Below are 144,179 nucleotides of genomic sequence, written 5' to 3'. Positions count from 1 at the left end.
ATATTACTGCTTATGGGAGTGTATCATTTTATATCATTTGCATGATGTAATATTTCCTTATTTTTCATTCATAGGAGGAAAAAAGACCAATGTCAAACAAGTATAATACCATCACAATACAAGTGCCAGCCCTTTTGTACATCCATTATGAGTTGCAGGTACAAACAAAAAGGGAATTGTGCTGTCACAACACTAGTTTTGTCATATATACTGTATGTGTATGTGTATATATATATATGGATATGGGTGGGTGGGTGGGTAGGTAGGTAGGTAGGTAGGTACCGTATTTTTCCGAGTATAAGATGCACCGGAGTATAAGACGCACCAAGGTTTTGAAGAGGCAATTTTTAAAAAAAAGTAGGTAGGTAGATAGAGGGAGAGAAAGAGAGAGAAATACAGTAGGTAGGTAGAGAGAGAGAGTAGTTAGGTAGGTAGGTAGATAAAGGGAAAGAGAGAGAGAGAGAGAGAGAGAGAGAGAGAGAAGTACAGTAGGAGGGAGGGGGAAGGAGAGGGAGGGTAGGTAGGTAGGCAGGTAGAGGGATAGAGAGAGAGAGAAATAGAGAGGGAGAGAGAGATAGAGGGTAGGTAGATAGGTAGAGGGATAGAGAGAAAGAGAGAGAGAGAGAGAGAGAGAGAGAGATACAGTAGGTAGGTAGGGAGAGAGAGTGAGTAGGTAGGTAGCAGTGGTGGGTTTCTACCGGATCGCACCGGATCGCGCGATCCGGTTGAAGAATGAACCCGGAAGTAATTTCCTGCCCCGCCCCCTTGGCGTTTTTTGCATCGGGGCTGACTCCCCGCCGCCACTGCTGTTCCTTGTCTTCTGGCCGCGGCCCCACGCCGTGGAAAACATAGGCGCAATTACAGCCCGGAGCAGGAGCAAAGCCCCTTTCCCAACTGGCCTTTCCTCGCTTGGAGGGCTTTGGAGGGAAGCTTCTGCAGAAGCCCGGGTGAGTGACAACAAGTTCCCACCATTACGAAGTCTCGGAGGCTGTAATTTTCTGAGCTGTGCGTGCGCGCCTGTTTTCCACGGCGTGGAGCAGCGGCAAGGCTCTGCGCAGCCAGCGATGATTCCAGGGGCCATCCGGGAAGATGAGGAACATGAGGGGGGACCCTGCCCCCCACTGATGGCCTCCGGAATCATCGCTGGCCGCGCAGAGCCTTGCTGCTGCTCCACGCCGTGGAAAACATAGGTGCAATTACAGCCCGGAGCAGGAGCAAAGCCCCTTTCCCAACTGGCCCTTCCTCCCTCAGAACGCTTCAGAGGGAAGCGTCTGCAGAAGCCCGGGTGAGTGACAACAAGTTCCCACCGTTACGAAGTCTCGGAGGCTGTAATTTTCTGAGCTGTGCACGCGCGCCTGTTTTCCATGGCGTGGAGCAGCGGCGAGATTCTGCGTGGCCGGCAATGACTCAGGATGCCATCCGGGAAGACGAGGAACGCGAGGGGGGACCGTTGACGGCCTCCGCAATCATCGCTCGCCTCGCAGAGCCTCGCTGCTGCTCCACGCCGTGGAAAACAGGCGCGCGCGCACAGCTCAGAAAATTACAGCCTCCGAGGCTCAGAACGCTTCGGAGGGAAGCTTCTGCATAAGCCTGGCCGAGTGACAACAAGTTCCCGCCGTTACAAAGTAATTTTCTGAGCTGTGCGCGCGCGCCTGTTTTCCACGGCGTGGAGCAGCGGCGAGATTCTGCATGGCCGGCAATGACTCAGGATGCCATCCGGGAAGAGGAGGAACGCGAGGGGGGACCGTTGACGGCCTCCGCAATCATCGCTCGCCTCGCAGAGCCTCGCTGCTGCTCCACACCGTGGAAAACAGGTGCGCGCGCACAGCTCAGAAAATTACAGCCTCCGAGGCTCAGAACGCTTCGGAGGGAAGCTTCTGCATAAGCCCGGCCGAGTGACAACAAGTTCCCGCCGCTACGAAGTCTCGGAGGTTGTAATTTTCTGAGCTGTGCGCGCGCGCCTGTTTTCCACGCCGTGGAGCAGCAGCGAGGCTCTGCGAGGCGAGCGATGATTGCGGAGGCCGTCAACGGTCCCCCCTCACGTTCCTCGTCTTCCCGGATGGCATTTGGAGTGATTGCCGGCCACACAAACCTCGCTGCTGCTCCACGCCGTGGAAAACAGGCGCGCGCGCACAGCTCAGAAAATTACAGCCTCCGAGGCTTCGTAATGGTGGGAACTTGTTGTCACTCGCCCGGCCTTCTGCAGAAGCTTCCCTCCGAAGCTCTCCAAGCGAGGAAAGGCCAGTTGGAAAAGGGGATGTAAGCTTCCCTCCGAAGTCTTGGGATGTTCTGAGGAGCCCCCCAAGGAAAAACGCCGCTGCCAGGTAGTTAAAAGTACCTCTCTGATTCTGTCAGACTCTGTCAGTCTCTCTCTGATTCCCTCCCTCACTCCCTATCTCTGTTCCTCTGTCTGTCTGTCTGTCTCACTCACACACACACACACTGTGGTCACCTTGTTGAGTGTTCCAATCACATTTGAAACACTCAACAACTGCCCTGCATTTATGGTATTTTGCAGCATTCTGCAGTCATAGGACCAAAATATATGGTTAAAAGCATATATTTTGGTCCTATGACTGCAGAATGCTGCAAAATACCATAAATGCAAGCCAGTTGTTGAGTGTTTCAAATGTGATTGGAACACTCAACAAGGTGACCACAGTGTGTGTGTGTGAGTGAGACAGACAGAGAGACAGACAGAGAGAGGAACAGAGAGAGGGAGTGAGGGAGGGAATCAGAGAGACTGACAGACACACACACACACACACAGACAGAGAGGGGGAGGGAGGGAGAGAAAGAGAGACACACACAGAGTGAGTGATTAAGTGAATGAGTGAGAGACAGACACACCCACATACACAGAGTGACAGAGAGAGAGGAAGGGAGGGGAGAGAGACAGAGGGAGAGACAGAGACAGACACACACACACACACACACAGAGTGAGTGAGAGACAGACAGACACACACACAGAGTGACAGAGATGGGGGAAGGAGGAGAGAGAGAGAGAGAGACAGACAGATAGACACCCAGAGAAAATGACAGAGGGAGACAGAGAGGGAGAGAGGGAGAGAGAGACAAAGAGCCAGAGAGAGAGAGAAAAAGAAAAAGAAAAAAAAGAAACTGGGAGAGAGAGATGAAAGAAAGAAAGAAAAAGAACTTATGACCACAATTGAGCCCAAAATTTTGGTTGCTAAGCAAGAGCATCGTTAAGTGAGTTTCACCACATTTTCCAAGTTAGCCATGCCCACCTGGTCACATGACTGCCAAGCCACTCCCACCAGGTCACATGGCCGGCAAGCCACTCCCACAAAGGAGGCCACACCCACAGAGTAGGTTCCAAAAAATTTTGAAACCCACCACTGGTAGGTAGGTAGATGTTTCCAGGTGTATTCTGGCTGAATACATCCAGAAAGAGAAACAACAGGTGGGGTGGGAACTTGATTTGGTTTATAGAGTGAACTCAGCATATGCTAGAACACACAACGTACCCAGGGAGGTACACATTAAATTTCTCAGAAAAACCACAAGAGATGAAATTCTGAGTGCACAAAGGGGGCAAGCCGTGAAATACCAAGATAGGGAAATAACCATTCTGAAACAGATCCCCAAGAAAGTGAGGGAGAAAAGAAAAAACTATTCGCAATTAGCGCACAGCACAGCACTTGATCAATGTAATTTCTCATCAATCAGTTAAAGAGCTTTCCAAAAGGAAAAAAAAAGGTTTTGCACTCTGCAAACCTCCCCAAAACAGCCCGTTTTTCGTGAAAACGCTCCCCTTTTTTTCAAAAATAAAGGCATGAATAGCCTTTGGGGGGCTTGCAGAGTGTTCCGTGGGGGGCAGAAATGAGCAGAAACCCCCCATTTTTCTCAAAAATGGGCCCGTTTTTTGTCAAAAAACTTGCATGCATAGCCTTATGGAGGTTTACAGAGTGCTGCTGGGGGCTGGAGGGACAAAAAACTGTCCGTTTTTTACTCATTTCTGTCCTCCCCAGCCCCCAGGAGCTCTCTGAAAGCCTCCATAAGGGTATGCACGGCCATTTTGGTGAAGGGGTGGGGCTTTTGGGGGCAAAAAATGCTGTATTCGATGTATAAGACGCACCCAGATTTTCAGGCTCTTTTTTGAGGAAAAAAAGTGCGTCTTATACTCCGAAAAAGTATATACGGTATGTATGTATGTGTGTCTGTTTAAATATATACAGGATGTGTGTGTGTGTGTGTACATATACATACACACATACACACATATACATACATACATATCCTCCGTGTGATGGGGAAAGTATAAAAAGTAGCTCATGCAATAGAACATTGGTGCTACAGGGATTTCACTGTGAAATCACTCATAAAAGCATTTGCCAGGGATAAACAACAGATTCAAGTGTTGATAATATATTAATGGTTGAGATAAACTATTGTAAAATAAAGCATTTTCATATTTTGATTAACGCATTCAGTCTTAACATAATGTATGCCACAATTCAAATCTAGTTAATATCCTAAATCAAAGCACAATATGGTTTACCATGTTGCATGAGAGCTCCAGCCATTGAACTATGTCATATTTGTTTCTGCTTCAGTGGGTTCATATTTCATACTGAACCAAAAATAAATTTCATAAAATATTTACCTGGGGATGAGCCATAGTTTGTGATTTTGGTTACTGCATGTATTATTTTACTGTTCGCAATCACTGTTCCAAAATTTATCTCAGGTTCAATTTCTAAGAAACAACATGGATGTAATCTGCAAAAAAAGTGCATTTTATTGGTTTTATATCATTGTATTGATTTGATTTTTAAATACATTTCAAGGGAAATAAAGTATTTTAAACTTTTTCAACAGATGCACTACCTTTCTTAACTTAGTACTTATGTTGTTACATTTTTTAAGTAATAAGCACGATGAAAACATATTAATTTGCAACTGTATTTCATTTAGTTTGAAATTCTTTTCATGTCAAAATATTTTAATACTTATTGCCTATTTCTATATAATATAGAACCAAACTCGATGCACTTCAATGCCATTGGTACTCAATGCATTTTGATGTGAAAATTTTGCGCCAGAGTTCATAGTACCACTCTATATGACTTTAGTATTACATAAACTTACAATACTTGGTATAAGAAATACTGCCATATTTCACACCTAACAAAGCAAATTAAATAAAACACATTAAACTAAGAACTTCTGGAACTGTGTTAGGAGTCATAAGCACTTATAAGTAGGGTTAATGTTTTTTTCTGATTGGCCTTGCACAGACACAATGAAGAAATAATCAAAATTTGTTCCAGGTTTTGCTCCACATTAGTGCAAGACAAATGGGCTGCTTCATTATAACAAAGATTAAGACCCCCTGAAGTACATAGGTTAAAATTGTAATTATTAAATGTGGCATATTGTTTACTTACCCAATGCTACTCTAATTAAATAATTAGGTTTAGTTGGAGGTCATATAAAAATTATTTTAGGGGTTTGCAGAGCCACAAATTTTATTTTACAACTTCCTGTTTTAAAATAAACTAATCATCACAACCATTTGTTGGGGTTTAGTGTTGTGCAAATGCTTGCCAAATATTTAACCAATAGTAGAGTTTTATATTGAGATGTCATACCCAATCAGAGGAATTTCAATTACTTTTTTCTCTACATGAAGGAGGAGCCTATCATGAAGGTCTTCCTCACTGTCCGGACGATATTCCACAGTAGCTGTTATGTAAAGGCCAGAAGCAACAGGTTTCTTTGGATTTTCCATAATTAGTTTGAACTACAAAATTAAGAAATCATTCAATTTTAGAAAAGTTATCTGAACTTGAGAATCTTCATCACCATACAGTTTCACCAGAGAAAATTATAATGCAAATAAAAATTGATGGGGGGGGGGCAATAATGTAAGAGGAAGTACTGAGGTAGTGTGAAAATGTATCATAAACATAGGAAATATACAAACAAATATGAAAGAGAAAGTACCAATTAGGAAAGTCACCTGCTTTTTAAAGGGACTGTAATCTCATTCATGCCTCCTTATTCACCTTGAACTATTTACCCTGTAATATCTTGTAAGCTTCTTTCCCAAATTTACAGTCACTGAGTTTTTATGCCTGTTAATAATCTGATGACATAGTAACAGATCTAGCAACAGATTCAAAAATGGTACAATAAATCTGAATTACTAGACAATATTGTGCTGATTCAAAATTATGTATTTCCTGTTAAATTGTAACTTTTTATTGACTGAATTCTTATTTCATCTTACTATTGAACTATCTTTGTTCAAGATTGCAGACACGTATGTTTTTAACCTATAAATAACTGGAGGAATCAAAACTATCCCCCCTCCATATGCTAATCATAGAGCAAGAAATAATAAACGGCTCTTCAAAAATAATTAGTGAATCCCAGTAACCCACTTAGTATCCTTTTTTTTCTTTAGGTATGCCTCCCTGCCAAAGATGGACATCCAAATTAAAGGTCTCTTGGTAAAGAGGTTTCTCATTAGAACTCATTGAGTTTGATGCTGCTGAAACAAAACGAATTCCTCCCATATGATTCGCACACCAGCTAAAAAAACAGTTTGTTCGGAGCCTTCAAAAATAACGACTGCCTTGTTCCCGCCCCACCTGAGGCCGTTCCGGAGGTAATAAATGAAGCGAACAGCTGCGTTTATGCAGGTTTTGGACGCTGAGCTGCGCTCTGTAACATCTGCCTGGCATCGCATCCACGAAGCGCAGTTCGTGGGGCATAATCCGCACTCCGGCTACATCCATGGACCCGCTAGTTTCCTGCTTGCCTCCGCGGGAGCTCATGGCGGCCTTCGAGCTAGTCAACTTCGTGAGCCGAGAGTTCCTGTCTCCAAGGAAACGCAAGCTTCTTTTGCAATCAGCGGCTGGACAGCTGTTGCCCCGCAACTGGAATCCGTATTCTGATTGGCGACTAGGCTTTAGCCTGAAATTCTGCCCTTGAACGAGGAGCCTACCTTCCCCAACCATAAAAGGGAGTCCCTGTCCTGCAAAGGGAAAGACGAGGCCGTTTAATATCAAACTAACAAAAAACACTTTGCGGGGGGTGTTAGTTGGTGCTTGTTGCTCCTGCCGTTTTATGTTCTAGAGACAAAGGCATTTCATCTATTATAAAGTAAAGACAAGAATCTGACCAGGTGGAATTTCTTTTTTTAAGAAGTTTTTTTTTTTCAATTTTAAAAATATAAACATTCCATAAGCAGTGAACCATCTGGGTACAAATATTTCTGTGCAGCATTCTTCCAAAGGTTATAATACATTGAATATTTAAAACATTGTAAAGCTCTACATTTCCTTCTTAACATATATTCTAATAAAAATACAATTGTAAGGTTTGAGAATACATTGAGACCCATAGAAGTTTGAGAACACATCCAAGTCACAATGAGCCAAACATGAGGCTTGAATAACAATCAGCGTTTAATCTTTGATCAAAGTTTAAAAACATGATGGTCAGTTGTTCTCAACATACCCCAAGGATATGCAGGGAAGAACTACCCTTCAGAGAAGGTGTAGCTCCTTTTTATACAGTTAGAAACATTATCACTAGCTTTATCAGTCTTATCTCTTTGCTGTTCCCACGATTGGCCATTTAGCCCCCTGTTGTGAAGGGCACAGATCAAAGGTGAAGGGGGACAGATCAAATGTGTCAGTTTTACAGCTTTTTACAGCCCTATTCCCAGATAGGTTCTATGCCCATAGATTGCAGATTGATAAGAATTCAAATGGCAAGGATTTGACAGTACTTCTTGCTTCTCCACATGTCCACCACATATGATAGTAAGATCCAGGTGTCTGGTGGCACTTCCAACATTTAGCTCATTTGTCTTTAAACATCTTTGCCAAACTCGCCCGCAGAAGATGTTATCTATAAAACATCTTATATAAATTCTCTTTATATGCAGTTGACATTGTTAATTTATAATTTCTGTCCCACAATTTTTGCCATTTATCTAATTTTATCATCTAACCAAAAAAATTTGCCCATGCTGTCATGTCTCCTTTACTTGTTCCTCTTCTAATTTTATACCCAATAAGTGTTCTGTCCCAAGCCTCTACAATATATACGGACACAGACTTGGCTGTCTGCCATAACTAAGGAGGGAGATAAACAACCCCTTGGCTGGGAGCCAAGAAAGCTATCTCTATGAAACAAGGCTTGAACTCATGAAATTCTCCCAATCTTTCCCTACAGCTGGATCAGTAAATTGTTGTTTCCTGCAAAATTTCCCTCCTGTTGCCCCACCAATAAGCTGTCTGGGAGGGGCCAATCAGTAGCCACCTGTTCCTATTTCCTTCTGTGACCCTTTTTCCAAAGCTGCTCCCTCCTCCTTGCAGCCCTACGTATACGTACGTCAGGAACAGCCTCCCTCTGTTCTTCCACACTGCTCCCTGACTCAGACGCCACCTGGTGGCCAACAGGCCTCTCTAGTCTTTGCTCTGACTCCGAACACCCCCCAGAGTCTTCCTCAGCCTCCAGGGCAGCCCCATAGTGTTCATTGCTGTCAGATTCCACCAACAGCTCAGCCGGCCACTGTTGGGCCACAATAGGTAACTATAGAATTTCTTTGTTAGTCTTTCTTCTGCTCCTGTTAAGATTTTATCTAGTTGTTAGTTATTTGTAAAAACCCTGTAATTTAGCATCTTTCTCATATCTAGAATGTATCTGCACTTGTGAGTACCATGTTATATCAATTCCTTGCTCACTCACTTCTTCTTTTAAGTTCCCCCTTTTCATTCAAAATATCTTTGTATTGGTATCATCAAATAATGTTGTTCTTTAGTTTTCTCCCATACCAACATTAATACATTCCTTACATAAGGTCTCTGAAAATATCCATGTATCTTATTTTTCCCATACCACAGGAAAGCATACCACTACAACTGTAAATCATGTCCTTCCAAAGTCAATAATCTTATATTATTCAGTACAATCCACTCTTTCATCCATGTTAATATAGCAGCCTGATAATACAGTTCCCAGTTCGGTAGCCTAAAACCTCCTCTGCTTCATACATTTTGCATCATTTTCAAGCAAATTCTTGCTTTTTTCCCTTGCCAAATATATTTATGCATTATATATTGAGTTCAACAGGTGAAATTTCTGTTATAGTTTACAGACAGTTTGCTTTCAGTTATTCTGATGGTTTTCTCTTTATCGCAGAAACATTGAATACATGATTCAATGATAGATGTCAGATCCTAAATGTGATACTGCCATTCAGTTGGGAGGAGGGAGGCCTTGGAGTAGATTTATTATCAGTGCCTGTGACAACTGATATTTTACAACTGGTTTCCTGGTGCCAAAGCACCTTGAGATCCCCTCACCTTTTAGTGAATGTTTATGATGGCCATGTGAGATGGTTCACTTCAATGTCTAACAGAAGATAGCCATGGGAATGTATGTTTGTTCGGTTCTCAGAGCAGTTGGAAAAAGAAACATGTTCACACTTGTGTATTGGCTAAAATCTGCATTCTAACTAATGGGAGGGGTCTCTACTGCTTTAATTCTACTTGCATTGCCTTAGGGGATTCAGGCGTTGCTTTGAACTTAATGGTTTCTTTTCTACTTAAGAAAAGCTTTCTTTTGAAATACTCTGATCAAGAGTCTTCACTTTCTTAAGCTAGGAGAGGCAATTCTTACATAAAGTAACCTCTCTGCAAAACGGTCAGCCCAGAGAAGTGATTTCGCTCTACTTAGGGGACCCTGCAAACCTGTACCCTGTTGGAGAGGATGAGGTGACCCTGGAGGACCCCAAAAAGCCCTGCTCATCGATCGGCATTGGGGCAAAAAACAGCTGGGATGGGACAAGCAGAGGAGTCACCCTCACCTGTGGTAACTGAAAACCGGGGTGGAAATTGGAGCTAGAAGCCACCTCTAACCAGGAGGAGCTAAATGAAGCCTTGCTGAGAGAGGATCGTCTGAAGAGACATGTAACCCAGTTGGTGATGGAGATCACCTCCCCTTGGGGTGAAGTTTGATGGAATCCATGAAAATTGGGATTCTTTGTGGCACATATGCTCACCTACATGCAAGAGTATGGGCGTGATTTTCAAACCCAAGGATCCCAAGTGCGAGTTGTTACCCTAGCCCTAGAAGGAGCCACTGCCAGATTGATGGTGACCCTACATAATGGCAATGTGCCAGAACTGCGGGACCATTTCATGATGGCCCTGCGATAACGTTTCGAGGACCCCCTCACAGACCGCAAAGCACGTGACCGCATTAAAGTTGTGAAGCAGGGATGGCGGCCAGTTTCAGAGTATACTGAAGAATTCCAAGACCTGGCATGTCATGTGAACTGGCCAGAGGATATCCTGGTAAGCTGTTTCAAAGATGGACTGATTGATGACCTCTATAATGCCTATGTGGCCCGAGGTGGCCCGAGGTGCACCGAACCACCTACATGAGAGGTATCTCACAATCGAAGAGGCTGAGATCAACATGGCCAGGAACCAGTACTGAGTGGGGTGAGTGTGGAAGAAATCCCCACCCCAATGGAAGAAAGAACTTTTCAATCCTCAAATGGCATCTCCTCCGAAACCCTCAGCCTGTTTCAAGCTGCACAATGCCATTCTCAAACACCTGCCAAGAAACCAGAGCACCCATCGGGGGTGGGTGGGAACCTACAAAACCTGGCCAGCGCAGGAAGGAGACAGCCCTGAGGAACAGGGAGATTGTAGAATCTCCACCCCTCCCCTCTTTGAGGAGGAAACCCCAGCTTCTCAGCAGGAGGAACCATACTCATTCGGAAGCGATCCAGAGGGTGAACCACTAGTAAGCAAATCAATTAAATCACTTACCCTCCCCCTAAGACTGTTTACCCCTAACAGGAGAGGGGGATAAAAATCTCCGCTTTAGTGGACTCAGGGTGCACCCGCTGTTTGATCAGCCCAAACCTGTTAAGAAAGTTGAGTATTAATGTAAGGAAGCTGAAAAGCCCCATTGCTTTTTGCCAACTAGATGAGTCAAAAGCAGGGGGGAGCCAGCTTCTTTTGCCACTGAATATTTACAGATAGGCATTGGGAGCCATGAAGAAATACTTACATTTATAGTGGCACCTGGCATAGAATGGCTGCTAGTCTTGGGCCTTGCATGGCTGAAAAAATGGAACCCCAAAATTAATTGGAAGCAAGACATCATAAAAGTTCACATGCATGTGACTTTTGCTGAGAAACCACACAAAGAAACTGAGGGGACAGAACACCAAGAAACAGTAATGGCTTCTTACACTATGCAAACCCAGGGCATACCAAAGAATACAAAGATTTTGCTGAGGTTTTTAGTGAAAAAGCCTCTGACTAGCTCCCCCACCCATTGTTCCCCAGACTGTGCAATAAAAATCCTACCCGGTGCAAAACTCCCTAAACCCAAGACGTATAGCATGTCCCTGAGGGAGCTGGAAGAACTGAGGGCATTCATTGAGAAAAACCTAGCAAGGGGTTTCATCGAGCCAGGCCAACCAAAAATTGCAGCCCCAGTGTTATTTACAGAGAAAAAAGATGGGTCTAAATGTCTCTGTGTGGATTTTAAAAATTTGAATACAATCAGTGTGGAGAACATGTACCCTCTCCCCTCATGAAAGACATGCTAGCACACCTCGCTAAAGGAAAAAAAAATTCAAAGGTGGATTTAAGGGAGGCTTACTACCACATCAGAATTAAAGAGGGCGAGGAATGGAAAATGACATTTAACACCCCTCTTGGATGCTACCAATTCAAAGTGCTCCCATTTGGCTACAAGGGACCCCTGCAGTGTTTATGCAATTAATAAACAAAGTGCTACGTGAGCATTTGTACAAGGTGCCATGACTCCAAATTAGCTGGACACTTTGGTTTTCTGAAAACTTTACACCTAATTAAAAGGCAATTTTGATGGTCATAACTAAAAAAGGACATAGAGAGCTATGTAGCTAGCTGCCCTATTTGTGCAGCAGCTAAACGACATCAAGGGAAAATCCAGGACTCTTACAAAAGGTAGCTGAACCTTCAGCACTCTGGAGAGAGGTTGCTATGGACTTTATTGTAGATTTGCCAGAAAGTGCAGGGAATGCTGTCATTCTTGCCTTTATACCTTGCCAAATGATTCAAACTGCCAAAAGTCTAGCCAAGTTATTCCTGATACACATTTATTGTCTTCATGGAGCCCTGCAGAGAATCATTTCCGACAGAGGGGTCCAATTCACCTCAAAGTTTTGGAGGGCATTTTTAAATTTACTTGGCACTGCTCAGGGGTTGAGCTCTTCACACTATGCTGAGACTAATGGGAATTGTGAATGGTCTAACTCAGTATTAGAACAATATCCAAGATGTTTTATTAATTTTCAACAGGATAACTGGACTTAATTTTTTCCTTTTGTGGAAGTGGCCTTCAATAACTCTGTACACTCAAGCACTGGTCTTACCCCATTTAGAGTAGCAACAGGCCAGGATTTCAGCCCCATGCCTGAACTACCCACAGAAGAACCCACTATCCCCTCACTTAATGAGTGGATAGACACTTTATGAAACACATGGCCAGTAGGTAGATTAGCTTTAGAGGAAGCTAGAGCGGCTTTTAAAATTCAAGCTGACAAGAAAAGAATAGAACCCAAACCTTTCCATGTTGGAGATAGAGTATACTTATCTACAAAATTCCTGAAGTCATTACAGCCAAATTTCATTGGACCTTTCCCTATCACTAGGGTCATGAATCCAGTAATAGTAGAACTACTCCTTCCCAAGACACTCAGACAAGTCCACCCAGTATTTCACATTTGTTTACTCAAATGAGAGGTCAATTCAGACCACCTGCACCTACACATCATGATAGAAGGTGAACAACACTTTGAAATCAAGGAAATCCTTGACTCTAGGATCCACAGGAGGAAAACCCAATACTTAGTTGCTTGAAAGCATCTATCCTCATCCCAAAATGAATGGGTCTCTAAACACCATGTTAGGGCCTCTATCTTACTGAAAAAAATTCACTCCCAATACCCTGACAAACCTTTTTAAAATACTATGATGGAATTTTTGTTTCTATCTTTTCACAGGTGGATCTCTCCTTTTTCTAAGGAAGGCAGAATGTCAGATCCCTAAAAGTGATACTGCCAACCGGATTCCTTTTTGCTACCAGTTTCCCATTTCAAAGTCGGATCTCAGGTGGATTCCTCTTATCCCCTGGGACATCTCCTGTCCAGTCTTTGCCTTTGTTTGCCTTTTACTTAGGGCTAGATCTCAGGTGGATACCCCTTATCCCTGGGACATCTCCTGTCCAGTCCTTATCTTTTCTTCACATTTTGCCTCTTCCTTTTCCTCCACCAGAGCTAGTTCCTGCTCCTCGCTTTCTTCAGGGCTTCAGCTTTTGAGTTCAATTAAGAAGTCACCAAGGATCTTACCAAGGCTGAATATTCATTTAGACAGTGACTCATAAAATTCACTCAATCCACTCTATGCATCAGTGCGACCCATCTCTGGTAGTCTTTGGTGTTTTCCAATTGAATCCAGGTATGGAATCCCAGACGAGCCCCCAGATTGTTGTCCCCAATTCAGGTCTGAGCCTGGTGCCACAGCCAAAGATGGACGTCAGACACAAGGTGCAGATTTTTTGATTGCTTTTTATTGGATGCTCCAAGAAAAAATGGGTCCCTGGTCCAAAGACCAAGAACCAAGAACAAAGGTTTAAGTAAGCTTTATACATTTTCACTAAAGGAGAAGGCGGGACAAGGTGAGATAACAAGAAATATCATCTAATAAATATTTTAGTAATAATTCTACAATTTGTTCCATTGATCTCTAGCTGTCCTTATTCCTAAGCTTTGGCTAATGAATGCCCCAGAAGTTACCTAATACACATTTCATTTGCTGCAGGCCATCCCTAATTTTTAGCTGAGATCTGCAAGTTGTCTAACTACCCATAATTGCTACAAGCTTTACATATGTATATTTCCTGGTGATAAGCATACTTTATTCTTGCCAGACATACCCCACAATTAGAGTCTTCCTGATTTACTTTCAAGTGTGTGCCATGACCTTGCTTTAGCAGCCAGCCCATCACAAATAAATCTTTCAAAATGAATTTCTATGTTGTTACATTTCATTGCTATTGTTGAATCTAAACTATTTCCAGGTTTTAAAAATGTAGAATGTTCTATATAATTTCAGTACCAGAAATGACAAGTTTTTTAAAGTAAGATATTCTTTTACTTTGGAATCTGTATTTTTAAACTAGGACAAACTTGTGAAGAACAGTTCAGGTAACTGAAAATAGTAATACTTCAACTATAAATGAAGAAAGATCTGTCTATTCTTTATCTAAATTGTAGCATTACTTTCATCACTATTCAGTGTCTATACGACTACACTACTTGTGTCAAAGTGTACAAATTAATAGCAGCAGATACAGCTACTAGCAATTTAATATTAAAATAAAGTCTTTATCAATGCAGACATGTCTGGGGAAAGTTTGCTATAAGTAATGATATAGCCAAGGCAGTCTTATATGCATATAAATAGCAGTGATGTGCGGTGAGGTTTATGGCTGGTGAGGCACTGACACAGTGATGGGTTTCAAATATTTTTAGATTTGTGGACTTCAACTTTAACCCTTGCTTAACTCTGCTCAAGTGATCATAAAACGCCTAAAGTCAGACTAGATGAGGCATGCAGTTCTCCTGCCTCATAGTAGAGGGCGCTTTTTTAGAAGCTTTTTTAAACAGTTAAGCAGAGTCATCCACGGTGAGGCAGCAACTAGCTCAGCTTTTCCTTTTACATTTTTTTTCTTTCATGATGAGAGCGGTGAGGCTCTGCCTCACTTGCCTCACCTGACTACGGTTCTTCACATACAAAATAACTTTTTAAGTCTAATAGAACCTTTCATTAATATTTGCCAATCTTTTTTCTGGCAAAGAAACTAGGAATTAAATGCATGGTTGTGTTTTCTGTGAGAAGCCAACCACTTATATTTTTAAAAAATATAAAATTTAACTGCAATCTCCCAAGCACCATTTCTAAAAAGATTTAGAATAACAGAGTTGGAAGGGACCATGGAGGTCTTCTAGTCCAACCCCCTGCTTACACAGGAAGCCCTACACCAGTTCAGGCAAATGGTTATCCAACATCTTCTTAAAGACTTCCAGTGTTGGGCCTTTCACAACTTCTGGAGGCATGTTTTTTCCACTGATTAATTGTTCTAACTGTCAGGAAATGTCTCCTCAGTTCTAAGGTGCTTCTCTTCTTGATTAGTTTCCACCCATTGCTTCTTGTTCTACTCTCAGGTGCTTTGGAGAATAGCTTGACTCCCTCTTCTTTGTGGCAACTCCTGAGATATTGGAAGATTGCTACCATGTCTCGCATAGTCCTTCTTTTCATTAAACTAGACATACCCAGTTCCTGCAACTGTTCTTCATTTTTATCCTCCAGTCCCCTAATCATCTTTGTTGCTCTTCTCTGCACTATTTCTAGAGTCTCCACATCTTTTTTACATTGTGGCGACCAAAACTGAATGCAATATTACCAAGGCATTATAAAGTGGTATTAACAGTTCATGTGATCTTGATTCTATTCCTGTTTATGCAGCCTAGAACTGTGTTGGCTTTTTTGGCAGCTGCTGCACACTGCTGGCTCATATTTAAATGGTTGTCCACTAGGATTTCAAGATCCCTCTCACAGTTACTACTATTGAGCAAGGTACCACATATACTATGCCTGTGCATTTTGTTTTTCTTGCCTAAATAGAGAACCTTACTTTTTTCACATTGAATTTCATTTTGTTAGATAGTGCCCAATGTTCAAGTTTGTCAAGATCCTTCTGTATCTTAATCATGACAGCAAAAGCAATAAACATTTGCTAAAAGTACAAATTTATTACTAAAACAATAGCTTGAATAATGATAATATACAATTATTTTTATACTTTATTCTACAATTATATATCTGCCTCACTTAGATGGTACCTCATCAGTCACTGTGACATCTTTACATGAAAACTAATATCTTCCACACTAATTTATAAGCCACATCTATCACAAGTAGGTATACAATGTATAGAAAAATAGGAAACCCTAGTAATTATTCAGAAAGGTGTTGGATAAAATTTTAGGTAGGTATAAAGTAACATGTAAAGCAGGGTTGGGTTCCTGTACCGGTAGGTACCAGTTCACTTCCCACATGTGCCCGCCGTTTTAAAATGTTTATGAGCAGAGGGTTTTTTTTATACTGCTCTTTGTCATAATAATCTGTACAATATATGATTAGTATTAGATCTCTAGGGTACTTCTGATGAGGCAATATGCTTTGAAATCAAAAGATGAATTCATGGATAAGATTATACTTTTATAGGAATTGTCTAAATACATGATTGGCATTCTAATCACCAGGATCTGCCATAGGAAATGTGAAGTTAAACTGTGTCTTTGACAAATTAAACTGTATATTTGCTTTGAAGATTATTTTAATTTCTTTAGATACATATTGCAACGTTCACATATATTCCCTATGAAGTGGGAATTCTTCACTGAGAAATGGAACATAGCTGCCACAATTATTATTTCAAATACTATAGTTTAATATTCTGATACTCTGTGAATTTTAATAGGAAAACAATTTGAATTTGGGGGAAAGGACTTCAAGGTTTCCTATACAAAATTGAAGGAAGTTAGCACCTACCCCTCGCCTAGAAGAATGAAATATTTTAGGAAATATAAAAAGGCAGAATATTATATTTCCCTGGATGAGAAAAGGAGAAACATTTTTTTAAAGACAAAGCAGCTCCCTGCAGCTTCGTCAATGGCCCTTCATTGCACCAGCCACCATGTTTCAACCAAACCTAGCACACAGACAACCTACAATACTAGCTATGACCTCTGACAGCAACCAATCAGGATACTCTTCCTGTGCCCCAAAAACCTCAAAGCCCAGAGAGGGCATAAAACCCAGGGACTCTCAGCATCTCTTCCTTTTTTACCCAGGAGCCTCTAAGGCATGTTATCCTTTGTCCATCTTTCCAAACAGAACAGGGTATCCACCTGAGATCTAGCCCTTTCCAGAACAGCACTTCCAGATCTGGACACATATGAAGGAGCACAATCACATTTTCAATTTTTAAGAGGCCCACGATGCAACTAAAGCGGGACATCTACTGAAAAAAGCCTGGTTTTCCAACAATAACTCCATCAATAGGCACATCGACCTGTTACCGGCTTACCAAGCATTGAGGCACCGGGAAAGATCCTGCAGGATTAGCAGAGACCAATTTCTATCTGGAGTAGAGATTGAATCCACTCCTTCTCCCTTTGGGCATGCAGATCTGCTCTACAGAGACATAGCCAGCCCGGGTCGAATGCCAAGGAGACTGGCAGAATTGCCTCAAGCCATAATAGATATGAACAATGAGGAACAAGCCGGGTCAGTTACAAGATCATGGGCAAAACAACGAACTAATCTGGTTGATATATCAGATGTGCCTGTGAGACAGAGAAGGGAGGATGTGTGGGAGCGAGCCAGAGAGAATGCCATTAAAGCAACATCGGACAACTCAGCGTTATTCCCTGGGGATGATCAGCCCAAACTTTGCTTGATAGGGGAGGAAGGAACAGGAGCTAAGCCTCCATCGATTAACATGTCTGAAGTAAAAACGACAGAGCTAATTACAGGTGGGAGGCAGGTGGATGGGCCTATCATGCGCACAATGGCGAAATTGATCAATGATTTCTAAAGGCAAATATCTCTTCAATGATAGTTTTTACACAACGATGTTAACAGAAGCTAATGAAAGCTAAGTGGATAATATATTTTAAGTTCTGGAGATCACAATGTCTGTCTCTTCTTTTATAATTACATCTGGAACTCGTATTTTTAGGTTAGACATATCTCCTGTCTTGGACTTTGAATTTGAGCTTCCCTGTGGCAGGCTATTGCCTGCTGTAGGGGTCATAGCTAATCTTGTAGGTTTTCTGAGTGAAGCTTGGTTGAACGGTGCTGGGTGATATAATGAAGAGGCATGTATTCTGTAAGGGTGTTGGGCAATTCCATTCCTTAATGGCTTTGTCCTGGTTTGGATCTTGAGTAAAGGCTAATCCTATCACTCTGGAATTGAAGGACTTTTGTTCTGTAGATAAGATGACCCAGTCTTCCTGAGGCTATTAACAAAGGTGGGGACTGCTATCCAAGAGCATGTTTCTCCTTTTCTCATGTTGAAAGAAATGTCCTTCTGGGTTCGGCTCCAAGTGGGGAAAAAGACACTGGAGACATGGAGGCTGCTTGGAAAGATGGTTTAATCGTGGACAGGACCATATGGCTTGAGTGCTGAACAGAAAAGGTGATCACATGCTTCAATGTTGGGTGGAGAAGAAGACAGCGAAGAAGGGGCTTGCAGGGATTTTTATAATCTGTTCGCCCCCACCTATCTGTTTCCTGTTCCTGTGTAAGTAATGTATTCTGATTGGTTGTCAGACTCCCAGGGAGCCATGCAGGGGCAACTCTCTAGGCTGTTTTGAATCCAGGTTTGGTTGAGTTCTCAGATGCCATGTGGTGAGTGGGTAAAGGCTAATCATGCCTTAATCCCATCACCCTGGAGCTGAAGGGGAGAACTCTTTATTATGTAAAGGGACTGGCATGGGCATCTTAATGGCCCATTGACAAAGGGCGTGGGCAGGAAGCTGCAGGGAGCTACTTTGTCTTTAAAACATGTTTCTCTCTTTTCACATCCAGGGAAATATAATATTCTGCCTTTTCAATATTTCCTAGGATATTTCATTTTTCTAGGAGAGGGATGGGTTTTAACTTCCTACAATCCCTCCTTTTTTTCAAAACATGTTGACTGGAACACACATGTTTTTGACAAAAGATTAAAATTGGTCAGATCAGGGAGACTTTTTTTTCCTGATGGAAAGTCATTAAGAGAGACAGCAGAAGGATTCCTTCACTGGCTCCCAGAGAGCTTTCAACCATGAAGGCCTAGCAGTCAGGGCACAAGTTCTGGAAAGAAATTTCAGTATCCAATTTTCCATGCCAATTAATATCAGATATCACTTTCTGTGAGCTTCCAGACAGGTTTTAAGCAAGCAGATACCCCAAAATTCTTTGCAGCTATGGTTTTGCCTTTTAAATAACTACAGGCTGCCCATTTCTAAGGGATGGTTCTTGAATCTGTCCTAGCTCTCATTTTAGTGAGGCGAAGTTGAGTTTAGCCAGTGTGCACTCTAAGCTATTTAATATTTTTAAAATTACACACAATGAGCCCTGGGACTCCTACTGATGAGACTACCAGTGCAACATATCCTGCTTTACTGGGCAACATCATTTGTGAGTCATTTAGGGCTTGGGTTTTGAAGATCCTTTCTGCTAGCTCTTCGAGTGGGGGAATTGCCTGAGGGGGAATGCCCCTCCCCCATGTAATTAACAGGGAGGTATCCCTGCTTGGGCTTTAGTACCAAGGCAAAAATCAGCCTAGGATAAGCTTTGTGTTGAGATAAGTCTAGGAGATACTTTCAATCTAAGTCTGAATGGAGTATCTCCCTCTCTCTCTCTCTCTCTCTCTCTCTCTCTCTCTCTCTCTCTCTCTCTCTCCCTCCCTCCCTCCCTCCCTCTCTCTCTCTCTCTCTCTCTCTCTCTCTCTGTATGTGTGTATGGGGGGATAGCTGCTTCTACAATACAGACATTTTTGGACAAATTTCCCTCTCACTAGACAGAAATCTAAGGTGTTCAGAACTAGCCGTGCTAGCCATTCTCAAATACAATTCTTACATGAGTACAATAAACTGATTACAATATAAATGAGACAAGAAAGAAAACTTTACAATGAATTTCTGTGAAGGAAGCAAAGAAAGAAAACTTTACAATCAATTTCCACCTTCCCCCATAGTCTTTACAGCTGTCTTCTGGGGATTGAAAAGAGTCTTTTGGTCTTTACTTGTCCATATCAGGGTCCTTTCTTTCATGTCTGCTGGACGGCATTAGGCTCGGCTTGCTGGTAAGGGTGGTCAATCAGGCTTGGGAATATCTGCTCTAGGCCTAGCTAAGTTTTTTTCTCATGTCAGGTTTTATCAGGACCCAATCACCCACAGCAAATTCGAGAGTTATGGTTTGAGCTAGCAGTCCTTTGTTTCTGAGGTGAAGAAGAGGAGAGGTGACGTATACAGTTCTTTACAGACATATCTTTAGTCTCATGTTGTGGAATTTTCCCCATTCTGTCCAAGTGTGGAAATCCAAATATTATTTCAGAAGGCAGACAATGTAAATTTAATGGAACATGACATTCCCACTGCCTCTATGATTGATACACTTTTGCAGTAAGATGAGTAAATTTCCAAAAAGGACAACAACTTGTGTTGCAAACAAACAAACAATCATAGGGTAGAGCATCTTGACTCATAAGCATTCAGAAATGCACTCAGGCGTAAAATAAGGAGGGAAGAAGAACAGCTTCAAAAAATAAAACTAGCAATAAAAAAAAGAGGTACTTTGAGTCAACACTCCAAAATATCAGATTCCATTCAGATGGAAGCAAATTATCATTAAGTATGTTAAAACATTTACAAATGTAAGCAAAATATCTCAAAATCATTTCTTTTTATAGGTTTAATTAAGCATTTTAAACCTCAAAAATTTCCAGAAGAAAAAATCAAAATTGTATTCAGAGCAGAAAAGGAAATGTAACTGTATAGCTTTTATATGCAGATGAAAAAGATCACAACAGTGAAAGGTAAAGGTGCAGGAGCAGGTCACTCATTTACTCCAAATTTCTCAGAAGAGAGAGAGAGAAAAAAATGGTTACAGTGAGCAGAAAAACTGCAGCCCCATTTAATGACCCAGAAGGAAAGAGGGAAAGAAGGGGGGATACACACAAGGCAATCACAGGTCACTTATCACTCCCTCAGGGTATCGGGAACATACACTCACATTCATACTGCAATTAGACATTCATGCTTGCTCATGCCAACCAATCATTATAGGTATTTCAGGAAGCTCTTTCACAAGCCAATGAGCTATTTTTTGTATTATTAAAGGATCTCACACTCCCTTCAGGTTTGGAAATGATAACACACATACATACACACACATATCATTAAACAACCTTGCAACTTACTGTTTCTTTATATGAAAGGGAATCAAAGTACATTCACACCAACTTTTACCATCAACATACTCACATTTGCACTGCAATCAGACTGCTTGTGTAAATTAATTTCACATACAAAAATCCCATTTCATTATTTCTTCATGCAAAGCAATTATTACAATTGTTTCAGGGAGTTCCATTTTCTATTATTAAAGGATCTCAACTTCCCTCCAGGTCTGGAAATGATTACACGCATACACATACATGCGCAAATGCCATGGAACCTTTCAGACCTGGGGGATGTTCTGTCCCTTTAAATCTTCAATTTTCTTTCCTTGGGGAACTTGTGGCTCATTCTTGAAGCAGTGGGAAAACTCAGAGAGCAGTTTAAATCTTAAGTATTCTCCCGTTCCCCATAGCTTCAAGCCCAAACTGCGAAGCTTACTTATTTTGCCAGCTGGTCAAACATATCACAATCAATTCAATGCCTTTCAATTCTAAATGCTATTAGTATAGATAGACTTTTGCTCAAAGTTACACCCATTGTCCTATCTCCTTAAGCACTAGATTGTTAATACCTGTCTCTGCCCTGGGGTGTTCAGTGTCTTCTCTTTCTAGTTTGGATCTACCTGCAGGTGCTGGCTGATTTTTTAAAGATCCAAACTTTTCTATATCTATCTTAGATCTCCCAGCAAGTGCTGGCATATTTTTAAAGATCAAGATGTATAGAGACACATATAGATACATTTGTTCACACATTGTTTGCATTCGGCCAGGTTTCTAGCTTAGATCTCCCAGCAGGCGCTGACTGATTTTTAAAGATCCAAACTTTTATCTTAGATCTCCCAGCAATAGCTGCAAAATTTTAAAGATTAAGATGTATGGAGACCTTCATTAACACATCGTTTGCATCTGGGTGGGGCTCTTGAGCTCTACTTTTCTTTTTAAAGACAACTATTACTGCTGCAACAGCTTTTTAACGTATCCCTGTGGACTCCTCAGTCATCTTGGGGAAGAAACTCAGGTAGAGCTCCTCTTCAGTTCGTCTGATTGTGGCCAGAAAATCAGCAGATTTGTTGACAAAATCTAAATCAAAACTGCCTTCTGGAGGCCAGGTTCCTACCTTAGGGCCAATAGAGTAGGTTGGCCGGATAGATGTGCAGAGGTTTTTACTCAGGTCAAAGGCAAACCTCTAGTAGGAATTTCCTTCATCTCATACATGCACACACAAGGCAACACTCCCCCTCCTCTCCCCAAAAGAAAAAAAATCTTCTACTCACCTCACAGAGTACAATCTTCCCCACTACCTAACTCAAGCCTCTTTGGCATTCAGGACCAGATGGATTCAGGATCTGCTGGCATCCGGCCAAGCCCATGTTACTGGTCCAAACTTAGTGGGAGTGCTCTTTGACATCATCTGTGGCCCATGCCAGTTTCTCCAGTCCATCATGTTGAAGGCCTGCCGAACTTCAAAGGGGTTCAGCTCTATGGGAAGCCAGATGTGGCTACCTTGAAGGAAAATGGGGCCTCCAAGTTCCATTCACAATGGGTGCCAAAAGGTTTGAGAGTACATTGAGACCCATAGAAGTTTGAGAACACATCCGTCACAATGAGCCAAACTTGAGACTTAAACGGAGGCTTATGGAAGTCTCCTCTGGAGGCATCTGGATCCATGTGCTCTGCTCATCTGTGGAGGGCTGAAAGACATGAGAACAAGGTCCACTTCCCCACAGAAAAGGCATTGTTAGAGGGTTAGAGATAAGGAAGGGCATGGGCGGGGGTAGATAGCTTACAGGCAGAGTTTGAAAAAAACCCATCAGCATTGCAGTTAAACTGGTAACATTATGTGGATACTGGTTCACATGCTTCAGGAAAGAGATGAACAGGTAAAATCATTTAAACACACAATAAATGCAAGGATGAAACTTTTCTTGTAAATGAACTGAAAACATTCCCTGGGTTGTTACTTTAAGATACAGAGAGGGAAGGAAGAAAGAATACTTCTCTTTACTCTGTTTTTGTTGGCCAAACAAACACAAAGTAAAGGCTCCCCTCCCCCTTCACTCAGTTTTCTGGGCCTGACAAAAGGAGTGAAGGCAATTTCTGCCAGTTTACTCTTTTCTTTCTTTGAACAATTTAAAATTCTTGTCTTTTTGGATTTGAGACATTTTATAGTTACAACTACTTCGAGGGTGCACAAAGATTTAGACACACATATACACGAGGACAAGGAGAAAATAAGAGGGGGGGGAGAGAACCTCATGTTTACACATCCTAGTCATTCCCAGTACAAATCTGTTAAATTAGGGAAGGCACAAATCTTAACAAATAAACCACATGGTTGCATAGAAGACAGAGAAAGAGACAAACAGACAAGGGGGAAAAAGCCAGAAACCTCAACATTTTCCCTTTTCTTTTAATTAATTAATTTATTTATTTAATTAGATTTCTAGACTGCCCCCTCTCCCCGAAGGGACTCGGGGCGGTGTACAGGTATAAATTTAAAAAACCATACAAACAATAGTATACATAGCTAAAATTAGATTAAATAGCCCCTGTACGAATTTATAAAAATTAAAAACTTAAGACCATAAAACCAATCATAAAAATTTAAAAATAAAACTGAGGTGGGAAAGCTGGAATTAGGCCAGGCTGGCTAGCTGAAACAGGTGGGTTTTGAGTTTCTGACGGAAGGAGCGGAGGTCCGTAGTCATTCTAATGTCAGGGGGAAGGTCATTCCAGAGGGTCGGGCCCATCACAGAGAAGGCCCTTCCCCTAGGCGTCGCCCGCTGGCACAGCCTAGTGGACGGCACCCGGAGGAGTCCCTCTCTGTGTGAGCGAATCGGCCGAAGGGATGTATGGGGCATAGTACCTTTATGTAGCCAAATTAGTTTTCCTGCATCATCTTTTGAATTTCTCACCCTTCGTTCGCAGGGACTTTTCATGCCCTTCACTCGCAGGGACTTTTCATGCCCTTCGCAGGGACTTTTCGCGCCCCTCACTCGCAGGGACTTTTCGTGCCCTAACTCGCAGGGACCTTTTTCTCTCATTCACTTTTCCACACAAACTCTCCTTTCCCTAACAGAAGGTCCTGTGCTCTGGCCTGACCCTAATACTTTCCAGGCTCTCTCGGTAAAGCACACAGAGGAACCAAGATCCAGCTGTGATTGGGAGAAGGATCCCATCAGTCACACACTTGCAGGCATACACACACTTCCCACGCTTTGCCATGCTTTAAAATTAAATTTTAGAGAATTAAAATTTAGAGATACTCACCTTCTTTCCAGGCAGCCTTTGAGCTCAAACTCAAAACCCCTTTAAAATCTAGTTCCAAATGGCTAAGGTCCAGGAAAATCCACCCACAGACTCAATGGGGTCTGTGCCGGCATGGGAGGCTTACCTGGGCCATATCCATTGGTTAGGCTAGCTTGGAGTCCCATCTCTGGGGTGCCAATTGTTGAAAGAAATGCCCTTCTGGGTTCAGTTCCAAGTGGGGAAAAAGACACTGGAGACATGGAGGCTGCTTGGAAAGAGAGTTTAATGGTGGACAGGACCACATGGCTTGAGTCCTGAACAGAAAAGGTGATCACATGCTTCAATGTTGGGTGGAGAAGAAGAGAGCGAAGAAGGGGCTTGCAAGGTTTTTTATAATCTATTCAGACCCACCTATCTGTTTCCTGTTCTTGTGTAAGAAATGTATTATAATTGGTTGTCAGACTCCCATGGGGCCATGCAGAGGGAACTCTCTAGGCTGTGTTTTGAATCCAGGTTTGGTTGAGTTCTCAGATGCCATGTGGTGAGTGGGTAATGGCCTTAATCCCATGCCTTAATCCCATCACCCTGGAGCTGAAGGGGAGAACTTTATTATATAAAGGAACTGCTTGGGCATCTTAATGGCCCATTGACAAAGGGTGTGGGTAGGAAGCTGCAGGGAGCTACTTTGTCTTTAAAACATGTTTCACTCATCCAGGGAGGTATAATATTCTGCCTTTTTAATATTTCCTAGAATATTTCATTCTTCTAGGAGAGAGGTGGGTGCTAACTTTCTACATAAATTATGCTAACTTCTGTCAGGATTTATTGTGTTTGGTGTGCAATAGCATAGGGCAATGATGGCTAACCTTTTTGGTGCTGACTGCTGAATGTATGCATGTGCAAAACCCCAAAATGCAATTTGAGCACCCCCCACATATGTGCACCACCCCCTTGCATGCCCCCTGCCCCCACATGCATGCACCCACCAGCTGCCTATTTTTGGCTTCCAGGTTGGTGCAGGAGACTTTCCAGGCCCAAAATGGGGCACAGGGGGGCTCGCATGGTGTGCCCTCACCCCATTTTGGCTTCCAGGTTGGTACAGGAGGCCTTCCAGGCCCAAAATAGGGTGCAGGGGTGCACACACATGTGTGAACCCCTAAAATGCAATATGATTAACTCCTGTACATGCGCCCCCTTGTGCATGTGCATCCCCCATATGCGCCCCACCCCCACCCATGCACAGCAGAGACCCAAAGACCAGCTAGCTGCTGGGAGGCACGCACACATGCGGGGTGGAGCTGGGCTGGGGTGACAGCTGGCACCAGGAAACCAGTTGTAAAATATCAGTTGTCACAGGCACTGCTAATAAACCGACTCCAAGCCCACCCCTCCTCCCAACTGAATGGCAGTATCACTTTTAGGGATCTGACACTGGTAGCAAAAAGGCATCCAGTTGAGAAGTGACAGAGTTGCCAAAAGGAAAGCTGCCCAGATTTGTTAGTGGGTTGTATTTTGCCTAATTCTGAGATATTAGGGGGAGTAGATATAGGGATTAAAGGCAGCCTTTTCTCGTTATTGTATGTCTGTCTGGCCTCAACTTCCCTTGGACAATGCAGGTGATTTTTGGTCGTTTCAGGAACCTCATAATATGGGAACAACTAAAAGCAATATTGCAGAAACAAAAGAGTCAGACAGATACAATATTTGAGTTTATTTGTGAAACTTGTTAATAGTCCAGTTCTGTTAGAGAGATGTGTTTCTGTGTTGTGTCATTTCCAAGACATGGGAGAGGAGCAAGACCTTCTAATAACAATAAACAAAAAGGCATTATTATTTATTTTACTTTTTTAAAAAAAGGATTTGGAAAAATTGAGCTTATTGGCTTGTGAAAGCTCCCTAAAATAATGAGAATAATGATTGGTTTGCCTGGAGAAAGTATGAAAGGAAATATTTGTTTGTGGATTTTTTATGCAAACAGTTTTAATGGAGGATAAAAGTGTAAGTATGCTGATGTGTAAATGCTTGTGTGTGTTGGCTCCCTATCCCCAGAATGTGAAAGGGGTAATTATTTTGATTCCCTTTGTTATAAAGAAACCCAGAAAGTTGTCCAATTATTATCACTAGCTGATTGGGGTGTGTATGTGTGAAGGCTAAGATATTAAGACAAATAGACTTAACAACTGTCAGGATGAGACCATATTATTTGTTATGCAGCTGTGTTCTTCCCATCCACCTATATTATACCTACTTTATCTGAAAGAAAGATTAGAAACCATAAGGTACTCCAAGAAAACCTGCACTTCATGTCTGGCGTCCATCATTGGCTTCGGCACCAGGCTCAGACCCGAATCGGGGACAACAATCGCTTCAAAAATATTTTATAATGTAGTAATATTCCTAAGTATTATATCTAACAATATATTATAGACCTCAATTGTTATATATAATAACTGTATATAACAATTGGGAAGATCTTAAAATTAGCTTAATGTAAAGGAGAAGCATTAAAAATAATTATTTTTTAATTCTGTATTGTTAGAGAGCACACATATTACATTTACATTATCACTAAAATATTTATTCACTGATGTATTATAAAAAATAATGGACCAGAATTCACTTGCTTTTTTAGCACTGTGGAATCTTAAATTCTCATTATCACCTACAATCCTAAAATGTGCTAAGCTATGCTTTATTTAATCTAGTGTCATAAAAAAACACCGTTTTGTCTTATACACTGAGCCATAAAGTATAATTTACATTTGACATTTTCATATTTTGCAGAACACAAAATTCCCTGACTGAACAATGTGTCTTAGCATGGTACATGAATTCTGTTTTCAGCTCTGGATAGAATACTGTTAATATATCACTGCTACTCTCATTTGGTATTTGACTGAAATGGATTTGGAATAGGCCTAAGGTAACTGTAGATCATGGAATTATTTGTGACATTAATAAATTAGTATTTTTGTAAAGCTCCAATTGGATGGAAATATATATTACATTATTCTAAAATTAATTTCATATTTGAAAATCAGCCAAGAAAGAAACAATTTATGTTGCTGTTATTTATCCACTATTGCTAATCTCTGCCTATTTGTGTGCTATGAACATCACATAAATTACAAACTGTTCCTATATTTGATATCTACTTCTTGCCATTATTGAAATTAGGATGAATGTTCTCTGGTAGAATTGTATCTTAATGTTAAATAAAAAAATATTGCCAGTATAGTAGTTTCAACACTTTATTTCAAAATGTATTACTTTCCATTGTAAACTAGAGAAGTATATAAGAGAAGAATGGTTTTTAAAAGCTTTTTAAAATGGTAATCAAAATAGTGGTTTAGAATAACAAAATTCCTCCACCAATTGATGTTATTTATATAAAATACATATACTTGTTTTCCTTGAGGCCTGTGTGCCTGCTTTTACCAAACTCCCATGGTGTCTTCTTTAATTTTAGTCTATCTAAGCTGTACACCTTTTTTCTATCATTCTGGTGACTACTGGAAATTTTTCACACCCCTATCCCACACTGTGAAGTTATTCCACTTATTTATTTAATTATTCCATTATATTCATGTTATCCTATATACAGATTTGAAAGAGTTTTCAATTACTGAAAAGTTATATTTAGCTACTTATTTTGAAGTGTTTTTCATCTTTGCAATTTTTGCCATAGATATGATCTAGCACAGCGTTTCTCAACCTTTTCAACTTTAAGATATGTAGATTTCAACTCCTAGAATTTCCCATCCACTTTTAAAAGAGCACTTAAATCCATCTTCAAAAGTAGCCTGAAGGAAAGCTCTTGAAATGGAGCACCATTCTAAGCATGCATTTTCACCCACTCCTGATCCCTTCCATGTTACGAAGAGTACTTGTTTTCTGTAGGCATCAACTTTTCTCAGACTGATAAAGGCAACTTTTCTACTAGATCTAGGACTGGAAAATAGCACATGGACTTGGCTACCCAATTCTGCAGAGTAATATCAGAGGTATATATTCCCTGGTTTCACATGTCAAGGGGAATTGCCACTTTTTCTTAACACAATTCATATGAATGCTGAGTGGCCATCCCAATCTCAGTACAAAGTTGTAGACTTTTACCACCATGAAACTGGGGCCAATTGTCACTGGGTGAATTTTGTCCATTGAGCATCTACATCACAGCCTTTCTAAAAGCATCCTCTCCTGATATCTGGGGATACAATGGGTATCCTAATTTGTAATAGATACCTAGACATTTTGGAATATGTGGTTGGATGAGGCTTTATTAGTGACTGCTGTTTGAGAAGGAGAGTAACATTCAGGGTAAAATCAAAAGGCTTCACCATTCAAGCCACCTCTTCCTTTGCCTGTACAAATCAACATGGAGTATATCTGGACTTGATTTGAGGTAGGGGCAAACTCCAGCATGTGGCAAAATACAGGATACCTGCATCTTTGTATCCAATGTAGACAGATTTCACTGTTTCCAAATTCTGGGAATTAAGAGACGAGTCGAGCTGTAATCAGAGGGGCTCTTTTGTTCATCTCCTAGGCCAGAAAGCCGAACTCAGATGCCCGTCGCTCTCGGCGAGTGCTGCGGCCAGCTCAGTCCTGACTTCTAGTGGCCATGCATTGCAAGCGCCCGTCGCTACTCTCTTCGCCCAAGAAACTGAAGCGCCGCTGCAGAAGACGGAGATGGGCGTCAGGAGGCCTCCGCTGTGGGTCTCTCTGCCATGGCATCCACCTTCCCTTGCAGCCCTCTGAGCCGCCGATTGGCCTGCCGGTGGGCAGGCCACAAAAAAGGAACGATGAAATTCCCGGGCTCCGTACTCGTCTCGCTGTTCCTCTTCGTGGCCGAAACGGCGATCGCCTTGTACCTAAGCAGCACCTACCGCTCAGCGGGAGACCGCATTTGGCAGTCGCTGACGCTCCTCTTCGCTCTCTTGCCTTGCATCCTGGTCCAGTTCAGCCTCGTTTTCATCCACCGCGACCTCAGCCGGGACAGGCCGCTCGTATTGCTGCTTCACATTCTGCAGCTGGGACCCATTGTCAGGTGGGTGGGACGGTGGCTCCAACGGAGGAGGAATGCCAAAGCTGGGCTCTTCTCCTGAGGGCTCTTTAAGATGAATGCGGTGCCCTTGTTCCCGAATGTCAGTAACCCGTGGCAATAAGCCGTCACTCACTGCACAGAAGGGTACAACCGGTTAGGGGGTCCTGGCTGTATGATTCGGGATGAATCCATTGCTATAGGGAAGTAGGTGATCCGACTCCTACAGTAAATAAAGCGCTTGGTCTTTCATACACCTGAAAAGCCTATTCTACTTTTAGTTATCTGAGAATCTTTCAAAAATCGTTAAAATCAGCTTCATATGGTGTGTTAATAAATCTTTCCTTTGAATGAACTAAAAGTCGATATTAGTGTTTTTCGTGTTGGCAGTTTCAAGTCTCTCTGGCAATGGGATTAATAAAGAGAAAAAATGATTTAACTTTTAGCTAATCATTGTTTCTTGTATGCAATGCTTGGTCCTGAATGGTACCAGCCATGACAACACTTCGTGGAATGGCATGATTGGCTAGGGAGCTCTGGGCCTTTAACTCACAATGCAAAATATTAAAATTCAAAATTATATTCTGTGTATCAGGATATTATGATTTTTAAAAGAATCAAGAATTTAAAGCCTCTCTGGCACCAATATGGTCTGTAGTATATAAATATACTCTGCATATATAAAATATAAATATAGAAATAGAATAGAGTGGAAGGGACCTTGGGGTCTTCTAGTCCTGCCCCCTGCTCAAGCATGAGAACCTATACAATTGCAGACAAGTGACTGTCCAGTCTCTCTTAAAAGTCTCCAGTGATGGAGCCCCCATGATTTCTGAAAGCAAGCTGTTCCACTGGTTAATTGTTCTTATTGTTAGGAAGTTTCTCTTTAATTCTAAGTTGCTTCTCTCTTTAATCAGGTTCCAACCATTATTTCTTATCCTGCCCTCTGGTGCTTTGGAGAATAATTTGCCCCCCTCTTCTTTGTGGCAGCCCCTCAAATACTGAAATACTGCTATCATGTCAACCCTAATTCTTCTCTTCTTTAGACTAACCAGACCCAAAATCTGCAGCCATTCTTCATAAGCTTTAGTCTCCAAACCTTTGATCATCTTAGTTGCTTTTTTCTGAACTTTTTCCAGAGTCTCAACATCTTTTTCCTAGTATGGTTATCAAAATTGGTTGCAGTATTCCAGGTGTGGTCTTACTAGGGTTTTGTAAAGCAGCACTAATACTTTACCTGATCTTGATTCTATGCCTCTGTTTATACAACCCAGGATTGTATTATCTTTTTTGGCTGCTGCTGCACATTATTGGCTCATATTCAAATGATCATTCACTAGGACTGCAAGGTCCCTCTCACCATTACTGTTTTTGAGCCAGGTCTCTCCTCATCTGTATTATACCTTTGATTTTTTCCTACCTAAATGTAAAGCTTTGCTTTTTTCCACATTAAAATTCACTTTGTTGGATAGGGCCCATTGTTCAAGTTTGTCAAGATCTTTTTGGATCCTGAGTTTGTTTTCTGGGGTGTTGACTATTCCTGCCAATTTAGTATCATCTGCAAATTTGATGATTTTCTCTTCTATTCCCTCATCTAAGTCATTTATAAAGATTTGAAGAGTATTGGACCTAAGATGGAGCCTTTTTTTAAAAACAAAGTTTTATTGGTTTTTTAATATTTTACAAAGGGAAAAGGTAAGGGAAAGGTTACAAATTTTGGCAGTTGCGAAATGCGGTAGGTGCACCCTCCCTCCAAACTCATAGTATACATTTGCATAAAATTCAATATTAAGTAGTAACATATGGTCAGTGTAGTAAATTCAATTGGTAATTTCGATCAGTTTATATCAGGTGACTTTTCTTACTCATTTTTGTGATCTGAGCTTTCTTGGTCGCCCCATCTCCCCCCGCTGGCAGAGCTCCGGCCCCTCCCGTGTCTTGTATGTCTGTTAGGGAGTCTTCTGGTTTTTCTAGAAGTACTTTGTTTTTCTCCATAAAGGCCTGCGCCTCTATGGGTGTATTAATTCTAACTCTTGTCTCCTCCCAGAATATTAACATACCTTCAGGCATCAACCATCTAAACCACACCCCCTTCTGGTATAATTTATTCGCCAATTGCGAATAATTTTTTCTTTTTTCCCTCACTTTCTTGGGGATCTGTTTCAGAATGGTTATCTCCTTATCTTTGTATGTCAAGGCTTGCCCCCTTTGTGCACTCAGAATTTCATCTCTTGTGCTTTTCCTAAGGAATTTAATGTGTACCTCCCTGGGAACATTGTGTGTTCTAGCGTAAGCTGAGTTCACTCTATAAGCCAGGTCTATTTCCCACCCCATCTGTTGTTTCTCCTTCTGGATATACTCAGCCAAAATGCTTGTCATAATGTCCCTTATATTTTCATCATCTGTCTCCATCACATTTTGAAATCTAAGATAAAAAGACATTCTCTCAAACTCTATTTTCATTTGTTGGGTATCAAGTTCTTTGTTTCCCTTCTGCACCCCCTCTATCCCCTCCCTCATCTCAGCCGCCCCACCCTCCAAAAGATCCAGTCTCTGTGAGTTCTTATTAATTTTGTCCTGGTTCTCTTTAATTTCTTCTTTCATCTCCTTCAATTGTCTCTTTATTTCCTCTTGTCCCTGTAGAAGTTGCTGGAACATTTGATGAAACTCCAGCTCCGTAGATTTAGGTTGCATTAAGGCTGTTATTGTCAATTGTGTACTAGGACTGGAGGTTGCAGATGTCGGGGCAGAGGCAGCAAAGCCTGGCTTTCCAGGAGGTGGTTTTTTGGGTGGCATTCTTTGTAGGATAAAAAGTTCAGTCAATATAGAGAATGGTCAGTCAGAAAGGCAGGACAGCCAGGAGAGTCCAGGAGACAGAAGGTCCAGGCAGAAGAGAGTTTTTTCTAATCACCCTGGCAGAAGACCAAAAGTTTTTCACTCCAGGGAGTTCAAAAGCAATCAATCAACAAGAGATTTGTCTGAGTAGCACGGAGACAAAGACCGGAAGCCTGAAGTTTTGAAGGTGGAGTCAAGTTTCACATTTCATGAAGACAACGGAAGTGTGCCATCTTGCCCTGCCAGCTTCAGGTTTAGAGGCAACAAATAAAGTTTTCAAAGTTCAAAATTCCCAAAGTTTCCAGATCATCATTATATTATAAGTTTGAGTCCAAAAGTCCACTTAGTAGGGGCGTGACATCATTGGTTGGCTCTCCCCCTCCTCCTTCCCTTGGGGCTAAGAGCACAATTGTTTCCAGCTGCCTGTCCAAGGGGGGGGGAATCCCCCTCCCTCCAGCCGCGCCTCTCCAAGCCAAGCCAAAAAGTAAAGTTTACACAGCTGACAAGTTTTCAAGTTTGTAATGGGAATGGGGGAAGTTTACGCCTCACCGCACCGCCGCTGCATCCTTCAGCTTTCTTATCTCTGATCAGCCTCACAGCGAAGACGCCGGAGCGTCTCCCCTTTGTGCTCCTTGGTGCCTGGAGCAAAGCGAGGGCCCCCCGCCGGCCGCCGCCGATCCAGGGGTCCCCCCGCCGCGCCGCTCCTCTGGCAGAATGCCTCTGCGGGGCGTCCTGTGCCCCCCAAGGAGTGGGGAGCCCACCGGAGATGCGCGGTGCAAGCAGGACCTGCCCGTCGCCGTCAGCCGCCGGAACCGGAAGTCCAAGATGGAGCCTTGTGGTATCCCACTGCTTACTTCTTTCCATGTAGATGTAGTACCATCAAGGACTACTTGTTGAGTACAATTTGCCAGCCGGCTACAAATCCATCTGGTGGTGATGTTGTCTATTCCACATTTTTCTAGCTTACCAAGAAGTAGATTTGTCAAATGCCTTACTGAAATCTAAGTATACTATGTTCACAGCATTTTGTTGGTCTACTAATTTGGTGACTTTATCAAAAAATGAAATAGGATTGGTTTAGCATGATCTGTTTTTAACAAATCCATGCTGGCTACTAGTTATAACTTTATTTGCTTCGTTGTTCACAGATCTGGTTTTTTATTACTTTTTCCAGGATCTTCCCAGGTATTGATGTTAGAATGATTGGTCTGTAGTTTTCCTGGTACTGTTTCCCCCCCTTTTCTTGAAGATAGGAATCACATCATCCCTTTTCCAATCCTCAGATACTTCCTGTGCCCCCAGGATTTTTGAAAGATTTGGTACAGTGGTTCTGAGATAACATCTGCCAGCTCCTTCAGAATTCTGGAATGTATAAACTGTCAGGTCCTGGTGATTTATATACATCGTCAAATAGTTGTTATCTTACCATTTTCTTGCTTATTTTAGTTTTTATTTCTAGTTTGTCTTTTACAGTAGCTTTTTAGTTCATTGGGCTACAATTTCTTTTTGCGTGAAGATTGATGCAAATAATGAGTTAACCAGCTCTGCTTTCTCCCTGCTGCCTGTTACTTCCTTGCCATCTTCTCTCTTTAGTGAACCTACTGTTTCCTTGAATTTTTTCTTGTTATTAATATGTTGGAAGAAACTTTTTTTTATAATAAGTTTTTTATTTTTCCATTTTCATAGCATATAATCACATGTATACTATTACATAGCCAACATCATATTGTATTATTAAATGTTTACATCAATTCATCTTACCATCAACTCCCAAAAACAATTATTGGCTCTTCTGCTCTCCATACAACATATTTGTACCTCATCCATCACTTTCTTCTCCCTCTCTCCTCCCCCTCCCTACCTCCTTTCTTCCCTCTGTCATCCTTCTCTTCTCTACTTCCCTTCCTCTCTCCTTCTCCTCGCTCCCCTTTCCACTCCTCCTTTCTCTCCTCCTCTTCCCCCCTGCCTTCTCACCTATCACTCTCTTCTTCTCTTACCTCTCTCCTCTACTTCACATTCTTCATCTCATTTACTTGGTGCATTTCAGCTTCTGAGCAAGCTCCATTTTACGTTGATGGTATTTATAATTCCTTTTCAGTATACATATTTAATTTGACATATATCTTCCTCCTTTTTAAAAAAAAGTGAACAAAAAGAACTTTTTTGGGGACACATCCCCCTTTGCCATTTTCCTTATACCACTGCCAAGTCCAATGGAGTTTTTTGTCTGCTTTTTATTTCCCACCATTTCCACCCTTCGTTATCTTTCTCCCATTCTTCTTTCTCTTCTTCTTTAAATCCCTGATTCTCTGGGTTCAGAATTCTATTTAGGCTTAATTTTAATGTTTTTAATGGTTTATGCATATTTTTTATGATTTCACGTAGTTCTTCAAATTCTCAGCTTTCCATAATGTCCAGTTCCAAAGTTACAGTTAGTTATACAGCTCTTCTTTCAGAATTCTGGTCCACCTTAAATTTAGCTACTTTAGCTGCTATGGGGAAGAGTGACGGGAGCCATCTTGGTCTTTTGTTCTTCCTTAAATGTCCAGTTCCAAAATTGCAGTTAGTTATGCAGATCTTATTTCGAGGTTCTGGTCCACCTTAAATTTAGCTATTTCAATTTATGTAAAAAACAGAAGAGAAGCTGAAGCCATCTTGATCACTTTGCCTCCTGCTTTTCCAAATTCTGATTTATGGCAATTGGTTAATTAAAACTTTCAGCACAATCAAGATTAGGTTATCAGTTATCAGTGAGAAGGTAGTGCTTTTTTCTTGATTTTTCTCCCTAATTGGAATTGCTTAAGATATATTAGTTGTAAGAAGTTCAGACGAAATCCCTTGGAATGTTTGGTTTCTATTTCAAATTCAAAACCAAATTTAGGATTTATATTTGAGTGGGTTTGTCACTTCTCTGCTTTCTCCCTTTCTGTCTGAATTATTTCAAACAAATAGCTTTTGGGGGGAGGGGGCTGGTGTTTCAACCCTCCATTTTCCCTTTCTTTCTTTCCTCTTGCCAAAATCCAGATCTGTCTATTAATATTATTTGTACTCTCACGATTCTTTGTCTTTTCTTTTGATTTATGACTTTGGGTTAAATGAATCTTCTTACCGGTCTTTCCTCCCTTCTCCTGTACACTTCTGTTCAGTGCTTTGACTGGAATTCAAAGGGCAAATCTTTGACCTGCAAGAGACCTGTTACCTCCCTCTGGGTCTGATGAGATGCTGCCCCTTTTTCGCTCCCCCTCCAGATCCAAAAAGGATCTTGGAACAGGTTTGTCAGACAGGGTTCATGTGAAGCTCTTAAGAGCTCACCCCCACACACACACGTCTGTCCAGCTGGAGAGCTTCCGGTCGAATCTCAAGAAACTTTTTAAAAATTATCTTTGACTTTTGTAGCAAGCCTTAGTTCATTTTGAGCCTTTGTTGTCCTGACTTTGTCTTTGCATGTTCTGGTTATCTGCTGGTAATCAGCCTTAGTTATGTGTCCCTCTTTCTGTTTTCTATGCTTGTTCTTTCTGTCTTTAAGTTTGTGAGAGATATCTTTCTGCAGCCATGATAGTTTCTTCTTGAATTTCTTGTTTTTGAGTGGTATTGTGCTGGACTGGGCTTTTATGATAGTATTTTTTAGTTTCCCCATTCTTCTTGAATTGTTTTTCCCTTTAGGATTTTCATCCATGGAATCTTTCATAGGATCTCTCTGAATTTGTTAAAATCTGCTCTTTTAAAGTTTAAGGCACTGGTTGGATTATTTTCTATTGCTTGTGTTTGTATTATATTAGTTTAAAATATAGTAGTTGCGTGGTTTTGTCCAAGTCTTGATTAATACACATCACCTTTCTTGTGGAAACTAGTTGATTTACTTCTGGGTTCAATAAAAGTTGATTTACTTGTTGGTTGTTGATTTACTTCTGGGTCCAATTCAAGGTACTGGTTATCACATTTAAAGCCCTACATAGCTTGGGGCCAGCTTATTTGAAAGACCATGTTTCCCAATTATATCTATCCAGACCACCAAATCAGTGACCTTCCATTGGCAGAGTATGATACAGGTCCCTTAAATCAAGAAGGTTCACTTAGGCCTTTTCTATGATGGCTCCCTATCTGTGGAACATCATCCCAACAGTGATAACACTAGCACCCATCTTCATATTCTTTCAAAGGGCCTAAAATCATAGTTGTGCCAGTGAGTCTGATGATCCAGGCTAATGTGGAGCCCATTGGGTGGTGGGCTGTTTGAATGTTGGCACCAGGGGCGAGGGGGTTATTGGGTTTTATTGGGGGGGGGGTTATTCCTTTAACCTGCCTAGCATCACCATCAGTGAGTTGGATGGCAATATTCAATTATTTAGTAAATAAATCATACATAGTACATTGAGATACATGTAGTATGGGTTTAAGGTTTTTTGCTGTCTTTGAGTCAGTGTTGACCCTGCCTCAACCAGTCTCACCTGATCATTGGAGCTACTGATTTCCCCAAATCGGTCCGAACCAGCTGAATCCCACCTCTGGCATTGGGCTATGTAAATTCAATAATGCTAAATGGATCATATTAGCATGTAACCAAATAGTAACATATCAAGAGAAGGAAGCTTTTCTCTAAATAATCTGTTTCCATGGGGGTGTTTGGAATATTCTGGATATTCATATAAAATACTTTGTGCTATTACTTGCTTTGTTATATGATTCATAATTTTAATAATCCTAAATGTGAGTTAGCTGATTTGTGTGTATACAGATTATCTTAGGTAGTGACAGTGGGGTATAAATGTACATGCAATCCATTAGACTTTTAAAATATGTGGATAGAAATAGATAGCTGTGATGGTTTCTCTGGTTTGTTCCTTCCAGGTGCGTGGAAGTTTTTTATATTTACTTTCATGCAGGTAGAGTGGAAGAGCCTTATGTCAGTATTACTAAGAAAAGACAGATGCCAAAAGATGGACATTCAGAAGAAGTTGAGAAAGAAGTAGGCCAGGCAGAGGGGAAGCTGTTTACACACAGATCTGCATTTAGCCGAGCATCAGTGATTCAAGCTTTCCTAGGATCGGCACCTCAGCTAACACTTCAGCTTTACATCTGTGTCCTGCAACAAGAGATCACAGCAGCTAGAAGTATGTACAACTGTGTTTTTTTCCTCTATTTATATTTCAGTAAATGCTTTGAGAAGGGAAATTATAGGCAAATAATGTCTAAACCTTCTATTTTTCTCTTTTTAGAAAAATTCAGAAAAATGGTTAAAAGCGGTTATTGTGGTGGCATGACTAACTTGACATATGTTGTCAGCAACATTTTCAGGCAGTTGGTGTCATAATATTTACCGATGTTGTAGGTGCCAATGCTTTTAAAATAAATATTACATACTAAAATAAAGTGCGGCGGCAATTTATCGGAAGCTTTTTCACTGAAAACGTCCTTAAGGTCCTAGTATTCTTTAGGGATTTTCTCTTTCCCCTCAATTTTCTCCTGCATTGCAGCCACTAGGTTAGGTTCAGCATTGGCTATGTGGGAGACCCTCCCCTTGCCCTCCAGGGTTTTAGCGGAACGGATGTGCAACCACCCTTTCCTCCAGTTCACGTATGGGTTCCATTTCCATAGCCAGGGTAATCCTAGTATGAGGGGCCAACCTATCCCAGGTGCAACGATGAAACTTAAGATTTCTTGGTGATCCCCCATCCACATATCCACATATCTAGTAGTTCAGTCACAAAAGGGACAGGAGCCCCCCCAGCTACTGACCCATCCAACTGGCAAAAGGCAATGGGCACTTTCAAAGTTCTCAGTCTTAAGCCCATTTTCTCCACCACTTCTGGGCTAATTATACAACGTGTGCATCCTGAGTCTAAAAGGGCCAGCTTGGGCTCCAGTAGAGAGCACTTTAAGTTCTACTGGAATGGTCATGGGGCCTGATCGGGGACTTACCAGATGGTCGTCATCGGAGTCGGTTTCACTTTCCCCCAAGAGAAAGGAGGGTTCTTCTTCCCCTTGGATGGGAGGGAAATCTTCAACAGGATCCACCCCTTTCATGGCAGTGTCCTTTTGTTTCCCAGGTTGTTTGTCTGGCTTCCTCTCTCCAGGGGCAGGGGGCTTTGGACCAATTTTTGAGTGACAGTTCACTGCTCGGTGCCCCTCCTTCCTGCAGCGGAAACAAGCAGTAGACCGGGGCTTGCTTGCAGATCAACTTTTTCCTCCCTTCGGAGCTCCTCGGGGGGGGGGGATTTTTACCATTTCACTTCCCAGTATTTATCCCTGGCTAGGTTGATCTCCACTTCTGCTGCCAATTTGTACCAGCGTTGCAGGTTGCAGCCCCCCCCCCCCGCATTAACACAGTTCTGGTATATATCTTGGTTCAGGCCATCCATAAAACTGTCCATCAAAGCCGCCTCCGGCCATCTCCACATATACACCGACAGTTCACGAAATTCTTGGATGTATTCAACCACTGGATTTTTCCCCTGAGTAAGGGTTTTCATCTTGGTTCTGGCCTTTCGCTCAGTGAGTGGGTCATCAAAACGTTTTCTCAGGGCAACCATAAACCTATTATAGTTCCTCAGCAGGGGGGAGTCATTGTTATGCAGAGCAACCATCCAGGCTGCTGCTTTGTTCTCTAACGCCATGGTAACAGCTCTTACCTTGGCTTCCTCATTGGGGAGATCCTCTCCAAACTGTTGCATAAAATTCCAAACCTGCACCAGTAAAAATCCTAGCTCCTTTGGGTCACCTCCAAATTTCACGCCAAGAGGAGGAACTTTTGCCATCCGGGGTCTGCAGGGGGCCCTCCCTGCCTTGGAAGGGCTCTTGCAGCTGCTGCTACTGCTGCTGGGGCTCTCCCATCTTGATCAGCTCTGCAGTCTGCCCCCAGCCCCCCCCCCTGTGTGAAACAGGTCCTCTCCAGGTCTTTCTTCTTGATCAGGGAAATCAACTTCTCTTCCAGACCTGCTCTTGCAAAAATGACGTTTCTCCCAAGCCTCCTGGAAGAGTTTCATAGCGTGGGACATAATGAGATTCTCTTCTTCGGCTTCCTGCCAGGCAGCTGCCAGTCGCCAACATCAGTTGTTGTAATTCCAGCTGGAATTTCCTCAAGATCCTACTTCTGTCCCACTCCCAATGACCACCTGGGGTGGATGGATGTTTCCTTCAAATTCAGTTCTGCCATCCACTCCGTCCCCAAGGGACATGAGGATCTGAAAAAACCATGTCATCCTCCTGGTTGCTGCCCGGGTTGGACATTTCTTTGAAGGTTTTGTTTTTATTATACTCTCCTCAGAAGGTGTTAGCTCCGGGATGAGTGTGAACTGAGACCTTGCTTATTATCAGGCGTGCCTCCTTCAGCAACAAAGAAAGAAACCACTTAACTCCATTTGTAGAATTAAGAGTACTTTTACTGGTTATGAAAAGATAGCAGCAAAGTAAAGCAAGGTCTGAGGCAGAAACGCACAAAATCATACATATCAAACATTTGCCCAACCCCCTCCCCCCAACAACCCCCATCCCATTGCCCAATCTGCAAATCCCTTAGATGTCATGTGGGTGCATTTCCAAGAAGCATCATCAGGTTGGTATGCGCCATCAGCATGCGCAGAAGATGGTGAGAACAAAACTCCCTTTTTAACTATCACTCCTGTACCAATTATTCCCATCCCAAATACCATGCCCCCCTCCCTGTTTCTATGGCAGCCGAAAGCAAGTAGCAAAGCAGAGGCTGACAAAATGGCTGCAATCTCATATATTAGATTAGGCTACAATTTTAAATTCTTTTCAAAGTAATTTTTTTTAAACCTGAGATTACCAACTGAGCGCATTGTACCAATCAAAGGTACCTCCATCAAAAAGATTTGCAAGTAGTATGACCCATAGGGGCTACATTGTCTATATTTGCATCAAGTGATCATTTACTTGAACATGGTTTACTGGGGGGAAAAACATTTGGTTAGATTTATTTCACACAAGAAACAATAAACTGTTCTTTATAATCATAATGTCTGTATTCCCAGAACTCACTAAACTGAAGCCAAATAAATCACATTATTTAGAGTTATCCTGTGGTGGGTGATCTTATAACATAGTGATATACTGTATCTGAACAGTATCTATATAAATATAACAGAAGAAGTAGAAGAAAGTGGACAGCCATTTGTCTAAAATGGTATGACAAAAGAGGTCCCCTGCTCGAGGAGGGGGGTGGACTAGAAGACCCCCAAGGTCCCTTCCAACTTTGTTATTCTATGTTCTGTTTTATAACAGCTCCAAAAAAAAAGGCTGTACGTAAAGGACCCATGAATAATCCTCCTACCAGCCAGCTGTTATATGGCTATTTTCAAACACTATGCAAGCCTCTTGGAAAGGAGTACAAAATCCATCTTCAAAAAGAGCCTAAGTAACAGTTGATGGGCAGTGGGAATAGGCAGCCACTTTACCCTGCAGACATGCTCAATCCAGTGGTGGGTTCCTGCTGGATCGCACCGGATCGCGCGCTCCCTTTCGGCGCTAAACCTGGAGGTACGGTCTTGCCCCGCCCCTGGCGACACGACGACGCTTGCCTGCGCTCCACCAGCTCGGCTGGGAACGGAGACGTTTCCTCAGCGGAGCGGAGCGCCTGAAAGGGACGCAGGCTCAGCCTGCCAGGCTGCCACCATTCCACTGAAGACATTGCTGAGCAGAGAAACGTCTCCGTTCCCAGCCGAGCTGGTGGAGCGCAGGCAAGCGTCGTCGCGTCGCCAGGGGCGGGGCAACACCGTACTTCCGGGTTTAGCGCCGAAAGTGAGCGTGCAATCCGGTGCGATCCGGCAGGAGCCCACCACTGGCTCAATCCCACTGCTGGCAGATAATAATCATGGTTGTATTAAGGAGCCCAAAGAACAGCTGACTGATGGGAGAAAGATTCACAATTAAGTGACAGAACAGCTTTGCACACTTTGAGATCTGAAGCTCAAATGCATGGGCGCTTGTAAAGAGGTTTGGAGGATTGCTGAGGTGTGAGTATGATGTTTTTCTCAAGCCATAAAGAGCTAAAATGTGAAGTGCTTGATCGATCTTTTCAACCTCCCTTTGTGTACATTATAACTGGGTTTACATATTATGGTATGTCATAAAGCAGTGTGTTTTGTTTTGGCTTAGCATAATAGTACAGGTTGTTCTTATTTAACAACCATAATTAGGACCAGCAACTCAGTTGTTAAGCAAAGTGGTTGCTAAATGGAACTGTCACTGTCTTTATGATCTTACCCAGTTTTTCTTTATTTTAAAGATCTGGGAACTGTACCAGTGAGGATTGGTCACAAAGATCCTTTTTTCATCACTGTTGTAACTCAGGGAACACTGTATAGCTGATAGTTGCAGCCTAAAAGCAACAGTGTACTATATTCTTTCTGTTCAGTTAATAAATATGTTGATAATTAAGAAAGTTGTGCTTATGTATAGTGCATTAGTGAGTCATTCAGTGAAATAGTGTATGGTTGCTAGTATTAAGGTAAGTTTTTGTGCTTATTTTTATAGCTTTTCTGGAAAAATATTTCCCAGCACTAGGAATAAGTATAAGAGGACTGGGAAAGTGCTTTGCATAAGAAAGAAACCATACAGAGCACTAAAAATATTTTAGTGTTCTGAATGGTTTTTAATTTCCAAATATAGTCTCATTCCTGTTGTTCGGACAGTTTTGTTTTTTTAAAAAACCTATTGTTTGTCATATTTACTTTTCCAAGGTATCTTCATGATCCTTTCCCTCCTGTCAATTGTGTATGGAGCACTGCGATGCAATATTCTGGCCATTAAGATCAAGTATGACGATTATGACATCAGTGTGAAACCTGCTGCCTACCTTTGCATTTTCCTCTGGAGAAGCTTTGAGATTGCAACAAGGGTGATAGTCCTTGTACTCTTCAGTTCAGTTCTTCAGATCTGGATCCTGCCTGTGGTGCTGGTGAATTTTTGTGGTTTTTTCTTTTATCCTTGGATTCAGTTCTGGCAAAGCAAGTGTACTCTGCCAGAAAACATAGAAAAGGCCTTGAGAAAAGTAGGCACCACCATTGTCTTATGTCTTCTCACTTTCCTGTATGCCGGTATCAATATGTTTTGCTGGTCAGCGGTGCAGCTGAAGCTTAATGATTCTGATTTAATTGACAAATCCCCAAACTGGGGTAAGCTGGCTTTGTACTATTTGCTGAGGTTCTTTGAGAATGCTTTTCTCTTAATAATGTGGTACACGTACAAGACAGATGTCTACACATATGTATGTGCTCCAGTGCTGTTCTTGCAACTACTGATTGGCTATTGCATAGCTGTCCTTTTTATGCTTGTGTTCTATCAGTTCTGTCATCCATGCAAGAAGCTTTTTTCTTCCAATATTTATGAAGGGTTGGTAATTTGCTTCAGGTTTTTTTGTTATGTCTGCAAACCTCTGACACCTGGAAACTCTGTAGAAAAGGAGAATTTAAAACCTCCAGAGAATACTGAAAATTATGCCCTACCTAGTTATAAGGCAAATGAATCCCAAAATGGAAGCACTCAGCAGAGTGTGTCTTCTAATGCATAGAGTGGGTATCTGAGTCTCAGAAGACCCTGCAAAAATAGCACTTCAGGCCTTCTTTTGGTCATAAAACAGGTATATAATAAATGGGATGTGTCAACATTATACCTTAGGCAATGTTTGTAAGTTTATCGTACGCAATGAGTTTGTACAAAAGTATTTTCCTTAAAAGCTCTTGTGCTTATTAAGATAGAAATCATGTTTTCCTAGCAAGTTGTTGCAACTTTGGTATGGTTATGCAGAAAGTGTGTGGATAATGATATGCCAACCACTCTTAGTTACAGACTGTGACTATTGGGATTATGTAGTTCACTGAGCAATGTCCAGATGCCAAAGGATCAAAACTTTGCCCCAGTGGGCTTCTCCTAGATTATGTCATATGATAATGCATAGACCAAGTAATTTACTCCAGAAACATTCTAGGATTAAAAAGTGTGATAGAAAAGGAAGGAGCAGAACATCATGGACCTATTTGTTATATCAGGGACATTCCAAACAAATCTTATTTCATTCTTTGAAAAGTGGCTAAATTAGTAGAACAGAGAAATACTGTGGACATAGTATACTTGGACTTTTTGATCACTTAAAAAATGTGGGAACTATGGTGAAGCTCCAAGAAAACATATCAAAAAATCATGGAGAGATAAAAGCAGAAATGGGAGAAGTGAAAAGTGATATCCAGAAGCTGGATGACAGAATGGGATCAATACAGGAAGCGAAAAACGATCAAAGAATAAAAGTAATTGAAACAAGAACAGAACAAACAGGGGGAAAAAAGATTTGATAGACCAGAGAATGATAGGGCTGAATAAGAATTTAGAAGATTCATTGATACACTTAGAGATGGACTGGGCCTCATTTTACCTAAGGTTCCAAAATGTAACAAAGATTAAGGAAGAAGACATGGTAATGGTAATGGCAGAGTGGATAGCTGAAGCCCTACAATGGGATAAACAAGAGATTTTAAATGAGTTGAATGAAGTTATAGAGTGTACATGAACTACGCCAGATTTCATAGGTTGCCGAGGGAAGTCCACCTACGATTTGCCTGAAAGAAAGTTAGAGATATTATCTACAAAATTACTAGAGAGGAACCAATGTGATATAAGGATAAAGAAATCATAACATTGGAACAAATCCCTAGAAGAGTCCGAGAACAATGAACAAAATATCTTTCTGGAAACTCTGCTGAATAAATGAAATATACTATTCTGATGGATAACTCCAGAAAGAATGTTGGTATCCTGGCAGGATTAAAAAAAAATAAAGTAGATACCTTAGATTATGACCAACTCGTTGGATCAGAGGAAGAGCATAGCAGCAGGGAGGAATTAGAACAGATGAGCCAAGAAGACCGACAGATTGTGAACTGAAAAGACCAGGAGGAAAGAAGTAAGGAAGAGAAAGAACACCAAGAAGAAGAAGGAGTAAGAACAAGGACACAAAGATATACAAGGACTAATAGAAGACTGTGACTGTCATAACAGTAAGAGAATGAAAAATGAACTAAAAGTGTTTTCACTAAATGTTAATGGACTTAACTCTCCAGTTAAAAGGAAACAAATATTCATAAAAGTAGTGAAACAGGAAATGGATATTGTGTGCCACCAAGAGGTACACATTAAGAAGCAAGATGAGGGGGGAGGAGCCGAAGTCGCGACGAGACGACATGCGATCTCAATGCTCTGAGATCGCAGTCGATACTTTTGCCACTGGGTGGTCCAAACAGGCCTAAACCGTCCCCCAGAGACGGTGAACAGAAAGAATATGTCATTGCAAAGTCCCTGATTGATCCAAGAGAAGTTCTTCAAACCGGTGACAAAAAATCCAGCCATTTGGCTGATGAAGTCGGGGAGGCTCCAAAATGGAAGGATATGTAAAGAGAAAGCGTTTCTAGCTGGTGAGGAATTTTTACTGTTTTAAAAGTGACAGCCTATAAAAAACATAAAATTAATTTAAATTGGAGAACAGAAGAAATAAGCGGCGGAATTTGGACAGTGGGTTATCTTACTTTTAAACACTATCTTCATGGATGGAATTTATGCAAGCCTTTTAAAACGAATGGATTAAGTTTCTTCTCCTCCTTTTTTTCTTTTACTATTCTTTGTAACCTATGGACTAAGATTCTCCTTTTTCATTACTGTGGGTGTTTTTCTAACACATTTAAGAATCGGACTTTTTTTTAACTTGAAATACAAAAAAGATACAAAAAGAAACAAAGAAAATTGCAACATTGCAACAATAACACTGCTACTCGGAGGCTGGAGGTTTGTGTATTGGAAACGAAAGACTTTTATTTTTTTTCACTGATTATCCTGGCTTGGCACTTCAAGGTCTCACTGCTTCTTTATAGAGAGTGATAAGAAGAAAAGCACACAGATGTTCCTTTGAAGTATATTTTTAACCAGAGAAAGGTGAAAATGAAATGTTATTGTGAATCTATGCTTAATCCTGTTAAAACCTTCTAAGCTAGAGCAGCAGTGTTTGTTAGCTGGAGATAATGGCACAATCTCAACAGCAGAAAGAAGTTTTAAGTCTGCAAAAGATATTCTCAGAAATACAGAAACTATCAGATATATGTGAGAGAATAGAGAAGAAGTTGGAAGACTTAGTGCATCTAACAGCAAAATATGATGAAGAAGTTGAAGAGGTTTATCAAATGGAAAAAGTGGCAGTTAAAATCCTAAAAATCAAAGAGGAAAATGAATATAAAGAAATTAAAATTGCTGATATTTATGGTGATTAGTTCGTCTCTGAAAAGGGAAAGAGTGGAATACTGAAAGAGGAATTAAATGGAGGGGAAATCTACCCCAGATGGCAAGATACAGAAGAAGAGAAAACAAAAGAATTTATGGATTTAAAGAGAGAAATTTTATTAGCAATATCATTGATACCACTACCGACAATCAAAGATAAGCTGATTAAGGAAACAGAAGAAGGGCATCGAAATTACATGAGAGATTTTATAAGCAAAGAGTTGCTAAGAGGAGTCCATGCAAAGTTGATTAAGGAGGTGACTAGAGTACTGATACCACAAATGGCAGAAGATATGAGACTGTTTTGCTACTGGAAAGATACAGGTTGACAGATGGAAGAGTATAATTTAAAACTAGTTAAACTTAGTGAAATTTAGTGACAATAGATATAGATAAATAAATAATTGATAATGATAATAATGTATACAATGTGTAGAGTTATGATAAGTAATAATTGGATATGAATATTGAATGGTACCCAGGAAAGGAAGATTATAAATCCTTTTGGATCATATGTAAAGATTAATAAAAAAGAATTAAGTTAGATTCAGTTAAGTCTTGATTATTAGGGGGGGAAATGATATGATACAGGATATAGTCAAATAAAGGAGGGATAATGATAACAACGTATATATGTATGGGTACAACATAAGGAAATGGGATGTAAATAGTAAACAGTGATTTGGAAAGAAGGATTAGAAAACGTTGTTATTAAATATTATGGATGTTTAGCTAGAATAGGACATAAGGATTCATTGTTACTGGAGGATTTTAGAAATACTAAATGAAATGCCAGTATGTGGTTATTTATTAAATCTCGGTATATTTTATGATGAAGGACGTTTAAACAATTATAGTCAAATGAAAATGGTGGTATGATGATGATAACATGTATAAATATCTGAGTTAAAATACTTGAGTTAATATGAATTATGTTTGTTGACTGTGGAAGAGATGCATGTAAGCCTTTTTGTAACCAACTGCTACACTTACTACAGTATGTAAAGAAGAATGTGTTGTGTTTGTTTTGAAAATAAAACAAAAAAACTTTTATTAAAAAATAGAAGCAAGACGAAAAATATTTACAATGTAACAAATTGGGGAAAATTTATGTAGCTTTGGTGGAAGGGAAAAAAGGGGGGGTGGCAGTATACATCAGGAAAGGGATAAAACAAATATATGTAGATACAAAGGGAAGAGTGCTGATAATTGAAATAATTTTAGATCAAAAAAATCTGTTGCCAGCAGTTATATATGCACCTAATAACAATCAAAAGGAATTCTATAGAAAAATTCATGAAAAGATTATAGAGATTGGAAAAGAGAATATATATTTTATTGGTGATTATAATGCAATTGTAGATATAAAGAAGATTATGCCAGCAACCAGAAAAGAAAGAAAAAAAGAATACTCTTCCAAAACCTTTTTTGAAATGGAAGAGGAATTGAATTTAATAGATATTTGGAGAATCCTTAACCCAGAAGAAAGTAAATTTACGTTCTACTCTAACCCTCATAGATCCTGGTCAAGGATCGATATGATTTGGATAAATGTAGAATTACGTAAAGAAATAGAGGCAGTAGAGATTCGGCCAAATACCTGGGCAGATCATAATCCCCTTGTAATAATATGGAAAGGGGAAAAAAAGAAGAGAGGAAGATGGACATTGAACCCACAAATTTTAAAACAAAAGGAATATATTAAATGGATTACAAAAGAATTAGAATTATTCTTTCAGGTCAATGAGAAACAACATACCGCACTAGAAAACGTATGGAAAACAATGAAGGCGTATGTAAGAGGACTAAAATAGCCTATACTGCTAAGAAAAATAAGAAGAAAGAGAAAGATTACAATACATTACAGGAGGAAATCAAACAATTAGAAGCACAACTACAAAAGAAGCCAGGGGATGAGCTAATTAAAAGTAAAAAGGCCCTAGCCAAGCACAAATTGAATATACCAGATCAGGAGAAAAATGCAAGAAACCTAAAATTTGTAAAACAAAACCACTTTGAACACACGAACAAACCAGGGAGATGGTTAACATATAAATTTAAAAAAGAAAGAGAGAAGAGAATAATCCAGCAACTACAAGATAAGAACGGAAACTTGCAAAGCAATATGGATAAGAAAAAGAAGATTGCACAAGACTTTTTTCAGGAGCTCTACAAACAAGAAGGAGTTGCACTCGAGAAAATAAATGGTTATCTGAAAGGAGAAAACATGCCCCTGCTAACAGAAGAGAAAAGAGAAATATTAAATAGGGAGATAACATTAAAAGAACTTAAGGAAGCAATTCAAAGGCAAAAAACAAACAAGATCCCAGGGACGGATGGGTTACAAGCGGAAGTTTATAAGAATTTAAGTGAACCAATTGAATTGTTATTACTGGAAGTCTGTAATGATGTTTTGACAGAAGCAAAGTTACAAGAATCATGGAGAAAAGCATATATGTGTTTGATTTTGAAAGAAGGTACAGATGGCACACAAATTAAGAACTGTAAGCCAATCTCTCTTTTAAATGCTGATTATAAAATATTTATGAACATTATTGCAGAAAGAATTAAGAAATTATTAAATGAAAATATACATTCAGACCAAAATGGGTTCTTACCAATGAGACAAATAAATAATATAAGAATAGTAATTAATATATTGGAGTATTATGAGGCCCACCCAGAAAACAGGTGGCCCTGATCTTTTTAGATGCTCAAAAGGCCTTTGACAAGGTAAATTGGCAATACATGACCCAACAAATAAGAGAAATGAAGTTTAGAGATAAATTTGGAAATATGATAGAGTCAATTTACTCTATCCAGAAAGCAAGCGTAATAATAAACAGGGAGATTAAAAAAAACATTTGAAATATTGAAGGGGAATGTCAGCGTTCCAAATATCATCCAGAATTAAATCAGAATTCAAGGCATAGCTTTCATCAAAATTCTAATTTAATAAGAGAGACATGTTGGTACAAACTGGGGAAACCCGAATCTGAAAGCTTCCTGGGTTTCTATCCAGTTGAAAGTTCAAACCCTTGCCCCCACACCCACAAGTCCATCACATAGTCCAATGTTCCTCTGCCACACTGGCATTTCCACCCATCTAGTTCTGGTCTGGTGCAGAGGTGCGGAGACAAAAGATGACTTTGGGCTTCTGGAAAGGAATGTTTTATTATGACAACAACACATTCTGCTCCTTACTATTCCCCCTCCCTATTCCCCACTAATGAAACAGCATAGAAAAAATAATAGAAAGTGTGGCAGGCCAAAGATCCTAAAAGGAATATGACTTCTTGTTAAAAACAAGAAAAAGGTTAAGGAAACAATTGGTCCATTGCTAGGAGAAAGTGGCAAGAAGGTGACAAGCAACAGGGAGAAAGCAGAACTATTTAACTCATGTTTTGCATCTGTCTTTACACAAAGGGATAAAACAGTCCAACCTATCAAAAGCAGCACCACAAAAATCAGATTAGGACCATTAAGATGAATATTCTACTTAAATTACTTCATTTATTCCAAACAATTCCCATGAAACTGGATAAAAAATTCTTCACAGATTTAAATAAAAGAACTTTAAAAAACTATAAACTATATTAAAAAGCATGAATAAAATTAACTGCATTGCAGGACAGCAGGAGTAGAGGTGGCTTTGGACTCCTAGTTTGGGAAACTTATTACAAAGCAGCAAGTTTAGTATGGATTACAGAATGGGTAAATTTAAAAAACAGGAGAATTTTAACTTTGGAAGGGGTGGCATGTCTTCATGTGGAATACCAGAAGCAAGTTACATGCATATTTTTACAGACACATATTGAGTGATTCATTGATACGAACTTGGAAGGAGATTAAAGTAAACAGTATATGAAAATCCTGGGCTGGTTATCAACTATGGAGGCAATGACCTACCGCAATACACTAGACGTAGATAGAATGGCCAAATACTATGAAATTTTAGATACCCAAGGAATACTAAAAACTAATCAGGAATTAAGGGACCAGGGAGTAATTATAGACTGGTGGCCATATCTCCAACTACAATCTAGATTTTAAAAAGATTGAGAGGAATTTGGAATTGATATAGAACCAAAGCAATTAGACAAAATGATGTTAGGTACAGAAGATAAATTAATATCGAGGATATACAACTATTTACTAAATTTTGACATCGCAGAGGAAATAGTAAAAGAATCAATGAAAGCCTGGGCTAAAAAATTTGGTCATAATATTCAGCTGGAAGATTGGGAAAACAAAAACAAAATCATCATTAGCATTTAGCCCCCACGAGATTGGCAAAAATGTATCTGAACTTAAATCCAAACTGTTGGAAATGTAAACAGACACAGGGTACCTTCTTTCATGAATGGTGGTTGTGCCTGAAAGGTAAAAAATATTGGACTAAAATACAAAAATGATTACAGGAAATTACAAACACCCAAATAACGTTCAAAGCAGAATTGTTCCTCCTGGGAATTATTAAGGGAAAGTATATGAAAGAGATAAAATATTTAATTTTGCACATAATTACAACAGCGAGAATAGTACTCGCACAATGTTGGAAAAGTGATATCATGCCAACAGACTGTTTAATAATCCAAAAGATTCTTGATTGCACAGAGATGGATACACCCACATTGGACTTAAGGAACAAGGAAGACTCAGAATATTATACAGTTTAGGAAAACTGGTATCAATGGATAAATAATAGGAACATGAAATGTACAGCTTAGAAACATAGATGTATAGATATATGAATAATTAGGAATGTATAAAAATGTATTTGCATAGCAAATGGTTATGTTAGTACTGTCAAAAAGATTGTAACTTATACAAAATTATTTTTAAAGGTATTTGTACATTAATGTTTTAAATTTTTAATAAAGGTTTTTTTTTCAAAATTCAAAAACAATGTGGGATAAACAGGATCACCGACAGACAGACTGGCTGACAAATGGCACTCAGCATGTAGTCCATAATTGAACTACATCTATGTGGAGGGAAATATGCAGTACAGTGATTTGGGGTTCTGTCTTAGGCCCAGTAACCTTTAAAATTTTCATAAATAATTTAGATGAGGGAATAGAAGGGGAACTAATCAAATTTGCCAAACTGGTAGAGTAGCCAACACACCAGAAGATAGGCTCAAGATCCAGAAGGATCTCAATAGACTTGAACATTGGGCTTTATCTAACAAAATGAAATTCGGTAGTGAGAAAAGTAACAATGTACACTTAGGCAAGAAAAACCAAATACCCAGGTATATAATAGGTGGTACCTGGCTCAGTAGAACTACTGTGAGAGGGATCTGGGAGTCCCAATGGACAACCATTTAAATATGAGTCAGCAGTGTGCTGCAGCTGCCAAAAAAAGCCAATGCAGTCCTAGGCTGCATTAACAGAGGGGTAAAATTAACATCACATGAAGTATTAGTACTGCTTTATAATGCCTTGATAAGACCACACTTGAAATACTGCATATAGTTTTGGTTGCCAAAATATAAAAGAGATGTTGAGACTTTAGAAAGAGTGTAGAGAAGAGCAACTAAGATGATTTGGGGTTGGAGACTAAACATATGAAGAACAATTGCAGGAATTGGGTATGTCTAGAAAAGAATAACTGGAATGACATGATAGCAGTGTTCCGATATTTGCAGGATTGCCACAAGAAGAGGAGAGTCAATCTGTTCTCCAAAACACCTAAAGACAAGACAAGAAGCAATGGATGGAAACTAATCAAAGAGAAAACCAACTGAGAACTAAGAAGAAATTTCCTGAACAATTAAGCAGTGGACTATCTTGCCTCCAGAAGTTGTGATTGCTCCATCATTTGAAGTTTTTAAAGATATGAGACAGCCATTTGTCTGAAATGGTATAGGACCGTGATGGTGAACCTATGGTGCACTCCGGCCAGCTGATTTTCGGCCTTCTGGGGGCATTTTCACCCTCCCCAGGTGAAACTCACTTTTGAATACTGGGCCTTGGCAAAATAGGAGAACAAAGAACAGTTACAAATGAAAATAGGTGTTGAACAAATCATGATCTTTGGTTGTTAATGTTATCATTACTCCTCACTGTTAGAGATATTTTATGCATTTACTCAGAAAGATATTGTAAGGGTCTGCCTCTCCTCTCCATTCAATAAAGTAAAGACTCTTGAAACTTCAGCATTTCAAAAGGAACATTTATTTGAAAGAGAGTGATTGCAGGACAAAGGAAAGCAGGATCTAAAGTCCCCCTCAGGCAATACAGTTAGGATAAAGTAGTTAGAAACCCCTACCCTCAGTCCAAGGTTGAATGAGCCAATCCACAGGTGTGAAGATGTTAGAAAAAGAAAGTGATAAGAAGCGATTCCCAGGATCTTCTTGCAGGAAGCTTCCGGACTGAGACAAAACACACGGCCCTCCCCCCTTATTACATTCCCCCAAAAGTAAATCAAGCTTAGAGCACATACAGTAGTTGCCAGGATAAAAGCTATAAAATAGGGAGATACAGGATGTATGGGAAATAGGAAGAGAGTAATAAGCTAATAAATGTATCCAGCCCCACTCCTACAGGTATGGCATTATCACAATAGGGATCTGACAGATATCAGCTCAAGAAAATGTGAATTCTACTAGAGCTTATTCCGCCTTGAAATGCCAGACAATACATTAAAAAAATGATCCAAAGCTACCCAGCCGTTGAATTGCCAGCCAGGGGATTTAATCCTACTGACAGCCTTTCTATAGCTCATCTATGAGAAATTTTAAAATAGACCCTACTTCCTTGGCCACAGTCTGACAGTTGTCCCACTAGGGCTGTGATGGCGAACCTATGGCACGTGTGCCACAGGTGGCACATGGAGCCATTTGTTAGGGCACATGAGACATTGCCCTGTCAGTTCCAGTGTGCATGTGCCCCCTGGCTAGCTGACTTCGGCCTTCATTTTCGGCCATTTTTTGCCTTCCAGAGACTTTCCTGAAGCTTCTGGATGGCAAAAAACAACCCAATGTGCAAACCTGAAGTTTTGGAATGGACTGAAGCCTCAGGAGGGCGAAAAATGGCCCTACGGGCAACCCAAAAATTCAGGAATGGACTTCCGGGTTCCCCATAGGGCCATTTTTTGCCTTCTGGAGGGCCTTCGGGGGGTGGGAGAGGCCGTTTTCGCCCTCTCCAAGCTCCTAGAAAGCCTCTGGAAGCTGGGGGGGGGGAAATGGGTCCATTGTGCACCAAAAGTGGGGGGAGGGCAGGGGTCATGCACACATGCATGCAGGAGAGTCACGCATATAGAATTATCGGTGTGGACGCATCCATGCATGACCCTCCTGCACTCCCCCCGTTTTTGGCATGAAATGGCAAAAAGGTTAGCCATCACTGTACTAGGGCAACTCAAATCCATGCCTTTCTGAGCTTCTTTCCAGTTCTCAGGGCAGTGTTCTCAGCAGCTAATTCAGGGCTGGACCCAGGCAGCTTTTCAGTATTTAAGGCCTATGCACCATAGAACTATTAACAGATTTTCCATTTTATCTTTTATATCTCAAATGTACTTCAGTAAATATGTGATGAAGGACTTCATAGTTTTGTATCTGATAGACTATTTGCTCCAAAAATAACAATTACTATGGAAAAAAATTATTGAATATTTGTCAAGAACTGGGGTGAATGCAAGAGAGATTAGACATTTATAGTTCTCTGTGTGGAATTTTATAGAAATTATCCTTGCAAAAATAAATATAATAATTCATGTAGAGACCCTAATACTTGTACTATACCAGCGATGGCGAACCTTTTTTGGCTTGCGTGCCACAAGTGGGGGGAGCACAGGGGGGGTTGTGTGCGGGCGTGCCACACCCATAATGCAACGTGCGATCCCCCAGTGTGCATGCGCGCAGAACGCCCCCCCCCCATTTTTACATGCTTTTTTTGCCCTCCCCAGGCTCCAGAGGCTTTATAGGAGCCTGGGGAGGGCGAAAAGAGCCTCCACTGTCCCCCTGGAGGCCCTCCGGAGGCTTCAGGGACCGTCCGGAGGCTTCCCTGAAGCCTTCGGAATGTTTAAAACCACCCTCCAAGCAAACCGGGTTGCTCGGAGGGTGGTTTTAAGCGCTCCGAAGGCTTCAGGGACCGTCCGGAGGCTTCCCTGACACCTTCGGAGCGCTTAAAACCACCCTTCGAGCAAACCGGAAGTGACTTCCGGGTTGCTCGGAGGGTCGTTTTAAGCGCTCCAAAGGCATCAGGGAAGCCTCTGGACGGTCCCTGAAGCCTTCAGAATGCTTAAAACGACCCTCCGAGCAATGCGGAAGTCACTTCCGGTTTGCTCGGAGGGTCGTTTTAAGCGTTCCGAAGGCTTCAGGGAAGCCCCCGGATGGTCCCTGAAGCTTCCAGGCGGGTGGGGGAGGCTCTTTTCGCCCTCCCCAGGCTCATATAAAGCCTCTGGAGCCTGGGGAAGGCGAAAAATAGCTTTTAAAAAGGTGAACTCAGCTGGCCAGCACGCGCATGCGCACTGCCCAGCTGACAGGGCAGCGCCTTGCGTGCCCTGACAAATGGCTCCGCGTGCCACTTGTGGCACGCGTGTCATAGGTTCGCCATCACTGTACTATACAGATTCAGAAAGAATGGTGAGCTTAATAAGTTTGTTTCCTTAATTTTTGGGGGAAGTTTTCGTTTGCCTACTTCCAATTTGGGTTGATTTTAGCTCTAGTATATGTTAACTTTTGCCTTTTTGTTGCTATCTTTTAAATTTATCTGTACTGTGGCTGCTTTTTCCGTTAAAAAAAAACACTGTGTTTCTCTTCTTAAAATAATTAGGTGCTTTAGAACTTTTATTTATATTTGTTTTCTTGATGATTGCACAATAAACCTGGTTTTAAAAACCATCATTCTGTTCTGCCAGCCATTTCCAACCTTACATCTTCTGAACTAAATAGCTGCCTCCTTAAAATACTCAATAATTTTGTTTCAAAAGCCTGGAGAATAACAATGCAGGTTAAGTAATTTGGAAAAAGTAATTTTACAGTAATTCAAATATAGGCATTCTACAATGTAAGGAAAAAATAGCTCAGGTAAAATAATGTTTCTAAATGACATATCATCATCTAATGTGATATTTAGTGGGATAAACAATATGCAAAACAAAATCCAACTAAATTTAGCAGCTTAGATTTCCCTATTACAAGTTTTGGGTAGTCCAAGACAGTTGTAGATTAAGGAGCCATATATGCAGAAAAAGGTATGCTGTGTTTCTTCAATGTATTTAATCAGCCCAGCAAGGACTTTTACCCACACATTATACCAGTGGTGGGTTCCTGCTGGATCGCACCGGATCGCGCGCGCTCCCTTTCAGCGCTCCACCTGGCTTGTGCGCTCCCTTTCAGCGCTCCACCTGGCTTGCGCGCTCCCTTTCAGAGCTCCACCTGGCTCTCGCGCTCCCTTCCGGCGCTGAAACCGGAAGTACAGTCTTGCCCCGCCCCTGGCGAAGCAACGACGCCTGCCTGCGCTCCACCAGCTCGGCTGGGAACGGAGATGTTTCCTCAGCGGAGCGGAGCGCCTTCAGGCGCTCCGCTCCGCTGAGGAAACATCTCCGTTCCCAGCCGAGCTGGTGGAGCGCAGACAGGCGTCGTTGCTTCGCCAGGGCCGGGCAAAACTGTACTTCCGGTTTCAGCGCCGGAAGGGAGCGCGAGAGCCAGGTGGAGCGCTGAAAGGGAGCGCGCAAGCCAGGTGGAGCGCTGAAAGGGAGCGCGCAAGCCAGGTGGAGCGCTGAAAGGGAGCGCGCAAGCCAGGTGGAGCGCTGAAAGGGAGTGCGCGCGATCCGGTGCGATCCGGGAGGAACCCACCACTGCATTATACCCTCAACAGTTCTAGATTATCCTTTTCAATTTACTAGTTTTCTTTCAAACTTGTTCTCATAAGCATACTTCCATGCTTATCTTTGTAAGGGCTCCTCTCCTAATTTAAGAAAGTGAAGACTGAATCCCCTTCGGCAATGCAAGTAGAATTAAAACAGTAGAGACCCATCCCATTTGTTAGAATGCAGATTCTAGCCAATACACAAGTGTGAAGATGTTTCCTTTATCAACTGTCCTGAGAGCCGAATAAACATACATTCCCATGGCTATCTTCCGTTAGATACTAAAGTGAAACATCCCAGAAGGCCATCATAAACGTTCCCCCAAAAGGTGATGGGATCTCAGGCATTTCGGCGACAGAAAACCAGTTGTAAAATATCAGTTGTCACAGGCACTGCTAATAAATCGACGCCAAGGCCTCCCTCCTCTCAGTTCAATGGCAGTATCACTTTTAGGGATCTGACATCTGCTGTTCTTTAGAAAAAAAAGAGATCCACCTGTGAAAAGATAGAAACAAAAATTCCATCATAGTATTTTAACCAGGTTTGTCAGGGTATTGGGAGTGAAATTTTTTCAATAAGGTAGGGGCCCTAACATGATGTTTAGCTACCCATTCATTTTGGGACGAAGGTAGATGCTTGGGTTTTGGGTTTTCCTCCTGTGGATCCTAGCATCAAGGATTTCCTTAATTTCAAAGTGTTGTTCACCTTCTATCATGTGGTGTAGGTGCAGGTGGTCTGAGTGATGAGATTGCTTCTCGTTTGAGTAAACTAATGTGAAATACAGGGTGGACTTGCCTGAGTGTCTTTGGAAGGAGTAATTCTACTGTTACTGGGTTGATGACTCTAGTGATAGGGAAAGGTCCAATGAAATTCAGCCCTAATTTCTTTGATGGCTGCAATGACTTCAGGAATTTTGTAGGTAAGTGTACTCTATCTCCAACATGGAAAGGTTTGGGTTCTACTCTTTTCTTGTCAGCTTGAATTTTAAAAGCTGCTCTAGTTTCCTCTAAAGCTAATCTAACTACTGGCCATGTGTTTTGCAAAGTGTCCATCCACTCCTTAAGTGAGGGGATAGTGGGTTCTTCTGTGGGTAGTTCAGGCATGGGGCTGAAATCCTGGCCTGTTGCTACTGTAAAAGGGGTGAAACCAGTGCTTGAGTGCACAGCGTTATTGAAGGCCACTTCTGCAAAAGGTAAAAGATCAGTCCAGTTAGCCTGTTGAAAATTAATAAAACATCTTAAATATTGTTCTAGGACCAACTTCAATTTCTCAGTTTGTATGTTAGTTTGGGCGTGGTGTGACAAGCTCAACCCTTGGTTGGTGCCAAGTAAAGTTAAAAATGCCCTCCAAAAATTTTTTAAAACAATTTTTATTTAATTTTGAACAAAGACAAACAAACATAAAAATAAAATTAAAAAAACCATCTTTCATTACAAATTGTAGAAAGTGTGTCAGTTGGTTACAGTATTTCCATGTATCTCTTCAATAGTCATCACCTGCTTTTCATATCAAATCACATATTTTAAATTCACATATATTCATGTATATTACGATTATTATATCTCAACCTTAATTTGACTATAATTTTTTACATCCTTTTATATATAATATTCAAAATCTAGAATAGGATTATATGATAATATTCTATTAAATCATCCTAAAATCATCCAATCGCAATACATCTTTATAACATATCCTAGATAAAGCTTTTATACCTCCTCTCATATACTCCATGTGTTGTTTATATAAAATTTCATATTATCAAACTAATATATTATATGTATTGTTATCATTATTAATCATTATTTAACTATAGCTATTGTCACTTCATTATATACATACTACTAATAAACTAAATTTAGCTTAGTTTTTATTATACATTTTCATTGCATCAACCTGTATCTTTCCAGTAATAGTGCAGTCTTATATCCCTTGCCATTTGTAGCGTTAATATTCTAGTTACTTTCTAAATAAATCTTGTATGAACTTCTCTTTGCAACATGTTCCTTTCGTATCACATAAAAGCTGAAAACCCAGCAGCTGCTCTTTCCATCAGCTTATCTTTGGTTATCACTGGTGCTTCTGTCAAGATTTCTCTCCTTATCTCCATCAATTTATCTCTCTTTTCTTCCTCTGTGCTTTGAAGTCTGGGGTAGAGTTCCAATCCATTTATCTCCCCTTTCCATATTCTGCTCTTGCCATTACCAACCACGCTCACTTTGTTGTCAGTATCCGCAGTTTTCTTATCTCTTTGCTCATTTTTTAATTCCATTTTTGAACTCTGTCCTCTACATTCTTCATTTGATAAACATCCTCAGTTTTTCCATTAGATTTTTCTGTTTTGTATTCCATATTCTCCAATCTCTTTTCAATTCTCTCTGTCACAACTAATAAATTTTGAATTTCAAATATGATCATTCGCAATGTTACAGTTTCTTTTTCCTGCTGTGGCATTCTTCCAATTTTGCAGGCACTGCCACCATAGGATTCAAGGCTATTTTAATAAACTTTAAACAGGTTCATTTATTACCTTTCAAGTCCAAATGTTGTCTTCCCTCCAATAGCTAGTGATAGAACTCCCAAAAAGCACCTGTACAAACAACTTGTGCTGGACCACCCTTATTGCCACATCACTGGCATCTGCTTGGATGATGAATGGTTTCTATGTGTCTGGGTGCTTTAGAATTGGCTCTGCTGAAAACAGCCATTTAAGTTTTTCAAATGCAGCTTGGCATACCATTGTCCAGTTCAACGGCTGCTTCGGTTTCAGGTTACCCTCCCCCTTCATTTTTAAAAGCTTGGTGATGGGGAGAGCAATCTGGGCGAAACTGGGGATAAACTGGCAGTAAAAATTGGTGAATCCCAAATAATCAATTTTTTCTTGATGGAATTCACATTTAGAGAGTTTAGCATAAAGTTTGGCAGAGTGGAGTTTGTTCAGAACAGCCCGGAGTAGTTTTACATGTTCTGCTTTGGTCTCAATATATAGAAAATGTCAACTAAATATACCAAACAGCCCTTATGCAAATGCTCATGTAGCACTTCATTTATTAATTGCATAAAAACTGCAGAGACCCCTTGTAGCCCAAATGGGAGCACTTTTAATTGGTAGAATCCAAGAGGGGTGTTAAATGCCGTTTTCCATTCGTCTCCTGCTATAATTCTGATACAGTAGTAGGCCTCCCTTAAATCCAGCTTTGAATTTTTTTTCCTTTCAATGAGGTGTGCTAGCATATCTTTTGTTGTGTATATAGTTTTCCCTCTGGTCCGCTACGCTAGGGGGCGCTGTGCTAAGCGCTGATTGGCTGACTGCTCTGACAGCGGCATATATAAAGGCTGTCAGAGCAGAGCTCAGCTGTTGCCTGTTAGCGAAGCGCGTGTATTGTGAATTGCCGCATTGGCAACCTGTTAGCAATAAACTGTTAGCATTCTGTTAAGTCCTGGCTCGCCTCCATTTGTCCACCTGTGTTCTCCGCAAGCTAGAACATTGGCGACGAAGGTGGGATCCTCTGGAGGAGCCCAGGCAGAGCTGTGAGTCACTAACCAAGAGCTGAAGTCACTGAGAGCTGATTTCCCTCAGGGAATTACTCGACGAAAGGTCGAGTGAGTCACTGTCCATCGTATACTATTTTGGCTGATAATCAACAGAAGAAGTTACCTCAGAGATGGCATCCATGAATACGTTTGCCGCTTTCAACGCGGCTACAGAGACTTGGGTCTCATATATTTCACGTTTTGAATGCTACTTAGAAGCCAACGGCTTCACAGACTTAACTGAGCAGCAAAAAAAGGCTTGTTTTTTAAATTTGTGTAGCACAGAGATGTTTAATTTGGCTGAAACCTTAGTTGCCCCACTCTCTGTCCACGATATAACCTGGGACGCGTTAATGACTAGATTAAAGAATCATTACGCCCCATCGCTCTCCCGCACCACACGAAGATTTGCCTTTTACAGTAGGGTTCAGCGAGAGGGCGAATCTATTAATGATTACGTGGCTGCGTTACGAGCCGCAGCTGTCCATTGTAGGTTTAGAGACCTAGATGAAGTGTTAACAGATCAGATTGTGGGGGGTGTTAGGGACCTCCGGATACAACGCCATCTACTGGCCAAACCCGAGCTCGATTTGCAAACGGCCCTTGACGAAGCCAGGGCTGTAGAAATGTCAAACAAATCCACAGATGAACTCCAGAGGTTCTCAAAATCTCTGTCTGCAGAAAAGACTACCGAGGTTCACCATGAAGACACCCTAGAGGATACCGGAGCCGTCGGGAACGATGAAGTGCATCGGCTGCGTGGTGAGCAACAAAAAGGGCGCCAGGCTAAGGCTGTATTCCGTGCAAATTGCCCTGGGTGTGGGGGAAAACATGATAGGGCAGACTGCCGTTTTAAAAACACTGCCTGCCTCCGTTGCGGGAGAAGGGGCCATTTGGCGAGAGTTTGTAGGGCAGTAGCTCCGTGTGCGAACGCGTTAGAAGGGAACTCTCCCAGCCCTAACCAAAGTTTCAGGAGGCCTGCAAACTCAGGCAGGAATGCTGGTTCTAGGAAACAAGATTCTTGTTTCACAGTTAGTGATGACAAAGATGAGTATGCAGTGGATCAGATCATCCATGCACCTAGGGGGAAAATATTCCTCAATGTTAGGATAGAGGGTAAGCCCTGTCAAATGGAGATAGATACTGGCTCAGCCGTGTCTATCATATCATGGGCAGGACTCAGGAGAATTGTGCCAGGTATTTCACAGGCACGCCTATCCCCGTGCCCATTGAAGCTAAGGGATTTCCAAGGAAATTCCATTCCTGTACTGGGAAAGTTTTACTGCAAGGTGTCATTTAAGCAGTTTCAAAAAAGGCTTCCCCTTATCGTTGTCAAGGGCCCCAGGCCAAGTTTATTAGGGCTGGAGTGGTTCGAAGCGTTAGGTCTAGCCATAACTGGTATTGATCAGATCCAGACCACTCCACACCTGGATACTCTGATTAAGGAGTTTCCCGAAGTTTTCGGGGAAGGATTAGGGAAATATACTAGCACACCCATTGCTTTCAATTTAGACCCCCAAGTACCACCACGGCGGCTAAAGCCACGCCGAGTGCCATTCGCGTTGAAATCTAAAGTAGACGCTGAATTAGATAAGTTAATAGCGCAGGGGGTGTTGGAACCTATTGATCATGCCCGCTGGGAGACTCCCATCGTCATACCAGTGAAGCATGATGGGTCTGTGCGCATCTGTGGGGACTTTAAGTGCACCCTTAATCGCGCATTACAGCAGAGTGCATACCCCGTGCCGGTGGTGCAGCATTTGCTGCACTCTCTGGGACAGGGAACAATTTTTGCTAAGCTCGATCTAGCTCAGGCATATCAGCAGTTGCCTGTGGATGAGGCAACTGCTGAAGCCCAGACTATAGTTACACATAGAGGCGCTTTTAAGTGCCACCGATTACAGTTTGGGGTCAGCGTAGCGCCAGGGTTATTTCAGAACTTAATGGAGAGGCTTTTGCAAGGGATACCAGGCGTCGTACCTTATTTTGACGACATCCTGGTATCAGCCCGTTCCATGGCGCACCTTATGACCCGTCTACGAACCATACTTCAGCGTTTCCGCGGTGCTGGTTTAAAGCTAAAAACAACCAAGTGCCAAATTGCTGTCCCACAAGTTGAGTTCTTAGGGTTCTTAATCGATAAGAATGGAATCCGTCCTATGCCTGCTAAGGTGCAGGCGATCACACAAGCCCCCTCACCAACAAACAAAGCCGAGTTTCAAGCGTTTTTAGGGCTGCTCAATTTTTACAATATTTTTCTGCCGCATAAAGCGTCTGTTGTGGAGCCTCTCCATCGCTTGCTAGACCGTTCCGCAAAATGGTTTTGGGGAAAGAAAGAGGCCGCTGCTTTTGCCAATATAAAAAAGTTTTTAACTTCTGAGACTGTTTTGCACCAATACAGCGAATCCCTTCCAGTGACTCTAACCTGTGACGCATCGCCCTACGGGGCCGGAGCAGTTTTAAGCCACCGTTTACAGTCTGGCTTAGAGGTACCGGTCGCATTCTTCTCCCGTACCCTGTCTTCGCCCGAAAGAAACTATAGCCAGCTCGACCGGGAAGCTTTGGCTATAGTCGCCGGGGTGAAGCGGTTTCATTCCTATCTGTATGGTCGTCATTTCCAAATTGTGACAGATCACAAACCGCTGTTGGGCATCATCGCTGGGGACAAGCAAACTCCACAGATCTTGTCTCCCCGGTTCACGAGATGGACGGTGTTCCTGGCAGCCTATAACTATACCCTGCTCCATCGCCCAGGGAAGCACATCTCGCATGCTGACGCGTTAAGCAGATGTCCCCTGCCCATTGCCGTCCAGGATCCTGCTCCTGCCTCCAACGTCCTCTTAATCGACGAGATGCAGTCGCCCATCACAGCAGCAGACGTGGCCACGCACACACGGTGAGACAGACTCCTCTCCAGAGTGCTGGCTTGGACTGAACGCGGCTGGCCAGCCAAACCTCTGGGCACCGAATGGCAACCTTTTGCAATCAGACAACATGAACTCTCCACCCAGCAAGGTTGCCTCCTGTGGGGAAGCCGAGTCGCCGTTCCTGCCTCCCTCCAGGAAGCGGTGCTGAACACGCTGCATGAAGGCCACCCCGGCATCGTCAGAATGAAATCACTCGGTCGCAGCTACGCGTGGTGGCCGGGCATGGACCAGGACATTGCACGGTGGGTCTCTGGCTGTGAAAAGTGCCAGGAGTCCTGACCTGCGGGTCCCAGAGCTCCCATCCAAAATTGGGAGCAACCCAGAGCTCCATGGTCCCGGATCCACATGGACTTGGCAGGCCCTGTCAAGGGCCAGGTTTTTATTGTAATTGTTGATGCTTATTCTAAGTGGGTGGAAATTGCCTTACTGTCTAGTACTACTGCCCCTGCCATCATTAAGGTACTCAGAAGGGTTTTCGCTACTCATGGGTTGCCTGATCTAGTGGTATCGGATAACGGTCCCCAATTTACTGCTGCCCTGCTCGGCAAATTCCTTACACAATTAGGGATCCGACAGGCATTTGTAGCGCCCTTCAATCCGGCGGCCAATGGCCTAGCGGAACGCGCAGTCAGATCAGCTAAAGAAGCGCTGGCTAGGTTTGGTCCAACTAACTGGCAGGAGGACATAGATACATATCTATTTTGGCAACATGCCACCCCATACGCCACAACTAATAAAAGCCCTGCTGAATTGTTGATGGGTCGCCGAATTAGGACAACACTTGACAGGCTTCACCCCAAATATGCCCCATCTAAGCCTCTTGACTCACACAGTCAGATTAAAGGTTTCTCTATAGACGCTACTGTGTATGCGAGAAATTATGCCGGCCACCCACTTTGGGTAAAGGGAATTATTAGAAAAATTACTGGCCCCTGCTCTTATTTGGTCGAAATAGAGGATGGCCGAATATGGAAACGCCATATTAATCAGTTGCGGAACCGGCAAGGGGAGGCAAACACCACAAGGGAGCAACTGGGTATGGATTCCGAGAACACACAAACAGCAAATTCCAGGCCTACCAGCCCAGAACCATGGGAGCAACAAGGCCTAGACTCCGAAGTCACTTAAACACCAAATTCCAGGCCTGCCTCCCCGGAGCCACCACAGAATAGAATTAGTAAACCTAGGAACCTACCTAGTGTTCACTGTAAGTCTCCAGCAGGGGTAGAGCCGAGTAGACAAAATCCCGGGTCGTTAGAAACCACGGCCACTAACTCTGAAGCAGACGTCACTCTGCGAAGATCAGGGCGGGTCCGTCACCGCCCAAGGTACTTGCAAGATTACGCATGCGCTCTCTAGGTGTAAAGGAGTGTTGTGTATATAGTTTTCCCTCTGGTCCGCTACGCTAGGGGGCGCTGTGCTAAGCGCTGATTGGCTGACTGCTCTGACAGTGGCATATATAAAGGCTGTCAGAGCAGAGCTCAGCTGTTGCCTGTTAGCGAAGCGCGTGTATTGTGAATTGCCGCGTTGGCAACCTGTTAGCAATAAACTGTTAGCATTCTGTTAAGTCCTGGCTCGCCTCCATTTGTCCACCTGTGTTCTCCGCAAGCTAGAACATCTTTCATGAGGGGAAGAGGGTACATGTTCTCCACACTGATCGTATTTAAGTTTCTAAAATCCATACAGAGACGTTTAGAGCCATCTTTTTTTTCTAAATAACACTGGGGCTGCGATTTTTGGTCGAGCTGGCTCAATGAAACGCCTTGCTAAGTTTTCCTCAATGAATGTCCTCAGTTCTTCCAGCTCCCTTGGGGACATGCTATACATCTTGGGTTTAGGGAGTTTGGTACTGGGTAAGATATCTATTGCACAGTCAGTGGAGCAGTGGGGGTAAAAACCTCAGCCAAGTCTTTGTACTCTTTGAGTATGCCCTAGGTTGGCATAGTGTAAGCAGGAATTGTTGTTTCTTGGTGCTCTGCCTCTTCAGTTTCTTTGTGTGGATTCTCAGCAAAAGTCACATGGATCTGAATTCTTATGGTGTCTTGCTTCCAATTAATTTTGGGTTCCATTTTTTCAGCCATGCAAGACCCAAAACTAGTGGTCATTCCATGCCAGGTGCCACTATAACTGTAAGTATTTCTTCATGGCTTCAGTGGCAAATGAAGCTGGCTCCCCACTGCTATTGACCCATCTAGTTGGCAAAAAGCTAAGGGGCTTTTCAGCTTTGTTTGTTTTTGTTTTGTTTGTTTTTATTGGATTTATATGCCGCCATTCTCCCAAAGGACTCAGGGCGGCATACAATATTAAAAAACACACATCCCAAAAGTTAAAAAGAAATTAAATTCATATCCCAAAAAACCAAACTGAATTTATAGGACAATACATTTAAAAATGAGTTAAAATTAACAGGCCAGGCCAGCTTGCTGGAAAAGCCAACTTTTTAAGGCACGTTGGAAGGACCGGAGGTCAGGGATTATGTGAAGCTCTGGGGGCAGCTCATTCCAGAGGGAAGGCGCTCCCACAGAGAAGGCTCTCCCCCTGGGGGTCACCAGCCGACACTGTCTGGCCGACGGCACCCTGAGAAGGCCAACTCTGCGGGATCGTACTGGACGGTGGGAGGCTACTGGTGGCAGTAGGTGGTCTCGCAGGTACCCTGGGCCTAAGCCATGGAGCGCTTTAAAGGTCATAATTAATACCTTGAATCGCACCCAGAAAATAACCGGCAATCAGTGCAGGCCGCCTAAAAGGGGTGTAACATGGGAGCACCTAGGTACCCCCATGACAACCCGCGCGGCCGCATTCTGGACAAGCTGAAGCATCCGGGTGCTCTTCAAGGGCAGCTCCATGTAGAGAACATTGCAGTAGTCCAGGCGAGAAAGGATGAGTGACTGTGCACAGAGCATCCCGATCCAGGAAGGGGTGCAGCTTCCTTACATTAATCCTCAACTTTCTTACCAGGGTTGGGCTGATCAAACAGCGGATGCACCCTGTTTGTTACAATGTAAAACAAAAAGCTGTTAATGTTTATCTTTTACTTTTTGGTTTTTTCTTTTGTAAAAGTTGTGACATTTAGGGAGATTTCTACCTTCCGCACGATGTAGCTGTCAAAAATTTTTGTATATCTACTTACCCTTTCCTATAAATGTTTGTAAAAAAACTAATAAAATTCTTATTAAAAAAACAGCGGGTGCACCCTGAGTCACTAAAGCAGAGATTTTTATCCCCCTCTCCCACTTGGGGATAAATGGTCTTAGGGGGAGGGTAAGCGGTTTAATTGATTTGCTTACCAGTGGTTCATCCTCTGGATTGCTTCCGGATGAGTATTTGAATTTGAATTTGAATTTTATTGAATTTATAAACCGCCCCCTCTCCCCGAAGGGTTCCTCCTGCTGAGAAGTCAGGGTTTCCTCCTCAAAGAGGAGTGGGGGTGGAGTTTCTACCATCTCCCTGCTCCTCAGGGCTGTCTCCTTTCTGCACAGGCCAAGTTTCGTAGGGTTTCCTCCCAGTGGGCACTCTGGTTTCGTAACCGGTGCTTGAGAATGGCATTCTGCAGCTCGACGCCCCTCCTTTCCACACTTGAAACAGGCTGAGGGTTTCAGAGAAGATGACGTTCACAGATTGAAAGGCTCTTGCTTCCATTGGGATGGGGAGTTCTTCCACACTCACCCCTGGTTCCTGGCTATGTCGATCTCTGCCTCTTCAGCCATGAGATACCACTCATGTAGGTTGTTCAGTGCACCTTGGGCAACATGGGCATTGTAGAGGTCATCACTAAGCCCATCCTTGAACCAGCTTACCAGGATATCACTGGCCAGTTCACATGACATGCCAAGTCTCAGAATTCTTCAGTGTACTCTGCCACTGGCCGGCATCCCTGCTTCACAACTTTAATGCAGTCACGTGCTTTGCAGTTTGCGAGGGGGTCCTCAAAACGCCGTCACAGGGCCATCATGAAATGGTCGAAGTCCCACAGTTCTGGTGCATCGGCATTATGTAGGATCACCATCATTTGGCAGTGGCTCCTTCCACGGCTAGGGTAACCACTTGCACTCGGGATCCTTGAGTTTGAAAATCATGCCCGGATTCTTGCATGTAGTGAGCACATGTGCCACAAAGAATCCCATTTTTGGGGGGTTCCCATCAAACTTCACCCCAAGGGATGGAGTTTTTCTTTCTAATTGCAGGTTTTGGGGTTGGTTGGGAGTGGCCCCCAATCCATGCGCCAACTGGGGGGAGGGTTTGTTGGGTTCCCTGCTGTTGTTGTTGTGCCCTTTGCTTGATCAGCAGGGCCCAGAGGGGGAGTCCCCCTGGCATCATCCGCAGCTGCTGCCCTTCCAACGCCTCTTGATTGCCATTCTGGCTCCCCCCGGATGTTGAGATTTTCCAAAATCTCCATCTCCAACTGGGTTACATGTCTCTTCAGATGATCCTCTCTCAGCGAGGCTTTATTTAGCTCCTCCTGGTCATAGGGGGCTTCTAGCTCCAATTTCCACCCTGGTTTTTGGTTACCCCGGGTGAGAGTGACTCCCCTGGTCCTTCCATCCCAACCGTCTTTTGTCACAATGCCGATTGACTCGCGGGACTTTTTGGGGTCCTCCAGGTTCACCTCATCCTCTCCAACAGGGTACATGGAGCAGGTCTCCAGTTGGGGAGGGTTGACATCTCCCTCCAGCATTCAGCTTCCCCTTGTTTGCTGTTGTGCTTGGACATGGTTTCTAAAGTCCCCTTGGTAGAGCAAATATTGCTTCTCTGGATTCACCGTTTTGCAGAGATGTTGCTTTATGTAAGGGCTCCTCTCCTAACTTAAGAAAGTGAAGACTCTTGAAACTGAGTATTTCAAAAGGAACCTTTTATTAAGAAGAATGGAAGCCATTAAAGTCAAAGCAACATCTGAATCCCCTTAGGCAATGCAAGTAGAATTAAAGCAGTAGAGACACCTCCCATTTGTTAGAATGCAGATTCTAGCCAATACACAAGTGTGAAGATGTTTCCTTTATCAAATGCCCTGAGAGCCAAATAAACATACATTTCCATGGCTATATTCTGTTAGACACTAAAGTGAAATGTCCCAGATGGCCATCATAAACATTCCCCCAGAAGGTGATGGGATCTCAGGCGCCAGGAAATCAGTTGTAAATTATCAGTTGTCACAGGCATTGCTAATAAGTTGACTCCAATGCCCCCCTCCTCCCAGTTTAATGGCAGTATCACTTTTAGGGATCTGACAATCTTTTTTTTTTTAGCATATTTTATGATGACAGATACAATTGTCTCCATATATCCAGTGATTCAGAAATAATGATCTGAATAACAATATGATGTGTAAAATCTATAAAGGCTGATTGCTAAGCTTGTTCCATCTTTACCAAATTTTGATGCATTTTAAAGCTTCCTCCGCCTACTTTATTTTGGTGTCTTTAATAATAATAGAATGTCCATAAGGGGGCATTCTTGTTTCAAATATTGGGTTTAACTAAAACTTGTCACAATGTAATGGTGCTGTTCCTTTTTTCTCAAGTTTCCTTACTCAACTTCTGGTTCTTCCTAGGCAGGTGCAGATCATGAGTAGTAGAACAACTTCTAAAAGAATTGACCCCTTAGAGTAGGGATGTCAAAGTGAAGTCAGCACATCATCATCATATAAGGTATTGGGACTTTTTCCTCCTTTGCTAAACCGAGGGTGGGCATGGCCAGCACCTGACACATCCGGCCCATGGGCGTTGAGCTTGACACCCCTGTCTTAGAGGAAGAAGATAGATGGAAACATGTCACTCATAGAAAAAAACCACAAACCTAGTACAAAACCCCTGTCCAAACTAACCCACTTTGATGTAGCCGCACTGGAGCTAAGCAATCAATTTCTCCCTGGAAGAAAACATGCAGACACATAGAAAAGAAGCATCATTAAATGTCCCTTAAAAAGTAGCACCATCAAATGCTTCTGTGATAGATAAATACCCAAAACCTTCCTAGGAAAAAAAAAAGGCAAGTGTTGGTGATAGCAGATTCAGTTCTCAGGAGAACAGAACCAGCCATCTGTAGACCAGACAGTCAATCCAGAGAGGCATGTTGTGTCTCTGGAGCAAAAATCAAAGATGTGGCTGAGAACCTAACCAAAATAATAAAACCCACTGATTACTACCCTTTTCTACTACTACTTGTAGGAACAAATGACACAAAAAGGGCTTGAAAACAATATTGAGTTTCTTCATCTGTACTGCCAACAAAAGTGACAGTGTCGTACTACAATTCAACATAATGCAACCACAAGCAATAGAACATAATGATACCAGATTCTTAGATTTTGAAAGAGCTGATTTTAACAAACTCAATGAGAATTTGGGAAAGATTCCTTGGATGAAAATCCTAAAGGGGAAAACAACTCAAAAAGCTTGGGAAACTCTGAAAAATATGATCATAAAAGCCCAAACCAGCACAATGCCACTGAAAAAGAAAAACAACAAATTCAAGAAGAAACCAGCATGGCTACACAAAGATCTCTTAGATAAATTGAAAGACAAAAAGAACAAATAAAAAATGGAAAGGGGGGCACACAACTAAGGCAGAATATCAGCAGATAGCCAGAATCTGCAAAGACAAAGTCAGGAAAGCAAAGGCTCAGAATTTACAAAGGCTTGCAACAAAAGTCAAAGATAATTTTTAAAAAGTTTCTTCAAACATAAAAATAACAAGAAAAAAAAATCAAGGAAACAGTCGGTCCACTAAAGAGAGAAGACGACAAGGAAGTATCGTATTTTTTGGAGCATAAGGCACACCCTAATTTTTGGGGAGGAAAACAGGAAAAAAAGTTTCTGCCTCTGCCTACCAGCATCCATTGGTAGTAATCTGGCTAGCATCCTTGCAGCAAACAGCAAATGGCGTGGCCAGGTTCAGCAGCCTGATTCAGGAGGAGCAGCTGATTGAAGGGTAGAATATCCCCCAACCAGCTGTTCCGGGGCCAGGGATTGCCACAGACCATTGCCACCTGTGTGCCTCGCATTTTCTGGTGGTTTCAAGTGGTGGGGATCCTCACTTTCACTCGGATTTTGATAATGAGCAGCACAGGTTTTTTTATCCATTTAAAACAAACCCTATCACCCTACGCAGATTTAACTGGAGTGCATAGGATGGGATGGGGTGGAAGATGATTTTTATAGGTCCAGAAGAGGGACTTGGCTGCTCGAAGAAGCTGGCCCAGTGCTGGTGCCGTTCAGGATTGCTGAAGCCCTCTTGGAGGGACACCTGCTGCGGGGGCCCAGACCTTCCCCGTACAAGGGCATTTACAGTAACAATGTGTTGGTTAACATTGCCTCCCACAGCCATTTCCTCCTCCCCTTAAATCCTCTCTCCTCTGTGTGAGCCAAACTTTTGTGGCATAAAACTGAAACCAGGTGCTCTTGTGAAGTGGCGCGGGAGTTTCTTGGGAGAGGCGAGTACAAGCTTGGTGTTTTCTCTCTCCCAACCCCCTTCCTCTTTACCCCCACTTTCCCCGACCTGCCTGAGATCTTAGCTCGTGGCTCCTTGGCTTATCTTTGCTTTTCTTCCGCCCGCCTCATTCCATGAGCTGGAGCACTGAGGAGGTACGGCAGAAACACATGTAAGCGAGAAGTAAAAAAACAAAACAAATGTGACGTTTTAGCCAGTAAAGGCTTGGCAGCGGGGCTGCTGAGGAACAAGAGGGTGCAAATCCGAGGGGAAGAAGGCGGCTGTTTTCCTCCTGAAGGGGCTTCTTTTTCCCACCCCTTTCCCTGGGTTCATAGGGAATCTCTCATCTCTGCAACCTCTCTTGCCCCCTTTGTTTCTCCCTCCACTTTCATGAGGATTGTGGTGCTCTTGGGAAGTTGATCATGCTTTGATAACCTTAGGAGAGGAGGAGGGAGAAAAAGGGCTTTTTGGGCAGTGGTTTTCGGCAAGTTCCAAGTGCGGCTTTCTTTCCCAGTTATTCAGAGGCTTTTATGATGCCACCCTGCTCCTCCTCCTGCAAATGAGAGGTGCCTCAGATTTCTCAGGACGCTAGATTGGGAAGTTAAAAACCTGGAATGGGATACAATCAAGCTTGATTCAAAGGCTTTGGCTTTGGATTGCTGTGCTGCCACCCAAAAATACTGTTACAGTGATCTCTGCAAAGCCCACTTCAACTGCCCCTTCTTGGGCAGTTCCAGGTGGCAGAGATTGCGATAACAGAGTTTTTGGGTGGCAGTGGAGCAATCTCAGGAGCTTGATTGTATCCCATTCCAGGTTTTTAACTTCCCAATCTAGCGTCCTGAGAAAAGCCATTTTTGCAATCAGGGAGGAAAAAGAGCATTTCAGGTGACAGGCAGTTCCAAGCTGCAGGAATCGCGGAACAGCCTGGAACTGCCCGCTACCTGAAACACTTTTTTTTCCTCCCTGATTGCAAAAACAGGGTGTGCATTCCTCCTGACTAGATGCGTCCCCCTGGGCCAGGAGCCGAACCAGCAAGCCAGCAGTCGGCCAGCTGCCTCTGATCTGCCTGCCCTGTGTCCACGCCTGGCTCCTGCGCCCTCACCTGACCCTGCTGCCCTCTCTCTTTTCTCCCTGCCTCACCCGGCTGACAGGAGAAAAGAGAAGGCGAATCTGCAGAGAAGGAGGGTGCGTGTCTCTGCAGTGTGCACTGGGGAACTGGGAAGGAAAGTATTTTGAGGTGGCAGTGCGTGCTAAAACCACCTGCCACCTGAAACGCAATGCACTTTTTTGGCCTCTGCATGCACCCTTTTTGGAATTGGGTAGGGGATTGTGGTGCTGCCACCCAAAGATGCTTTCGTTGAAAAGGCTTTGAATGCAATTTCCCGGGAATTCTTCGGGAATCAGGCTCCATGTGGAAGTGAGGATCCCCCCTGCCTGGAACCACCTGAAAATATGATGCATGGAGCGGGTGGGTGGAGCTAGATTCAGAATATGATGCACCCAGATTTTCACCCTCTTTTGGGGGGGGGGAAAGGTACGGCTTATACTCCATAAATATGGTAACAAGCAGCAGAGAGAAATCAGAACTGCTTAACTGATTCTGTGCCTCAGTCTTCACGCAAAAAAAAAACTATAGCCCAACTTGCCAAAAACATAACTGTAAAAGACAAACTAGAAATAAAAATTAAAATAAGAAAAAAAGTAAGAGAATACCTGTCTGATTTTGATGAATACAAATTAAGGGGACCTGACATATTGCATTCCAGGAGCTGGCAGATGTCATCTTAGAACTACTGTACCACATCTTTCAAAAATCCTGGAGCACCAGGGAACTACCACAGGACTGGAAAAAAGCTGATTTGTTTCTCACCTTCAAAAAGGAAAAAAAGAAAAAAAACAGACTCAGGAAACTATAGACCAATCAGCCTAACATCAATACCCAAGAAGATACTAGAAAAGATAATTAAAAAACAGATCTATCAACATCTAGACCCAAGTAAAGTAATAATTAGCAGTCAGCATGTCTTTGTTAAAAACAGATCATGCCAAACAAATCTTATTTCATTCTTCAACATAGTGACTAAATTAGTAGACCAATGAAATACTGTGGATATAATATACTTGCCAGATTTCCTAAAAATGCCCTAATTGATTCATAAATAATGAATCAAGTTTTCAATACAAAACCAGACATTTATTACTAGCACCATTAGGCAAGATCTGTTCATAATCAAGCCTATGCTTTGTTTGATTTATCTCTGAACTTTACCCCTGTTCCTTCCCTCCACTCAGTCTGTGTCATAAATCTCATTACCCTATAAGATGCACCTCTCCCAAATCAGTTGCAATAATCTGAGATCTGACTTCAGCTGACAGTATCCGTGGAATGCACTCCCCCTTATTCTGTCCTCATGACAACACTGAGAGTTGACATTACTTAGACTTCAGTAAGGCATTCAACAAAGTACACCACTGGTAAGATAGAAAAAAGTGTGATAGATAGCATCACCACTAGATGGATTCATAACTGGCTGACAAATCATACTCAACAAGTAGTCCTTAATGGACCTAGGTCTACATGGAGGGAAGCAAGCAGTGGGGTACCACAAAATTCCGTCTTAGGCCCAGTACTCTTCAATATCTTCATAAATGACTTAAATGAAGGAATAGAAGGGGAACTTACCAAATTTGTGGATGATACTAAGCTGGCAGCAGTGACGTGCAGTCAGGTGAGGCAAGTAAGGCACAGCCTCACCACTCTCATCATGAAAAAAAAAAGTAAAAGGAAAAAGCTGAGCTAGTTACTGCCTCACCGTGGATGACTCTGCTTAACTGTTTAAAAAAGCTGGAAAAGGTACGTGTGGATTGGAGGGAGGGGGAGGAATTCAAACTTCATCCTCCTGGTGCTGTTGCAGGGCTTTGGGCAAAGGCTGGAGGGAAGGACCCTGGCTCGCTTGTGCTCTCCCTCCCCAAGAGTAGTTTGATTGCAGGCAGAGCCACGTTGTGGGGCCAGTGTGTGTGCTACAGCATGGCTCTTTGCCTGGCTTCCTGCCTCCTCCTGTGGTCTCCTCACTGGTGCTCTCCCTCCCCAAGTGTAGTGACTTCCTCCCCAGGCCCCCATTCATTTCTCTCTCTCACACACACAGCTGGATAAAACTATATAAAACTCTAGCCCAGCTTCACTGATTACAAGTTTGTAAAGGCAACGTGGCTCCGCCTGCAATCAAACTACACTTGGGGAGGGAGAGCACAAGCGAGCACTGAGGAGACCACAGGAGGAGGCAGGAAGCCAGGCAAAGAGCCATGCTGTAGTACACACACTTCCCCCCAGCCTCTTTCTTTTGGAAGGCTCAGATCGGCTCCCCTCCGGCTTCTCTGCCTCTCCTCTCACCCCAGCCTGCCAGCAGGAGGTGGTGGGTGGGCTTTATTGTGTTCCAGGCATTTCCCACGCAGACAGCAGGCTGCATTTGCAATGGTGGTGGTATTTGGGAAAGGCAGTAGGGAAATGGGGGGGATGGCAGAGGAGCTGCTTTCAAGCCACTGGAAAAGATATCCAATCCAACTTTTGTGTGTGTGGGGGTTTGTTTGAGAGTGAGTGAGAGAGGGAAGGGGTAGGAGAGATAGTCCAATCCAACTTCTGTGTGTGTGTGTGTGTGTGTGTGTGTGTGTGTGTGTTTGAGAGAGGGGGAGGAAGGGAGAGAGGGAGGAAGGAGGGGAAGGAGAAGAAAAAGAAAAAGAAAGAAGGAGCAAAGGAGAAAAACAAATGCTGTCGCTTTAAATTGGAACTGAGCATGCCTGGCTGTGGAATTCTGGTAGTTGAAGTCCACAAGTCTAAAAATATTTGAAACCCAGCACTGTGTCAGTGCCTCACCAGTCATAAACCTCACCGCACGTCACTGGCTGGCAGGAATAGCTAGATCCTTGGTGACGAACATATGGCATGTGTGCCAGAGGTGGCATGTAGAGCCCTCTCTGGACATGTGTGCCATCAGCCCAAAATCAATAAATAAGGGGCTTATAGGATTTTTCCTCTCTAGGAAGCAGGACTCTCTTGCTGAGCATCTGGGAGGCCAGCAGGGTGCGGGAAATTTTAGCGGGACCAATTTGCAGTCATTCTTCTCTGCCTCAGAAGCCGTGAGAGAGCGGATCCCCGCCTTGGCATGGGGAGTGGGAGTGGTAGGGTCCACCATGACTGAAAGCAGCCTCGGAGGGAGGCTTGAAAATTATAAAAAACCCTCCTACTTTTGCAGCAAGTAAAAAGGAGAGGATGGGAATAATTATTTGAGAATTGCAATAGTCTGTTAATGTGACTTTACAATATAGATATTGCTAATCTTCATTGTCATGGTTATTGTCTGGACTACCTTGAAGGAAAATAGGAAATAAAAAATAAGCAATGAAATATTTCACAAAAATGTCAGGCATTTATCCAGAAATAACATCAACCCACAAAGCAGGAGTTCTCAAGTTTTCCCATTTTGACTTGGGTTGCAAAAATACAATTGGAGAGGGAAAAAGTAATGCAAGTGAACTAACATGGTTACAGACTTTTGAAAGTGGACCATAAAACAGCCTATTCTTTCAGTCACAGGAGCCATATATGGAGGAAATCTCAGCAGAGCACCAGGGGTGAGATCTTATTTATTTATTTTATTTATTTTTCAGGATTTATAGACCGCCCCCTCTCCCCGAAGGGACTCGGGGCGGTGTACAGGCGTCTCATTAAAACAAATACAAAAGATAAATATCCTATATCCTTAAAAACGAATTAAACCTAATACAGCTGTACAAAAAAGTAGAAATTAAAAACAACTAAAAAGCATACCCCTAAAAAACTTAAAAATGCAGGCTTGAGGGACTAAAATTGGGAATTAGGCCAGGCCGGCTAAATTGAATAGGTGGGTTTTTAGCTTCTTACGGAAGGAGCGGAGGTCGGTGATAGTCCTGATATCCGGGGGGAGGTCATTCCAGAGGGTCGGGCCCATCACAGAGAAGGCCCTACTCCTGGGCGTCGCCCGCTGGCATTGCCTAGTGGATGGCACCCGGAGGAGTCCCTCTCTGTGAGAGCGAATTGGCCGAAGGGATGTATGGGGCAGGATATGATCCCGCAGATAACTAGGTCCTGTGCCAGATCAATCAATTCTTAGTATGTATGCCCTGTTTTATAACAAATTTGTATTTTGCTAAGTCAGGGAGATGAGGCCACTGCCCAAAACCTCCTTGGTGAGTTATTCCAGGCTGGAAGGGGGTGTGTGCTCCCAAGGAGTGACATTCTACCACTTGGACACATCTAAGCCACAACAGCAGCACAAAGGAGGTGGAGGGAGGCTTCCCAGTCTTAAGAACCATGTGATCTTAACCCTAACCCACTGATTTACAAAAGGCAGCCTATTACTCCATGTGCCTGGATGAAAGCACAGATATAAATAATCATGTAAGGCTAGCAGTAATTTTGTATTCTGTTGTTGGTGACATCATGAGAGAAGAGCTAGTGAAACTGATGTCTTTGTCTGAAAGAACACAAGGGATATATATCTATAATGCTGTGATGGAGGCTTTTTTGTCACAAGACATAAAACCAGAAAAAATGATTTCAATTACCAGTGATGGGGCACCTTCTATGGTGGGGTCAACAACTTGTTTCATACAGTTCTTTGTTAAAGAAACAAAACATCAAGTCATTCAGTTCCATTGTATCAAGAAGGTCTTTGTGCCAGGGAAAGCAGCAAAAAATTTGACAATGTCCTTAAAGATGTCACAAAAATCGTGAATTACACCATGACTTGTGTTCAACAGTTTCAAGCACTTCTTGAGGAGGTTCAGGCATAGTATAATTGTTTATTTATGTACAATAATGTCCAGTGGCTGAGCAAAGAACGAGTACTGGAAAGATTTGTAGCCTGCTTGGATGAAATTAGACTGTTTATGAATGAAAAAGGGCAGGAATATCCACAGCTTACTGATATGGCCTAGCTTACCAACCTCATATTTTTGTTTTACAAATTTTACACTACACTTCAATATACTGAACAAACAACTACAAGGTGTAGGGAAAACAGCAGAAAGGATGTTTTGTGATATCAAAACATTTGAGAGAAAACTGCAGGTTTTTGAAAGAGACATTGAAGGTGGGCAGCTGAAATATTTTCCAAATCTAAAAATGCATTTAGAAAATTCTACAACATTTGCAGACAATCCTACAAGCCACCAGGAAATCTACAAGGAATTTTCTAGCATTGTAGCAACTGCAAAGGTGAATTTTAGTAACAAATTTGTACAGTTCCATATGATGGTGTAGGAAGGGAACTTTACAGAGACAGTGTTGTACTAGGAAGACCAGGCCAGAAACCTTAAGAAACAGTATTGTTATAAGAACCAGACTAGAAATCACTAGAACAATGCAAGCATTGACTCACCAATATCCGAGCCAGAGAAATAGAAATACTGGATGCATTTTAAAAGAACTTCCTGAGAATAATTACAAGGGTATCAGGACAATTAGAAACAGCTGCAGAGTACAAAATAATACAAAAAATAAAAGACCCGGGATGTTCGGGAAGAAGTTACCTTTGAAATAACAAAAGGTCAGAGTGATGACAAAGATTGATTAGCTCAGGGCAAAGATTTAATCATAAAACAGTTAAGAGGGAAAATACACTAGACATAGGATTAACATACCAGAAGACACTAGGGCTCATCCATGCTCCATGGAGATTACTTTAGGGCAGAGGAATAACAAACGCAAGACAGGATTAGAACCATTAGCAAGGGCACACACAAAAAGCAATCACACAATAGTACAAAGAAAACAAAAGGACTTCAAAAAAGAAAATGGTATAAAAATGTACACTTACTGCATATCAGGATCAGCTCACTCAGGAACGCTGGTCCACGTCACTGTTGTTCTTGCCTTCCTGAAAGAAAATAAAGAAACCTTGCTTTCAACACAGCTTGTTTTGATCTTAAATTCTTTCACCATGCTGGTGATGCTCTCCCAGCCGGGAAGATCGTACCCATGGAGGAAACTTTCTTTCCATTTAACAGTGGAGACTGTCACTGCGTTAATTGGTTTGCTAGCTGTGCTGAGATTTACTGCGCAGGTCACAGTTCATATCTGCAAGTGATTTAGTGCGCCTGCTCCTTCACATTCCTTCCTTAACTTTCTCTTCTGATCTTTTTGTTCGCCTGCCGAAGGAGACAGGCACATAGTTTTGCCAAGATGTAATTAATTCAGTTAGCAAGTTTTGTATTTTTGTTTTCTTTTATATTAAAATGTTTTTATTAGATCTTGCTTTGGGTTTATTTTCGCTTATTTCAAAAGTATGCTACAAGGGATGCCAAGATTCACACCTCCTTAATTCAGGGCGGAATTCACACCCTAACAGAGACAAACCTGTGTTTTCTTACTTCTCCAGATAAAGCCAAATTTGAAGAAATTGGTCTTTCCTGCTGATCTTTCCTGCTTACCCTGTTTAGATTTAGGAAATATGGAAATGAAGCTATTGGAATTTTAAGAAAGCTCAATCTGGAAAAATAAATTCTATGACCTTCATGAAATACCTGAGAAGATAGAAGGGATGACAAAGGACAGCACAGTTAGTTCTGAAAATGAAATCCTTAAAATGTGGAATTCTCTGCCAAATAATTTTAAATCAATGAAAGCACTTGGGATTGCCTTCCTTACTTTGTTTGGATCATCTTATGCTTGTGAGCAGCTGTTTTCAGCTTTGAATTATATCAAATCTGATACCAGAAACAGACTAACAGATGACCTGAGTCCTGCAAACTTACGAAGTATGAGCTAAGGTTAGACCAATTATCAGCATGCATACAACAGCAAAAATCACATTAATTGTTCAAAAGCATACCAAATGAAAACTTTTACCTTTCAATAAAAAGGTGTTTGTATCATTGAAAGCTCTGTTATTATGTTTTTCTTTTAAGACAAAAGATGTTAATATAAGAGTTGTTTTTTCTAAACTAAAACCTCAGTATTCAGGTTGAATTGCCGTGTTGGCACTTTGTGATAAATAAGTGGGTTTTGGGTTGCAGTTTGGGCACTCAAGTCTCTAAAAGTTTCACCATCACTGCCCTAGATGATAGGCTCAAGATCGAGATGGATCGTGACATACTTGAACACTGGGCCCTATCTAATAAAATGAAATTCAAGTAAAGTCTTATACTTAGGCAAGAAAAACAAAAAGTACATAAATAGACTGGGTGAAGCCAGACTTAATAGCAGTAACTTTGAGAGGGAAATTGGAATCTTAGTAGACATCCGGTTAAACATGAGCCAGCAGTGTATGTGGCAACCAAAAAAAGCCAATGCAATTCTAAATTGGATTAACAGAGGGATACAATCAAGATCAAGTGATGTACTAATACCACTCTATAAAGCCTTAGTAAGACCACACCTAGAATTCTGCATCCAGTTTTGGTCACCACACTATTAAAAAAAGATGTTGAGACGCTAAAAAAAAGTGCAGAGAAGAGCAACCAGGATGATTAGGGGATAGAGACTAAAACTCATGAAGAACGGTCACAGGAACTGGGCATGGCTAGTCTAGTGAAGAGAAGGACCAGGGGAGACATGATAGCAGTGTTCCAATATTTGAGGGGCTGCCATAGAGAGGAAGAGGTCAAGCTATTTTCCAAGGCACCTGAAGGCCAGACAAGGAATAATTGATGGAAACTGATCAAGGAGAGATTCAACCTAAAAGTAAAGAAAAAATTTCTGACTGTGAGAACAATCAACCAATGGAACAGCTTGTTTTCAGAAATTGTGGGAACTTCATCACTGGAAACTTTCAAGAAGAGATTGGACTGCCATTTGTCAGAAATGGTGTAGGGTCTCCTGCTTGAGCGGGGCAGGGGGGGCGGGATGTTGGACTAGATGACCTACAAGGCCCCTTCCAACTCTGTTAATCTGTTAGAACTGAGACTCCACCTGGGATTTGATATGTGCCAAGTTGGCATGATATACTTGATGTTCTAAAAGCAAATGGAAAGAGAATGAATCAATAGTACAATGAATGGGTAATATGCTTAAATGATAGGAGGAAAGTAACTGGTAAGGCATCAAATTATATGCTTCTGATATTCACGGTTTTACCATAACTTGTCATTATGGATACTGTATATCTTTAAATATCTTGTTTATATTTGCAACAAAACATACACAGCACATTATCTGTTGTTACTTTCACAACTGAAAGAAGAAGTAGTGGATTTCCTTAAAGCCATCCAGTAAGATCCAATTCAGAAAATTAAATCTACCACCCTTTTGGCAAAACTACCTTGGATATTAAATGTATTTATCTTTCTCATAATACATTTAATTTGTTTTATTGTTTTCACATTTTCTCTCCATCATATAATTTGATTGGATTGGCTTTCCATGTTTCTTTCAGTAACAGCAAACATTTAACATTCATTTCACTTTTGAAATACATTTTGCTAAGTTGAGCACAAGGATGTTCATAGTAACTAAATATAAATATAGGAGAGAGTAAAGAATTAAGTCTGAAACCTCCAGCTTCAGTGTAGGAAAGTTGTGGTATAGATAAGTACAGAAAAACGGAAGGAGAATTTTGAACAAACAAGAACTTGGTAATATCTATTTCCAGCTTTTTCCTGTGACCAGAAGGTTGCAAAATAACTGACTTTCTGACTAGTGGGAAGCAAAGAGTCTATTTCATAAATTTGGTAATTTTAAGAGGTGTGGACAGCTGGGGAATTCTGGGACTTGAAGCTCATAAAGTTAAAGTTGCCAAGTTTGAGAAACATTGTTCTAATTCTTTGCTATTATTTAGTAATCATCTGAAGTATTGCAGCCCATATCTACTTCAAACTAATATAAAATGTATTATTATCTCCAGATAACAGTTTTATGAAATGTTTGCTACTTTATGGTAATTAATAAACAGTGAAGCATTGTGCATCTCCCAACACCTTGCTAAAGAAAATCAGAGAAAGACATGGAAGATACTGGAGGAGGGGGAAAAAATCCTAGCAGCTGTGTGAGGAAAAAGAATTGAAAGTAAACATCCTTTTGTCAGTTTTCTAATGGAGTCATTAGGACTCCAGCCTCCTATCTATCATGTATATCTTGCAGAAAATCAGGAAGAATGTTTTCCAGGTTGTACAAATTGCAGCTGAGTATATTTATATTACATTTACTGCAGAGATGGTGGATTTTCAGGAGATGGGCAGATTCCTAATCAGAAATATGGGGATATGAGGCTTTCATGGAGAGTTGATACCAATAAATTTTAATGAAATACAGTAAATTGGAATGTTTGTTATAACTGAGAAGCAGGCAATCTTGATGCTTTAATAAAAGGAACATGAATGTAAGAAATGAACAATCAAGTATGCTTAAAGCTATGCTCAAACAGAACTAACAACCGTACCTTCTAGATTCTGCTCCACAACTGGCTGAGTCAAACTGAAAATTCCACCTATTAAAAACAAAATTTCATCAATATTTCAAAAGTACCTAACTGAGAGCTATTTCTCTATACAGGTTTCATAGTGCTTTGAAACCATATAAATAATTTGTTTGGAAATATTCTAAACTTTGAATCTAGCACTGAGAAGATTTTTGAATAAGCTTTTGGTTTCATTGAAAGCATTAATTATGTTCAGCTTTTGAATGAAAACTGCCCAGAGTTCTTTCATTATGAGATGGGTGGCCAATAAAATAATAAAATTTAATTTAATTTAATTTTAAAAAGTAAATACTGATAGTCCTCATTTTACAACAGTTCATTATTATAACCATTCAAAATTACAACCATTCAAAATTATAACAGCACTGAAAAAAGTGACTTATGAGCATTTTTCACACTTATGACCGGCATCCTCATGGACCCATTCAGATGCCCCGCAACTGACTTTGACGGTTGCAGGCTCCTGTGATCACCTTTTATGACCTTCTGATAAGCAGTCAGTGGGGGCCAGATTCACTTAATAACTCCAATGATTCACTTAACTGTGGCAAAACTCATTTAACAACTGTCTCACTTAGCAACAGAAATTTTGAGCGCAATTGTGGTCGTAAGTTGAAGATTACCTGTATCTTTTTCCTTAACTGTACAACACTTTTAACATATTGACATTCAAAACAAAACCTGAAAATGGGATTCCAATAAATTTGTTCAAATAGATGGAGAAAATGAAATTGATTGATCATGAGGGCATACCATATAATGATCAGACATGTCATGGTGATGCTGGAGTATATCAGGTCAAATGAATATAAAATAAGAAAAAAAATGCCTTGTGCTTTCTTTGGGAGGTAACCTGTGTTTTCCCTGTCAGATTGAGCACAATTCTTGAAAAGGGACACTGTTTTAATGGGAATTAAACTTGGAGTTGTAGCATACAAGTCTTTAAGTAGAGATCTTTCTAACACCACTTTTCCAATGTAAAGTAGTAGATTTCTATTTTGATAACATTTACGATCTCTCTTTAGTTTAACAAGTTGGAAACAATAGAAATACCGATTACTACTGATTTTGGTAGGGGATATGATACTTCTATTTTGGTCTACCAAAGTTTTATGGTTTAATAAAAACAAATAATAATTATAATCAATATAATAGTATATGGTCATGATGGCAAACCTATGGCACATGTGCCACAGGTGGCATGTAGCACCCTCTCTGTGGGCAGGCGAGCCGTCGCCCTAGTTCAGTTCCACCGCACATGAATGCGTGCCTCCTGCTGGCCTGCTGGTTGTTGGTTCTCTGCTGCACATGTGCGGGGGCAGGGCATGTGCAGGGACGCATGCTGGAGTGCGTGTGTGGGGATTGTGCACACATGCATGGGGTGGGACATGTGCGGGAGGTATGTGTGCATGTATGGGGGCGCGGGCATGGGGGGAGTGTTCATGCGCAGGCAACGGGTGCATGCAGCGATGTGTGCACGCATTGCATTTTGGGGGTTTGGGTACACACACATGCATTCGCGCGTGCACTTGTACGCTTTAGGCACTCACTCTGGAAAAGGTTGCCCACCACTGGTATATGGGATCTGATTAGTTTAACATATATGTTTAGAAGGCCTTTTTTTGTTGCTTGGGTTTCATTTCCAAATTCTCTAATGCTTGCATCTGTTCCCCTTGGGGATATGCAAATCAACTTGAGAACAATAGGGTGTTTCAGCTGCACACTGTTCAGCTTAACATGTTAAGACATTGGAAGAAAATCTCTCTTTTTGCAGAATATACCACTAAACTCATATTGATTCCAGCCACCTGCACAAACACGAGAAGTCAAAATAACTCAATGAGATTTAATAAATACTACGGTAATACCCTATGTAGAGAGCCAGTTAGGAGTAATAATTAAAGCATCAGGCTGGAAAATGGGAGACTGAGTTTCTAGTTTCTGCCTTAGGCACAAAGCCAACTGAACTGGGTGACTTTGGGCTAATTACTTTCTCTCACTCCTAGGAAGTAGGTAATACAAAATACTGCTGCAAAACACTGCCAAGCAAACTGCAAAGACTTATACAGGCAGTCTCCAAGAATCGGACATTACTAAATACAAGAAAAAAAATCTATGTAAAGATTATTTTTACTCAATGAATCTAATGAATAGAACCTGTTTCATTTTTATTCCATGTATGATTTCATCTACTCATATCTCATCTTATTTTCCTCTAAACCAGAGTTTCTCAATCTTAGCAACATTAACTTTAGCATGCTGGGGAATTCTGGGAACTGAAGACCACACATTTGTAAGTAGTTAAGGTTGAAAAACATTGATCTAAACTAAAATCTTATTTTGACTGCTTCTTTCTATACTCCCCCCTCCCAGTTCTATAATATTTATGATATTTTGATGTACAGTAACCAGAGCCGTAGACAGCTTTTAAATCTGGTTATTCCAGAGCCTTATAAAAGAGAATTAATGTATTCACATTTTAATTTTCAGTTTCCTTTCCATTGATTTGAAACATGGGACTTGCCTTTTATTTACAGCAACCATTCACTGTATTGACACTGTAATCAGGCTATTTACTACGATGCTGAGATCTGTTTCCTGATCATAATCATGCCAATTCACATTCAATCAAAGGACAAAATAAAATGACCAGAACTGATAAAAAAGAACTAGTGTAACACTCCGATTTCAAACAATAACAGCAGATCACCAATATGATTGCATTATTTAAAAGACCTAGGTGAATGAAATAAGTATTATCTAATGCCAGAAATAATCACAGTCCTGAATAATATCTTGTTTTGAACAATTACATATAAATAAAAACAATCCTATAGTAAATCTGATATCACAACCCTGCAATGGGTGTTATAACATTTCTAGAACAAGCATGCTTTACACTAAAGAGATGCAGAAGACAGCATCTGCAATCATTGAGGATTGCTTTTTATGTATGAATTTTTAAGGAGAAAAGGGTGGACATTATTCTGAACACATAGAGGTTTATCTAATGCATGCAAGATGAAATAAGGAAACAGATTGTTGTAAGCCTTAGTATGCACTTCCTTTTCTGAAGGAGAAAAAAAGCACATACTATATGATAATCAAACACAGCTCAGATTCACAACAGTTCTCGCTGTCATCATGGGCAACTGGGTAGAGAACGAAGGACTCTCCATATTTGTCATTGTAAGTACATTTGTTATGCATTTTAGTTTCCCAGAACTAAAATCCATTTAGTTTTATAAAAGCATCTTCAACTCAAGAAGTGGAATAATTTAAAAATGTCTTCCTGTTTTGAATGCATTGTAGTTTTAATATATGCAATATTTTAAGCAACAAGTGTGTTATGGCTTTAAAAACAATTACTTATAGAGAATTCTCAATGAAATATGAACTGTCCTACTGGAAAAAAATAGGAAATAAATATGATTTATTTAAAAAGACAAGTTTAGTTAAAGGGTGGTAGCAATTTAAGGGCTTCCAAAAGAAATTGGTGCATTTTATAGATTATTATAAATTGTTATGTGAGTTATGTGAGTAGACTTTATTTATGCCTTTAATTGTGTCTTTTTTTCTCTTTAAAGCCTTTTTCCCTAAGTATTCTCTAGTTTTGAATACTTTTTTGGATACCAGTATGATACTAACAAAGTTTTTCAGAATTAGTATAAAACTAGGCTGGATCATGAGACTATTGTTTACTGAATTTTTACCCAATTCATATAATTTCTAATTATATATTATTGTAGATATTTCCTTGAAAACTAAGTAATTTCACTAAGAATTTTATTAATTATTAAAATAGTCACGTATAACTAAAGAAGCTCAGATTTCCAGGTAAATTCCAAAATGTGGACTATCTTTCTGTGAAACTTTTGAAGCCTACTAAAATATAATTAAAGTGCTTGATCAGTAAGCAAACAAAGTTAATAAAACTGACAATATTAACACGCTCCCCCTCCACCACTAAGGATAAGATTTTAAGAAGTTTCACTTAATTTTGAGAAATCTCATCTGCATTTAACATTGTTGTGATCAGTCTTTGAGAAAATCGGGGCATAGTCACCATCTTGCCTCTGCTAGTGATACAGAGAAGGGGTCAGGATGTTAAACAGCAGCAGCACTACTAACAGTAGCCAGTGCTATTTTATTGCTCACAGTTAGGTTGAGGACGTGATTTAAATTTAAAAACAGCAATGCAGTTCTAAGTGTCATCATTTACCTAAAGACCATCATAATTTTAAGATACTACAGATAGTCCTTGAGTTATGAGCACAATTGAGCCCAAAATTTATGTCGCTAAGTGAAACATTTGTTAAGTGAGTTTACCCCATTTTTCAACTTTTCTTGCCACTTGTTAAATGAATGATTCTATTTGTTAAGTTAGTAACATGGTTGTTAAGTGAATCTGGACTCCACATTGACTTTGCTTGTCAGAAGGTCGCAAAAGCTGATCACATGACCCCAGGACACTGCAACCATCATAAACACAATCACTTGCAAAGCGTTTGAATTTTGATCACATGACTATGGGGTGCTGCAACGGTCATGTGAAAAACAGTCATAAGCCACTTTTTTCAGTGCCGCTGTAACTTTGAATGATCATTAAATGAACTGTTGTAAGTTGAGGACTACCTGTATTGAAAAGTGCACACTTTGCACTTGGGGAAAGAAGCCAAGCCTGCATAGAATATAATGCAATATAATTGTCTGAACCTACTTGGACTCACGGTTGAATGTAACTGTTAAAAGTAGAATTGGTTCAAATTGGGCTGCATAACCTTTTGACTTTGCTGCTTTCCTGCAAATCTGGGCTAGACTTTTCAGAAACCTATTCTAATCATTAGATCTTGCAATTATAGTAAAGTCATGAAAATAATTTTAGGCCATGTTTTTCTTCTTTCAGCTAGTATGGCTGGGTTTAAATGTTTTCCTCTTTTGCCATTACTACTTAATATATGATAAGAGGCCGGAGTACTTCTATACAAGAGAACTTCTTGGGGTAAGTCCTACATCACATGCTGTTTGTTCCCATGTTTCAGTGAACTTCATCATTGTTCAGTGCAATGGGGACCAGTGTCCACCACATGAATGCGTGCAGCGTGCATGTACAAGTGTGCAGCACACACATGCGTACTTACCATCTGCGATGCTCCGCAACACCTCTGTGATGCTCCAGCTGTTTGGCGGAGCATCTCACAGACGCTGTACGCTCCGTGTGCGTGTGCAGAAGCCCCAAAGAGCTCAAATACAGGTAAGGACGGCGGGTGAGCCTTCCAGAGCACCATACCGGAATGTACCAGTTGTAACCCACCACTGTAGTGATAGCTTCTGCAAATCCACAAGAAAAGGCAAGAAAATAACCACATTGAATATAAGTCTTTCTTTTCTTTAGTGATGTTGTGTTTAAACCCTGCATGGCATTAGGTCATTAATGCCAGCAGTTTCTCAGGGAACTCCCACAGAGGTGAGTTCCTATTGGTTCTATCCGGTATGGCTGAATAGCTACTGCCATATTTCCCCGAAATTACGACATGTCCTGATAATAAGGCCATGCCACGTTTTTCTGGTGGGCAAAAATATAAGCCCTCCCCTGCAAATAAGCCCCCTGGACAATCCCCACCTCCAGCCAGGCAAAGTGCCGCTCACCAACCTAGCGGTATCCCGAAGGTGCCAAGCCATGGGAACTGGGGGGAGGCAAAGGTGATTTGCGCCTTCAGGATACCGCTAGGTTGGTGAGCAGTGCTGTGCCCAACTGAAGAGGGGGCTTACAGGCGGCTGCTCTCTTGTGAGCGGGCTCCCAAAGAGCCAGGCACAGCCTCATGGGCGAATGGCTGTGTTGTGCTGTTGCAGCAGCACAACACAGCAGCCATGAAGCGACCACACTCATGAGCAGCCACCCGACAAACCCCCTTTCCTGCCAGGCTTAGCGCCATTCACTGACCTAGAGGTATTGCCAAGCCGCGTGAACGCGTGTTTGCTTCTGACCGGCTCCCACGGCTTGGTGTCTTCGAAATGGCAGTGAATGCCATTTCTTTCTCTCTGCAGAGCCAGGGCACCTCCGCTGCCGCTGCAGAAAAAGCCATGCGGCGGCAGCAGCAGCGGAGGTGCCCTGGCTCTGCGGAGAGAGCTGGGCCAGGGCATCGTCAGGCTGGGAGGAGCATGAGCAAGAGCGGAACAACCACTCACACAACCCCCCCTCTCCAGCTGTGCAGAGTGCCATTCACTGCCATTTTGAAGGCGTCAAGCCGTGGGAGCCAGGCGGCAGCGAACAGGTGTTCATGCGGCTTGGCGATACCCCGAGGTCAGTGAATGGCGCTGTGCCCGGCTGGAAAGGGGGTTTGTCAGGTGGCTGCTCATGAGTGTGGTCGCTTCATGGTTGCTGTGTTGCACTGCTGCGACAGCGCAACACAGCCATTCGCCCATGAGGCTATGCCCAGCTCTTTGGGAGCCCGCTCACAGGAGAGCAGCCGCCCGGCAACCCCAAAACAATAAACCCTCCCCCCATAATAAGGCCCAAGCCATATTCTGTGTGTAAAAAGAAAATAAGACCCTGTCATATTTTCAGGGAAACACGGTAGAAATCTGGCGTACTGGACCAAACTGGTAGTAATGGTAGCGTGGCCACACACCCAAACTGGTTCTCCCAGCAGCGCCTATGGCGCCGCCATCTTGGGTTTTGCTTCTGCACATACACAGAGTCACACCCTCCTGCTCCCACACTCGCCCTGCCATGTGGATCCACAGAATTGCCTCCTCCTGCCTAAGCAGCATTTGCGCTAGCCTAGCTTTTTAAAGCCTTTTTCCCCTGCTAATTTGCCTGAACAGGCAAGGGAAAAAGGCTTTAAAGAGTTTTTAAAAAGCTTCTGACAATCACAGGAATCAGCTGTGAGGCGCGCCATTGTCAGAAGCTTTTTTTAAAAGCCTTTTTTCCCTGCCGGTTCAGGGGAAATGGAAAAAGGGGGAAAAGGCTTTAAAAAGCAAAAGAGAGAGAGGGAGGGAGGGAGGGAGAGAGGAAGGGAGGAAGGGAAGGGAGGGGAGAAAGAAAGAGAAAGAAAAAGAAAGAAAGAAAAAGAAAGAAAGAAAAAGAAAGGAAGGAAGGAAGGAAGGAAGGATGGAAGGAAGGAAGGAAGGAAGGAAGGAAGGAAGGAAGGAAGGAAGGAAGGAAGGAAGGAAGGAAGGAAGGAAGAGGTGTTAGAAGGAAACTCACTTTTCAGCCGGGAGATTCAGCAAAGGAGAAAAACAAATGGTCGCTTTAAATTGGAGTCTCCAAACTGAGCTTGTCTGGCTGTGGAATTCTGGGAGTTGAAGTCCATAAGTCTTAATGCTGCTTTAAATTGAAAAGCTGCTCTGAAGGAGGTTTGCAAAGTGACATTCAGAAGTTTCTTTCTGGGTCAGCTGAACAACTGACCCAGAAGTTGTTCAGCTGACAGATGACAGATGACAGATAGATAGATAGAAAGACAGCACAGCAATTTAGGGCTAGAAGGCTACTCGGAGGTCATCTAGTCCAACCCTCTGCTGCAGCAGGAAACCTTACATTGTCTGGATTATTTTGGTGCCTCTAACAGAGAGGAAAATTGCCAGAAAGGAGAAGGAGTTTACTAGGACAAGGCTGCCATGCAGAGAAAGGCAGAGATAGTCTTTAACTTATGACTACAATTGAGCCCAAAATTTTGGTTGCTAAGCATGAGCGTTGTTAAGTGAGCTTCACCACATTTTACCCAATCCATGACATCTCCTGGTGACGTCAAGTTGACCATGCCCATCCAATCACATGACCAACCAGCTATGCCCACCCAGCCACATGACTAACAAGCCACGCCCACCAAACAAGCAGGTAGTAAAAAAATTTGAAACCCACCCCTGAGATAACCAAAAATAGCCATGCATGATTTCCAATAAAGTCCATGGGTTCACAATTGAATCTATTAATTTTAACATGCAGATAAAGATAGCTCCAGGAAGGTTTATCTGAGTTCTCCCTGAATCTATAGGTAATAGTTTAGTCTTCAAGTTTAGTCTTCTGGTTCTCTCCTTTTGACAAACAGATGTCTCAATTTATTCTATATTGATGAGATCTAAAGTTCCTTTGGCTGTATTCATTCCCAACAATGCCTGCTCTGTGTTAAGTCAATCAACTTCAGTGGTTACCAATTTCAAGATATGTCATCTAGAATTCCCAGAAATTCTCAGGAAGCTTCAAGCACATATCTTAAAGTTGCTAAATGGCTGGGGAATTCTGGGACTTCAAGTCCACACATCTTAAAGTTGCTAAGGTTGAGAAACACTGGTCTACTGTCTCATAATTTGTAGGTTACCAGCAATGCCTCATTTCCCCCCAAATTTGACAATAAGTCTCCTTTCTTTCTGTTGTCATCCATATGACAATTGGATTGATTGAGACCCCACCTATGATTGCAGCCATTTTCTGTGCAGCTTGCAGAGGTCCAGTTAAGGTCTCAATGTTTTTCTTTGCTTTGGGAAAAAAACCTGAGATTAAAACTCTCTTCTCAGTAATTCTGGCATAGACAAAATACTTTTCCTTGCTTCTTTTACCAAGAGAGAAACTATTGGGAGGAGCAAAGTTAAGCCCAGGATCAACCAGTGATTCTGATCAGAAGCACTAAAAGTTAGGTTTAACTTTCCCCCAGAAATTCTAATTATTGCTTCCTCTGCTGTTAATTTTAACAAACCAATAGCTTGGGGTTGGTTTTTTTTGCTGAAAATACATCAGGAATAAATAATGCAGTATGATATTATGCTGAGAGTGAAAATCTAGATACATATATAGAATATTCCTCTGTGATAAAATGTCAATATATTTTTCTCTGAAATGTTGCAACTTTATTTCAGTTTGACTGTTATAAAATGCAGCTGTCTATTAAGCAATCTTAGAAGTCTCTGTTCAAACCCTTCCCTTTTTTTGTCCTTCCACTTCCACATTGATCTGAATCAACGGTCAAACAAACCAAGTATAAGACTCCTCCTTTTTAAAAAATAATCCTTGTAGGATGATAACCCTAAACCACTGAAAGTTCTGTTACATCTATTACAAAGCAGAAAAAACAATGTGTGGTGCATCAGGATTCATTTGTTTCCCCCACCCCACCCCACCCCACCCATGGGAAGAACCTGGCATCAGCCACTACTAGAAGGGGAGGGCAGTCTTTCAGGAAATATTTTTAGGTGTTGCTTAAGAATATTGCTCCATCAAGAACCTGATTCTTCTTGCTTTATACAGAAATTGGAAGCAGAGTTTGAGCAAGACACAAAGGGAAATAGTAACAACAGGACATTACAAATTCATCTGGTTTAGTACTACCATGTTTCCCTGAAAATAAGAAAGAGTCTTATTTTCTTTTGACCCCCAAAATAAGCACTTGGCCTTATTTCCGGGGAGGTCTTATTATTTTTGAAGTGCAGGAGGCAGCGAGCGTGGCTGCTGCTGTGTTGCAATTTTTTCATGGAGGGCTTATTTTCAGGGGAGGTCTTATTTTAGCACATGTGCTCAAAAGCCCGATTGGGCTTATTATCCTGGGAGGTCTTATTTTCAGGGAAACAGGGTATCTAACTGGGTAGATGTAAAGCAATGCAGGTTGTACAGCAGGGTGTCCAACTTTGACAACTTGTAGACTTCAACTCCAAGAATTCCCCACCCAGGTTGGACATCCCTGCTGCAGAAAAAATAGTTATTGCTCCCTTTTTTTCAGTCTAAAAGCAAATGGAAGTGTCTCAAAATTCTGAAGGGAAACTAATTCCAAAAATTATCACAAATCAATAATTTTTAAATTGAGCAGAAATATTTTAAGAGTGGAGGGAAGAGAAAATTACTGGATAAGAAGGATAGAAGCCACAAAGCAGCTGTAACTGTCAAGAGAGTTCCACCGAAAACAACAAAACCAATGAACAGTCACAGGGGCACTATGCAATAGTTAGAGTCTCAGGAGAAACCCCCCTTGTTCCTCTTAAAATACCTTTATTCCCAAATTGTTTTTAAGCAATGTTATGGTGTTCTTTTCCTCCATGCTCCATCTTTTGATAACCTTTCTTCTGGGCAAGATGGTCATTCATAGAATCACTTAAAATAAGCTGAGGTGTTAGTTATCAAAAATAGTCTTGCCTCCTTAGAAGCTTTGAATTTAAATAATGTCACTCTGTCTCTTAGAACCATACTATGACTTCCAATTAGTATCAGTTAGTCTATGTTATGCCAACAATGCAAAGTTTCTTGGTGTACAGTATATTAGTTTGCAGTTAGTGTTTCAGACTTAATCCTATTTTTCTTCACATTCATATATATTGCAATAGGTTTTTGTAAATGGCACCCCAGAAGCTCATGACTTTTCAGATGTTACTAAACTATAATTCCCAGCATCCCTTTCTATTACTCATGTCGGCCACGTCCCACAGTTCCTATGTAATTTTAATGTTGATTCTCCCTAGGGCTTTTAGTTCTATTTCAATGTATCCTTAAATGATATTGCTTGATTAATTATGATCCCATTGTCTGATGTTTAGCCTTATTTGGCATTGGCCCGGGCACCTGCAGCATGTCTGAATTTCAACTGCCTATTAATTCTGCTTCCTGTCTGTAGAAATCTGCTTTCCTTTCTCAGAGGCTCAAGTGCAGTAAGTATTTACTATTTTTAATCAAAATAATAATAATCATTGTAAGCAAACAAGGGTTGTCTTCTATTCTTTTAATCTTGTAAATTACCATTAATACAAATGTTGTGATAATGAATGAACTTTCTCTGAAGATGGTATTCTGACTTCTTTAAACAGCTAAAACATGTGACTATTCAGCGTTGAGTCATTCATTGAAAACTCTTGTGCCCACCCAGTTACTGACTAAGTCAAACAGTATATAAGCCAGGTGTCAGGGTTCCAAAAAACACCCCCAACTAAATAAAACTTTGAGGCTTTTGTTTCCTCAAAGTTCCAATTTATTAGAGATGTCATGTTGGCACATCTGGGAAAACCTGCATCTGAAAGCTTCCAAGTTTTTCCACTCAGTGGAAAGTTCAAGATCCTGCCCCAACACCCACAAGTTCATCACATGGTCCAATCTTTCACTGCCACAAAGACAGATTCCTCCCATCCAGCCAATTTTTGGGTAGGTGTTTCGGCTTGCTTTGTTTGGACCTGGCGACCTAGGGGTTTCATGGCTGGCTTTTCAGTGGTTGACTTTCAGTGGGGGTGGAGCTCGTGATCCAGGATGACTACAGTGGTGTACCAATTCTGGATACATTCCAGCACCCACTAGATGCCACACGCCTTTCTGAGCTCAGGATCCAGCGCCTCCTTGAATGTGTGTACAAGGAGGCCCTCTGGCCAGTCTTGTAATTTTCCAGCCAGTCTCCAAAACTCCCAAACTAGCTCTTTCACCGGTCGGCCAGCTTGCTTCAACTCTTGGATTTGCGCTTCCACCTCCACTTGATGGGCGACATTGTTAAACCTGATTTGCATCAGTTAGACAAATCTGTCGGTGGCATCTAATGCAGGAGCTGCTTCATTGTGGAGCTCAGCTATCCATTCTGATGCCTCCATCTCGTTCATCTCATCCGATATGGTTGAAACCAAATCCGTGCCAGAAGGGTATTGATCCCCATATTGGTCAATATGTGCCCAGACTCAATTAGGAAATAGGCTAGCTTTCCAGGTGTCCCATCAAACATCGTCCGGAATCTGGGAGGCATGGCAGTTGGTGGGGCTTGTGGCTGGATTTGTGTGGGCATTTGGGCAGGAACTTGTTGCGGCAATACCACCGGTGGCTGCTGTTGGGGAATTGGGGTTTGGGGCTACATTTGCAGTTGTGGCTAGACCAGGATCACTTTGGGGGTCACGAGCTATGGGTGGAACGTCTCAAATGGCTGCACTGCACAGGCTGCTGGATGCAGGCTGGTGTCCACTGATACTGCACCCATCCTTGTCCTGGGTAGAAAGCCCATCCCCATGGGATCTGGCTTGCTGGCGGCAACCCAAATGTTGGCAGCTGATTTGGGGTCAGAATCCCCCAAAAGCTCTGCTGTGGGCTTGTCATCAGCTGGCCAGGCTGATTCATTCAACCTGGTTGTTAGGCCATTTGCAACCCGGGGTTAACCGGGGCTACAGGCTGTGGGCTGATCTGCTTTCGAATTTGTCTGGGAGCTGTCCGAATTCATCTGGGAGGCCATCCAGTAACTGGCTGCATGACGGTGGTGGGAATCCCCATTCTCCGGAGTGCCTGTTTCACGTCTGCTGTGGCATTCTCCACTTGTGGGTCGAGGCTGATCCTGCACCCATCTGTGGTTCCAACAGCATCTCCTGAGGGGAGGTGAATCCCACAGCTTTGCCTTGCATGGTCCGGTCCAGTTGCGAGGTTTGCCAGGAGCTGGCTCTTTGTGCCTGGCTCCCAGCTGGCGTTCTCTCTCAGTGGCCTCCTCAGCTTCCACCATGGTTTGGGAAGGCGAGTAGATGGTCTTGACATAAATCACTGATCCACCACCTATGGCTCCCCTCATGGACTTCTTCTCTTCCTCCATCTTCCCTGAGTCTTCACATTGCCCGGGTTTGGATCAATGCTGGGGCTCAGGACCCCTGATAGCACCCCGAGGTTCAGGGTAGCTGGTGAAGTATTTTAAGGGAGATTCAGGTTAATATCAGGGTTCCAAAAATAACCCCACTCCCAATGAAATAAAACTCAGAGGCTTGTGTTCCTTCAAAGTTCCAATTTATTAGAGATGTCATGTTGGCACATCTGGGAAACCCGAATTTGAAAGCTTCCAGGTTTTTCCACCCAGTTGAAAGTTCAAGATCTTGCCCCAACACCCACAAGTTCATCACAGGGTCCAATCTTTCACTGCCACAAAGACAGATTTCTCTCATCCAGATCCAGTCAGGTGCAGAAATAAAAACGACCTTGACTTTCTAAGAAGAATGTTATTATGGGTATATATCACCCAACTCCATATAATCCCCCCTTCCATTTTCCCACAGTAGAAAGTGTGGCAGGCCTGAAATCCAAAAAGAAAAGATGGCTTGCAGGTCTGACCCCAGGCTTTTCTTAATCAATGTGATAAATCAACTATAAAGACATAAAGCTAAACCATAAATTGGTTCATTCATGCATGTTAATGGTTTGTTTTAGTCATGATTTTCTGAACAATTCATAAACAAATTAATTTTAGACTTAAATACAAGCAGTATGATCAGACTTAAAAAAAACTATTTCTGATTTGGTTTTCCAACTTTTAAAAGTATTATTTCCTCATAGCTCATTGATTGCAAGGGAAAATCAGTATTCTCCAAGCTGGGTATCTCTAGAAGTGTGGACCTCAACTTCCAAAATTCTCAGAAGGGTAATACTGTCTGGTGAATTCTGTAAATTGAAGTCAATATAGCTAAAGAATGCCCAGGTCAGGGAATGCTGCAAAAAGGTGCAAAAAGCAAACTAGAGATAAGCAGACAGCACAGACTGGTCCTAAATTAAAATTATCCTAAACCAAAACCAAACATACAGCTCAATTGAATTTTGGAAGAGCTTCTATGGGATAGCTATTGGAGAAGAAAGGTAAAGAGAAACAAGATGTATCAATCTTCTAATGTAATTAAATTAACATTTCACAAATTAGGAACTACACTGTCTAAATGAATTTCAACTTGGATGCCATATTTAAGTGTTTTGAAAAAAGATTGAAGAAAAAAATGAATAAAATGGATAATTTTGTAAAACAACTGCTGAAGTTACAAAACAAATCTCTGGAGAAATAAACTAATGACAGAATGGGCATCTTAGAAAATAAATGTGGAATTGTGAATATAGAATTTGAAACAGGAATGGATAAATAAGTTTTGCTGGAGCTTAGAGAAAAAGAATTTATTTGAAATTTAAAGTCATTCCAGAAATTTTAGGACAATGTTAAAAGAAAAATTGTTCAGGCTTTGGCAGATTTTTTTAGATTGGACAGACGATGAGATTGGAGAGGATGAAGAGACTGATGAAGATCAACATACTATCAAGACTAAAAACATTTCTGTTGGATTGTTAGACAAACAATTGAAAAATCATATGGTACTCTATTGCTATATATTATAATGGTGGTGAGTCTTTTATATGCCCAATGGTGGAAAGACACAATAATAACTACAATGGAAGTATGATTAGTAAAATTGATGGTATTAGCTGAGATGGTGAAATTGACAAATTGTTTAGAGAAGAAATATGGATTAACTTTTAATACTACTTGGGAGATGCTTATAGACTTTTTAAGTAAAATGGAAAATAATGAAATTAGGATATATCGATTAAATGATTATTAATAGATTATTTTAAAAAATGGATGTCATATTGTAACTATAGAATAAGAATTCAGTGTAAGTTTCATTTATATCTGTTGTAAAAGAAGTCAGAAGTCATTCTCTTTTTGTATTTCTGTTTATTTTATATTTTGTTATACTTCTGTTGTCTCTCTGTTTCTTTACTCTTTTTTTCTACTACTCCAGGGATGTCAAACTCAAAGACTGGGTGCTGGATTTAGCCCACGGGGTGCTTAGATCTAGCCCATGAGGCCACCTTGGCAACAGCGAAGGACCATCCCGCGGTGCCTCTGCCAGTGAAAAATGGAGCTTGGGAGTCCTCTCAAGTTCCATTTTTGCTGGTAGAGGGTTGCAGGAGGTCATCACAGCTAAAGGCAGAGCTCGGGAACCCATTTTTGCTGGCAAAGTGCTAGGGCAACCACAAGCGCCCCCGACACAAGTGGCATTGAGCTGACAATGCCTACCCTGGCCATGCCCAACCCTGCCTCCTGAGGTCAAACACAACCCTGATGTGGCCCTCAATGAAATCGAATTTGACACCCCTGTTCTACTCTTTTTCTTATTATTAGTTCTTGTTAGTTTTTATCTTTCAGTCTTAAAATATGATAGGTATTCTCGGATTCTGTGGTCCCAAATGATGAAAATCCTGATCAATTATGACCACCATCTTACCTGTGATGAGAAATTAAGTGTGAAGATTAAATGCAATCAATAGAATATCTTTATAATGCCAGTATTCTCGATGCAGTATTTTGTGCTAATTGAATATCAAGGCCGCTTCATATAAAATACATTGTAAATAAGTGTAAATATCAAGTTATCGGGGTATGAACTGCTATATCAGAGCTACAGTAAAGGCCATAGCTGACACTCTAATATAAGCTGCAACAAATCACTTTTTGCCATAGGATCCCTTGTAATAAAACAATGGATTCAGAGGGAATACAACTTTTCCAGAACAAATTGGAAACAATATACCCTGGTATATAAAACATCCACTAACAGCACATACATCTTGTCCAGATTGAACTTCAATTTATTGCTCCTTAACTTAACATAATTGTAGCATACATTGTTTTAGCACTTCCATTGTCTGCCCAGATGAATAAAAAGAAGAGATGGAGGTGATGATAATTTAAAGCTAGAAAAGAAAAATGTCCATGCTGATTATAACTAAAAGCACATTTACAGTCAAGGCCTCTTCATTTGATAGGGCCTGAAACAGATTCAGTGGAGGCAGGTAGCAACTGGTAATGGGGTCAGCAAACTTTATGAGGTATTGTTCAGTATCAGCCCAAGAATGGGTAGATAGCACTTCAAACTCGGAAGAGAGAATCAGGAGAGACAAATAGTATTGTTGTATTTCACTTTTTCTTTTGTATCTCTAGTGTTGCTCAGTGCGTGTCAGAAGACAGTTGGACAGAAACCTCACATTTCACAAACTGGTGGCCTGGATGATTGCACTACATACTGGTGAGTGTTCCAAAGTTCTATTTTATTCAAAGTCTCATCAGTTTAATGAACAAAACTCATACTGAAAGAACAGGTTTCTGGAAAGGCATGAGAAGTAAAGAAGTAGAGAAGTAAAGAAGACAAAACATTTGTTAAACTGATAGAAGAGAATATTTGTAGCTCAGGGTTGAGTTGTGGGGTCCTTGGTGTTCTCTGACTTAGTTGTTTTCTTCCAGATGTTTCATTACTGTTAGATTGGGTAATGGATAGGCACACACAGGCTTAACGGTAACAACAGCTCTTTATTAAGTACAACAAGTGAGAACAATCCAGCGAAGGTTGAGTCTGACAGCAGCCCTTTTATAGGGAGCTATCAGACCCTTCGACCAATAGGATTAAACCTCTGTTCCTGCCAGAACAGAGGACCTTGGTGGAAATCAGTGTAGTTAGAACAAATATCTAACACCCCTCCACTCTTGGATGGAACAATCCTACTTGTTACGTAGTCATGCAGGTAGGCGGGCTTTTGGGTAGCTCTGCCTGACCTGCGCAGTTCAGTAGGAGGGGTTTCCTTGGACAAGTCGGATGGACCTGTTTTCTCCGCAGCTCCGCTTGGTGGAAGCTCCTGGAACCTTTCACAGGCTGTGGCTGGAGCTTCTAGAGCCAGTTCGCTCGGAGCTCACTGCGGGCCTGCAACCAAATCAGATAAGTTTCCTGGTACCCTCGGGCTTGAGCTGGCTGTGGAATGTGAGTGTTTGCTCCATTTGGATAGGGCTTTGGCTAACTCATGCAGGAGTTACCTCTGGTTGTCAAAGAATGGAGTTGGAGAGGCGGCCATGGAGCTGGTCAATATGCCTTCTCGAATTCCTACCGTCCTCAAGCTCTAAGAGGTAAGAGCGAGGGCCGGTGATGCCTATCACTGTGGCAGGAATCCACAGAGTTCCCCCGGCGTAGTTGTGGGCGTATACCGAATCCTCTACGCTAAATGTCCGAATCTTGCTTGTGGAGTCTGGGGGCTATGAGGCAGAATAATTGGGTTGTAGCCAGTCTAAGTGGGACCTTAGCCGGCGAGCCATGAGAAGCTCCCTGTAGTGGCACTGGGTGTGATGTGCTGAATTAGCAAATAGTGGTCAACCCATGTTTGCCAATCTCCCGGGCCCATCCTAGAGAGGGCCTCTTTTGCAGATCTCACCATTCTCTCCACCTGACCATTGGAGGTCGGATGGAATGGCGCAACTAGGGCATGCCTGATTCCCTGAGCTGCTAGGAAGGTCTCAAATTGCATGGCTGTGAATTGGGGCCCATTGTCAGAGACGAAGACGTTGGGCAAGCCATGCATGGAGAAAAGTAGCACCTTGATGACCACTTCTGCCCTAGTGGAGGTCATCAGGACTACCTCTAACCATTTCGAGTAGGCATCCACAACTACGAGAAATGTCTGGCCGTGAACTGGGCCAGCAAAGTCAATGTGCACCCTAGACCATGGTGCTTGAGGTCGCTCCCACTCCTTAGCTGGCGCCTCTGGGGGAGCTGGTCTGGACTCCTGGCACGGTGTGCAGATAGCCACCCATTCTTCAATCTCCCTGTCCATGTTAGGCCACCACAGGTAACTCCTAGCCAAAGACTTCATCCTGACAATTCCACGATGCCCTACATGTAAAGCCTCTAATACTGCAATGCACAGTTTGGGTAGAACAACGACCCAGTCCTCCCACAGTAAACAGCCATTTACAACCGATAACTCATCGCGTTTGGCAAAATACATTTTGAAATCAGTCCTAACAGGCCCCTTGGGTCACCCCCTCCACATCCAGTTCAAAATTTGTTTGATGGTGGAGTCCTTTGTAGAGTGACGGGCAATGTCACTGAACGAGACAGGCCCAGTCTCCAGGCAGTCAATGAGGAGGACCGGCGTCTCGGGGGTAGGGTCAGTGAGAAGTTCAGGCAGTGGGCAGTGGCTTAGAGCATCAGCATGCCCCAAAGTGGAGCCTGGTTGGTGGATGAGATGGTAGGAGTAGGCAGCTAGGAAGATGGTCCATCTGGTCATGCGAGGTGATAATGACACTGGGGTAGGTCGGTCCCCAGCCAGTAAGCCCAACAACGACTTGTGGTTCGTAACCAGTTCGAAGTCCCGGCTATATAGATACTCATGGAACCTCTTTACTCCAGCCACTGCAGCCAAAGCCTCATGGTCCAGCTGGCTGTAGTTCCGCTCTGTGGCAGACAAGGTCCTGGAGTAAAATGCAATAGGGGCTTCAGTTCCGTTGGGCATGCAGTGGCTGAGGATGGTGCTGACGCCAAACGGGGAAGCGTCACAGGTCAGCACCATCAGCAGTGTCTGGCTGTATTGAACCAGAAAGGAGCCCGCCAACAGGAGTCATTTTACCACAACAAATGCAGCAGCCTCGGCTCTGCCCTAGGACCACTTCACGTTCTTAGCTAGGAGATGGTGTAAGGGCTCAGCAATGGTGGCTTTCTGTTTGAGAAAGACACTATAGAAATTAAGGAGCCCGAGAACCCCTGCAGCTTGGCTTGATTTCAAGGTGTGGGGGCATCCTGAATTGCTTTAACTTTTTGTGTGGTCGGGTGAATCCCAGAGCCATTGATTAGGTACCTAAGAATTCAACCCTTGGCACATTAATTTGGCATTTCTCTTTTTTGAGACGGAGGCGTTTGTCTCTAATTTGAGCCAAAACTGTTCGTACACATTTGAAAAATTGCGCCTCATTTGCAGTCGGTACCAAGATGTCATCAAAATAGGGGACGACTCCTGCAAAAGCCGTTCCATGATGCTTTTGAACAGTCCAGGAGCGATACTAACGCCAAATTGCAGGCAGTGACATTTGAATACACCCTTGTGCATCACAATGGTTTGGGCCTCTGCCGTAGCGCCATCTACAGGCAATTGTTGGTATGCCTGTGCCATGTCCAATTTTGCAAAAAAATTTCCAGGGCCTAATGAATGAAGAAGGTGTGGTACAATGGGCACAGGGTAGGCGCTTTGTTGTAGCACTTTATTTATTGTGCACTTGTAGTCCATGCAGATGTGGACAGACCTGTCAGATTTGACAGGTGTCACTATAGGGGTCTCCCAGCATGCCGGATCCCTGGCCTACGAGCTTGTCGATTTCCCTGTCAATTTTGGAGCGGAGAGCAAAAGGTACTCTCCTGGGTTTTAGCCTTATTGGGGCTATGTTGGGGATCAAACCAAAGGAAATTGGAGTCCCCACATACTTACCCAGACCAGTGCTGAAGACGTCCTCGAACACCTTAAAGATGGCTTCAGCATCGTCGTCTTTCAAGGCGTTGATACGAGTCACCTCTAGACCCAGGGCTTGTAACCAATCTAGCCCTAGGAGGCTCTGCAGGTTGCCGCTGACCACTGTCACTGGGAGTTCCCCGCTGAATTGCTTGAACTTTACCTGGAAGGTGCCTTGGCCCACAATGGGGACCTGGTTTCCCTGGTAATCGCGTAGGCGGATGTCAGGGGTGCAAAGATGCTGCTTCTTTAGGCTAGGGATAGCCTGCTTCAGGATAGACCATGGTATGATGGTCAATGTTGTCCCGGTGTCGATCTCCATCTCACATGGAGAGTCTTCAATGAGGACTGTGACCTTCAGCTTTTTTGGCTGCATGGTGTGGACTTGGCCGATTGACATGTGGTAGGTGACTCTATTGTCACCCTCTGAGCGCCGTGGTGGCTTCTGCCAGGCCCCTTGGTTGGGCCTCTGTTGGCGGTTTGGTGCACTTCTAGGCTGCCAGGTAGTGACAGGGAATTCGCTCCGGCACACCTTGGCGATGTGCCCCTTTCACTCGCAGCGCTGGCAGGTTGCATCATGGAAATGGCAAGCCGATCTGGCATGGTGTCCTCCGCAGCTAGCGCAAGGCAGGAGACGCGGTTTGAATTTGTGCGCTGGCTGGGTGCAGTTAGTGCACATGCAGCAGCTGTCATCTTCTTCACCCTCTGAGCTCTCAGGCTCTGCAGCCTCACGATGTACATGTGTACTCTTTTGTGCATCTTGTGGAGCGCTTTGGCGCTGCAGAGTCTCAGTAGATTTGGTGGCTGATTCGGACCCCTGCCTTGTCCAATGCGATCTGCAGAGTGAGGTTAGATTTAGCGAGTAACCTCCTTTGTAGGTTAATGTCCAGCACACCGCAAATTATGCGGTCCAGAATCAGCTTGTCCAGATCTCAGAATTCGCAGTACGCTGTGGCCTTGAGAAGCACAGCAACGTACTAATTAATCGACTTGCCCTCTTTCTGGTTCCTGATGTTAAACTCATGCCAGCGAACTTACTTGGACAGCTTGGGGGTATTATGGCTCCTCAATATTTGCTGGATCATGGACCAGGTGACTGATTGCAGCGGTGTCAGCTCAGAGAGGTCTTTCGCCGTCTGAAACACTTCCCGGCCACAGTATCCGAGGAACATGTCCTTCTTGCGGCCTTCAGAAAGGCCCATGAGGTCTTTTGCCTCGAGGAAGCAGTCAAATCGTAGCATGTATGAGTCCCAGTGCTTGGTGACTGGGTCATACGGAGTCGGTGGGACGTGCATGACCATTTTGTATTCAGAGGGCGTTTTGAGTTTGCCGCTCAAAAATGGCTGCTCGAAGGGCTGGATGTACTTGCTGGATTGCTACACTCTCTTTGGTTTGCCTAGTTGCCTTCCAATCCCACCTTCGTCGACAGTGTTAGATTGGGTAATGGATAGGCACACACAGGCTTAATGGTAACAACAGCTCTTTATTAAGTACAACAAGTGAGACCAATCCAGTGAAGGTTGAGTCTGACAGCAGCCCTTTTATAGGGAGCTATCAGACCCTTCGACCAATAGGATTAAACCTCTGTTCCCGCCGGAACAGAGGACCTTGGTGGAAACCACTGTAGTTAGAACAAATATCTAACAATTACCACTCTAACTAGCTAACATCATCAGTGTAGTCCATTTGCTAAACCACAATTGGATATTGAATGAACTTGTTCACTCTGCTTTATAAAACATGGCTTTTAGCTTTCTCTGCTGTACAAATCCAGTCATAGTCAACATATTATGACTAAGCAAGCCATGATTTAGTACAGTATAGAAATCCAGATTAAAATTCTGGCAACTGTCAAACATGCAGAGGATGAATGAAAGAGAAGTTTATTCTGTATAATTATATTTAATTTTAGACGTCTCAGGTCATCAAGTCCTATACAAAATATTAAAAAGAAATAGCTTTGTGAATTTTTTGTTTAAAAGAAACGAAAGAAAAGGAACTTAATATCTTGATATAAATTTACTGGGGCTTTAGCAGTTTTTCATTATTGTGAATATGTGCTAGCAAGATATATTTTTCATGTCCTGTCAAATTCCTTCAGCATTAAATGCATTATTCTACCTTGCTGTCAAAGTTCTTGTTCTATCTTATATTTATTTCCAAACATTTTATATTTATTTCCAAACAAATATCTACTTTTTCAAATTTTGCACAAAACCATTCATAGATTAATTTTTAAAAGCCACCTCAGTACAACTGGAGAAAAATAATGCAATTAAAATAATTAGGTATACAACTTAAGAGTAGAAACAAAATGACCTATATCTGTAAAGTATGTGTCTTGTACATTTGTTTTTATACTTTATAGGATGTTTCAGTTCTCAAAATAGTTAGCAAAAAAGCCCCTTTCAAAATGAAAAACAAAGCATTTTAAAAGCGATTTATCTCTTTAATATTTAATATGTATTATCTATCCCACTTTTTACTTATTTTTATTTTTTGCCAGCAATCCATACAATTGCACATTTATTTAATGTTGAAAGATTGGTGGATGCACGCACTGAACAAAATGGAAGCATTAAGGGTGTACTGTCTGATCTGGGTGACCAGTCAAATGAAACTTACCTGAACTTTGCCAGAAAAAAATATCCGGTAAGCAGATGGGGGGAAAATCAGAGGTCTATTGTTTCTCACGCATGCATACAGAAATATTTTATTTTTTCCCTATAGTCATCGCTACCCTAATGTAATACCTTTTATTGGGGATATTGTTGCTTGGTTTTAAAGCAAAAGAAGTTATGCAACTCTGTCAAAATGAATTTGTTTGGTATGATTATATCAGCATGATTTTTTCTTTCCAGAACCCTATCGGTGGCCTCTATGTGGCATTTACAACTTTGGCTGGCCTCAGTGGTGTTATCATTACATTGTGTCTGATATTAATTATCACATCATCCACAAAAACCATTCGCAGATCGTACTTTGAAGTATTCTGGTTTACTCATCATCTCTTTGTTATCTTTTTTGCTGGTCTTGTCATCCATGGATTTGGGTAAGTAATTGCACTTATTCAGATATCACATTCAAGAACTGTCTAGAGACAGTATCAAAAGGGCTTTCTTAGGACAATCTATCAAAACAATAAATGACTGAAGTCTGTAATAGAATCATTTTTAACCTGATGTCGAGTGGTGGGATTCAAATTCTTTTACCACCGGTTCTGTGGGTGGGGCTTGGTGGTCATATGACTGGATGGGCAGGGCTGGGTGTGTGTGTGAATGGATGGGCGTGGTCAACTCAATGTCACTCACATCAAGGGTTGCCTCGCCTGGCCCCTCCCCTCCCAGCCATTCCTTGTCACACCCAGCCTCAATGTATGTATAGTTCTGTAAAAATGTTGTTCATCTTTTTTTGACTTTATTATCTACATACAATAAATGTACTTTACGGACCATTGAAAGGAGTAAATGGCTCACATGCTTTGCCCAAGAGTGTTGCAGGCTTTTAAGGGGCTGTCACAAAGAAGTGGGGGGCAATGTATTTTCCAAAGAAGCAGAAGGCAAAACGGGAATCAATGGATGGAAGCTGAACTAAGAGAAGCAACCTAAAACTAAGGAGAAACTTTTTGACAGTGAGAACAATTAATCAGTGGAACTGCTTTTCTCCAGAAGTCCTGGGTGCTCAATCACTGGAAGTTTTAAAGAAAAGACTGGGCAGCCATTTCTCTGAAATGGTATAGTGTTCCCCCCCACAAGATCCCTTCTAAGTGTTATTCTGTTATTCTGACACCTTTCCCAGGACCTCTACTCAGATTTTGGCATCCTTAGTTTTCCTGCCTGAGCAGGCGGTTGGATTAGAAGATCTCCAAAGTCCCTTTCATCTCTGTTATTCTGTTATTTCTGAGCTAAATAGCTAAGAGTTAAAGAGCTGCCTCTAGACATTCATTTTAATAAGATTTTTAAAAATATGCAGTTAAAAGTTCTTCATGTCTCTTTACCCTGAAGCCCCAATATCATTTGGAATTTAATCCCAAAATGATTGCCCTTTTGGCATTTCTCCTGATACTTCTCCAAAATGCATCCCGAAGACCCTCCATCTCCATCTCCGTCTTCCCCCCTCACACACTCACTTTAAGCAAATTCCCTTGTTTTGGAGACTTTATAAATCTGAAGCATCAGTACTAAAATCTAACTTTTATTTCTGCTGCTGTGAAACTACAGCAGCTAAAATGTTGATCTTATAAACAGATTGTCCTTATCAGTATATTAATTCTCATTTCTCCTGGCATAAACTCCTCTTTGTTTTTTTTTCTTGGTAGCCTCTACCTTCCAATGGGATACAATAAAGGCTCTTTTTATAGTAAACTTTTGTTCCTTGGGTCAGTTCATTATTTCAATTTACTTAAAGGAAAAAAATGTATCTAAAGCTGTCTACTCTTCTTCAGTAAAACCATTTTTGGGTGTTAGGAATTTAAGTAAGGAAACTAATTAATGGAACTAGCTATTTTCATTTTCCTTTCTATATATAAGCCACACTGAAACACTCTGTCGAAACATTGCCAAAACATTTTCCTAACCATCAGGATTCCCACTGGCTTTTGTTGCAACAATAAGGATGCTTCTGGCACATGTATCATTTCAAGACTACCAGTGTGCTGGCACATGTTCATAGAATGGCCCATCAGGCTCAAGATGTAAAACATCTGTGCTAGCATTTTTGTTTCCTTATAAATCATTTCTCAGGTCTTAAGGGGCAACAAAGAAGAATATGCTGGCATATAAATGTAAATTATTTCTATTTTCTTCTGGAATAGAATAATAATCAGGTTTATTTGCCAGCTTTGCATTATTCCAAGAAACAGGTTAATGGGAGCATTTGGTCTTATGGCTCCTGAAAGGGGAAGAGGGATACTTTGCTGAAGCTATGCAAAAAAACAACAACAGATGTCGCCAGTTCATCTCCTGGAATGTTTGAAATAAGAATTAAAACTACAGCTTGTCACCCTGTCTTCCAAACAAGTTCATCATTATTAAATAGGAACTGTTCCCAGGTTCATACAGAAAGGATTATAATCAGACAATTTAAAAAAATCAAGACAGATTTACCTGTCAAGTCTTACTTTAATCTGTAGACAGCTGATGAAGTCAAATCTACACATTATACTTAACCTATTGTAAAATGTCACAGAATTTAGATTACTGTACCATCTGTACTGAAGGAACTGAATAGCACCATTATCACATAGATATGCAACAGAACTGGACCCTGACAGTGAGCTCAGTAGTCAGTAGCTGTATGTGTCCCAAAATATGATATCAGATTGTCTCCCTCCCATGTCAAACCCATAAGTTTCCTGTACCAAGTTGGACCTATTAAGAAACCAGCATCCTGGCACCAAAATTCCAAACCTATTTAGCAGAAAGATACAGTGGGAGAATAATTGAAGATTCAAACCAAAATTCTAGATTTCGTGCATTTCAGACCTTATCTAGCACTCACCTGAATAAATTATTTCTTTCTCAAGACTGGTTCCATATATCCTTACTTACTCCCAGATATTCTTTTTCTGCTACTTCAGGGAGAAGCAGCCAGGTTGAATGCTGCTTCTCTCTGGCGCAGCGCTTTCCCTATGGGACTCAAAGCACTATGCTGCGAAAGATGTTCTCGCTCTTCCATCAAGAGAATGGTGGAAAGAAAACAAGTTGATGGAGAACACATGGAGCGACTACATGTGCTCTCCGGGTCAATGGCTGCTTCTTCTCTCCACCTCTGCTCTTGCTGAGAGAGGGAGAGCGTCTTTTGCAACACAGCGCTTTGGGGCCTGTAAGTAGCTGCTTCTTTCTGCCTGGCTTTCCAGAAGGGATTTACAGGACCCAAAGTGCTGTGCTGCAAAAGAAACTCTCACTCTCCCAGTAAGGGAGTAGTGGAAAGAAAAAGCAGCTGCTGACCCAGAGAGCACATGGAGCCACTCCATGTGTTCCTTGGTGACTTGTTTTCTCTCCACCACTCTCTTGCTGGGAGAGCGAGAGTGTCTGTTGCAGCACAGTGCTCGAGATTCGGAAGTTGCTTGTGAAGGTAAGCTGGAAGCTGGGGGGATGGTGGGTTAGTTAACTAGTCCTGCCTGGGATAGAACCAAGGCAGCTTCGCCAGCCAGGTGAGCCAGGGATGGGGGGGGGAAGCAAAATAGGCTACAGCCAGAATGGACTGGAATGGAACTGCGTTGGTGGCTTTGCCAGCTACGTGAGCCTGGGGATGGGGGGGGGGCACAGCCAGAACTGTGGACAGGGGGATAGCATGACTGGCAGGCTTACCTGTAAGCAGGAGGAGGCAGCTCAGCTGGGGTGCAGGCATTGCATGGGAAGGCAGCTTAGGTAGGCAACAGCCACAGAGCAGAGATTATGTGCATGCACAAGTGAGTGCCACACAGAGTGTGCTATGCTGCTGGGAAGGTGAAGAGTGACTGGATGGGGCGGGGTGGGGGGAGAGCAGTGACCAGGCAATCAGGCAGGTGGGGGCGGAGCCAGCCAGAGGTAGTATTTGCTGGTTTGGCGAACAAGTTAAAATTTCCCCTGCTGGTTCACCTGAACCAGCTGAATACCACCTCTGCTGATGTCTTTAGACCAAGGGTCCCCAACCCCTGGTCCATGGACTGGTACCAGTCTGGGGAATGCCAGAAACTGGGTTGTGCAAAAAGGCAAAGCTGCATCCACGAGATGCAGGTAACATGCGAAACCACAGTCCACAGAAAAACCTTTCTTCACAGAGCCAGTCCCTAGTGCCCATAAGTTTTTGGAGCCCATGCTTTAGGCTATAGTTCCCAACTGATCATGCAGTCTAGGGCTGATGTCGTTATAATTCAAAATAATGGAATATGAACTCCTGAAACAGCTAATATGAATGGACTTTTTCCATAACGTTTTGCTTTTTAACACTGAACTTGAAGATATATGTAATTGGATTAGTGGATGTTTTTACAATGGATCAGTATTATTGCTCCTAATGCTTGTTGTTATTTGCAGACGAATTGTACGTAGGCAGACCCCTGAGAGCTGTATGAAGCATAAACCAGACGTTTGTGCCAAAAATTACGCAGTCTGGGGGGAAATATCTTCATGTCCTAAACCACAGTTTGCTGGAAATCCTCCCATGGTATGATCTCTTGCTTCCTTATTAAAAAAACTACACAACTGTAAAGACTGCTGAATTTTTAATGTTAATGTTACAGTTTGCTGAAAGAAAGGAAAGTTAGAGAAAACAGTTGAGGGTTCAATCAGACCAAGAGTAGTTTCAGACAAAGGACAACATCTCTCTTAACAGCAAAAGACTTCTGAAATTAAAGATTTGTAAAAGATGCAACTTCCTATTAACCAATAACTGTAAGCTTTTGCAAACAGCAAACTTCTTGTCTATACAAGAGGCTAATGTCTGATTTCACAACTGAAACAAATTCTGGTATATACAAAGCAGCTGTCTTTCTATTTAAGAGAGTGAGTTCACATCCCGTGCTAAATCATAAAGTGATTAATTTTAGTTTAACATGTATACACAGCCACTGTGATTTGAAAATCATTGTTTCAGTTGAACCATGTTGGATGAACTTGAATAGTGTCATGTGTGAATATTTATTAAGAAAAGTTAAACAATTCTTCATTCTCCTTTTACTCATTCTCTTGGCAGACATGGAAATGGATCATTGGCCCTATGATTCTGTATATTTGCGAGAGACTGGTGAGGTTTTGGCGCTCACAGCAAAAAGTGGTTATTACAAAGGTAAGAGCAGTGGTGGGCTGCTGCCAGTTCGGACTGGTTTACCCAAACCGGTAGTTCTGAGCACTGGTTGATCCCGCTGACCTACCCGGACACTATCTGGTCCTAGATATCTCACTTTCCAGCTCTCCCGCCCCGCCCTGCCCCACAGCCAAGCTGATTTGCATGCCTCTCCCATTCTACTAACTGTGGCTGACCTAGCAGGTGTGCAAGAAGCTGCCCCCATAGAAAAAGCCCTATTTTAGGTGTTGCGCACAAGTGCAGAAGGCACGTGTATGTAGCCTACGTATGTGAAGCAGGTCTCACACATTTTCGGCAAACTAGTTAAAAGTATATGCAGCCCGGGTGGAGAGCCAGATGTCGCGACGATACAACGTGCGGTCTTGAAAGTCCGAGACCGCCGTTGATTCTTTTACCTGCTGCATGGTCCGTATGGACCTAAACGGTCCCGAAGAGACGGTGACAGGGAGACAAATCCTTGCTGGTCTCAGGGACACCGCAAAGTCCCTGATCGACCCAAGGGAAGTTCTTCAAGCCAGCAGTAAACAGACAGCCCCTAGGCTGACAAAGTTGGAGACGGCTCCAGAAGAAGGCAGTGAAAATGAGTCCAGTTGGTGAGATTTTTTTCTTTGAGAATGATTGCCCAAAGAATTTTTTTAAAAGATAAATTAGTCACTTAAGCAAAAGAATAAAGCGGTGAAATTTATCTTTATTGGACTGCCTTAGAAAGTTTTTTTTTCTCTTTTTCTATGTAACAACCTTTTGTGGATTGAAGTGATTGGAATGCTTCCTGTTTCTCCTTTAAGTGAATGAATTGATTTTTTTCTCCTATTTCTTGCTACTTTATTTTTTGGTTGATTTAAAACTTTTTTTTTTTACTTTAATAATCCTTCCTCTTACTGTTTATTAAATTTTATTAAAGACACATAGATATTTTTGTTTTCCTTAAGTTTGATACGAATAAGAGAAAGTTGAATCTGCCATTCAGAAGCCAGAACTTGGGTTTTTTTGAAACAATGTATCCTTTGCTCTATTTTCTTGGATTCTGTTGACGTGATAACTAGAGGGTTTGCAGCTTATCTATAGAGACTGATAACGACTCAAGGACATGGACTGTTCCCTTGCAGGTGTCTTTGTGGAATATTTTGGACAAGGGAAGGAAAGAAAAGAAAAGATAGAACCCTCACTTTTTTGAAAAATTCAAAGAATCTTATGTTTAAGCAAATCTAAAACAAAAATATTTTCATATATGAAAGAGATATTGAAGGCGAGAGTGGCAGTGGATTTTAAACTTTTTCTTCTTTTCTGGGAAATATGTATTTATATACAGAAGAAGAAATCCTAAGTTACCAGGATTTTTTTGGATGGAATTTTAAATATATTGGAAGGATTTGAGAGATTTGATAAGAAATTGGATAGGCTATTGTTTGGCACAATAAAAGATGAAGGCACTGGAGCCTCAAAAATTAAACAAGAGAGTGAAGACACAGAAGATAAAGATAAGATAACAGATGAACCTAATAATGGAGCACCTATGAGTGAAAGTGGAAAGAAGGGAACATGGAAAAATGAACCCGATTATTATTATATACTTGATGATTTGGAGCTCTACCCCTCCTGTCAAGATATGGACTTGATGATGGAATTAAGAAGAGAAACAGTTTTAGAAAGACATTTGATAATCAAAGATATGTTAATTTTAATACCATTTCAAGGGCAATGAGACTATATGAGAGATCTTTCAAGCAAAAAAGTGTGGAGAGACGTTTTTAAAAACTTTATAAAGAAGTTCATAAGAGAATTGACGCAACAACTGGCTAAAGAGATAAGATTATCTTCTTACTGGAAAGACACAGGTTGATAATGAAGGTTGATAATTCAAAATTTAGCTAACCTTTGGTGATTAATAAGTAGGATTTTGTAGACACTTTTAGAATGTTTTCTTTAAAATGTTTATTCGTTAATTAATAACTCATTATGATAATAATAATGAAATAATAATCTTAATTAGTAAAAACAATTGGATATATATTGTAAATCAAGACCTGGGAAAAAGATTTATCAATTTTACTAATACATTTTTGCTTAGATTTTGTTATAAAGATGTAATTTTTCTTGGGTACTTATAAACTTTACTAACAATTTTTTGTTTAGATTTTATTATAAAGATGTAATTTTTCTTTTTTTAAAAAAAGAATTTTATTGGTTTTTAAACATTTATGGGGAAAGGTAAAAAGGTACACAGAAAATTTTGGCAGCTCCCGTGCTAGTGGTAGAAATCCCTCCAAATCTCACAATTTTTACAATGTTAAAGACAACATATAAAAGATAAGCAAAAACAGAATCTTGTTCTACATTATATCAACCATGTGTTCAATCATCTCTTTTTTTGTCACTTTCTAGTATATCAACAATCACAATAATATTTCAAATGCATTTATTTTTGTGACCTGAGCCTTTTTTTTATTGTTCAAATTTTTATTAGTTTTAAAAATTTTACAAGGAAAAGGGGTTATAGGGTTAGAAAACATTTTGACAGCTACATCAGCAGGGGGGGAGAAGCCCCCCCCCAGGTCTTGCAATTTTTACAAACAAAGATAGAAAAATATCAACATTTACATAAGTATTAGCAGTTTTAAGTTTAACACAAAATCATCAGTATGTTTCAATGATTTGTTTTGTATCACTTCCCTGAAAGTACATTGTAGCAACAATTGCAATAGTGTTCCAAATCACTTTTGTGATCTAAGTTTTCTAGCTGTTGCGTCCTCCCTCCTGTCCACCGGCTGAGCCTCAGCCCCTCCCTCCTTTGTTTCTTGTATAACATCCCCCATTCCACCTAAGAGAGCACTGTGTTTTTTAGTGAAAGCCTCTGCTTCCACTACTGTGTTGATTCTAATTCTGCTGCCCTCCCAAAAAATCAACATGCCTTCTGGAAACAGCCATCTGAAACAAACCCCATTATTATATAATCTTTTTACTAAGAAGGAATATTTCCTTCTGTTATCTCTTACTTTCTTTGGGATCTGTTTATCTTTATATTTTAATGGTCCTCCCCTTTGAGCTCCTAGAACCTCATCTCTTGTAGTTTTTCTAAGAAATTTGACATGAACTTCCCTTGGAACATTGTGTGTTCTTGCCTAGGCTGAATTAACCCTATAGATCAGATCAATATCCTACCAAAGCTGTTGTTTATCTCTATTAATATATTCTGCTAGTATTGTGGTCATAATCTCCTTAAGATCTTCGTTCTCAACTTCTGGCAAGTTTTGGAACCTAAGAAAAAAAGACATCCTTTCAAATTCCATTTTTAACATCTGATTCCCAAATTCTGCATTCCTCCTTTGGATTGTCTTCATCTTGTCTCTCATCCCAACCTCCCCCTCCTCCAGCACACCTATCCTCTGTTCATTCCATGTGGTTTGCTGGTTCGTCTCTCTGAGCTGTTCATTTAAGTCCTGCAGTTGTTTTTTAATTTCATCCTGTCCCTTTAAGATGATTTGAAGCATCTGTTGAGTAGACAAGTCCTTTGCACTCTCTTCAGAGGCTTTAGGTTGTAGAAAAGATCCCAATTGTGACTGGTGTGCGGGGCTGGACATGGAAGATGTTGGGGATGAGGAGGCCTTACCAGGCGTTACCCATCATGAGGCTCAGAGATAGTTATTATTCTGTACAAAGAGATGGCGTCTGTGGGAGAGCACAGCCGGTAGGGATCACCAAACAAACAAGTCCAAAGGAGAATAAGTCCTCTAGTAGAAAACTAGAGCAAGTAGGTGGGTCAAAATATTCCAAATCCAGGGGAATAACATACTTGAAGAGGCTCCTGGAAGTCTCTGGGGTGAAAATTAGTTGAAAGACATAAAGTTTTCCAAGGGAGGAGTCTCATTCATAAAGACAAAGAAGAAGGAGGAAGTTGCCATATTGGCTCAGCCAGTACAGGTGGTCAGGAAACAACAAAGTCAAAGTTCCCATAAATAGTTTAGAGAAGAATCAGTTCAGCCATCCTTTCTCTCTCAATTGTAGCCAAGAAAAAAAAATTAAAGTTTGAAAAGTAGTTTTCAAACTTTCTCTCTCCCCCATAAAAGGGAGAGATTTTTCAAGTGCCGCTTTTCCAAGGGGGGTGGAATTTCCCCCCCTCCAATCTAAGCTCCTCCAGAAGTTGAAACAAACAAAACAGGAAAACTGCAAAACAGTCAAAAGTGTAAGAATAGTAAAAGACCTGGGGAGACCCCTCGGCTCACCACTCTTCAGCTGTTTCGTTCCAATTAATTATTTCTTTCCAGGCTGCATTCGGAGAAGTGCACAGTGGCATTCCGCATGCTCCCTACGCTCCCCAGCTCCTGGGGCAAAGCTGGAGACACCCCCCCATGGCCACCGCCATTCCAGGGGATCCCAGCAAGCCACCCCTATGGCAGGGTGCCCCTCCAAGGCACCCTGTGCTCCCCTAGACTTCAGGGGAGCCCACCGGAGCAGCGAGAAGGCGGTACCTTTTTCACTACCTCCTATATTTTCGTCCTCCAGGAGAGAACTGTGTTTTTTAATTAAGGCTTCTGCCTCCCCCACTGTATTAATTCTAATTCTGTTTCCCTCCCAAAAAAATCAACATTTCCTCTGGCAATAACCATCTAAACCAAACTCCTTTTTTATATAATTTCTTTGATAAGGAGGAGTACTTCCTCCTTTTTTCTCTTATTTTTTTCGGAATTTGCTTAAGAATGGTAATTTCTTTGTCTTTATATTTTAGTGGTCCCCCCCTTTGGCCCCCTAGCACCTCATCCCTTGTGGTCCTCCTAAGAAATTTAACATGTACCTCCCTTGGAACATTATGTCTTCTAGCATATGCTGAATTAATCCTGTAAACCAGATCCATATCCCACCACAACTGTTCTTTGTCTCTCTTAATATATTCTGCTAAAATTGTACTCATAATATTCTTAAGATCTTCATTTTCTGTCTCTGGTAGGTTCTGGAATCTGAGAAAAAAGGACATTCTTTCGAGTTCTATCTTTTCCATAAAATTTTCCAATTCTAAATTCCCCTTCCGGACTGCCTTAACCTCCACCCCCAACCCAGCCGCCCCCTCCTCCAACACACTAGTTCTTTGTTTGTTTTCTGTTATATGGTGTTGTACACCTCTGAGTTCTTCTTTGAGGTCTGTCACCTCTTTTTTCAACTCATTTTGACCCCTCATAATTTCCTGAAACATTTGGGTGACAGGTAAGTCTTTTGAGCTCTCTCCAGTCCCTTCTTGTTGTAACAATGAAGTAATTTTCGTCTGATGCATACTTGGGCTGGAGGTGGCAGAAGTGGGAGCCAAGAATGACTTGCCCATTGATGGTTTTTTGGGCCCCATTTATCTGAGTTCAGAGATGGTATAAATCTTTTACAAAAGAAATGGCGTCAGTGGAGTGCGCAGCTGTGCCGATCCAAGGAGGCAGGCAAATCCAAAAGTGAAAAGTTAGTTCTCCATCACAGTTCCAAGGCACGGAGGCACACCAGAAAGGGGAAAATCTAATAATCAAAATCCAGGAAGACCACATAACAGGAGAGGTCCAGGGGTGCTTCAAGGGGGGGGGGTAATAATACAATGCCAGAGATTTTTTTCAAAGGTAGTTTCAAAAGGCAGACTTCATTTGTAAGTACAAAAACAAAGAAGGAGGGGAGCCATCTTGGCTCCTCCTTTCACAGGGAGAAGAACAAAGATTTCCATAAAGTTTTTTTTTCCTTTAAGAAAACAGCTCAGCAATCACCTCTTGCAGTTGTGATATAAATCTTTCTCACATAGTTAATACAGGTGACAAGTCAGCCTTTATTCTCTCTCCATTCCGATATAGAGAGAGATAATTCAAATGCCACTTTATCCGAGGGAGGTAAAGAGAAAGAAAAAAAACCCTCTAATCTTCCAGCTTCAAATAGATTGAACACGAATTTACAATAGTCTGCTGATTATCCATTAACAATAATTAAAGAGATTAGGACGGATCTCTCGCCACCCGCATTCCAGCCACTCCTCCTTAATTAACTCCTTCCTCCCGGAGCCCATTCAGGGAAAGGGCAGACAGCCAAATGCCCCCCCTCACTCCTCAGCTCCTGGGGTGAGGCTGGAAACACCCCTGCCAGCTGCCGCCGAATCCGGGGGGTTCCAGCAAGCAGCCCTGCGACAGGTGGTCCCTCCGAGACCCCCCGCGCTCTTAAAAGGAGCCCACCAGAGAGACAAACAGTGGACAACAACGTCCGTCGCCTTCAGTGACCAGAAGTGATCTCAAGATGTAATTTTTCTTGGGTCGGAGGAGAGGAGATGTGATATAAATGGTTTTTTTTTTTCTTTTTTTTTCTTTAAACAACTACAATAATAATAAGGAAATGTTAATGGATAATGTTTAATGATATTTATGCTATAAAAGGGTAATTATTGGAGGTTAATAGGAATAGCTAAAGAATGCCAGTAGGTGGTTGTGTCTTTAAATACAAATGATTTCAGCATGTTTAAATAATTATAGCTAAATGAGAATGATGGTACATTGATGGCAAAATACATAAAAAATTTCGATTTAAAATGTAAATCCAAAATATGAAGGATGTATAAAGAATGATTGTGGTAGTAACGCACAAAATTTATTTGTAACCAGTCGACATGCTTTCTACAAGATGTAATAAAGAATGATTTTTATGTGTTTTTGTTCAATTAAAATAATAAAAAAAATGTTTCCAAAAAAAAAAGTATATGCAGCCCACCTCTGGGAAAGAGTCATAAAGGTGTCTTACATGTCTTATGCTACTCAAAATGTTAGTCATTTTGTGGTTGCCTTAGCATCAATGTTACCTACAGACATAGATACCTACAATAATGAGACCCAATGCTGGGAAGAAATTTCCAAATTAATCATCAAAGTATTTAACATATTCATTTGCAACTCTCTTTCCAGCATTAATATATTTAACAGTTCAAAATATTCAAAATATTCAAATTTGAATGAAATTCAAATTCTAAATAAATATTGGACTACCTTTTGTTGTTTCCTTTATCAAACTTGTGTTAACTTAGGACAAACTGATTTCCTCTGGCATTCTGAGAATTTTATTTCTTGTATCAGGTTGTCACACATCCTTTCCAAACCTTTGAGCTCCGGATGAAAAAGAAAGGCTTCAAGATGGAAGTTGGACAGTACATTTTTGTCAAATGTCCTGAAGTATCTGTACTGGAATGGCATCCTTTCACACTGACTTCTGCCCCTGAAGAAGATTATTTCAGCATTCATATACGTGTTGTAGGGGACTGGACAGAAGGTTTGTTTAAAGCTTGTGGCTGTGACAAAGAACAACTCCAAGAAGCTTGGAAACTTCCTAAGTATGTATTCATCATATTAGTAATTATATTTTCTATGAAATATCTTGTTCTAAAGTGTCAATGATAAAATTAAGTTTGGACCCTCTCAGTGCTATTCACTACTATCAAAATGGAAAAAATCTTAAATGGCTTAATTGTATAATGAAAGATCAGATATTCTATGACACAAAGTGAGTTGTGAGTTTATCAGGACTGGGAGCTCAAACTAGAGTGCATTACAATTATTTGTATGGCTTGTCGCACAATTAGCCAGATGTTTAGACTGGATTTGGCACTTTTATCTACCTATCAAGGACCTGGGATAGGCAGATATTGTTGAATTAATTAATTAATTAATTGTGGGTGTAAGCTGTTGCAGTAAAGCTGCCTGGGGTAGATATATCTCATTGTTTGATGATCTTAAAGGTTTCATTGCAGGATATAAGCTGTTCCAAATAAAGCTGCCTTTTGCATCTGACTGAAAATGATTTTGTCATTGCCAATGTGTTCAAGTGGTGGTTCAGAAGTTTTGCGATTGCACTCAAGGTGCCTATTATTGCTACTATCTTTGCTTTATTTATTATGGGCTGTGATTACAATTAAAATAAATTCTTCAAAATATGGAATAGTCCCTAACTAGAATAAGGTTGGTTTCAGCCTGGTGGTAAATTACTACAGTATGACTCAGTAACAATGAATTATACTATAAACTTTCAATCAAACAATAAAATCTAAAACTTTATCTTCCCATTATAGGATAGCTGTAGATGGTCCCTTTGGTACTGCTAGTGAAGATGTGTTCAGTTATGAAACAGTGATGCTTGTTGGTGCTGGCATAGGGGTTACCCCTTTTGCATCAATTCTCAAATCTGTGTGGTATAAGTACTGCAATAATGCTATGGACCTAAGACTCAAAAAGGTATGTCCCCAATCTGTTCCTGAGCATTCAACATTTGTTTTCTAACATTCAATAGCATATATAAAAATGGGGAGGTATATATGCCCAGCTGTGATTCATTCATGAGTATGTCAATGCACAAAACTACTATTTCACATCCAACTTTCCCCACCCTTCCCCATCTTTTTCAGATGTCTTGGACTTTACAATTTCCAATTAATATGGCCAAGTTGAACATATATATGTGCATCATATTATATTTCTTTTGTTTTATCCTCAGCTAATATCATTTTTTTCCTGATTTTAAAAGAGCATTTCTCTCTTTTTCTAACAAAATTTTCTATGAAAAAATTAGACATTCCTCACTGACTAGTTGGTTGCTGATGCAGTTAGCAATTGGCATTTGCTTGGCTCCTATTACTCTATGCATAATAACAACAAACCTCTAAAGTTGGAATGGAGCAGAGAAAATGACACTTTCCCAAGGGAATTGACTTAAACACGATACTACACAAATGATAACATGCAAATTGAAACTGCATGTGAGTCTTATTGGCCAGTCACAGACATTTCTAGTGAGTCAGAAATAGTAATAAAAGAATAGTGAAAAGTATATCATCACACAATACCCTTGTTGATAGAAGCCACAGAAAAGCAGCAATTCTTCCAGAGCTGAGGTAGTATTCAGCAGGTTTTGACCAGTTGTGGAGAACCGGTAATGGAAATTTTGAGTAATTCAGAGAACAGGTAAATACCACCTCTCACTGGCCCCACCCCCATCTATTCTCTCTCTCATGAGTCCCAACTGATTGGGAGGAAATGGGGAGTGGGGAAGGAATTGAGATTTTATAGTATCCTTCCCCTGCCAGGCCCACCAAGCTATGCCCACCAAGCCAATGCCACACCCACCAAACTGGTAGTAATTTTTTTTAATCCCACCACTGCTTCAGAGGTGACAAAATCAGCAAGACCCAGATAACAGAAACTTCCTATTTTGGCTTAGTGAGACTGAACATCTGCCTGAGTGATGTCTGACACTTATCAGGTATGCAAGCTCACTGTAAGTAAGAGTTTAGTGTTCTTTTGAAAAAGCATTAGACTGGCTTTTAAAACATGAGCTTAGTACTATCTTGAAAGTAAAAACATGAGCTTAGTACAGATGAACCTGGAAGAAGATAGCTATGTTTGCCAGGTGTGTGTTGAGGTTTCTTTTTTCTTTTCTTTTTTAAACAAAGTTTTATTGGTTTTTTTGAAAAATAACAAGGAAAAAGGTAGTGGAAAGGTTACAAATTTTGGCAGTTGCGATGTGCGGTAGGTGCCCCCTCCCTCCATACTCATAATATACATTTACACAAAATTCATTACTAAATAGTAATATATAATCAGCATATAAGTTCAATTAATAATTTTGATCAATTTATGTCAAGCAGATTTTCTTATTCATTTTTGTAATCTGAGTTTTCTCGGTATTGCCCCATCTCCCCCTGCCGGCAGGGCTCCGGCCCCTCCCGTGTCCTGTATGTCTGTTGTAGGATCATCTGGTTTATCTAGGAGTGCTTTATTTTTTTCCATAAAGGGCTGCGCCTCTATGGGTGTATTAATTCTAAGTGTGTTGAGGTTTCTGTTACCCTGAATGAAAAAGTGAATGAAGTCATTTAACTAAAGAGGATCTAATATTAACATGTTCAATTTTATTCCCTCAGATCTATTTTTATTGGCTCTGCCGAGATACCCATGCCTTTGAATGGTTTGCTGATCTCTTACAATCAGTGGAGGCTCAAATGCAAGAAAAGGATCAGACAGATTTTCTCAGCTACAACATCTATCTTACTGGCTGGGATGAATCTCAGGTAACTATTGAATCAGAGCAATTGGATCTTTAAGAAAGGCAGGCAATCACTACATATCTCCTATGCACTGGGATCTGGACGGCGGGACTGGATCAGTGGTGGGTTTCAAAAAAATTTGCTACCTATTCTGTGGGTGTGGCCTATTTTGTGGGCGTGGCTTGATGGTCATGTGACTGGCTTGGAGTCACTTGGCAGTCATATAACCTGGTGGGAGTGGCTTAGCAGTCATGTGACTGGGTGGGAGTTGCTTGGCAGTTATGTGATGGGTGGGAGAAGCCAAGTCGATGTCACTGAATTCTTTGCCCCAACGAATGACCTACAAAAAGAAGTTATAAAAAAGTAAATGTATTATTTTGTGCACTTATTATTTAAATAAGAATAAAATAAGTACACAAAACAATAAAACAGCTACATACAGAGGAAAGAAGATTGTCCTGCTGGTCTTCAACACCACCACCTGACCACCTTGCTCCAATGACTGGCCTGCACAAAGAAGAGATACAGAAAGGAACTCTCCAATTGCATGCACTGCATAAGGATGAAACAAGCACACAAAACAACAAAACAGCTACTTACAGAGGAAAGATGATTATCCTGCTGGTCTTCAACATCACCACCTGACCACCTTACTCCAATGAATGGCCTGCACAAAGAAGAGACACAGAAAGGAAGACTTTAATTGCATACACTTACATCTTACATAAGAATAACACAATGAAAGAGATTCACTCAAGTACTTACTTGTGTTATTGGTTTCGTGGTTGGAGATGTTTCCAGATTGTTCTTTTGTTTCCAGACTCCTCAGTTGCACTTCTCTTGCTCTTCACTCATGGATCATCAGCCGTGTGATGATGTGCTCAAAGCCACTTTTTGACTGAAGGAATTGGGTCCCATCTTTTAACAGGCATGCCAATAATGCTGGAACAGTTAGGCGGGTTCTTTGTTCTGAACATATAAGGTTCATTTTTGAGAACCCCCTTTCTGCTTTTACTGAACTAACAGCAATTACCCTGACAATATCTCTAGCTTTTTTGATACTGTCAGGAATTTTGTAGTTCTTTGGATCTTTGAGTACATTTTCCAAAAAATCTCTATAGTCGTTCAAATCAATTTCATAATTAAACATTTTGCCAAATTCAATCAATCCTTCCTCTGCTTCTGCCCATGGAATGACTACATCTTCAATGTTCCAGTAATCCGGCTCCAAATATGTGAGAAATTGTAATTTGTTTGCGTCTGGAAATTGGCTACCTGTTTTTAGACGTTTGCAATCCATCAGCCTTTTCTTCAAATTGGTGATGGTGCTTGCCAAAAGATGTTCATGAGGAAGGGCAACAAATAGTTGATTTTGAACTAATTTTATGTTTTGGAAGGCTTCTGAAGCTATCATTCCATCAACCTTTTGGGCCCTTTCCCTGTCTAAGCATTTCAAATGCTTTAATTGATCTCAATACCATTTTTTTGGCCTTGATGATATCTGTGTTTCTCCCCTGCAGTGCATTTGACATAAGAAAAATCTCATTTAGAATATAAATCATGAGGGCCAAATCACTCAAAAAAATTAAATTTTCAAAAAGGGCAGCCATGCCTGGGAATTTTTCATTGCCCAGAAAAAAACTGATGTAGCGCTGAATAAGCACGCCACACAGCTATGGTTGACCTTAAACTACAGGCAGTCAATCTTGGTCCCAAAACTCTGCCAATCTTCACAATTTCAATGCCCAGTTCTTCAGAGATTTGGAAAAGTTCCATCTGCCTCTTGCAGGATTTATGGAAAGTGGTGTGCATCTTGTCAAAGAATATTTTGAAGTGGTTCAGTTGTTTGATGTCTTTTATGGAGTCATCCAGCACAAGTTGGAGGTGATGGTTCAAGCAATGCTAGATTACAATGTTTGGGAAGTCTTTAGCTATTCTGGTGCTTACTCCAGATTTTCTCCACAGCATAATGCTGGTACCATTGGAGCAGAATATTAAATGCTTCCACAGATATTCGGTGGTCAACCCAACTTTATGTAAGCTTCCCATTGCTGCAGAACATATGGTTTCCGCATCTTGTTTTCCAATTCCAGCAGCTCAACGAAAATGGATGTTGGGCATTCTGAATCCTCAACTTTAACAAAAACTATCACAACTGCTTTCATTGATAGCATTGAAGCTTCATCAATAATCAAACACACTTTCAGATTCTTTGCAATAATGCTGGCAAAAACAGTGGTTTTAATTTCGTTTGCAATGAATTCAACTACTTTCACTGCGGATCTCTGTGAATTCAAGCCTACTCCCAGATCTACTCCAATTGCAGTTAGCAAATCAACCTGCCCTTCAATGTCTGAGAATGGTTTACATCTTTGTGCCAGATTGTAAACTGTAAAAAATATTGTGCTAGTACTGGATAAATGTTTGCCAGTTGACTTATCTATGGATTTGGTTAAAGCATCCTTCTCCAGTTGTTTAATGTTCTCTCTACAAATGGTGTGTGATTTTGATTGAAAATGTTCTTTCATTTTTTTTCTGAGAGATGATTGCTGATTCTCCTTATTTGTCCCTGCTGCCTCAATCTGGAAATTTTTCCATTCTCTGGAAACATGAACAACTTTCTCTAATGAGAACCCATGTTCACAACCTAACATGTTGTCCGGCACTGTCAGTCTATCATCCTTCTCCTTGAAGTTTCTGTATTGCTGCAAACTCCAGCAGTCAGGAAGCTTTGGAAGACTTTCAGTGGAAGGGATGGACTTGCTTTCTCTGACTTCAAGTGGTGGAAGTGTTTGTGCTGGTGTTGGTGGTGCTGCTGGTGCTGGTGATGCTGGCACTGGTAGTGCTGGTGCTGGTTCACCTGCTGGTGCTGGTGATGCTGATTATGCTGGTGATGCTGGTGGTGCTGGTGGTGCTGGTGGTTGATTTGCACTCAAAAACAGCTGAAACAATATCCCACATATCATCAAGACTGTTTAACACCAACAGCACCTTTTGAGATTCAGGAATCTGCATACCATGCTGATCCAGCTCAATGAATAAAGTCTGCATGTGCAACAAATGCTGCTCCACAGAATCATGTGATTCAAGCCAGGTTCTGTATAATTTTCTCAATAATTGCACAATATTACATGCTGATGTACTCACATGCACACTTTTCAATTTCAGCCAAACCTCAACCTTTGCAGTCTTCAAGTCAGCCACATTCAAAAATTGTTCATCTTCTAAACTCAAAATAGGCCAGTGCCTTATCATGCTGCCTCTGGTCAGCTGCTACTAATGGTGCCTGGGGTGGATTAACAATAGTATCCCAGAGTTCCTTAGCCTTCAGGAAACACTCCATCTTTGCAGCCAAAATAATATAATTCTTCTGCCTCAAATGAGGCAGAGAGCTCTCCCTGAATTCAACAGCTATCCTGCAATCTTTCTCTGCCTTGTTCTCTTTTACTATAACACAGGCAGTCCTTCAAATTAATTACAATTCAGTCTTACTGTGTGCCCTGAGCCCAGAACCTGTCAGAGTTTGTACAGTAGATCTGACCAGCACACAAGCAAATGAACTTCAGCAGGATTCAATTACATAAGAAACTTCTTTATATACAATACCATACAGCAGAGGTCAGCATACAAAATCAGGAACACAGAAGCAAGTTATTAACAGAGTAGAGAGATACAGAGGCCTCATATATTGTACAGATGCTGCAAAGTTACAGAGGCCAAACCAACTCTTATATATAGTTCAGCAAGTCAAAGCCATGCTCAGACTTCAACTGCTTCTTATGGTCCCATACAAACAAATACTGTATTTCAGTTTCCAAACAGTCTCCATTGGCTGACCTGTTGTCATGTCTATTCCAGTCTATGAACATTCATACTCTGATAATATCTGTGAAAACAAGTGTTTTGTTTGTGTGTGTACATATGTTAGGATACAAAAATATATGGTTTTTTTCAAGGTGATAGACTTTCTTCTCTTTCCTTCATATACCATCTAAATTAGAAATAAATAAACTACATACTGCATGTTGATTATATGCAATTAAGTCCCTGGGGTTGTGATTTAAATGGTCTCTTTGAGGAAGATGAGTGGTTTAGAAATATAAAAAAATAAATAAATGTATTAAATTTATTTATTTATTTAGGTTATTTGTGAAATTACTGTTGGGGTAGTATATGGTAGAATGAAAATTATCTGCATGAAGATGACTGTAGTTCAGTAAATATTCATTGCATGCTAAGGGATCTTTTGCACCAGGAGTTTTAAGATGCTTGCTTTCTGTGTTGGATAGAAATAAAATCAGCTTAAGAAATTGCTCTTCAGATTGGGCAACCAGATATTTGTCTATCAATAGTTTCTTTGATTAGTGCACTGCCCTGGTATTTTATCCCTCTCATCCATCTCAGAAAATAAGCACCATTTCATGTTGGTAGATCTTTTGGGAGAACCTTCCTTGAATGATACTCCTTCATATTCAACACTTTCCTATCCAGTGCATCCAGTGGTGGGATTCAAATTTTTTTACTACCGGTTCTGTGGGTGTGGTTTTGTGGGCGTGACATGGCTTTGTGGGAATGTGTGGCTTTGTGGGCATGGCAGGGGAAGGATATTGCAAAATCCCCATTCCCTCCCCACCCCACTAACTTGCTTTCCAGCTCCATTCTTCTACTCAGGGCAACAAAAGAATATCAGCTGGGAGGCAGCAGGGGCAAGGCCAGCCTATTTGCCGGTTCTCTGAACTACTCAAAATTTCCACTACCGGTTCTCCAGAACCTGTCAGAACTGGCTGAATACCACCTCTGAGTGCATCCACTGATCGATCAGAGTAGGAAGGGACAGGCTTTATCATTCTTCTTGTCATTTGAGCTCTAGTGGAATTTTTATCAATTTCACCCAGTTAAAAAGAAGAAAGTCCACCATTTCAACCCCCCACTTGTGAGTCTGTTAGAAGAAACAAAAATGGTCTTGGATTTGTGCTGATGAGCCTATTTAAAAAAAGAGATTTCACTGCATCAAAGAAAAAGAAAAAAAACACAGAGGTTCAAAACCCATCAGGGGATGGTAACTTCAGAATTGACCAGGACAAAATGGTAAAAGGGAGTGGGCATTACTACCACAATGCACAGTAGCCAAGTGGTAAAGAGTCATTTGCCAACAATTAAATGAAGTACTACAAAAGACTGATAAATGCTGTTTGTTCCACCAGAAGTAAGACAATACTGTTTTTTGATGCAATGCAAGGAAAATTGGGTTGTTTGCAATAGTTAGATCAAAAATGACATCATGCATTCTTAGCCTCAAGAAACAGGACACTATACTCACATTAGGGCAAGCCATCAGGAAATATTGAGAGGCTCCTTCCTTAGTTTTTCCTCCAACATATACAGTACATATTTGTTGGATTTGTGTTATCTTTTTCTTTGTTGGATACTATTGGTTTATTTGGAGGCTATCATTTGGAACCAATCTCTCTCCCCCTCTATTTTTTTATATCAATACAGTAACTCTGCTTATATTTCCCAATCTATTTCATTCAGATTGTATTGGATTTCAACCTATGTGGGTTGGGCTGGCTAGAAATTATAACTGGAAAAGACAAAGACTTTCCTAACAATCTTCTAGTTTCTTACAAAAAGTTACCTAACAATCTGCTAATAAGGCTATTTCTTGCTTTTAACTTTCTAGGCAACTCATTTTACAATGCATCATGATGAGGAGAAAGATGTGATTACAGGCTTGAAGCAGAAAACTCAATATGGAAGACCAAATTGGGAAAATGAGTTCAAAACAATTGCAGGCCAACATCCAAAGTAGGTTTTTTGAGCAATTATTAAATTTTATTATATTAGTATATAATTACTTTTGTTTCATTGGTTTAATAAGTGCTGGTCCCTGTTGATTTTTGCTACTTCGGACTTTGTGCAAAACCTATGATGGAATCTGCAATTGTTGTTGACAGGTGTGAAAGATCAAATTCACGTACTAAGGTTCAATTTAACTTACTTATTGCTAAAAGTCTATGCACAGGTATCTTTTCAACTAAGCTCAGCACCTGATTATAGTTAGATAAAGGTAGTGGTAATTGAAGGGGGAGTTGGACTTAGTTTGTGGTTACATAACAATTTGAGGCTGACCCTCTTTTTACTCCTCCCCTGACTTTGCCAGTCCTTCTCCTATAGAAGTGGGGGAAGGAGGTAAAAGACTGGCTAGCCGGAAATCACTGAAGGGGAAGAAGCAATGAAAAGCAAAGCCCCCCCCTCCAAATCTTGGAGTGCTTATCTACTTGTTCAGTAGTGAGTCTAGAGAGAGTCTTATAATTAGGCAAGTAGCAATAAACTTGCTGTTCAGTGTCATTCTGGTTCCTTGCACCTGACACAACCTGAGAATGTTGTTACCAGTGTTAAATGGTGAACTTACCTTATGAGAATTTTGATAAACATAAGATTGGGCAGATTACAATGCCCATGTTCAATTTCCTGTTCAATATCCCTACTTATACTATGTAGTATATTTGGGACCTAAATATCTGCTTTTCGTTTTATACCTTCAGTTCCAGGGTTGGTGTTTTCCTATGTGGACCTGAAGCCTTGGCTGAAACTCTAAATAAAATGTGCATTAATAATTCAGAAGCTGACCCAAGAGGCATACACTTTATATTCAACAAAGAAAATTTTTGAAGATGTACTTACAAAATTTAATTTAGCCATGGTGAATTAATTGAAATTAATGCGACATTAATATTTCATTGGAATGTTATTAAAAGTTTCAGGTGTGTTTGATATTATGTACTTTAGAGGAAGAATATACAGTTTTAAATTGATCCTTTTTTAACCTCATGGTAAGTCTTCTTAAAAGGCTTAGGATATATTAACATTTTCAAATACAGACTGAGTTCATATATTGTGTTAAACCATAAAACATAAAGGGGTCTGTATTGTTTTATATTAATGTGTAATCCAAATATATTGTGGATTACAAAATAAGTTTTATGGCAAACTGGGCAATGTGCAGACCATGGACTCTTTCGACTCCCCCAGCATGCCAAAATCTGATCCAGAGTTAGTTCCTTATTCAACCACAGAACTAATTGAGTGATTTTGAACCAATCACTGTCTCTCAACATCACCAATCTCAATAGGTTGCTACTGGTAAACAAAGGACAGACAGTGTATACAAGCCACGCTAAAACTATAGTACAAATGCTCTAAGGTGCTCGATTACAATGCTTCACTCATTATAAATCTCTTGAGATTATATAGCCTCAAGAGATTTATAATGAGTGAAGCATTGTAATCGATTTTACAACATTGTAAAATTTTGCAATCACTGCTTCAGGCACTTAGATGTGTATTTTGTGTGTTTCCTAGAATAGAAATAGCACACCAGAAAATAAAACTCTTTTTCTTCCTGGTATATTCTCAGATTAGGAGAATTATTAGAGAAAGGGTTTAAAATACTGAATATCAGAATGACATTAGATGTATTCTAGTCCAATTTAGAGTTTGTATAATATATCCCAGATGGAAATCAAGCAGATATCTAGTTGTACTGGTTTCTGCTGCTCACTAAAGAGCATTTTAGAGCTCAGTTTAATATCTTACCCTACAAACTATTCAATTCACAAGTTTAAAGGAACTTCTCCTTGCAGCAAATATATTGTTGAGACATTTAATATTTGCTACTACACTGCTCTGATTACAAGGGTAGTCAGTAAAACTAATTTTTCCTTTACTGATACCATTAACAGGACAAAACGAAACTATTTTTATGGCCTTCTTCTTGTTAGGTGTTGTGTAATATTGCTAATGTTGCCAAATTTCACATAGCAGCAATAAGATTGGCAGACAAATAACTTGCCTGGATACAGAGAAACGAATTGAAGGATCTGAGGTTTTTTTTAAACCATTGTCATTGATTGGCTAGTGCTTAATTGCATTCTTACCCTGATCACTGATTGAACAAATTTATTTCCTGTTTTGTTGTTAATTTTATGAAATCCAAGCAATTTGTCATGAAATCTACTGGGATATCATTGATTTGCTGAAATGTATTATAATAAGCTAATAAGCCATTAGTTTAGCATTTAGTAAATATATTTCTTAGCAGTATTTTATTACTAAAACTATTAATACAGTACTTACTGACTTCTTAAATGTTATTTCCTTTAGTATCCATTGACCGAAGTCATATTCTGCCTTACTTTATTTGTATTTTATGTACTCTTTCTGTTTTTCTTAATCCTTTTTAATATTTTATAATTTTTGATGTGAAGCTGAATAAAATACTAGTCATTGAATTTTGAATGTACTTTTTTCTAGCTGGGAGTTAAGGAAAGAAAAAGATGATATAATAGAAAACAGTTCAAATTGATGAAAAAATACTTCACTGAATGTTAGCATTTTAATTATTTACATTAGGAAATAATTAAATTTTGATTATTTTAATAGAACAGTCCCCCTCCCCCAAATCCTATTGTAACTTGAGTCTAGACTTGGCTGAATTGCATTCAGTTTGTTTTTTTAATGTTAACCATTCTGGAACATCATACAATATAATAAATGTTGGCATAGTGCAGTGATGGTGAACCATTTTGGCACCAAAAAGGGAGCACTTCAAGAGCGCTCGTCTGGACCACAACCATGAAGAGGAGCTGCTCAGGGGGCATGTGCTCGCTGGAAAACGAACTTCTGGTTTTGTGCCAGCCAGCAAGTCTTCTGGCTTCTGGTGTGCATGTGCACTCACCGATCAGCTGGCCAGTGTGCATGCTCACACCAGAAAATGAAAGACCAGCTCTTCCAGTTTCTGTCACTGCCGCATGCACAAAGGCCAGCTAATCATCATGTGTACATGTGCGCCAGAAACCTGGAACAATAAGCGATGGTGCATGTGCCAGGTGACATGGCTCTGCATGCCACTTCGGGCATGTGTGCCATAGGTTCACCATCACGGGTATAGTGTGTTCCTTCCAATGCCATTCATGCATGTCTAGTTCAGTAGCAGTATATTCTGGATTCAAAGGCAGAGGATATAGAGTTCTACAAAGTGTATGTAAATAAGGGCTGCATAAAGCATGTAATAGAAATAAAGTTATTCTTTTCAAAATATTAAAAGAGTTTGATTATTAGTACTTTTTAGTGTGTTTTATTTAAATAAATGCTATTTTTTCCCATCCTTCCATGCTTCCTGATCTGAAAAAGCATTTATCTCCTAGTTTCCCTTGTTGTTCACTTAAGGTTTTGCTGGAATGCATAATTTTTAATACATTTGCATGCATATAGAGTTTGCATGTACACTGGGTTGCATTTTAAGTATTTTTCTTTCCTTGATAATAATATCCTAAAATAGTGTCTGAAACAATTATAAAATATGTGTGATTTAGATGTTAAAATATGACAAAGTGGCAAACAGAAAAGTTTTAACATTTCTTATTTCAGTTATGTATTATTCTCTTATATATATTTTCCCAAAATATTCATAGTCATATATCACAAAATGGGCAGATCACAGCTAAATGAAGACAGACAGAAAAAATCCCCCAAAACCAAAACCATTCAATATGTAAGAAATCGACACCATACTATTGATTTGTTTACATCAAGCAGCCCAAGAAGAAAAAATATGAAAGGTTCATGAAACTTGCATTTCTACTACGTACTTTAACCACACACTCTGGTATATTCATTCAGGGACTACGTTCCTCTGTGCTGTGTGTTAAAAACCCAACCTAGAATTCATAATTAAAATTTGCTGGCAAATATATTGTCATTTGAATCAGCTGATTCTAAAAGCTAATGCTACAAATAAATTTGGGGTTTCACTATGTCCAAAATATATTTCTTTCTAATAGGTATATTTGGTGTTACAGGAGTCTGCCCTGTGTAGCATTTGCCCTAAAGAAGATATCCCTGAATCTTAAAGATGCTTTCAAAATATTGAAACTTGTGTAGGCTGCAGCAATGAGACCTGACAACATATTTCTTTTTTAAAAAATGCTGTTGGAAGAAATGTCCTTCTGGGTTCAGTTCCAAGTGGGGAGAAAGACACTGGAAACATGATGGCTGCTTGGAAAGATGGTTTTAATGGTGGAAAGGACCACATAGTTTGAGGTTCTGGGGAAAAAGGGGATCACATGTCTTGAAGATCTTGAAGGGGAAAAAAGGGAAGAGATGCTGAGAGAAACTGAGTTTCATACCCTCTCTTGGGCCCCACTATGGAGCTTCCTATTCCTGTATAAGACTCCCAGGAGGCGGGGGTCTTAGCTAATTTTGGAGGCTGTATCCCAGGCTTGGCTGAGCCTTGCTGGTTGATGTAATCTTCTCAGGTGCCATTTGGTGAGATGGGTAGAGGGCTAATCCTATCATGTCCTGAGGACCATGTTGTTTGTGTTGCAGATGAGGTGGCTCAGGCCTTAACAGCCCATTAACAAAGGTGGGGGGATGAATTTCTGCCTCCCTCTTAAGGGAAATATTCTGCTCTTTTTAATATTCAGACGGAGCTTGGGCCACTTCCTGTAAACCTGACCCGCTCCCGGATGGAGGACCTGGTAGCCGCATGGAATAGTGCGGCCGCTGGGGCCTTAGACCGGGTTGCGCCTCTGTGGCCTCTCCGGTGGCAACGAACCGCCCTGGCTCCTTGGTTTAACGAGGAGCTAAGGGCGATGAAATGCCACAAGAGACGCCTAGAGAGCAGATGGAGAGCCTCCCGTTCCGAATTTGACCGAACACAGGAACCTACTTAAGGACTTACCTTGTGGCATTAAGAGTGGCCAAACGTCGACATTGCGCCACTCTTATTGCGTCCGCAGAGAACCGCCCTGCCGCCCTTTTTCGGGTGACCAGCTCCTTCTTGTCACAGAGGCCGCGGGAAGCCCCTCTGCAGGGCAGGGCAGAGGAATTTGGGGAATACCTGCAGGATAAAATCGCTCAAATCCGGAGGGAATGGGTCCCCCTCAGTGTTCCAGAGGGGACGTCCAAGGCGAGTCTTGAGAGACCATTCTGGGAGGAGTTTGACTCTGTTGCCACCGAGGATTTGGACAGGCTGCGTGGGCGACTGCGAGCCACCAGCTGTTTACTGGACCCGTGTCCCTCCTGGCTTGTACTGGCATCCTGGGAGGTCACATGAGGCTGGCTACTGGGACTAGTGAACACTTCATTGAGTGAGGGGTTCCTGCCAGCCGTCTTGAAAGAGGCGGTTGTGAGGCCCTTGCTCAAGAAGCCTTCGCTGGACCCAACTGAGCTAGCTAATTATCGTCCCGTCTCCAACCTTCCCTTTTTAACGAAGGTTGTAGAGAGTGTGGTGGCTCAACAGTTCCCACGTCACCTGGAGGAATCTGATTATTTAGACCCACGCCAGTCCGGCTTCCGACCCGGGAACAGCACAGAGACGGCCTTGGTCGTGTTGGTGGATGATCTCTGGAGGGCCAGAGATAGGGGTTGTTCCTCTATCCTGGTCCTATTAGATCTCTCAGTGGCTTTTGATACCATCGACCATGGTATCCTATTGCGCCGGCTGGAGGGGTTGGGGGTAGGGGGCACCGTGTTGCGGTGGTTCTGCTCCTACCTCTCTGACCGGACGCAATGTGTGTTGGCAGGGGAGCAGAGGTCGACCCTGAGGCCGCTCACTTGTGGGGTGCTGCAGGGGTCGGTCCTCTCGCCCCTCCTGTTCAACACATATATGAAGCCGCTGGGTGAGATCATCCGCGGTTTTGGGGTGGGATACCATCTGTACGCTGATGATATGCAGCTGTACAACTCCACCCCGAACCACCCCAACGAGGCCGTCGAAATGATGTCCCGGTGTTTGGAAGCCGTATGGGTCTGGATGGGAGACAACAGACTCAGACTCAACCCCTCCAAGACGGAGTGGCTGTGGCTACCGGCCCCCTGGTTCAACCAGTGTATTCCATCGCTGGCCATCGGGGGCGAGCAGCTGACCCCCGTGGAGCAGGCGCGCAATTTGGGCGTCCTCCTAGACGCCCGGCTGTCTATGGATGACCATGTGGCAGCCGTGGCGAGGGGGGCGTTCCACCAGGTTCGCCTGGTGTGCCAATTGCGCCCCCTATTGGACCGGGATGCCCTTCGCACAGTCACTCACGCGCTGGTGATGTCCCGTCTGGACTACTGCAATGCTCTCTACATGGGGCTCCCCTTGAGGTGCACCCGGAGACTACAGCTGGTCCAGAATGAGGCCGCGCGGGCAATTATGGGGAGAACGAGGTTCACCCATGTAACACCTCTCCTGCGCGAGCTGCACTAGCTCCCTGTGGTTTACTGGGTGCGCTTCAAGGTGTTAATCACCATCTTTAAAGCGCTCCATGGCACAGGGCCTAGTTATTTGCGGGATCGCATCCTGCCCCATACATCCCTGCGACCAATCCGCTCTCACAGAGAAGGACTCCTCCGGGTGCCGTCCACTAGGCAGTGCCAGAGGGCAGCGCCCAGGAGTAGGGCCTTCTCTGTGATGGGCCCAGCCCTCTGGAATGACCTCCCCCCAGATATTAGGACAATGACTGATCTCCGCTCCTTCCGTACGAAACTCAAGACCCACCTGTTCCAACCAGCCGGCCTGGCTTAATTAGAACTCTCTAACCTCCCTGGCAATTTTAAACTGTAAATTTAAATCTTTTGGGTATTTTATTGTTTTAATTGTTGTAATTTTACTTTTATTTATCTTAATTTCGTGGCTTTTATTTCTATTTGAATTGTTAAATGTTGATGTATTTACCTCCTCCATGCCACACGTGGCCTATTTATTTGATTGTACATCGCCCCGAGTCCCTTCGTGGAGAGGGCGCGACTGATAAATTGAATAAATAAAATAAATTTTAAAAAGGCCATCCACCCAAGCTCCACCTCCTCCCATAGTGGTAGAAGGGGAAACGCATTATGAGGTGAAAAAAATATTAGATTCCAGGCTGTATAGAGGTTGCTTACAATATTTAGTAAATTGGAAGGGATACGCTTTGTCCAAAGCTACGTGGGTGAAGAGTTGGGATCTGAAAGCGGATAAATTAGTGAAACAATTCCATGAGAAGTCCCCTGATAAGCCAAAGGGTCCCCCTGGGGGAGGCAGAGGTGGTTAAATGTGTATAGTAATGTATACTTTTACTTCTTTTGCAGACAACGTGGGTTTTTTGGAGAGAGGCTGCCTGTCAGGCCTGCAGAGGTTCCTTTAAGAATCTTTGGCCTGCCACACTTTCTTATAATTTCCTATGTGTTTCATTAGTGTAGTAATTAGGAGGGGGGATAGAAGGGAGTAGGGTTGTGGTATGTATTATTGTCATTCTTTCTTAGAAGCCAAGGTCATCTTTTGTCTCCGCACCTCGACACCTGACCAGAAGCAGAGGGGTGTAGTTGCCAGCGTGGAAGATGATGATTGGAACATGTGATGAATTATGGGGTGTGAGGATAGATATGAACTTTCAACTGGGTGAACCCACAGGATGTAAAATAGAATAGAAATTTCATAGCATAATGCCAACATGTCTGTCTTATTAAATTGGAGCTTTAAGGATAACTTTGTCTTGGACAATGATTTAATTCTGCATGATATTTGGAATGCTGACACAGAGGCTGACAGGAGGTGGGAGGAGCAGGGCTGAACGTCTGGGGAAAGTCTGACCGGGACTCAGACCAGCTAGCTCTATTCCTTGATTCAGCTATCCACCTAGAACACTATGGGCACCTCTACCCATCCCCCAGAGCCATGGTGAATACCATCGCAGAGGGACTAGAGGGAGAAGCAAGGGAATGGCTAGCAGCCCTCCACAAGAGGAGAGCCCCCAACTGCAAGGCGTAGTTGACTTCCTACAACTGCTAGAGGCCAGATTTGAGAAGGTGGAGGAGGACCTGTATGTGGAAGATGAGCTCAGCAACCTAAAGCAGAGGGGCCGCCCCATCAAAAGATGACATAAGGATTTAGTGTCATTGGAGGATTTTAGAAATAGTAAATGAAATGCCAGTATGTGGTTATATATTAAATCTTGGTATATTTTATGATGGACGTTTAAACAATTATAGTCAAATGTAAATGGAGGTATGATGATGGTAACATGTATACATATCTGAGTTAAAATACTTGAGTTAATATGAATTATGCTTGATGACTGTGCAAGAGATGCACGAAAGTCCTTTGTAACCAACTGATACACTTTCTACAGTATGTAAAGAAGGAAGATTTTATGTGTTGTGTTTGTTTTGAAAATTAAAAAAAAAACTTTTATTAAAAAAAACACAGGAATTGGAAGTGTTCACCAAACATATCACCTCTGTGGACAGATATATCAAATTCACGTGGGAAGACGTTAAGGAAAATAGTCTAGCCTTCCTGGATTGTGTGGTACACATTAAGAAAGACAGAAGCCTTAACATTGAAGTTTACAGAAAACCCACTCACAGAGATAAATATTTACATTTTGATTCCCACCACTGACCACAAAATGAGAGCCATCAGAACCCTATATCACTGAGCTGAAGGCCTGACTACAAGCAAAGATGGGAAAGAAAAAGAACAAAAACACATCAAGGAAGCCTTCAGAACATGTGACTATCCCATGTGGGCCTTAATCAAATCTCAAAAATGACCCTACAAAAGCTCCTCCATAATAGATAACTAAGAGAACAATCAACGAAGCAATGTTTTCATTCCATACATTGCAACCCTAACCCTAACCAGTGAAGTGCAGGCAGGGGAGGCAGGGGAGGCACAGCCTCACCGCTCTCGTCATGAAAAAAAAAAAGGGAAAAGGAAAAAGGTGAGTGCTGAGGTGAGGCTAGCTAGCTGCTGCCTCACCGAGAATGACTGCCTAACTGTTTAAAAAAGCCTCTAAAAAAGTGCCCTCTACTATGAGGCAGGAGAACTGCATGCCTCATATAGTCTGACTTTTTAGGCATTTTATGATTGCTCGAGCAGAGTTAAGCGAGGGTTAAAAGCCTAAAAAATCCTGAGGTAGGTGAGGCACGCAGTTCTCCTGCCACATAGTAGAGGGTGCTCGTTCTTCCTGAGACTCAACTCTTCCCTTTTTCTTCCCTTCTCGCTTGTGATACAGTGACAATAAAGGGGGAGCGCAGAGATTTACCTTCATCTTCATTGATTTCCTTTTTTACTAGGAGGAGCCAGCTTCCTGCTTCTTTTATTTTTTGGAGGTCTCACTCCTTTCTCCATTTCTGCCATTTTTAATTTAATTTAATTTTTTTGTTTGGTGTGCGTCCGTGGGGGGGGGGCGCACGCGTGTGTGTATGTATCTACTTTGGTGGAGATGAAATGGCTGCTGGTATTATTTGGGAAAAAGCTTTCAGGGGGGAAGGTTGTGGAGAGGAAGGGAGGGAGGACGGGGGTGGATTATAGCGCTGATTTGTTTCCCTCTCTTTTCTCTCTCTCTAATTCTCTCCCTTCAGCTCCCTTTCATTTCTCTCTCCCTCTCCTCCTTCTCTCTCTAATTTGTTCCCCTCTCTTTTCCCTCTCCTTCCAGCTGTCTTTCAATTCTCTCTCCCCCTTCTCTCTCTAATTTGTTTCCCTCTCTTTTCTCTCTCTCCCATTCTCTCCTTCCATCTCTCTTTCATTTCTCTCTATCTCTCTATCTCTCTCCCCTTTTCTCTTTCATCTCTTTCTTGTGCATGCAAGCCAAATACCCCAGGATCATGGTGGCGGAGACAGCAACTCCTTCCGCTGCACTATGGAGAAAGACCCACGGTGTGCAGGAGACTCCTCAGCGCTAGACCCCAGTCAGCACGAGCCGCGGTCCTCTTCATGTTGGCGCAGGAAGGAGGGGAATGGGACCCTTAATCTGATAAGCTGAGCCGCCTCAGCTGCCATTCACAAAACAGCTGATTTGCGGGTGTTGCTCAGGCTGTGGCCTCCAGCAAGCATGCCCACTTTTGTCATCAATTGCAACAAAAGCAGTAGGAAGCCAAGCAATGCACCACACATGCCTCGCACTGGCCTTCCGAAGGGTACTGTAGCAGCAACAATCCAAAGAGTACTGTAGCAGCAGGTATCCACAATTTTTTAACCATTATTTCATCCCAACCCACGTGGCCCAGTGAGCCACAATGGTCCGGAGAAAATAAGGGTAAAATATTGTGGATAGCTGCTGCTACAGTACCCTTCAGAAGGCCGATGCGAGTCTCCTGCTGCAGAAATGGCTGCACCTGAGAAGCACTTTTGGAAGAGAAGACAAAGGGGAAGTGATCAGCTTCGTCTCACCCCTTGCCCTCAGCTCTCCAAGGTCTCTCCCAGAACCAAGCTCTGGCGGAGCTCAAGCAAAGAAGTGGCCCGCAGGGTTTCAGGAGCAAAGTTGAGGCTGTAAGGAGTCAGGGCAGGTGGAAAGTCCAGTGCTGCCCCAGCGCTCTTCTTTCCTTGGAAATGGAATCTTGGGAGGGGGAAACGACATCCCCAAGTAGGGTGGGTATGTCGGTATGTGTATAAAAAACACAAAGTGAGGGAGTCAGCAGCTGCAAATTAAGGAGCTTTGTGAAACCTCATGCCTACACGCAAAGTTTGGTGAGGGAGGGGGAAGAGATACTTCTCTTGGCAGTGTTTTGCTTGAAAATATTTGAGAATCAGACCAGAGAGAAGGAGAAAAAAGCCCTGTGAGGAGATGCTGCTGCAGATGTGCAGGAAATCTCCCCCCACCTGCAGATCATCCTTTCAAAGAGTAATTTCACTAGGATGAAGAGGTGGCTGGAGGCGGCCTTTGCATTTGGTTGGGCTTTCTTCACAAGGGGGATGATCTGGGGAGCAAGAGATTTAGGGAACCTGGGCTGGCAGGGGGTGGTTTCTCCAGTGAAGCATCTGATTCTTCCCCAGGGATGAGCGTTTCACCCTTTGCTGCCTCTCTGCCCCGGATTCAAAGCTGCAGAGGAAGCTTGCCATGTCGGGCACGTGGGGGGGGAGAAGAGATGGCAAGAGGAGCCACATCTCACTCCACGCCTCTCACTTCTCCCCCACCCCACCTGCCACCCCTCTCACTAAAGAGACAGTGGGGAAGGGAAGCAGCCAGGATTCTGTTGCCATTGGGGTGGGGTATGAAGTGTTGGACCACGAAACTCGCGTCTTACCTGAGACTTGCAGCTTCATCGCATTCCTCACTGTTTTGTCCAGGGAAACACCTTGTAAAAAATATTTGCGGGTTCAAGAAGGTTGATTGAACTTGTGAGGTTTTTCTACATACTGTAGATAGGTCAACAGATGCACAGAAGCTTATCATCTAGTACTGTTGCAGTCTTCAAAGGTCTTCCTTTGAAGAAAGTCTTGTAGACTTTCTCCATTCAACCTTTATCTCATTTTTCATTTGTCCACTGCCTCCATTTTCTTTTCCTTCAACTTTTCCAAACATAATGGGTTTTTTTTTCCAGTTCATCATTTCCATGCATTACATACTAAAAACAGCTACTTTTTTGCTTGCTGATAACTGCATCTGGAAATCAATCAGTCTTTATTTCATCCAGGATGCAAACAGGAATCTATTATCCTCTCAACTTTGATAAAATGTTTTAATCTCCAGATTGTCTTTCACTACTTCAGGAAAAAGATGAGAACATCTTATTACAATAATAAAAGCAAAAGAATGAATTCAGAATTATGATACAACATACAATGAAATAGTTTTGGCTTTCGTATTGCAGATATAGGTATTAATTTCAGAAATAAGGTTAAGATTTGATCATATAACAATTATTTGGGTTATACTGCTAATAGTATTAAATTGCAACAAATTAATTATATATATTAAGATTCTGATACTTTAAATCAGGGGTGTCAAACTCAAGGCCTGTGGGCTGGATCCAGTCTGTGAGGTGATTAGATCTTAGCACAGCCAGCATTAGATCTGTGCTGCCTTTTCAGTCCAGCTCCCTGGGCATGCACACAAGAGGCGAGCGTGGGGGGGCTGGTGCCCCTGGGGACTGCATTCTAAGCACTTCTCTTTCACCCAGGACACCAGTCCTCATGTGCTTGCCATCCAGTCCAGGACGCAGCAGGCAAGCAGCGATGGAATGTGAATTCCGGCATTGTGGAGGGGAGGGGCAAAAGCAGAACTGCCACCGTGGAATCAGGCGTGGAAGTAACGGAGAGGAGGGTGGACAAAAAGGGAAGCCACTGCTCTGCAGATTTTTTTTAAACCTGCCAGAGGATTTCCATTTTGATCTTTCCCCCATCATTGCCTCTGTGTGGCTCTCCACTCACTTCTCCCAGGCCTGCACACATATTTGCATGTGTGTGTGTGTGTGGAGGCTCTGCAGCCAGCTGCAACCACTGGGTTAGACCTCCAAGAAGCAGATGCAGCAGCAGCAGCTCCGGCAGAAAGGGGGGGAGAGATGTGACATCCTTCCTTCCATCCATCCTTTCATCTCATTCCCATTTCCTTCCTTCCTTCCTCCCCTCTCATTCCCATCACCTTCCTTCCTTCCTCCCTCATCTCTCATTCCCATCTCCTTCCTTCCATCTCATTCCCAGTCCCTTCTTCCTTCCTTCCTCCCCTCTCATTCCTATCTTCTTCCTCCCTCCCTTCTCATTCCCATCTCCTTCCTTCCGCCCACCTCTCATTCCCATCTCTTTCCTTTCTCCCCTCCCCACTCATTCCCATCTCCTTCCTTCCTTCGTCCCTCCCTCCAAAATTGTTTGGGATCCCATGTAATCCTGAGAGCTGAGATACAGAGCTCTGCAAATGTCACCAAATTATAATTTTAAAATTAATGATGATCATAAGGGGGCAATGATTAAATGCTTACCATCACCTGGGGGGGGGACACACAGACATTCCAGATGGCTGCCTTCTCTTCTAGATTTGCAGGCTGGGCTCTCAACAGCCGACTGGCGCTGACGCGAAGGGGGAGATGCTGTGATGGAGCCAAGACTGCTGCTCTGCAGCCCCATGACATCCGCCCGACCTCCCAGAGTGCCACCGCTGCCCCTCTCAGCCCTTCCATACTTTGAAAAATAAAAGATCCCTAATTTTGGGTCCATGAACTACCAAGGTACATTTCAATCAGTGCTTCTTTAAGAAAGCTATAACAAGGATTTTCATCCACTTAGGCTTACATCTCCCAAAGCGGCCGGCTGTGAAGCTTGCCAAGCCCCCCATCCCCGCCTCACCTTTGCAATGGCAGCAGCTTCAGGAGAGGCTCAGCCGGGCCACACAACCCGTGGGAACAGGGGCTCTGTGGCCCAATAGCTTCTCAGGCATGCAACTGCAAAGCTTGTTGGGCTGCCCCCTGCCAGGCTTTTGTCTCCCAAAGCGTCTGGTTGTGAAGTTTGCCAGGCCCCCCCGCCTCACCTTCACAATGGTGGCAGCTTTGGGAGATGCTTGGCTGGTGGGGACAGGAGCTGTGTGGCTCAACAAGCTTCATAGCCACATGTGTGCGAAGCTTGCCAGGCCGCTCCCCCTCCCCGAAAGCGAGGCAGGGCGAGCGTCCGAGTGGGCAGACTTGTTCAGGGGTGTGGCCAGCCAGCAACCACTACTGGTTCTGTGACCCAGGCCGGCACACCACTACCAGTTTGGCCAAACTGGTCCAAACTGGTAGGAACCCACCTCTGATACACATGCTAAATAAATAACATGGGACAAAACAGTCACTCTTCTAGCACTATGTAGTGGAGTAGTCAGGAATTTGAATACTCTGTCCCAACTTACAGGTAGTCCTCAACTTATAAAAAACATTTCTGTTGCTAAGCGAGAAAACCATTATGTGAGTTTTGCCAACATACCAGGGGTGGGTTCCTGCCAGTTCTAACCTCTTCTATAGAAGAGGTTCCACAAATCTACAGTGCTGTTTAGAACCAGTTCCAGCTCCCTCCCCCCGCCCGTCCGTGCATCATCAAGATGAAGAGAGAGTGGAAGAATTCTGGGAATTGAAGTCCACAAGTCTTAAAGCTGTCCAGTTTGAACACCCCTGGGTTTTTTTCTAAAGGGTTAGGGGTGCAAGGGTCTTGTAACTTGACAGCTTTAAGACTTGTGTCCTTCAAATGCCAGAGTTTCTGAGTCAACATTTTGGTTGCTAAGCAAGAGCGTTGTTAAGTGAGTTTCACCACATTTTATAAGCTGGCCATGCCCACCCAGACATATGACCACCAAGCCACTCCCACCTGGTTACATGGCCAGCAAGCCACTCCCACCCGGTCACATCACCGGGAAGCCACTCCCACAAAGTAGGCCACACCTACAGAAGAGGTTCTAAAAAAATTTGAAAACCACCACTGCAATATACGATATTACGACCTTTCTTGCAACATTTGTTAAGTGGATCATTGCAGTTAAGTCAGTAACACAATTGTTAAGTGAATCTCGCTTCCCTAGTGACTTTGTCAGAAGTGGGTCATTCCATGTCAAGTGGTCTGATTTCAGAAAAGTGCCCTGCTTGACCATCACAGATTTCAATGAAATTTGGTGTGAACATGCACACATGTCCCCAATGAACATTGGTAAAGAAAGCATCTTGATTTCTTTGATTTCTTCCTTCGGAACATGTATATATTTAGTTCTATGAATGTTTCACCATGTGATTTTGTTTCACCAAATCATTATGGGACGGAGTTGGCAGTACAACTAAATGTTTGGCTGCTCGAGCCAGCCTCCAGCGACCATCAACCGACCAAATACTGACGCCGACAGATCTATTCAACTTTTGGGACAGAAACATTCACAGAATTAAATATATACATTCCGAAGGAAGAAATAGAAGAAAACAGTATACTGCAAGAAGAAAAATGGAAAGTTAGCAGCACAATAACTGGCACAAGAGATCATCACCAGTTTATACCAGTTGATTCAAATTTGATTTCTGTCAGCAAAGTTTCAAATGACACGATTAACTTTGTGGCCAAAATGTCCAATACCTTTGATCCAAATTTAAAATTGATCGACATATTTCCCGGTTGTTATGTTGCCTGCATTTATGACAAAAAAATGGTGGGTGGGCAATGTTGTAGAAATTTTGATCGAACAAAATGAAGTGTTGGTAACATTTATGCATCCGCAAGGCCCTGTTCATTCATTTTATTGGCCTGAAAGAAAAGAAGTTTGTTGGATTCCAGAACCACATCTTATTTGCCTGCTTCCAGCGCCTTCAGTTACATCATCTGTTGACAGTATCAATTCCCAGAAGTGATGCTAAAGAACATGACGCGTAAATTCAATAATAAATAAGCGATCATTGGAATTTGGCAATACCAACAGTATGGACTTTGGCTTGGGAACCACTTTAGGCTTGGGAACCTAGGATAAGTGTTCAATTAACAACTTGGGAACCAGACAGATACCCACACAAGGAACCTCGAGGAAGAAACCAAACTACAGGCTTGGGATCATGAACCAAGAAATCCACCTGTGGCTGGTATTTTACTGCTATTGGGCGTGCCCTCTGTGGTGATGGGGTTGCTTGGTCAAGTGCCTGAACTGGTAGTGACAATGTCACCATGGACCAATGCAATATAATAGTGGTAATGATGTCTATATAAAACAAACAAGACAAAACAATAGAATGCATGTGACATTGCCAAATGTCCTCAACTTTGTCCCTATTTTTAGGGCTTTATATGCCAGTGATGAAACACCAAACCTACTTTTTTAGGGGGTATGCTCTTTCTAACGAGAATGATTTAACAGAGTTTCCAGAGGGTCTTTTTTTAAAAAAGCAGGCTGAAAATACCATATTTTTGGCATTTTTACAAAAACCATCAACTTTATACTCAATTTGCGAATTATTGGAAAGCAGTAGATATAAATTTTGTATTCGAAAACCTTGTGTTGGTAAGTTATTATGGACAAAGTTTCACTTTCTCATATCTTTACTTACTTTACTATACAGAGATATAAAAAGCCAAACTTCAACCTTTTCTTCAAGCCACAATCATTTCAGCCAACTTTAACCCAACTTATCTAGATGGAGATCACGCATGAGAATGTTTTTGTTATTTTGTTTAACAGAGCACAACAAGTTGTACAAGATGGCCAAGTTTTGTTTCTCTCAACAAAATATTGCCAGAGATATTATGTCTCAAAGTTGCTGAAACTCAGAGTTATACTGTAGAAAGCTGTGGTACGAAGTCAAACAAATGACTATATCTCCACAAATATTGCATCAGCAAACATAACACTTTACCAATGTTCATTGGGGATGTTTGTGCATGTTCACACCAAATTTCATCAAAATCCATGGTGGTCGAGCAGGGAGCCCCTGACTACTTGACATGGAATGACTCCCTCCCTTCGAGGACTCCCTGTGTATTTTATGCTGTATGTGGCGCAGAGAAACCTTAAAGCAAGATCAGTGGCAATGGTCCCTTTATCAAGCTCTAAGGATCAGGAGAATCATGCTTCTTCTCTTCAGATTTCATTGGTCATCTACAAGAGCAATGTAGACTAATGCCACTCAGCCTGAACCCTAACTGTAAATCTGAGCAATTTATCCATTTTTTAAAAAATTGTCTTTTGTTATCTGTCAGTTTATTGTTGGATACTTAGGCGTTTATATGGGTTGCCTTAAAGTCTTTTAAATAATAAATATATGTGTAAAAATTACCATTTGTAAAGGAATATTGTAACTATAGATTTAAGCTTTTTGGTCTTTTTAAAAGATTTAGGATGATCTAACAAATCATAAAAGAAGATACTTTGACAGATCCATGAATATGAGCTAGTGAACAAATTTCCATTTTGTGATGAGGTCACTCAAAGCAGCGTGACATGTAGAATCAAGTAAAGAGGTCAACTTAGATATTACTTCACTGTCTGTGACCCAGCCAGTGGCACAATGCTTCTACCAGCATGACCAAAGTCCAGGTGATGAAAGCAGCAAAATTCTTTAAAGCAATCCTTAAAGTATTAATTCTATTGATTTTTTATAGCATTGTTAATTTTAATGGCTACTAAAATAAAAAAATCTATCGTAAAAAAAAAAGCTGAAAAATTAAAATGCTGATATATTCTCTCCATCCCTGAAAGAAAAGTCCACACATGCATATACATACATATGCAGGGTGTGTCTTCTTGATACTTCAGGGCTGCTTAAGTATGAAGTCTCACTGCTCCGACTTGGCTGCATCGCCTGTGATTGGCCTTATATTAGAATGACCAGCCTGAAAAGCTCGATCGGTCTTGTTATGCCAGGAGATTTATCACCTCTCCCCAAATAAGGTGACCGAGCTTGCCTGGAGACGATGCTTGGCAGGACTGAAAGACCCGGCCTTGTGCTCCTTGAGGGTCTTTCAGTCCAGGATCCAGCAAGATCAACTCTGAGGTAAGGGATTTCCGAAGTTCCTGCTGACCAGTGTGGGAAAGAACTGAATATTATGTATATATTATACATAGGCAAAAAAAAAAACATTTACTACTGTTTTGTGGGTGTGGCTTGTTTTGTGGGTGTGGCTTGGTGGTCATGTGACTGGGTGGGCACACCCAGTCTCAACATATCTATAGTTGTAAAAATGTTGTTCACCTTTTTTCGACTTTATTATCTACATACTATAGATGTACTTTCATGGGCCATTGAAAGGAGGAAATGGCTCACATGCTTTGCCCAAGAGCGTGATAGGCAACAGGCTTTTAAGGAGTTGCCACAAAGAGGGGGGGGGAGTATTTTCCAAAGCAGCAGGAGACAAAAAAAAAAAGCACTGGATGGAAACTGAACAAAAAGAGAAGCAACCTAAAACTAAGGAGAAATTTCCTGACAGTAAGAACAGTTAACCAGTGGAATTGCTTGTCTCCAGAAGTTCTGGGTGCTCCAACACTGGAGGTATTCAAGAAGAGACTGGACAACCCATCCCTCCCTCCCTCCCTCTCTCTCTCAAACACACACAGACACAGAAGTTTGATTGGATATCTCTCCCCCCTCCTCCCCCCTCTCTCTCACACACACACGTTGGATTGGAGGAGAGGCAGAGAAGCCAGAGGGGAGTTGATCGGAGCCCTCCAAAAGAAGGGGGCTGAGGGAAAGTTTGTGTGCTACAGCATGCCCCTTTGTCTGGCTTCCCTCTTCCTGTTATCTCCTCAGTGCTTGCTCATGATCCTCCTCCCCAGTCTAACTTGATTGCAGGCGGAGCCACACTGCCTTTTGCAAGCCTGCAGTCCGTGAAGCTGGGCACCGGTGAGGCTGGCTTTTTGCATAGCTTTATCCAGCTGTCGGGAGGAGGGGGAATGACTTCCTCCCCAGGCTTCCATCCATTTCTCTCCCCCCTCCCCCAGCTGGATAAAGCCAGCCCTCACCAGCGCCCAGCTTCACCGACTGCATGCTTGCAAAAGGCAATGTGAGCTTCTACTTGCATCAAACTACACTGGGGAGGGAGAGAGCATGAGCGAGCCAGGGCCCTTCTCTCCAGCCTTTGCCCTGCACCGCACCAGGAGGATGAAGTTTTAATTCCTTTGTCCCCCTCCCTCCAACCCATGCATACCTTTTCCAGTTTCTGGATCAGGGGGACAAACCTAGGTTTGCTGCCAATTGCAGCTAGGAATCAAAACTAACTAACCCCCAGGATAGGAAAGACAAAAGACCTGGGATCAAGATTAACCCTGGAAAACAGGAAAACAAAAGCAGGGCAATCAGAAACCATCAAAATCCATCAAGCTGCAGGAGCTCACAAAGCAGCACACAGCTCAACATATGAAAGCAGCCATGGAGCACATAAAAAGTGATTGCTGCAAGAAGCAACCACCTCACAATTATCTCAAAAACCAGGTATCACACAGAAACACAAAAAAATCTTGGAAAGCTGCCTTGCACCAACCTGCACATATAAAAACAGGCATTTTGAGGCACATAAATTTTATGTGCCTCAAAATGGCAGTTTTTATATGTGCAGATTGGTGCAAGGCAGCTTTGCAAGATTCTGTGTGTTTATTCCTGTAGTGATTCACACTCACTACAGAAACACACAAAATCTCACAAACCATGCACTAACCTGCACATTTAAAAGCAACATATTGTATCACAAGTAAAACATTTCCTAAAAGCAATAAAATTTCTTTAAAAAAACATTTCCTGAAATCGATAAAAATTTCTATTAAAAAACATTTCCTAAAAACAGTAAAAAAATAAAAAAAACATTTTCTCAAAGCAACCAAGTTTCCTGAAAAAACTTAACAACAAAATGTCCTTTAAAAAAACATTAAAAGCATAAAGAAAAAAAACCAGCCACTTACCAGCAGGCAGAATCAGCAGCTCTCCGATGTGACGGATGCTGGAATGGATGTAGGTAGCAGGTGACCAGCCCAGACACTGCAGTTGAAAGTAAGCTGGAATGGAGACACACAGGGACAACCCAGTCAGCTAGGCTCACCTGGCATGGAGCCGAGATGGCTTAGCCAGCCAGGTGAGACCAAGGACTGGGGGAGCAACAAAAAAGGCCTCAGTTGAGCGTCAGTGGGCTGCGGCCTATGTGAGCCTGGGGACTGGCTAAGGCCTTTCTTGCCACCACGCTCCAGGCTTGTGTAGACCACGAAGCCTGCCGGCACTCTTGGTGGTTCTTGCCGCCCTTCGGCATGCCCCGTGAAGTTACCTGCCAAGCACTATGCAAGCCTGAGGAGTGGTGGCAAGGAAGGCCTCAGCCAGCCCCTGGGGTTGCGTAGACTGTGAAGCCTGCTGGTGCTCTCAGTGGTTCTTGGAAAATCATGGATTTGCTCCATGAGCTCTTCTTTATTGATGATTCCAAGCTCCCTTAATTTCTCCATCGCCTCCTCCTTTGTTTCAACTCTATAAGATCTTCCACCATATGAAAATCTCAAAACAAAACCTGGATAACCCTAGCTATAATTAATATTATTTGTCTTCAGTAGTCGACAAACGTGATGCATCTCTCCTCCATTATAAAATCTCATTACTTAAATCTGGAAAAATACTATCAACACCATGTTATGCAATTTATGCATCAATTGTATTGTTTGCGTAAGACCAGAATCATATCACAATGTCTCTGGGCAATTTTCTTCCCAACCTTTTTGGGACGACTCTATGTATTACATCAATATCATATCTTGTAAAGGGGACATCTGGGAGGATCAAGATAGTCCAGGCCAATACTTCTTGGATCAATTTTGCTTCATTTTCTTCACTTTTTTCTGGATAGTCACATATTTGTAAATTTGAGTGGTGCTGACGGTCCTGTATCTTGATCAAATCCTTTTTCACCTGATGCATCATAGTTATCTGGCTTTTTAACACCCTATCATGTTCTCCCATCTGAGTCCTCACTTCTGTAATATTTCGTGTCATATCCTGACTTTGTTTCACCAAATCTGTTATTCTTACATCCATACTATCCATTTTATCATTTTTTTTGCTTTAGATCCTCATTTATATTTATCTTCATTTCTCTTAACTCTTGTAAGGGAACATCAAATTTATCTGATTGAGTCAGTGATTTCTCAGGCTATTTTTTCCTCGCTTCCATTTCTAAGGCTTTTTCCACTTGAATCAGGTGTAACTCTGAAGATCTAAGGCGTACTGCGGGTCTTTACCAAACACTTTCCACACTTTTACTGTGTTTTGACATCCAACCATGCAAAAAGAGCTCTTGAGCTTTTAAGAGATTTAGAGTCTATGGTCCATAAACATCGCTTTCTCCTTTGTCTCGTCCTTATCAACTTATCTTCATAAATGCAATTTAATAAAACTAAATAGATCCAAAGGCAACAATTAACTTTATTACACATACCTTATCAAGGTTCTGTCTTAAAAATATTTAGTTTTTCCACCTTTTCCAGACCTCGACACTTCGACTGGAAGAAGGGTGTAATGGGCCTTCACACTTTATACTCATAAATCAGCTATTATCTTCTCAGCTGTACTCCTTTAAACTCTTTCCAGATTCTTTCTCAGTCTTCAATCATAGGGTCCTTCCTCTCCCATTCACCTTCAGTGGCCTCTCTACTCAAGCAAGAAGCCTCACAAACAAAATGGTTTAACTCATGGCCTTATTTGACCTCATTTTTGTCTGCAAGATGTGATTGAATGAATACTTTCTTGACTCCATTATCACAGTAAGTGACTATCACATTTTCCAGTCTAACCATGAAAACCATAGTGGTGGTGGTGTTTCCATTGTCTATAAAAAGTCCCTAGATATGAAAAAAGATTAATGTTACACAGTTATGCAATTAATGTTGCTCTTCCTCTTCCTGAGACCATTGTCTGCAAACTGTTCCTAAATACCACAATCTGTTTCTTGCTATGTTACAGAGCCCTTAATTATGACCTTGGTCATATGAACAAGCTAACTGCACTACTAACATGGACAGCTTCTTGCATGCACCCCCTTATCTTTCTTGGTGACCTCAATTTGCCTCTTATTAATTGGACCCTAAATGAATGTACAACTGAACTTGTATACATGCAACCCTGGACAATGCTATTACAACTCTGGAGCTGTTGGTAATGAATAACACTAGGCTCAAAAACTGCTTAGAGTTCATCTTTTGTAACAGTCTAAATGTCAGGCCTGTAGTTATGTTCTTTTTAGGATCTTTGGCCTGCCACACTTTCTTATAATTTTCTATGCTGTTTCAATAGTGTAGTAGTTGGGAGGGGGGAATAGAAAGGAGTAGGATTGTAGAATGGATTGTTGACATTCTTTTGTAGAAGCCAAGGTCATCTTTTGTCTCCGCACCTCGACACCTGACCGGAACCAGAGTGGTGTAGATGCCAGCGTGGAAGATGATGATTGGAACATGTGATGGATTTGTGGGTGTGGGGATAGATCATGAACTTTCAACTGGGTGGATTTCCAGGATG

At 41.7% G+C, this 144,179-nt stretch overlaps 3 protein-coding genes across 4 annotated transcripts in view; 2 read left to right on the top strand and 1 right to left on the bottom strand.

The window, feature by feature from the left end:
* The window catches only part of CFAP47 (cilia and flagella associated protein 47), a 390,847-nt gene extending 384,020 nt beyond the window's left edge, over positions 1-6,827 (bottom strand). Inside the window, exons 1-3 of the mRNA XM_081950234.1 lie at positions 6,622-6,827; positions 5,617-5,768; positions 4,629-4,744 (exon numbers count right to left, since the gene is read on the bottom strand). Coding sequence (XP_081806360.1) covers positions 4,629-4,744; positions 5,617-5,768; positions 6,622-6,807 — 454 coding nt within the window. The 5' untranslated portion in view covers positions 6,808-6,827. The remainder of the gene's footprint in view (positions 1-4,628; positions 4,745-5,616; positions 5,769-6,621) is intronic.
* A 21,767-nt stretch (positions 6,828-28,594) lies between these two features.
* On the top strand, positions 28,595-42,723 carry XK (X-linked Kx blood group antigen, Kell and VPS13A binding protein; the record flags this gene model as incomplete). Of its 2 annotated transcripts, none has more annotated exons than XM_081952223.1 (3): positions 28,595-29,366; positions 37,044-37,306; positions 41,894-42,723. In XM_081952223.1, the coding sequence occupies exons 1-3, from the start codon at positions 29,047-29,049 to the stop codon at positions 42,721-42,723; spliced, it is 1,413 nt and encodes a 470-aa protein (XP_081808349.1). In that variant the 5' UTR covers positions 28,595-29,046. The 2 variants fall into 2 exon arrangements, with proteins under 2 accessions (XP_081808349.1, XP_081808350.1); XM_081952224.1 differs by lacking the exon at positions 41,894-42,723 and adding an exon at positions 37,412-37,547.
* A 40,013-nt stretch (positions 42,724-82,736) lies between these two features.
* On the top strand, positions 82,737-125,570 carry CYBB (cytochrome b-245 beta chain). Its single transcript, XM_081950239.1, has 13 exons — positions 82,737-82,821; positions 84,539-84,634; positions 90,154-90,264; positions 95,322-95,406; positions 101,151-101,296; positions 101,506-101,696; positions 105,664-105,793; positions 106,322-106,414; positions 113,506-113,759; positions 114,495-114,657; positions 116,340-116,486; positions 122,146-122,270; positions 123,011-125,570. The coding sequence occupies exons 1-13, from the start codon at positions 82,777-82,779 to the stop codon at positions 123,135-123,137; spliced, it is 1,713 nt and encodes a 570-aa protein (XP_081806365.1). The 5' UTR covers positions 82,737-82,776; the 3' UTR covers positions 123,138-125,570.
* The last annotated feature ends 18,609 nt before the right edge of the window (positions 125,571-144,179 follow it).

Source organism: Natrix helvetica (assembly GCF_964273705.1).
Source record: "Natrix helvetica genome assembly, chromosome: 4".
In the NCBI taxonomy this organism is placed as follows: domain Eukaryota; kingdom Metazoa; phylum Chordata; class Lepidosauria; order Squamata; family Natricidae; genus Natrix; species Natrix helvetica.
Note: the sequence above shows the minus strand (reverse complement) of the source record. Positions and strands in the feature narration are given on the sequence as shown.

Coding starts and splice junctions, on each gene's coding strand:
- CYBB (XM_081950239.1), top strand. CDS start 82,777: ATGGGCAACTGGGTAGAGAACGAAGGACTCTCCATATTTGTCATT. Junction 82,822..84,538: donor GACTCTCCATATTTGTCATT/GTAAGTACATTT, acceptor TTCTTCTTTCAG/CTAGTATGGCTGGGTTTAAA. Junction 90,265..95,321: donor TTCTCAGAGGCTCAAGTGCA/GTAAGTATTTAC, acceptor TTGTATCTCTAG/TGTTGCTCAGTGCGTGTCAG.